We start from the raw sequence: 124,896 nt of genomic DNA on the forward strand, positions 1-124,896 counted from the left end.
CCCCCCCCCCCCACTCCCCCTCAACCCCCCAACACCCCATTCAGGGCCAGCAGTCAACACCCTAGTTACTGACCTCGCTGATAAAGGGTTTTTTTTGTGTAACCATCGCTTCAATTGCTCTCTCCCCCCACCCACCCATCCCCCTTTCCTTCCCCAACGCTGTCCCCCCCCACCCCCCCACCCACTCCAACCACTCTCCGGTCCAACCCTCCCCCAATACAAGCAAACTCAGTCAGAGGGAAATAGGCTACCATAGTACAAGGACAGGGTTTAGCGTCTTTACATCCGCCTATTATGTCTGCATGTGTGTGTGTGTGTGTGTGTGTGTGTCCTTGAAGGGAGTAACAATCGCATAAACAAGTTTCGAATACTGGTTGGGTGGTAGGACGGAACGAGTATTCAACTGAGCCATGATGGTTGATGGCTTTCCGGCCATGTTGACCTTGTTCCAAATGGCAATTAAAGTCCAGGGAATGAGTTCAGCATGTGTCTTGCACTTCAGCTACTTGTCTCTGGCTGTCTACACACACACGCACACACACATACGCCGGCGTGCACACGCGCGCAATTACTGACACGCACACACACACATACACGAACACACACACGAACTTACATGTTATCTACAATGTTCAAAGACAGCGATGAATTATATATATATATCCTGTTTCCGATGCAAACCTATCCATTAACATCTCTTGAACAATTAGCGTATTCACTTCGCGATTCTTCTAAATGTTTGATAACGGGCACAGTTGGTATCTTCCTTAGGGGACTGATCCGTTTGTTTTCATTGTGTAAAATAACATACATTATAAGGGCGCCATAATATAAGTCTGCTACATCTCTGTCTCAATATATCTCATCACACGCGCACACACACACGCAAGCGCGCCCACACAATATACATATGCCCGTGGATATGCACACATATAAACACACACACGCGCTCTATGACTGACACGCCCGCCAGCGCACACAATCGTGCGCATACACACTTCACACTAACATACTTACGGTCACGCGCTCACACGCTCCAATTTGTCTTTGCTAACCTACATCAGTTACAATAGCACACATATATTTAATGGAAAGGGTAGAAAGAGAGGGGGGAAAAGTCGTGCAGGACAAATATGATGAAGAACAGACAGAAAGACAGAGAACTCAAACGCTTTGTTCAAGTATTAAGATTTTAGGCATGGCCTATTCTTCCAGTATGTCCTTGCTTGGAGGAGAGACGCTTGACGCTTTAACACTTTGATGTCATTGGCCATGAGGTTCTTATGACATAGGTGAATGCATCAACATACTTTCAGTTTATAACAAACCATTATAATAAACGAAAGAAGAGAGAGAGAGAGAGAGAGAGAGTAACGTTTGTGGTGATTTTCAGTCATGACAAACAATAGGCATCACAGTTCAAGGAAGAATGGAAAGAGCGCATGAAGGGTTGGCGGTGGAGGCAATTGCGAGAGGGGTTTATCATGATTGTGGTGATTTTGAGTCATTACAAAGATTGGGCATAATAGGAAAGGAGGAACGGAAAGAATGCGTGAGAGAGGGGCAGAGGGAGGGGGATGGAGGCAGAAGAGATAGAGGTGATATTATTTATGGTGATTTGTGAAGACCCAGATTGGGTACAACAGGAACTTCAAACGATGCCTTTAATGTCACTTTAATACGAGATCACACAGTGACGAGGTGTGAGCGTGCGTGCGTGTGTGTGTGCGCGCGCGTCCGTTTGCATGTGTGTGTGTGTGTGTGTATCGTGTGGAGTGTGTGTGTGACATGGAGAGATAGAGAGAGAGAGGGGAGATGGGGAAAAAGGAGGGGGTGTGAAAGGAGCGAGAGTGAAAGTTTACCATCACCAGTGAGGAGAAAACGGACCACTTAAAACTTGTACTTGATGACCCATGAGTTCAAAGCAATAGCTTAAAACTTCTATCTGAAAACCCAGTAGTTCAAGGCTTTAAACTTGTTTGATAACCCACGAGTTCAAAACAGTGGCCTATCTGCTGAAGCAATCATGACACAGAGTGAGGTAACTTTGTTTAATATGACGTGGAGTGATGGCCTAGAGGTAATGCGTCCGCCTAGGAAGCAAGAGAATCTGAGCGTGCTGGTTCGAATCACGGCTCAGCTGCCAATATTTTCTCCCCCTCCACTAGACCTTGAGTGGTGGTCTGGACGCTAGTCATTCAGATGAGACGATAAACTGAGGTCCCATGTGGAGCATGCACTTTGCGCAGGTAAAAGAACCCATGGCACCAAAAGGGTTGTTCCTGGCAAAATTCTGTAGAAAACTCCACTTCAAAAAAGAAAAAAAAACTGCACACAGGAAAAGTTTTAAAAAAGGGTGGCGCTGTAGTGTAGCGACGCGCTCTCCCTGGGGAGAGCAGCTTGAATTTCACACAGAGAAATCTGTTGTGATAAAAAGAAATACAAATATGTTGAGGTGAAGATGACAGGAACCGGAAGGGGAGGGGAGGCAACGGGAACAGTATAAAAAGATACAAGGACTACATTTTATCGTACTGTATTTACATTTTGGTCACAACAGATTTCTGTGTGTGAAATTTGGGCTGCTCTTGCACATTGCCACAGTGCGGTGTTACCTGTATTTGTCTTTTTTTTGTGTCTTTTTTGTCTTTCTATTTCTTTTTTATATTCTGCCTTCAAGTGCTTTAATTCTGTTTTACTATCAAATGAACTTTTTTCCCCCTTTTTTAAAAACAACAACAGAATTTTGACAAAGACAACCCCTCTGTTGCCATGGGTTCTTTTACATGTGCTAAGTTTATGCTTCACTTATGATCTCGGTTAATCATCTCATCTGAAAGATTAGCACCCAGATCACCAGTCAAGTTGTAATAAAGTAGGGATTAAGAATTCGGGATTCAAACTCTTGGACATTCACTTCAAAGTCATTAGGACTCGGTCTGAACCACACTTCACAGATGTATCTTTGGGAGTGTTGCTCAAATTTCCTGGTCTGGTTGACAGTGGAATATATCATGAAAAGAACTGTAAATGACAGCCTTGTCATGTAGCAGTCCCAAACAAAAAATGGACCTCCATAGCTGCATCTTTATCATCATGAACATCCTTATTCATCAAACATTTGTGTGGCTTGTTCAGGATTATAAAGGCTATGCCAGTCTTGAATAAAAGCTAATCTGTGTTTGCACATTTCTTCCGTCTCGGCTGCTGTGTGCACATGTCAAATGATCAGTATAAGGACAGGCCCGGCGCTTCCTTTTTGAGGAAGTGTCTGGGTTTGTTCCAATGTAACTTTCATTTACCTGTGTGCTAGCTGAATCGGTAGCATAAGCAGCACTGACTTGAAGTTGTGTACCTTGTGAATGGAGAGAGTTACCACTCTTTACTATTTGTTAATTAACAAAACAAAAAAACAAAACAGTCTTAGATTTCGTGGCCTTTCTCGCCCTGCTCTCATGGTGACCTCACTTACAGTGCCCCTCCACTTGGGGTGAATTCCTATCCAGGTCTTCAGTGGTATATTCATGGTGGGGCTGTCATTTGAGGGATGTGGGGGTGGTCTTCACTCCAGAGGGGATGCTCACTCATTCACTATGTGGCAGATAAACCCAGGTGTGACTGTTAACATGTGTGCCACTGAAATGGTGTAATGATGGGTCAGTGAGGAAAAATAAAAAGAAACAAAACTGAAGTGATCCTGAAGTCCCTAAATTCTGAAAATTTAATCATTTATGTTATTATGTTGTTTTTTTGCTGACATCCAGAATGCTTTCTTCATATCTTTGTTCACTCACAGCGAGTAAATTATACTATACAGTGCATCTTCATTTCAGGATACTAATGGTAACATTTCCTTAAAATAGCTGTTCATGGGAGTATTCTTCAGAATGCTTGAAAGTGTTTGACACAATAGATACTTGCATTAGCTATGTTAAGAACCAAACTTTACCATGGCTCAGTCATGATTCATCTGTGGTAAACGCACAGGTCACACTAACAATGCTGCCAAACCCATACGTTAATATTGTTTGTGTGAAGTACCAAGGTTTATCAACAAGTTTAATTTTGTTATTTTTATGGCATTACATATTGTTAATTAGCTGAATGTGTGATTGAGAAATGATAGAAGTAATGGATTGTATTCTGGAAGAAAACAACATATCATCAACATATGTGCAGACCTGCTTGTGCCTGAATTCTCTTCGTGAGTATATGCATACAGAAAATCAAATGTGCACGTGAAAGATCCGGTGATTCATGTCAGTGCTTGGTGGGTTATGGAAACAAGAACATAATCAGCATGCACACCTCTGAAAACAGTGTACTGCTGCCCACATGGTGGGGTAAAAATGGTCATACATGTAAAACCTCACTCGTACATACAAGTGAACGTGCGAAATGCAGCACACGAATGCAGCAGAAGAATTACTTGAACAGACAACAGATTCTGCAGGAGATAACATAGTTATATTTTTCTATTAAGAAAAATTAATGACAACATGGTCATGTTGTCCTGAGGAAGAATGCTGGAAAGAGTGTAACACCTTGTCATTTTCTTTTCCATTCTGCTCGCTGACAACACTGGAAAGTTGACAGCTGAAGAGAATTGCATTTCCTGCTGGAAAGACTCCACAGGAGAATAATTTTAATTCAATTGCTGTATGGTTTGTTTTCCTTTTCTCCCTGGCAAATAAACCATCTTCTTTCACCCCAAAGTGTCTGCTTTCAGTTTTCTTGTGTCATATGGAGCTCTGTTCTGAGTGCAATGGAAGGTGGTAAAAGTAAACTGTGTGAATACTTGTGCAGACAGATTATCTATCCCTCCTGACACCCCCTATTCAGGTAATATATACACACACACACACACATAAATGTATCACTGTGCACACACATACACATGTGTACCCATATCCTTAATGCATGCTCACAAACATCAATGAAAAACAAATTTTCTACCATTCTTTTCACCTCTTTTTTTGGAATCATATCTTTAAACTGTTTCATACATCAGCCAAAACTGAATAAAAATTAGACAGATCCAATACATTTTCAAATTCAACTTCCAAATGCAAGATACATTCATTTGCAATTTAATCTTCTCAACACTGTTTCAATAAAAGTAACACTCACATGATAAACTGCACACAAACTGCAACAAAAGTCAAGCAACACTGAACAAAATCCATCTTCAGATATTCTCAAGCTGAGTTTGGTCCTTTGGCATTGAAGCTTCCAAAGACCACAAGCATATACTCATTCTTTCTGCAGACAGGCAATATAAAAACACAATGGGAAAACAAGCTGTCACATAACTGCAATCAGGGCAGTGAATTCACATCCACTGTATCTAGGGCTTGGCATATGAAGGCAAGGCCCAAACTTTTCCTTCTGGCATTGTACAGGTTCTGTTACTTTCACAGTGACACTGAAAACTGTACCTTCCATAATGACCCAGTATAAAAGCACTATCAGTCCAGGAACTGGCTTGATTTTACTTCTTTTTTTTTTTTTTTTAAAGAAAAGGAAATAAGTAAATACAGTAAAATAATAACACAAATAAAAACACATAAAAATCAAACTTTCCTTTAATAATAATTACAAATAAAATAATCAAATTAATAGATTCATAAATATGAACTAATTTTTTTCCTGTGAAGTTTACAAAGTTGGACAGCTTGAAACAGCTGACAGAAAACCCACAGATGATCAGAATGGATATATTTCTCAGTCTTTAGATTTTGCTTACCTTATGAATTCCCAAACAAAAGCAGCATATAAAGTGACAACTGCAAATACACACATGGACAGGACCATACCACTCACACATGAAGTCTGTATCATCAGACGCATATAGGTATTAAAAAAAAATCAAACGCCTGTACAAAAAAAGTTTGAAGTGAGGAAACAAAAACTTAAATCCAACTCCCAAATCCTCAGCAAACAACCTCCCTATGGGCACCATATACAAGATTAAATCACATGAACTGCCAACATACTGAAAAACAAAATGAACTGTTTTGCAACCATACACTCCACAGCACACACACTTTCATACAACGGACACCTGTAGATATATTAACAAAACATACAAAAAAAACCCACATCACGCCCCTAAAACCAAAAAGCTACCAACGCCTTTGTGCATCCACACACACACACACACACACACCAACACACTGTCCCCTTCAGGAGCTGGCTCTGATGAACTCAGTGATGGGGTAAAAAAAAAGACAAAAAAACCCAAACCATGCCCCTAACCCAAAACAGCTACCAATGACTTTATGCATTCATGCACACACACACACACACGCACACTAACACACTGCCCCCCTCAGGAGCTAGCTCTGATGAACTCAGTGACAGGGTCAGAGTTGCCGTGCCCAGCCTTGCTGGCCTCTGTGCGCAGGTATCCCGTGATGTCCTTGTTCTCGATGAGGGGCAGGAACAGTTGCACAAATTCTGGGTGGTAGGGCGGCGTGATCACGTCCAGCACCTGCAACAGGTTCAGTTTCAAAGAAGCGTCAAAGTGTGCGGGCTGATCTATATGTGCTACACAAATCTGTGAGAAAAAGAAAAGCAGATGCCTACATGCGCAAAAAAATATCTGTGAGAAAAAGAAAAGCAGATACCTACATCCCATAAAAACAATATCTGTGAGAAAAAAGAAAGGCAGATGCCTACATGCGCATAAAAACATATGTGAGGAAAAGAAAAAAGCAGATACCTACATGCCCATAAAAATAATATCTGTTAGAAAAAAGAAAGGCAGATGCCTACATGCGCATAAAAACATATGTGAGGAAAAGAAAAAAGCAGATTCCTACATGCCCATAAAAACAATATCTGTTAAAAAAAAGAAAGGCAGATGCCTACATGCGCATAAAAACATCTGTGAGGAAAAGAAAAACGCAGATTCCTACATGCGCATAACCCTGACACGCTGGTCAGGCCTTGAGAGCCTAACCAAGGTTTGTGTAAAACACTGAAATGAAATTAAATACAACAATCTAATCCAAAGAGGCGCAAAAACTGTCTGGTTAAACCGCTGGACTTTCAATCAGAGTCTCGGGTTTGAATCTCTGTAACGGTGCCTGGTGGGTAAAGGGTGGAGATTTTTCCGATCTCCCAGGTCAACATATGTGCAGAACTGCTAGTGCCTGAATCCCCTTTGTGTGTATATGCATGCAGAAGATCGAATACGCACGTTAAAGATCCTGTAATCCAAGTCTGTGTTCGGTGGGGAGGAAAAGTATGGGAGTATGGATGCCTGCATGGTGGGGTAAATAAACGGAATGGTCATACAAGTAAAATGTTACACGTCTGAGTGTGTATGTGTGTGCGTGACTTAAGCCTGACTGACACAGGAAACAAATGATGAGTGCCCTATGGCAGCTGTCAGTCGGTTCTACCCAGGTTAGGCAGCCTGTTGTGCAAATGCCTCCATGTTTGTTAAGTGCTTATGAGCTTGGTCTCTGACTGAGGATTGGTGCTATACAAGTGTCCACATCATTCATTTATTCAAATACAACAGTGTCACCAAAGCACAATGCAGAACAATGCAGATCATGCCCAACACAGCTTGTGTTCATGTCAATGATGCGGAGGAACAGAACTCTTATCATTTGATTCAGGAATGAGAGGACAAACTGTGAAAGATGTAAAAATGACAGGCAGAACACTGATCTTTAATAAGACTTGGATGGACATACATAGTTTTTTTGAGGAAAAGTACAAACTGAACAGTGTTCGCCTCTGAATTGCCTCGCACACACTGCAGGGTAAATAAACAAGAAACAAACAAACAAAAAACAAAACAGCACACACACACACAAACAAAAACCAGCAACAACTGATATGTGCTGATATAGTGCTGGGAACAGGGCACCAGTTGCTTTACACAAACTGGTAAATGGGAACACACACACACACACAAACTGTTGCACTGGTCAAAACTGTTGACTAGAGGTGACAGAGGTGCAGGCAGCCAAACCATTAAGTCAGTCCCTCTGTATATCTCTCCCCCATAACCCTCCATACGCCACCCCCCCTATGCAACCAACCCTCTCACGACACATCTACACTCGCACATGCACTCAGTTCAAAGCATGAAAGTCGATTGCAAACAATGAAGATGTAAGTGGCTCCGGACAGAGAAGAATGGAGTCACCAAATCCTGGGTGAAAAAAAAAAGGTAAATGGAAGTTGTGGGTTGCCCAAGCATTATGTCCTCCTCTGGGCCCAGCACACTCTCACATCCAACAGAAATACACAATAAGAACAATGGAATGGAACAGGGGTGATCTAAATAAATCCTTTGGTATGAAGTGAAAGAATATCAAAAAATATATGTGAAATAATAAAAAAAAAAAAAAAAAAAATGTATGAAATAAAAGAAAACGCAAAAAAAGAAAGAACAAGTACCTCTGAAACAAAATGTCTGATGAGAGAGATGTCTGTGTCTTGCTGCTCGTAGCACTTGCGGACATAGGTGACGACGGGGATGGCAGAGCCACGACTCAGCAAATGAACCATGCGATCCAGCAACATCTTTTTCAGCTCCAGCTGAAACACAACACAACATGGCCATCAATGAACAAACGACACTCTGGGTTTCCAATCTTGTGACTAATCAAACTTCTGCACTTTTCCCACAGTTTTTCCAGATCATAATGAAAATTTTCCCTTCGAACACAAAGAGCACAGTGAATTAAAAATTGGTCTGCTACCAGTATTTTTGTCAACAAACTCAATGCAAACCAGGGTAAAGATGAGTTATCTTGTCATTGTGGCAGTGAAGCGTACACACTTGTGCTGACGAGTTATCTTGTCATATAGGCAGCCTATGGGTTAAGATCTTTGTTAAATGGTACTGGAAAAGGGTTTTATCAAAATTCCAAGCCTTTTCCAGACCCTGAAGGACAAAACAAATTTTTCCAAGACTTTTCGAGCCCTGATAATAGTTCACTAATTTTCCTAAGGCTCTTCCAGATTTTCATGACTGTATATCAACTCTATATACACCACTGACATGTTCAACTGGTAGTCTCCACAATGACCAGGAAATTACAAATCAACCATGTATCAGAATACTAAACTTCATGAACAAGTTAAATCTGTTGTTCGCAAAACATAAGTAGTAAATTAGTTATATGTTTATAATGATGAAAAGTTCCATTACTCACCCGCACAAGCACGTCCAGCTCATCATAGGTAGACTCAAACAAACGCACCAACAGATCTAATGCTTTTGTGTGGAGCAGAGGGTGGTTGGTCCCAATCTAAAAACAGAATTAACAATATGTTTGATTACATCAGCAGGTAGCAGACAATTTGTACATGGGCAATTTATAAAGTTATCTGTTCCTGTCAGCAATATCAGTTCACATTAATTCCAAATAAAAAGTGCAAAAAGTTTTGTTTAAAACATTATTCTTTTCTTTTCTATCAAAATGTTTCCGAGTGTAAAGCATGACTATGTGAAATGTGCGTGTAAACTCTGTGTGTGTGTGTGTGTGTGAAGGATACACGTGATATGCATGCAGGCATGTGTTTATGCAGATACCAAGTGTATGAATGTGTAAAACATACACTATATACATATGTGAATAATGTGTCAACATGTGCGAGCAAGTATGTGCACAAGTACTTCTGTGCGCACAAGTGTGTGATGTATCAACTGTGAACAATGTGCATGTGAACTCCCAAATGCAAGCCTGAAGTACACATGAACGCACAGTTGTGAGCACATGCATGGCAGTGCATTAAAGTCTGTACATGTGTGTATGCAAAATAGCTTGTGTTTAATTCCCCTCTTGTATCCCATCTCTAAAACTATTGTAACCAGAAACCAAAATGTATTAACCATAAACATGAACTTTTTCTCATAAAAGACCTTAGCACAGCCATACTGCACTTAGCACCAACAAAACACAAAATGTGTAATCATAAAAATTCAAAAAAAGATCTCACTTTCAGATTAATGAGAGGCCATAAACATCATCTCTTTATCAAGCGGGGCCACTGACATTAGCATTAACTCTATGCATTCACTCTGAATGCTGCTGATGACGATGACTGTCAGTGAAGGGCTGTCACCTCACTGATATAAACAGAGCTAGATAGAAAGGAACTCGAAGGTCAGGATGTCAGTCACCTTTCTTTATAACAACTTCTTCCTCTTCGGATTACTTTTGTTCAGCAAAATCACTGATATCACTGATAACTACTCAAAAAATAACAACTGCAGCAAAATCAATGATATCATTGATAACTACTCAAAAAGTAACAACTGTACTACAAGCTCATACCACACTGATATCATTCCACAAAGGCTGAGTAGCCAAGGGACTTAATTCCCTATTTCACACCAGCCGCCTTGGCCAAGTGGTTAGCATCACAGACTGACGACTAGGAGGACTCAGGTTCGATCCCCATTGCATGTGGGTTTTCTTCAGCTCCTGGCCAGCTCCTACCCAAAGCTGAGTATGCCACAGGCTCAAATAGAAAGACTGGGACCACACAGTCAAGGGTCATCAACTTCATGGATGTGTCTTTGGGACTGTTGCTCAAATTCCCTGACCAACACTGCAGGTGTCTGTATACGCTCAGCCTGGCTGAAGCCGGGGAAAATTATGAGAGTACAGCTGTGTCAAGTCGTTCCAAAACCTATATGGACCCCCACAGCAGCATCTTCATCACCCCCCACCATCATTCATCATCATCGAAATATAGAATATAAAATGTCCCAGGGAACACACCCAGAACCTACCTCATCCACAAGAACCAGGTGCAGGGGTGTGTGGTCGGTGTTCAGCTTGAAGTAGCTGAGTTCAGACACTGTGTGATCCACCCACTTCAGTACCCCCATGGCACACACCGGGAATCTGCAGAAAACAACACATTATATCATAACAACAATATCAGTAATTTATTCAGCACTTTCAAACTTCTCATAGCGCTTCACAATAACAGGGGTGTGTGTGTGGGGGTGGAGGGGTCGGGGGTGGGGGGGTTGTTGTCGGACACAAAGCACACAAGAGAGCACACATGCACACACTTACATTATATGAATGAATCTGTACCTCTTTCTCACCTATTCCCATGATTACAAACACACACACACACACAAAATTATTCAAATGATTCAGTACCCCTTTCCCACCCATTCCCATGAGTGAAGGCAGACAGTGAATGACTCACTTCAAGCAGTCACAAATCATGTAAATGAATCTCTACCCCTTTCCCACCCATTCCCATGATTGAAGGCAAACAGACAGTGAATGACTCACTTCAAGCAGTCACAAATCATGTAAATCTCTAACCCTTTGCCATCCATTCCCATAAACAAAGACAAGCAGTGAATGACTCACTTCAAGCAGCCAAACAGTGTCCCAATGTCGGCGATGAGGTCAGAAGCACCACGATGATGCTGACACACACTCTGTGTTTTGTCCAATGCCTGCACCGTCTGCTTCAGCTCTTCTTTGTTCGCCATCTTGCGATTCCCCTGTACGGAAGGAAAGGAAAAAAACCCAAAAAACAAAAGACTTTATTCATACATGAAATGTAGTCATATCACTACACTCTGGACTCATGGCCAAGATCGGTCTCTTCTTTTTCCTAGAGACTTTTTTCCACACATCTTGCAAGACAGTAAAAAGAAAAGAATATGGGTGGCACTGCACTATAGTATAGCGCTCTCCCCGGGGACAGCAGCCTGATTTTCAGAGAATTCTGTTGTGGCAAAAGTAATACAACTGTCCCATTCCACTCCGACATCCTGACTCCACCAGACATTATTACATGACATCCTGATTTATTTGCAACAGTCCCAGAGCCAGCAGTCTATGAACTATCAATGTCAAGCTGTCTTGTGGCCACATTCCAGAGGTAATCCTCTCAGCAGAAGAATCCATTTGGCTGGTCATCCTGAGAGCAGGGCATAAAAAACCACAGAACACAGGGATGGAGAATACTAGAAGAGGCATCTTGGTTTCAGACCACACGGCATAGCTGTAGTCTTCGTTTCTTTTCATAATGTATCCCAGTGTCAGTCAGGCCCGAGAGATACAGACACCTGCACTGTTGGTTGGGAAACACACTCAAAGACACATCAATGGTGGGGATGGTACTTAACAGTATGATCAGAATCTTCTCATGAGTCTGATTAACTGCCAGAGGGAACTGAAAAATGCCATAAAATGAATAACAGCTTTTGACAGGATTTGAATCTATAACCATCCACTGTAAGTCCATAACGCTAACCTCTAAGCCATGGCAGCTGGTATCTAGGTTTCATAAAATAGGAAAAAAGACTTCCACTCCCTGGTTAACAGCTGGTGAGAATTATCAAAACAAACTCTGCAAAAATAATTAGCTGTATTCATTTCATTTTTCTTTATCATTCATGTCTGATCCCTAATCTGCAGAGTGAATAACACAACAAATCAAAATGTAATCAACACAACATGGAAGGAAAGCAGTAACCAGTGTACAAGGAACCGGGAAGACACAATGATCACGCACTCACTTTCTTGTGTGTTTCAAACACGGACACAGCGTAGGCCAGCAGGTAAATGTATTTGTGCTTATGTTCCGGGTTCACGTGACTGCCAGGTTTGAACAGCGTCTCTATCAGCAGATCTGCATCACACACAAACACTTACTCTTTGAGCGCTGCGTCTGACTTAAGTCTGACATGTCATGCAGTTTTCTGCTTCAGTGAGGCGTAGAGGGTGGGAGACTCAGACTAAAGACCTTTTACTTATGAATAGCTCCTCAGAAGGGTGGCACAAATACAGATAAAGCTGCATACTGATACGGAATGTTTATAATAAATGCTCACTATGCAATTTAAATGCTCAGTACAGGCATAAAGCAAACTTATTTACAATTATTTTTTCTACAGACAACAATATCAAAATAATCTTGAACAAAGCTGTTCCTAGTTGTTGTCTTTTTTTTTTTTTTTTTAAAATAAATAGCTCTCAAACATTTTTCAATCCTGGAGAAATCAACATGAAATGAACTTTATCTTCAGCAATGGACAGAGTATATCAAAAATTTTACTGCCTATAGTGATACTGAATGAAATACAAAAGATACTGTGTGTGAGCCATGTGTGTGTGTGTGTGTGTGTGTGTGTGTGTGTGTGTGTGTGTGTGTGTGTGTGTGTGTGTGTATGTTTGCATGCATGTGAGCATTGTGTGTGTGTGTGTGTGTGTGATTGTTCATGTCTACAAGTTGTAGTATTGTCTTGGTGTATGTAGATACACACACACACACACATACACACACACATATATGTGTGTGTGTGTGTGTGTGTGTGTGTGTGTTGTTTTTCATGTGCAGTGGTACCTTACTATGCACTAATGTGTATGTACTGTTTCATGTGAGGCACTTTGGGCCAAGCTCCATGATCCTGAACGACAGCAGCACTCCTTCTGACATACAAGCATTCACGTTCTCAAACACAGACACATTGTTTCAATAAACATACACACGATTCAATAACATTCAGCTCACCTAAAAAAGCAGGAACACGTATGAGCTCTACTAGAGGCGGGTCTGGTTCACTGTACATCTTGAACAACTGGTTGAACAAACAATATGAATAAAATAAAACAAAATTTCAACTATGATGATAATAACAACAATAATAACATTCTTTTAATTGCTTATGTATGATAATGCTTTCAAAGGAAGAAATGATGTTAATTCACTTTATATTAGAACAAAGATTCATCTTAAAACAAACAAACCAAAAAGTCCAAACGAAAACAAACGAGTCATTCTGTTTGTAACAAGAACAACAGAAAAGGTGATGAAGGGGAGTTCACTGACCTGCGTCATGTCCGCTGGGTTGAGGGCCTTCCGTGACAACATGGAAGACAATGCCTGGTAGGCCCGTGGATAAGCAGAGGCACCACTCAAGGCCAGAGTGATTGGAGTGACATCTAAGCCCCTGGAAATAAAGAAGCAAACCTTGATTAATGACCAGTAAATCTTATTCCCCATTTGCACCATTCACCTGATCTGATTGGACCCTCATTTGCACCTAACCTTGAAACAGTAATAATCCAGTTTTTGTTGTTGTTTTTTTACCTCCTGCATCAATTTATCCAGTTAAAAAAACAACTAACACTTCTAACATTCTGTCCATAAATAAAAAGTCAAATGAAAAATGAAGCTATGTATTTGATTCCTTCAGGTAATATACTGTGGGGAGGCAACTTGCCATTTCTACTTTCATTTTTCTCCTCTTTAGTGGGGCTGTAGTTTGCACAGGGCAGGGAATCAGACCTGCTGGTGTCTGCACCAGTGGGTCACAGTATAGTACTTGTAATCAAAATAAATGTTTATATCAACAAATGAATAAACAAATAAAGACTACTCACTTCTCCGTTGCCCGCTGCTCAAGCTCCTGACACAGCCGCCGTATATTGGAACAGCCGTGTGGAGGGTTGGCCAAAATTTGCATCAGAATCTGACTGTACAGATACGTGTGTTCCCCATGGCACACCATTTTCTGAAAACGAAAAAAAAAAAAAAAAAAAAAAAAAAAATCCAGTCAATTTCCCATTGTTGGCCATTGCACCAATGCTCATTTATAGCAAACCACGATATCCAGGCACAATTTTCCGATATTCAAACTGCAAAGAAAAGAAAAAAGCTGCGATCTGACAACATTTGACAACCGGACAGAGAGTTAGTGATCATGTTTGCAGGCTGCCTATCAGCATGGTGTTGTATCCTTGGGAATGGTACTATATTTCGATTTTCCTCACTCCACCATATAGTTATTTGAGTACCTAACTTTAGCTGGTGAAGGTTAAAATGGCTTCCTAAGCTGAGCCTCGCACAGAGTGAATATGAATTCATTGCCCCTATGGCCACAAAAGGCTTCACCACAATTACCTTAAAAGTGAGACAGTAAATGCAGGTATATAGGCAGCCATACTCTGTTTTCCTGGGGGTGCATGCCAGTATGTTCCCGTTTCCATAACCCACCACACGCTGACATGATTTACAGAATCTTTAATGTGCATATTTGATTTTCTGCATGGATATACACAAGGAGGGGGTTCATGCACTAGCAGGTCTGCACATCTCAACCCTTTATCCATCAGGTGTCATAACCCGGATTCAAACCCTGGACCCTCAAATTGAAAGTCCAATGCTTTAACCACTTGGCTGTTGTAGCCATCAAGTTTTCTTCCTTTCAGCTGTTATTCTATCATTATACAGCACGTACAGCAGTATCTTACACTTGAAACTGGAAGATTAAATAGACAATGCTGTACAGTGTAATCTTATCTTCAAAATGAAGACAAAAAATGTTCAATAATTCAGTCCAACACAACCTTGCTACTGATGAGTTGAAAAAGACAAAATTTCATTTCAACCTTTCCAGAATGTGTGCATTTATGTAAGCATGTTTGCATGAGAAAGAATATGTGCATGAGTACATGTGCATGTGAGTGTGTAAATGGTATTCTGAAGTGTTGTGTGTGCGTGTGTGTGTGCAGATGGAGTGGCAAGCAAAAACCTCTACAAAGAATAAAAAGAATCTTGTAACAGACTTTGGTTTTTTTCGCTTTTGACTGTATTGTTTTGCTTCTTTATTTCATTTTATTTTCTTAACCCTTTCACTCACTGTGAACTCTGGCAGTTGCTTTTCAAAGTTGTCATCTCCGCCCTCCAAAAAACCAGAGATGTATGTCCGCAGTACACGGGAGAACACCTCAATCTGGTGACAAGCTGTTGACACGGAGGTGATCTCCCCTTGATAACCAGCATCCGAGATATACTGGAAACACAAAAAAAAACATCAGTCAACACAGCTGCGATTGGTTAACAATGCATTAATTTTGCATCCCAGATATACTGGAAGCACAAAAAGAACATCAGTCAACAATTAGTTAAAGTGTTTGTTTCTAACAAAGGCATTACCTTTTAATATACAACACTTAGATACCTGTTGATCATAACTTTGTGTTATGTGTGTGTGTGCATGCATATGTGCATTTTAGCATGCCTGTGTTCAGAAAAGAACAGGAAATAATACTAATAAAGGAGAGAAGACCACACAAAAAAAAAAAGAAAAAAAAAGAAAAAAAGTACAGAACGGGGAGAGGAGAGGAGAGGGAAACAAAAGATGAAACTTAAACGGGAAAGAAAACAGAACAAATCATAGATACCACCAGCTATAATTTTACAGTTTCTTATCACAACAGATTTCTGTATGAAATTCAAGCTGCTCTCCCTGGTAAAACAGCACAGTGTTCAGTGAGCTTATTTTTTTCCAGATGCTGGTCACAGTTCAGCATTAATTATCCATTATTTTTCCTGAAAAGGAGTCCAATAAGGGAAGGAACCTCTACTGGCTTAGAATGTTGAAACACTGTCTCAAAGTGTTTATTCCCCTTCAAAATTAGGGTTGTTTGGGATCAGTTGTGAATATATTGCCATTATCATTATCATCACTATGGATGGATATTTTAGGCAGATTTTTTCACCACTAACACATGATAAGTATTACTTATGATCCTGGCAAAGTACACTTTGCATATAAAAAACATTTCTTCTTTTTAAGAGATCCAACAACTTTAAAAACATGCTTTGTTTTGTATATCTTAGTTTTGGAATTCATTACAAAGTTACATAAATAGCATACTGATATCTGGTGGTGGCCTTATGTCCATCAGGACATGAAGATCTTGAAAGTAAGCAAGTAAAAACAGCATTTACATATAATCATTACAGATCAGTTATGTCTTCTCCTTACTATCTTTAACAACACAATGACATCACTGGTGTATTCAAACCACTGCTGCACCATTAAAAAGAGGGACTAACCATAGAACTGCCATTTGCTTCTGAGTGCTGACGACTGAAATATAATGAAAACCATGATAATGGTCTGGCTAAGGGATTGTTTTTTCAGCTGCTAGGTTCCTGGCACCAAGCATGCACAGACCTTGATGGCAAGGTTCAGGAACAGGCAGTCCTCATAATCTTCTGCCAGCTTGTAAAACAGAGTTCTCCAGGTGGGGAACTCAATCATCTGCAGAAGCCACTGGGTCACCTGCACATCATTTAATAAATCCACTTCAGATCACATGGCTTGTAAAGAAAATGCAAGAGCAGGTCATCTGCACACCGTGAAAATTTTAATTGAATCTTTCCATACACTGGATGAGTGAATAAGTCATGCAAAACTGTGTTACATGCAAGTTTGGTGTGTGTATGAATGTGTGTGTGTGTGTGTAAGTATTTCTTTCTTCAACTGAGGATACAATTTCACCACTGTTATAAAATGCATTACAATGAATCATGCGCATTGTTTGTCATACTTGCAGCTCATTATGCCTAATGGCATGAAGGGCAGCAACAGTCTTTATCAAGCCATGCACAAAAGCATGTATGCTCTAGATTATGTAGAAGTTCCTACAGTAAATTATGTAAGTTTTAATTCACAGTCATTCTCTTTTCTGCAGAAGCAGTGACCAAAGACAGGTTCCTGGTAATGCTGGTCTACAAAAATACATCATCATAAATACAAAATGCAGCACAATGGGTAGTGAGGCAAACTGTACGCAATGAAACCATGTCGGCTGGACAATAAGCAACACTGACAAAGGAAACCGTGGAACAATGAGATCAAGATCACAGTGGAAGAAAACATATTTTCTCTCGACATCAACAACTCCAAGCGCAACAAAGACCTACATTGCTTCCTTCCTCGTAGAAGACAGAATCAGCTTTCTTCGGATCAAAGTGCTTCAGAATCATCTCCTTCAGGTGAGTCTCCACGGTGTCTTTCACTTCCCCCAGGTCCACTCCTGTAACATGACACAAATGAAGACCAAATTAAGGCTAGGAGCATTAAATGGCAATGTGGAGTGATGGCCTGGTGTTAACACATCTGCCGAGGAAGCAAAAGAATCTAACAGTATTTTCTCCCCCTCCACTCAATATTGAGTGGTGGCCTGGAGATTAGTCCTTCAGATGAGACGATAAACCCAGGATCTGTGTGCAGGAGGCACTTGGCACACACTAAAGAACCCATGGTAACAAAAGGGTTGTTTCTGGAAAAAATTCTGCAGGAAAAATCTACTATACTTGTGAATGTGTGTGTGTGTATCTGTATGTGTGATTGAAGCCTAACTCATTAATACTGTACAGGAAATTAATAAGCGCCTAAGGGCAGCTGTCAGTTGGCTCTACCCATGACAGCACAGCACTTAGAATTTAATCTCTGACTGAAGACAGATGGCATGATGCAGTATAAGCCTAAATAATTAATAATGATAAAATAATTCCTAAAAAAAATCATTCTTGCTTCAAGCCAATATTGCTTTGCACAAAGACCACCATTACAGATGTAGTGGAGTGGGGAAAACAAATCCTGTTTTCTTCTTCTTCTTCTGCGTTCGTGGGCTTCAACTCCCACGTTCACTTGTATATACGCGAGTGGGCTTTTTACGTGATTGACAGTTTTTACCCCGCCATGTAGGCAGCCATACTCTGCTTTCGGGGGTGTGCATGCTGGGTATGTTCTTGTTTCCATAACCCACCAAACGCTGACATGGATTACAGGATCTTTAACGTGCGTATTTGATCTTATGCTAGCGTATACACACGAAGGGGGTTCAGGCTCTGGCAGGTCTGCACATATGCTGACCTGGGAGATCGTAAAAATTTCCACCCTTTACCCACCAGGCGCCGTCACCGTGATTCGAACCTGGGACCCTCAGATTGAAAGTCCAACGCTTTAGCCATTCGGCTATGGCGCCCGTCATCCTGTTTTCTAAATGATTGGACTTAGGACCCTGGATCCGTCACTTTCTAGGCATACATGTACTCTACCCACTTGGCCATGCTGCACTGTCAGTGATTCCTTTCCCACAACACCTTCCCTTTCTTTCCACTTTCATTATACAAGACAAATGATTTTACTTGTTAACAGCATCATACCTTAAGAAATCACACACCACTGCATGTAGTAATCAGCGAATCAGTCAGTCAATTAAAAGTATGTACAAGCACAAAAATTGATCATAAAACATATGAGTGTACAAACCCACACAAGCAAGGATATAAAAATATATCTTTATGTGATGAGATAAACACACACACTAACACCACCATTTTAGCGACAAAAACAACAACAAAAGAAAGATTATGTATTGTACTGTACTGTATTGTATTGTGTTGTACTGCATAACTTTCTGTCACAACAGATTCCTCATGCGAAATGAAGGCTGCTGTTCCTGAGGAGACCACAGTTAAGTGCTACCTTATTTTTTCTGCGTGCAAATGTATTCGTTTCACTATCATGGGAAGCAGAAGAGCAGGAAACTCACAAGAAGGAAAATTCTAATCAATAATTAAAAATAACAAAATTGTCTCAAACTTCCCTGAAAACGGAGTATGGCTGCCTACATAGCGGGTTAAAAATGGTCATACATAAGTAAAAGCCCACTTGTGTACATGCGAGTGAACGTGGGAGTTGCAGCCCGCAAATTAAGAAGAAGAATCTCAAATTATCTTACTCTACATCCATGTTCACACAATCATGCAATGAGGAAATGAGTCTTAATTTCCTCCCCATCTGCAATTTCTTATCTATCATTCTATGGTGAAGCTGTGTAAAAGTCTTCAATGGTGGCCCAGATTCAATACGGCTATTGTTAACAAGATAGTCTCAACTCCTTTCGACGAAAACAAAGCAATAGAAAATCAACAATTTCTTTCAGCACCCACCATAACAAAGCAATAGAAAATCAACAATTTCTTTCAGTGCCCACCATAACAAAGAAATAGAAAATCAACAATTTCTTTCAGCACCCACCATAACAAAGCAATAGAAAATCAACAATTTCTTTCAGCACCCACCATAACAAAGCAATAGAAAATCAACAATTTCTTTCAGTGCCCACCATAACAAAGAAATAGAAAATCAACAATTTCTTTCAGTGCCCACTATAACAAAGCAACAGAAAATCAACAATTTCTTTCAGCACACACCATAACAAAGCAATAGAAAATCAACAATATCTTTCAGCACTTGTGAACTTTTGCTATACAATATCGTTTTGCAGCATAAAATCAATTTTTTTTATTTTTTTTTTTTTAAAGATATGGATGGATGAAAACAATTATTTCTGCACGTTAAAAATGGCCTACAAGACATCTGCTGTCAGTCTGTAAATATCACGCTTTCATTGTTCAACTCACCAGACTGAATAAGCCACTCTGCCAGGATGTTGATGGTCTGTGCCACACCATGGTAATTCAACGACAACAGTTCTATCACTTTCTCTGGGGCACCACCATTGCTCAAAAACCTGCCCACAATGACAGCAACAATACACATGCAACAATAAGGAACAGTGAAACGCTCTGATTAGGCGGCACAAACACCTGGTATAAATACTTGATACCACGATGTTGTGGACTGTTCTGGTCTGGTACAGCTAGAACAAAGACTAACAAATCAATGCCTCCACAGTAAAACTACAACCTTGCATATTAACCTAGCTAACACTGAAACACAAAATGACAAATGCCTAATTATGGATCCAATAAATTGTTGTAAACTGATACTGAAAGTACAACAACAACAAAAAAGAAAAAGAAAATAAGACCTTCACATGAATGTTACAAGAAAAGGTCAGATGATGAGAAATCTATAAACTCAGATTGCAAAGTGTCAGTGAAACACCGCAAATAATGAAAAAATTTTTTAATAATTATTTTTTCATATCTCTATTTTGGTTTCTTTTCAAATCCTCATCCGTAGTTTAAATGTGTCTTTCAATTGTGGCTGGCTGGATCCTTCTTTTTCAGCTGATCAACTTCAATTCACAATATCTTAAAAAAAACCCAACAGATCAGCTATACAGAAAAACAGCATAGCTTCATCTACTCTGTTCTTTTCTGATGCAATATTTTGCTTTTTCAGATTTGCCAGATCTTAAAGCTTTTTGGATATAGACCTCTCTTTCTCTCTCTTTTGACACATGTATACATCATTACATGTACAACAGACAAAAGCTTGACTTTCTCCTTGCATTGTTGCTATCTCTAAAGTCCATTTTTGTGTGTGCTCTTCGATGTTCCAACCACTTGAACTTTAGCCACCATCTGCTCACTTTCTCAAGGCATGACAAGCAATAGGTTCCATAATGAAGTCGGTGGACTTGAAGAGGCTGATGCATTCTTGCTGAACAGCCTCACTGTCTTCCTCATCTTCATCTCCTGAGCTTCTGTCGACATCAGTAGACTGCAACAAAAGTCACACAGCTCTTCTCTAAGTCTTTCGGTAACTAACAAACCAAAGCAGTTCTGCAAACTACATGGGGGGTGGGGAGCAGGTGGGAGGGGGGTGTGTTAAAGTTTTAAAAATCATAACTGCAAAATACAACAGTTTTTGTGTATATATTTAAATCACAACTGCAGAATACAACAGTATTTGTGTATATTTAGTAGTAGCCAAACTATAAATGACAATCACTGTATCAGGAAAATCAAAACCTTTGATTACCAGGTTTATTATTTTCTTTAGAATTATAATTCATATACTGCCGAAGTGAAAGAATTTTGGGTCGATGATGAAAGTGATAATTATTTTATATGTGTGTGTTGGAATATTTCCAAATCTGCCATGGGGGTAACTTAATGTCTCACATGCACACAGGAAGATGGAATCTACCAGATTTCAGCAAAAGTGATATCAATGTGTTTCTGGAAAGGGGTGGGGTGGGAGAAGATTTATCTTTTCTTACTTGTGTGACCTTTCACTCATGACAGATCTTTGAATGCATGCAACTCATTCAACCCTGTGCCTGAATCAGTGAATGCTGTTCAAGAACCCCAGATCATTTTCTGCCTGTGCCCAAACAGCATTCAAGCAAAGAATTTCATACCCATTCACTTAATCCAGTTCATCAGCTCACTAATATTAGTAATAATAGAAGAAGAGAAAGAAAAAAAAAAAAAAAAAAAAGGGGGGGGGGGGGGAAAGTAAGGCCTTCAACTAGTTCAATACTCACCTGTAATGTGAACTTTATCCAATAAACTAAGGAATGATAAAAAAAAAAAAAAATTAATTAATTAATTTAAAAAAAAATTTTAAATGAGGAAAAAAGTAATTAAAAATGTGTTCTGAATTAAATATTATGAAGATAGGAAAAAAAAGGCTTGGATCAGTATTGAACCACACAATTTTCCAAGTTATACTCACCTGAGCACTATTATCCAAAATTAATATCAAATTTATGTTTTTTAGTGTGATATATTCATTAATCAGTTTGAGGTAATAATATCATTCAACTTCAAATCATGTTATTTTGATAAATCAAGAACTTTTCTTTAAGTTTGCAGAAGGGAGACATTGTTATTGCCTCAGGCATACTGCAACATGTTGCCATTTTCTCTGGATCTGCCCACACTATGCTTGGCCTACTGAAACTGAGAAAGTTCTGCCTTAGGGGCACCATCAATTCATTTTATATTAATTCTACTTTCACTTAGTTCACTGTTCTGTGTTCAGTGTCCATTTTAAATTAAACATACGCAGTAAACATGTCAATGGTGTAGTTGGTGTCATTCTAAAAAAATCTAAGTGTTCTATCCTGAATTTCTATTTCTTTCCTTTCAATTGTGACAAGAAAAATGATGTCCTGCTGTCTTAAACTAGTTTAGTAGTTAAGATCAAACAAATGTTCAGACAACTAACTGGGAAGAGCCCAATATATTTTCTGATCTTAATCTTGAAGATTTAAAACTTATCACTGGTACAAGAGGAAAGGGTTTTTTCTCTAAAATAACAACTTTATTCCACATTTGATACTGACAACCTATTTCCAGAGAAAATAATTTGTGAACTTAATGAACAAAATTATACAGGTCCACACATAATGCTGGCATGGAACTTCAGGAAATCTTAAAATTATACTATATAGAGACATTTTGCAACTGTGAAGATTTGGATTTCCATAGAGAAATGTGCCTTCTTAAAACAATGAAATATTAGACCAACGCAAGTGACAGTGACACTCTAGATCTTAAAGTTGTACTGCTTTGCTTTTGTTCCTAATATTTCCTTCACATTAACTGGACCATAATGTAGACATTATTTATTATCCAGAAAAGTCAACTTAAGTCAGTGTTTCAGCATTACAGAATACAGTTTCATTATGAATGTTGTATATTTTCTGTGTTCATCATAGCACAGCAAACATTATATTAGCACAAAGTCTCTCTCTCTTTCAACACACACATGTAATTGATGTATACACGCACACACACATGCATACACGCACATACACACACATAAGTTAACCATTTCACATACAAACGAGTGTGATGGAAAAAGTACAAATTCAATAACAATTTTGGGGGCTGTGAATAAGGGGCTGCTTATCCTGACCAGTTAATTTTCAAAATGACCTGATTTTGTGGTGAATCGATCAAATGAACCATGTTCAGAACTCTGGATTAGAGTTGTTTTTTATCCAGTTTTATGCATCACTGCGGCAAAAAAAACAACATAGGCTTACTGAGTTACTCAGACTGCATGGTAAGTGCTCCGATGAAATTATGATAGACTCTAGCAGCAAATTCGAACAAGAAACTGATCAAATAAGCTGCAAAGTTCAAAATAATTTTAATGAAGAACTTTGTGAGATAACAGCCAGAATTATTACAAGTTTTGTTTTTAAATGAAATATTGGATTTATTTTCCTTGAAACTTCAGGCTTAGTAGTCAGTGTTTTTCATTGTTTTATTTGTGTGTGTTTGTGTCAATCATCATCTATCTTAAATTTGCTAACTATTGGTTGAGTTGTTGTTATAAAATTGTAAATGAGGTGAAGCATTCGTTGCGTTGATGCAGCCGGGCCCATGACAGACTGGAAAGGCATAGTCATGAGACTTTAAAAGGGATGAACTAGATCTACATCATTAAGTAAAATCATTTTAAAACTTCACAGTCAGTATGACCAGCAACACGACCATACTCGTCACACTTTGAGGGGGTTTTCCGTGCACCGTGTGTGTATACACGTGTAAAAAACTTACTTGCATTTGAGAGTTTGAGAAAAAGGTGACAACTGAACAGTGAATCTTACTCGACTTTTCAGTTTCACGATGTCAAAGCGTGCAAACTGATAACCCATCTACCGGGTGAAGCGAGACATTCACTCACGGACTCAGAATGACTTTCCCATGCACGCTCTCTTTTAAACACTGCTTTTCACTCGCATTCTACTTACACCAACAAATCCCTCATCAGACGGAAGTCCATCCGACATATCATCGTCCATATCTGCCATATTTCACTTTGTTTTCGACACCCCAAAATTTCTCTGACGATCCTGTTGCGGCGCCAGACAGACTACTTCCGGTCAAAACATGGATCTACACCACAAATATTCAAATGCCTAAAACCTTTAATCCCATGTGTCGGTTCGGTTCGGTTTGGTTACTCAAGGATGCGTCACAGCGTTCGGACAAATCCATACGCAACACCACATCTGCTAAGCAGATGCCTGACCAGCAGCGTAATGTTTTGAAATTTCCTACAATGACGCAGACGGAAATTTTGGTCCTTTGGCACATTTTTGTAAACCGGGATCAGAATCAGGATCAGGGCGTTGTTTTGTGCAACTTAGCCATTTTTGGCTTTTTATGCCCCTTCAGATTTACTCCTTTACATTGTTGGTCAGATCATTGACTAGCTCAGTCATTTTATCCATCAAAGTCATATTTTTGTCAATAACTCGTGTTTATCTATGAGGTTCTTAAAAGTATTTATACTAGGTGCACGTTTGATATTGTTTGTTAATTTGTTCCAATAATTTGTTACTCTGTTACTAAATGTAAACTTTCTGATATTTGTTTTGGAATACTGTTTAAATACTTTGTCTGTACTGTTTCTTTTAGTGTCTACCTTTGGAGTAAAAAAAAAAGCATGCTTTATTTACATCGTCAAACCCATTTAATATTTTGTACGTCTGTATCAAGTCCCCTCTTACTCTTCTTGCTTTAAGTGATGGTAGTTGTAAATACTTTAATCTTTCTTGATACGAATAATCTTTTATGCTATAGACCAGCTTTGTTGCTCTTCTTCGAGCCCTTTCTATGGCTTGCGAATGCTTTATTTGCATTGGGTACCATACAGTGTTTCCATATTCTAGGATAGGCCTAACTACTGTTTTATATAACCGTAAGAAAGTAACCTTATCTATAAATGTAAATTTTCTTGTTATTATTCCAATCATTCTGTTTGCTTTGTTTATACTATTTGTTATATGTTTGTCAAATGATGATATTTTGTCAAACGTGACACCTAAGTCTTTTTCCTCATCACATTTTGATACTTTTATTTCTTAGATTTCCCAGTATGAAGTACTTTACATTTTTTAACATTAAAATATAGATTCCATGAGTCTGACCATTTTACTAATGTTTCAATATCTTTTTGTAAATCCTGATATAATTTTGGGGAGTTGTATAATTTTGTGTCATCTGCAAAAATTTTACATGTACTCTTTAGTTCGCAAGGGAGATCATTTATGAATAAAGTAAATAGTACAGGTCCTAATATACTACCTTGTGGTATGCCGCTTATAACATCAGCTTTACCAGAGAAGGAAGTACCAATCCTAATCCTTTGAGTTCTTTTTGTTAGAAAATCCCTTATCCACCCAAGTATGTTTCCTGTTATTCTATAAGATTCCAGTTTCTTTAGTAGTCTTTCATGTGGTACAGAGTCAAATGCTTTTTGGAAGTCTACGTATAACACATCTATGTTTTCTCCCTTATCTACCTCTTTTGTAAAGTCCTCCATCACTTCCAGAAGTTGAGTCACACATGACCTATTTTTGCGGAATCCATGCTGGCACTCAGCATACAATTTATTATGAGCCATGTGCCTAACAATAGCCTCTCTTATGAATGATTCTAATAATTTACATATGATACATGTTAAGCTCACTGGCCTGTAATTCTCTAGGTCTGTTCTTGTTCCTTTTTTGAAAATTGGTATAACTGTTGCTGTTTTCCAGTCTATGGGCACAGTCTTCTCAATTGATTTGTTAAAGAGTATGTATAATGGGACTGCAGTCTCTTCACTCAGCTCTTTTAGTATTTTTAAAGGAATGGCATCAGGACCACAAGCTTTGTTTGGATTCAGAGTTTGAAGTTTCTTTTTTATAGCTTCAACCGAAACATCTACACTATCCAAAATCTTACCATTTGACTTTGAAGCTGCACTTAGAGAAGGCACAGTACTTATATCTTCTTTTGTAAAAAAAACACACACAAAAAACACTAGAAAAAAAGAAAGAAATCAAAATATCCACTTTTCCACTGTCTGTTTCTACTGTGTCTCCATCTTTAGTTATTAATGGACTCACTCCTGTTTTCATTTTAGTTTTTGATGGTACACATCTCCAGAAAGCTTTAGGGTTATCTCTACATTCATGTGACAGTTTCTTTTCGAATTCTTTTTTTTGCTTCCCTTATTTCAAAAAAAAAATTTATTACATACATTATGCGCCTTTATAATTTTTGATAGTCTCTCCTTTGTTTGGTAATTAGGAAATTTTGGTACAATTTGCGTTTCTTTTTTTATACAAATTTCAATGTGTTTGCATTCATCCACCTTGGTTTCTATTTATTATTATTTTTGGTGGTTTGCTGTGGGATATTTTTTTTCTATTGTAGAATGTAGAGTGGTTTTTATTTCTTTCCAACATTGTTCCACACTGACTTCATTTAGTTTTTGCCAGTCTATCATCTGTATTTCTTCTCTCATTTGTTTAAAGTTCCCTTTCTTAAAATTATATGATTGCTTGGGTTCTTCGCATTCCTGGTCATCGCCTAAGTACAGTGAGAACATAAGCACTTCATGGTCACTTTTACCTATAGGGGCTAGATGTTCTGTATCTGATATTTGTCTTCATCATAAACTATTACCAAATCCAGTATATTTGCTTTTTGTCCTTCTCTTTGTCTTGTTGTTTGCTTTACTACTTGAGTCAAGAATGCATCATGTAAACAGTTTATGAATTTCTGTCCTCTTTCACCAGAACATGTGCCTTTCCAATTGATATCTGGGAAGTTAAAATCACCTGTAATGCAGACAAAGTCAAACTGCTTCAATCTTTGCTCACTCAACATATCAAACCTTTTTTCTTCATTTTCAATTGTTGTACTTGGGCTTTTGTATATAGTTCCAATCAATATCTTCTGTCTATCTTTAGTTGTAAAGGTAATCCATAAGCTTTCTTCAAAGTTATTTTCCATTAGTGTGTGTTCTTTAGCATTTATGGTATCCTTCATTACTATGCCTCTTTTGGGTTTCTCATTAAAAAATAGTTCATAACTTGGAATTGAGTATTCTTGTAAGTTTACTTCTTTTTGGTTCTTTGCTATAGATTCTGTTACTATAATGATATGTGGTTTACTCTCTTCGATCAAAGCAAGTAGTTCATCTTTCTTTTTTAGAAGGCCATCTGCGTCTGTATACAAAAGTGAATAAGAAACTTCCTGTGCAGTTTTTCTAAAATTAACAAACTTCTTTTTACAACTATGTACATGGTCTTGTGCTTTGGGGTTAAGTCAGTTTTTTTCCCTGGTCTCCCTGGCCAGGCCTGGGTTTCCATTGGACATGCACTATCTTCCTACCTCGGATTCCAATATCCTTATCTCCCTTCTGTATTCTCTGTCGGAGTTCTTCCCTCAATTCTTTGTTCTCTTTTCTTTCTGATGGTGTATAGTCTGGATTGATGTACACCCTTTCTTTCTGGTCAGTCACTCCTTGGTTCAGTTTCGGAGCGTTCCTCAGAATCTCCCTATTTGCCTCGTTCGTACTGACTTTGACCTTAACAAGCCTAGGTTTGGATCCTAAGTTGAAGTTTCCAAGTTTCACTGGTTCCTTGACAGTATCTTCTTTCAGTTCAGGGCAGGTCTTCCCCACTACTTTCTTTATCTTTGACATGTCCTCTTTCACTCTATCCTCACTATTCTCACCACTGCTTTCTGGGATGTTTGTGAAAATCAAGTTTAGCTCTCTTTTTTCTTTCTCTACCTTCTCTTCCAAAAGTTCTGTCACCTTCTTCTCTACGAACTCCTCTGTCTTCTCTTCCAGAGCCTTTCCGCTACACCCCTCCTCTAGTCTTTCTAGCCTTTCATCTACTTTCTCAAACAGTCTGATCAATCTGTCGATCTTTGCTTCTACTTCACTTTTCTTTTCACCCTCCCCCGAGTAGTATTCCCGACAGATCCATTCTATCCCTTCTTCTGTGTCAGCTTCTCACTCAGATAGCTGAAGTCCCGGTCTGTGAGTGAAGTACATTCTTTGTGAGACCACTGTTTGCAGTGGATACTCATTTCGTCTTCTTCTACTCCCACCTCACATTTAAGGCAAATGAAGAATTTTGCCCTCTCCTCCAATGCACTTCGACCTTCCTTTTTTTTGTTTTCATCTTTTTGCGAGTTTCTCCTGTCTTTCACCCCCCACCCCCCACCCCCCGCCCAGTCGATCCTCTTCCTCTGGTACCGGTCTTCCCCTCTCCTCTAGAACCTTTTCCAGACATAATTTGTTATTAAGAAATTATGACTGTTTTCTGGTTAGGATTAGGATTTGATGAAAATTGAAATTAACATTTAAAGCTAATTATTTACGGTTTACTTGTACACACAAAAACTGGGAAAACATGCTGTTTCGTTTGTGTGAGAGTCAAATCAAAACAATGCCGCCATTTTTTTTCAAGGTAGTGGGTACCAACTTGGAAGAAGTCGATTTTCTCGGAATTTTTGACAGTGACAATAAATGTCACCGTAAAAAAAACACAATACAAGCACAACATTGCTATACTATACACTTTTTTGTTTACGTCCGTGGGCCAAAACTTCTGTACTACAACAATTTTAATCGGAGCACATAGCATGAACCACTGCTAAGCCGGCCTTGACCTGTGAAGGACCGGGACAGGAATTTCTATCCTGGAGCACTCAAGGGGTTAACGAAAGTACTTTACCCAAGCAGTGCTCGGATACAGTGTTCAATTTAAAAAAAAAATTAGCAGCCTCTATTCATTGATTAGAAAAAGTGCCTGTACAGGGTGGAACAAACTATCTTCGAGTCAACTGAGTTCCTCCTATCTGGATTAACATAAACTCTCCATTCCGAGTTTGCAATAAACATGTAACTTGAGTTTCAGTTTCAGTTTCTAAGTCGACTCGGCGGCATCACTGCGTTTGGACAAATCCATTTTCGCTACACCACATCTGCTAGGCAGATGCCTGACCAGCAGCATAACCCATGGCGCGCTTTGTCAGGCCTTGAGTGCATGCGGCATAAATATTCGTGCACATATCTGAGTGGGTTTTTTGCCAGAGGACAATATACTCTCGTTGCCATATATGGTTCCGTGCTTTTCAGTGCGCCAAGTACGTGCGGCACAAAGGACCTCTGTTTACTGTCTCATCCGAACGTCTAGATGCTCAGTTCCATTTTCCAGTCAAACTTGGGAGAAACAAATACAATGAATTAGATTCGATTATCATTTCAACCCAAATAACAGCTTCAGCAGGCCTCTCTGCCATACCGAGGGTGGAGAAACGCAAAAAATGATTTAAGTTGGCAGGTTTTCCCTCCAAATGTGTCTTGGACACAGCTGGAAATACTGCAGAAGTGAAATGATTTAAGTTGGCAGGTTTTCCCTCCAAACTGACACACGTGGACACATCTGGAAATACTGTAGAAGTTAATTCCCTTCGCTTGTGGTTAATATGCATTGAAGGAACGGGGGAAACAGTTTCAAGATAAGATATACAGATAAGAGATAACTTTATTGTCTGTCAATGCGTAGAAATGTGTCTTTTGGATTGCTCGAGTACAAGTGACATTAAACATATATAGCATAATCAGTTTTATAAGATGAAAATTCATGAAAACATGCGACACAATAATTAATGATTTTGACAAGGTGAGAAAAACCACGTCATTTACACTGAAAGTGAAATATTGAATAAGCTACAATTGTGTACAGCGAAATCTGGTAAAAAAAAAAAAAAAAAAGAAAAAGAAAAAGAGGAAAAAGGATAACGTCCTATTTCAGCATACTATAAATAAAATGAATTGATGGTGCCCCTAAGGCAGAGCTTTCTCAGTTTCAGTAGACCAAGCATACGCGAGTGTGGGCAGATCCAGAGAAAATGGCAACATGCTGCAGTATGCCTGAGGCAATAACAATGTCTCCCTTCTGCAAACTTAAAGAAAAGATCTTGATTTATCAAAATAACATGATTTGAAGTTGAATGGTGTTATCACCTCAAACAGAGTAATGAACATATCACAATAAAAAAAACAAAAAACCCCACAAATTTGATATCAGTTTTGGATAATAGTGGTCAGATGAGCATAACTTGGAAAGTTGTATGGTTCAATACCATTCCAAGTTCTTTTTTTTTCTAACTTCATAATATTTAATTCAGAACACATTTTAATTACTTTTTTTCTTTCATTTTTTCTCTCTCATTATCATTCCTTTATTGGATAAAGTGCACTATGGTAGAGAGTTCCAGAGCTTAGCTGTTGAGAAAGAAAAAGCTCGTTGGCCATCACGGACGTGTTGGCCGTACTGTTTGCCGCATGAAAGTAGGAAGCTGAAAGAGCCCACCATGGTGTCAGCAGAGGATCGAAGGGTCCTGTAAGTATATAAGGGGAAGTTCAGATAGGCATTGAAGAGCAAGGCCTTTGAAGCAGAGACAGGAGCTCTTGCATTTTATTCATTGTTCAATTGGAAGCCAGTGCAATGTACATGTGCAATGTTGATTGCTAGAGCATTTATAAATAAGCCTAGCATGAATGCGCTGAAGAGGTTCAATGGCACATGGAGGACAGTCAATGAAGACAGAGTTGCACAGAGAGAGAGCGGACGAGCGCGTGTGTCAGTGTTTGAGTGTGCGAATATGTGTGTGTGTGTGTGTGTGTGTGTGTGTGTGTGTGTGTGTGTGCGCGCGCGCGCGTGCGTGTGATTCAATTAACGTCTGTGCGAGAGTGGTCACTCGTGTGAGGGAAGTGCAGTGTTGGAAATATAAGCAACCCATTGTTCCTGCCACCCAATATAGCTTGTGTCTCACTTTAAAGCTAAAAGCGGGAATGTACTTTATGTGTTTGTTCCACATCAGAAATTTCCAGATGATTCCTTAGTGGCGGTAAGTATACCTACTTTAAACCCGTCAGTTTTCGTAAAATTGGTGACTCGAGAAGAACAATTTTTACCCACCAGCTAACAAATCAACCTTTAATCAATCTAAGGAGCCAGTTAAGTGTGACGCCAAACACACAGACAAAAACAGAATAAGAACAGTGATGCTAACTTGGGTACAATGGCATGCAAGTGTGTTTGTGCGTCTTTGGTTGTGTGTACAAGATATTACATGACAGGTGATATTAGCAAGTAGTCCCGCTGGTTTGTCCCTCTCAGGCATACAGAGACTATTTTTGAACACGACTAATTATCATTATCTTTTTTTTCTGCTCCATCATCTGCACCATTTCAGTGGCACTGCTCCCACGCCGCTCATTTAGATTCCCCCATACACAGCCACACCCGGGTTCGTCCGTCACAGTTCCAGCGTCGGGTCGGCAGTCCGCATGGAACCATTGATGTTAGGTTGCCAGAAGGCGGCCACACACCAGAGGAGACCCTGCACTGCTGCTGAGTCACTTCGGTGGTGTTCAGTGGTGCCTGTTCTGATTTAACATACTTAGGACACCACCTACTAAGCCCCCTACTAACAACAATAATGGCTTAGTCGCGGAGTCAGACTGAGTGAGCGTCCCTCCCAGAGTGGAGACCGCCACCACGTCCCCCAAACAACAGCCCCCCCCCTCCCCCCACCCCATGAATCTGCTGACACTGAAGACATTGACAGGACTCACCCCAAGCACAGAAGTGGAGGGGTATCGAAACTGAGGTCACTATGAGAGCAGGGCATGAAAGGCCACAGACTGAGACTGTTTTGTTTATATTGATGATGATAAAGGAGGAGGAGGATGACGATGATGATGTTGCAATGGAGGTCCATTTTGGTTTGGGCTGTACTCTACGCTTCCTGTCATAATGATATCCCGGCGTTAACTAGGCCCGAGATATAGAGACACGCAGTGTTGGTCAGGTAATTAGAGCAACACACCCAAAGACGCATCCTGAAGTGGATGACACTTGACTATGTGTTCCCAGTCTTCCCATTTATGCCAATAGCACACTCAACTGTGGGATTCGAACCCGCGTCCTCCCAGCCGTCAGTCCGCGACGCTAACCACTTCGCCACGGCGGCTGGTTCATTATCTTTTTATTTTATTTGATTCTTTGTCAGTTTGTCCAGGTAACCGCTTATATATTGGCACATACATGTCTGCACACATAAAAAATGTTACATGTTTTGTTTTGCCATTAATTTGTTTGTTTTGCAATGTCAGTAATTTGAGCACATTGTGGTGGTAGGTATATACCGACTGAGCACCCCTACTCACCGAATGCTCAAATTTGCTGCACGTGATGGTAAAGTGAGTTTTTTTTTTTATAATTGAAAATAATCCGTTTTATTTCTTGTTTTGCAAGTTACTGAATAATAAACCAGTCTTTGATACCTGAAGTTTAGTGTTCTTTACTTGCTAAAATCTCATTCATGCATTTCTGTGTCGCAGTTTCAGACTTAATCAAGTTCCAAGTTAAGGTGCTCAAATTCGTATCCATTTCCTCTCCATGAAGAAGCACGAAGAGAGGAGGAAGTCATGCTTTGTGGAGGACCCCAAAGATGTGTGTGTGTGTGTGTGTGTGTGTGTGTGTCCTATTTCATATTTCATTCAATCACTGATGACTTTGCACACACACACACACACACACACACAGAGTCACAGAAAGAGTGCCAGTGGAAAGCCGGTGGAAAGTAGGAACGTTGAGCTCTACAGAAATACAGCCATTAGAAAACGAAGAGAACGGCGATAGAGAAACACATATATGGACGTCCATATGACCGAGAGACAGACTGCACGCACGCGCGTTTGAACAAAATATAATACTGCACGTATTTAATCTTTGGTATATCGGCTATAGATATGCAGTCATGACGTATACTGATGCATTAATTTCAGCACGGAAAGCATTGACGTCAAATGCTTCTAGTTTTTATTGCGTGCAAGCATGCGTGCGTGTGTCTGTATTCGTGCATGTGTTGTTAGTGTGTCGGTTAAGAGCTTCCTCATTGCACAATTCTCCATTAGCTGTTCAATTTCTGTTGCACACACTTGCAGACTGTATCATCAACTCAGGCTCCCGCACACATTCATACTGGCTACAAAAATATGAAACAAGGGCATACTATTCATCATTGATACCCATCACGCATTTATTTCTCCATTTCTTGAAAGGAGGTACATAATTTTAGCCTAAATCCAAAGTTCTCTGGTATGTACAGTGTCTTGTACAAAACATGTGAAACAATTCTTCGCACAAAGTATTTGCAACTTTGTACACTGAATAAATTATTGTGACATATCAAAGACTGATGATGAAAAATAAAATGTTCACAACGAACCAAAGCTGAATACACGATAAACATAAATGACATTATCCTCTCCCTCCAATCCCCTTAAAAAACAGAGGTAAATGGGGGAGAGCAAGACCAAAGCACTGAACAACTTGACCTCATCGACACAAGCCAACAGGTCATTAAATTCGACTCTTATCGTGGAAGTGAAAGTGGGTGAGTGCATTTGAAAAACAAACAAAACAAAACAAACAAAAAAACAAAACAGTATGGATATGTGGAAAATGTATATGAATGAGGGACTAAATAGGCTTCCATCAATTTTTTTCCTTCTTTAGTCCTCTTACCAATAAACAAAAAAAAAAAAAGCTTCTCAGTGGTCTATTTCCCACAGTATTTGTCCAACATCCTTTAACAGCATTCTGTAGCACTCCAAGCACTGCTGTCTGTAGACAGCCATCAGTGTAAGGCTGCCACAAGAACACTTACCAGAGGAGACCCTGTGCACCTCCTGTGTCACACGAATGGACTTCAGTAGTGCCTGCTCTGATGTAATAATATTATGCAGTGCACAAAGATCCCTTCCTACAATAAACAATTGCTTGGGTGAGCTGCACATGTATGAACAGTTCAGCAATTAGATATGTAGCACCAGAATTTGTCCTCAACATTGATGGCGGAATTTCTACATAATCGAACTACAGCTTGTTTTGGAGCTGACATGACTGCTAATACATCTTGCAAGAATGGATGCAGATGCTGCAACAAGCATTGGCATTTCAATATTACTTGAAGCTGCCCACTTCTGTGCAATAAAATAGTCACGCTCACAAGACATACTTTGGATTTGTCCTCTTCACTGGTTACTGCGCCTCTTCAAGTACTTGTTGAACATGTGTAACAAAATCAGAGTATGACAAATTATTTTTCTGCAGAATTTACTGATTTCATGTTGTAATAATTATATACCGTTTCAGGTCTAAAATGAAAATGACTTCATTCATGCATGGATATTCTCTTCAACCATTTTCAATATGTTGGTTTCTACCCAAGGCTTTGCTACATGTGCAGTCTGCCTAAACATTGAAGCCAGTGACAAAGTGTCCCCAAGAAAAGCAAACAGTACACCCCCCTCCCCTCCCGGTCCCCTTTTAAATAGCATTTATAGATCTGCTGCCAATACAATAATTTCTGATGTAATTTCACAATAAACATGGATGGTATAACATGATAACACAACATGTTAAGCAATGATATTTAATAATCCATGAGGACAAGGATGAAGATGAAGGTGGTGCTGTAAGTAAACACTGTGATAGCGAAACACATCTGGGATTTTTTATTTTCACTTCAATGCCCTGGCTCCAACCAGGCCAGAAATATACAGACACTTGCGAGGTCGTTCAGGAAAACTGAACAACACGCAAAGTTGTGTCCTGTCATAGTTTTGATACTGGATTGTGTGTACTCCTGTGGCCACAGCAGTCACGTAAGGTAGGAGTTGGTTGTGGCTGAAATCTCTCTCTATCATAGGCTACTGATGAGGTTGAGCCTTGTTACTCAACAGTGAGTTACCAGTCTGTTGTGCAAACCACAGAGCCAGGCTGTCATGTATTTGCAGCTTCCTATCCCCATAGTAATAAAGGCAAAAAGACATGTAAATTATTGGTGTGCAATATAATAACTGTCTGCTGTCAGTTGAAATAAGTTAGGTGAAGTACAATTCTGAATGCAGTGCAACTTTAACCGACAACATCAGGTAGTTAGGTATATCACAATTCTGAATGCTATCTTGAAAACATCAGGCAGTTAGGTAAATCACAATTCAGAATGCAATCTAACTGATGGCAACAGGCACTAAGTTTCAGTCAAATACTGATAGCCTTCCTTCAGTTCAGGACAATAGCAGACAAACAGGATTTGGTTTAAACTTTTGTCAGTGTTGAACACAAGGTGAACCTTGTGGGCAGTATCAACTGTTGCTATGCAGAGTGTTGTACGCATTGTCTTCAGTCATGGTTTTTAAAAAAACAGAAAAAGACAAATGCCCACCCATACAATGCTCATCTCATCCTATGAAATGCACTGTCACTTTCTTCATGAAGGTAAACAAACCAAAGTGTTCACCTGGGAAAACACAATCGGCCAACCAATACCCACACAAAATTTAAGAATATTTGATGGGGGGGAAAAAAAAGCAAACACATCAATTGCAGATGAATATGATTGTAATGTAAAACACTTTTTTTGTATCAGACATTTGTACAGCATTATTTCTCGGTTCATTGGAGAGAGAGAGAGAGAGAGAGAGAGAGAGAGAGTTCTACTGAAAGTATGTCTTCTTGGCTGTATATTAAAGTGGATAGGAAAGGGTTGATCGCACTGGTTTCTGCTCCCACCAGCCACATGGATTCAAAACATGAGCAAGGAACACATACACACACACACACAATGAACAAACTTGAGCATTCATATTTGCCAACATACACACGCACTATATACAAATATCAGATTCATTTATTCTGTCCTCTTATATTGTACACACCTGCTCAGAAGTATGATGAAAGTGAAATAACAAAGACAAGCTGAAAAAAGTGATAATGATTGTGCATACTTGATATGTTAACCTGCCAGGAAAAGCAGAATGAAAATGACATAAGGAAAAAAAAAACACAACTAAAAGGAATGAAAAGTACTATTCTGTATCCACACATTTTATTTGCCCTACTCGCTTCAGATCATGATATCAAAAGGTAACTCTGTCTGCCAGTCTAAAACCTTTAACTGACCACAGAAGACATGTGAATTGACGCAATGTTTCAGTTTGCTGCATGGGGTTTACTATAGAGGCAACATCATAAGAACAAAACAGTACATCAGGAGTTGTTTATATCTTCCTCCCACACACATGCTGCACTGTATACTAAACAAAATGGACAAAGTAATTCAGTGTAGTGGTGCAGAATGAAAAAAAAGGAAACAAAAAAAGAGAGAAAAAAAAGAAGAAGAGCTGAACCTTTTTTTTCCCCCCCCCTTCCCCAGAAACTGAAATATTCTAAAGAAAAATGAGAACTCTATTCTTTGTTGAAACATCAGAAAATGCAACACCCTTTGATGGTAACAAACATGACCACAATATAATTCTTTATCTAATAGAAAAAAATCTGTTTTTGCTGGTCAACCTTGTGAATATAGTATAACGCTAAGCATCTTCCATAACCTGTCAAAACCACAGGTAAAAAAGATGAAAACATCAACAAAATGGAAGCCTCAAGAATACAACCTAGAATTGCAGTGGTCTTGCAGACATTTGGGGGAAAAGTGTTTGGTAACTGCTAACAGAAACAAGAACTAAAACTTTGTGCAGCAGTACCATAAACTGAAATCTTGTTCTTCACAATCCAGTGCAAATTCTCAGATCTTGACTGGCTGCCAACACAACTTAGGCCTTAGTAAACTGAACCACACAATGTCAAGCAGCTACTTGCTTCTATGCTGGATATCTGGATACAAATAGGTTTTTTTTTTGTAAACCCACATCATAATAAATTTACACTGAACACATCAGTAAAGATCCCTGTTCAAAACTGAAGAGTAGAGTGGTTTTCTTTTCTTCTGTTTTTGATCGCTATTTCATGTTTCGTCCTGGTCATTGACACATCTTTCAGTGTTTGACATTGTTTCCTTATGAAATATCAAATTAAAGGTTACTACAATACTAGTCGCGATTCAAAACCAACACTTCTGCCCAATGAGGCTCTCTGTATGCATTTCATATCCTGTTCACCAAACTCCCATTTTCACAGCCCGATTGTTTTGGAAAGGTTGAAATGTTATCATATGTTTTCTTCTCTAAAACTCATTTGTTCCCCTACTCAAATGAAGCATTTCCCCCAATGCTTCTAAGGTGTTCATCCATGCTCTTTTGAGTTCTCCAATTCTCAACTGTCTTCTAGGTTGATGTTATTTCCTTTCATCATCACAATTACTCTGAAAACCATGAGAGTGGTGATACAACTTGATTCTATTTTTCATTCAGAAATGTCGACTGCTAGTCTATCAGTCTTTATCTAACTGGTGTAATGACTTGAGTGGTTAATGCGTGTGATAACCTAAGTTGCTAATTCGTGTAATGGCCTGTGTTGTTAATGGGTGTGATAACCTGAGTTGTTAATGAATATGATGACCCTAGTTGTTAATGTGTGTGATGACTTTTACGCGGTGAATGGGTGCACTTGATGGTAAGAGTGGTCAGTGTTAGGACTTGATGGCTATGGTTTGCATCCCACAAGTAATTTCCTATGTCCCATGGATCAGCATTAGTGCAGACTGGCTAACAATGCCTTTACCCACTTTGTGTAGACACACACGCAGAAGCTTAAACATGCACATTAATGATCCTATGATCTATGTTAACGGGTTTGGTCAGTGATGGAAAGCAAACATGAACACACCCTGCATACATCAAGAAAATGAGAACATGGCAACCTATGTGGCAGTGTAAACTAAGATCTTACATGTAAAAGCCAACTTGAGGATATGAGTAATGGGAATTGTGGCCCATGGATATAGAACTACGAGTCAACCTTGTCTGGTGTTTTCCCCTAGAGTGCCAGGAAAAACAAAACAAAAACAAAACGGGAGAAAGTGGTGTTTTAAGTCATTAATCAATGTCAAGAACCCCCTTTGCTGTTTGTACAGTAAGTTTATAACCTCAAAACAAAACTGATACGCTTTAATGTGCATAACCTACTGGGACCCCAGGCCTAAGACTGTGAAGCCTTTGTAGCATTATTGTACAATGTTGATGCTGTGTCAAGCCTTCTTCCCTACTCCTTGGATGATAAAACAAGTTTGTGCCTGATAATCAGCTGAGCATGTGTTATGAATGCTAGTTTCATACACAGTATTACGAACAATATGATTTCTATGCTTGAGGAGCTAATGACTAACAATTCTGCTGAATAAGTGCAAACAAATCTGCTGAACAAGTGCCGAGTATTTTGTTCATGTACCAGTATGTCAGGAAATAATTTTTGATACACATGTTTTCTCTATGTAAATGAGGGTGGGGGAAAGAAAGGGGCACAAACTAACCTGACAAGGCCCCTTTGATATTCATTTAGTTTGAATTCAACTTTAGAGGGCAGCATACAAGCAAAAAGAAAAAAGAAGGAAAAAAGGGAAAAAACAAAGAACCATGACAGCCATCATTTTCTTAGTTCTAAACCAAGGTGTCCATGATGAAATCAGTAATGGTGCATAAACAGATCTTAGTAACTGAAGTCAAATACCTGAAAATTCTGATGAAAAAAAAAAAGCTTTAGTCATACAAAACTGATAAATGAAAATTATAATGAAAAACACACACTCACTCATTCAAAGGATTCATACGCATACACCACACATATGATAACTGACTTGACAGTACAGTTTAATTTGTACAGGTCCATTCTTTAGAGAAAAATGTACACCTTTTCCGATTCAAATGTACAGGATAGGCCTTTGCTCAGAATACCAATATGTTATAAATTTCATGTAACTTGCACATCATTTCTTCACACCAGGTTTCACATGATATACAGAAAAATCATAGCAATACAATGTCAGCTAATCCTCATGAACACACTTCCTAATCTTTTCTACTTCAAGGATTAAAAAATATACACAGTTTATCTGTTAACAAAGTAATATGTACATCTCAAGCACAAACAAGATCAACCTGGACAAGTGGGAACATTAACAATGCAACACTACGGGTTTCTGCATATAGTGATGGACAGGACAGGTATGTGAAACAATCTTGTACAAACTCACGACCAACTACTAGTAATGCACTCTGGTCGACGACACTCCATGTCAACTTCTCACATCACTGTCAACACTTTGAAACAAGTATGTACTCACTTCACAATTTGCATAACAGGTGAGTTTACCACTTAGGTGGGGGGGCGGGGGGGGAAGAAAAAAAAAATCCAGAACCACCCCCCTCCCCCCCAATGTTTTCTTCTACACACTTCTATCTTGCTTACTCTCTCTCTCAAACACACGATACAAGCCTGACACACACCTCACTGAACACACACAGCCAAAGCCAATGTGAAATATATATGGATATATTATGCTTACATTCCAGCATGGCAAGAGAGAATTTCGGTTTTCAGTTTTATTTGGTTTGTGCTGGGGTTTTTTTGTTTTTGTTTTTTGTGCTGAAAAGAATATGAAAACAAAAGACATATGATAAAATTATGAAAAAAGTATGACTAAAAAATGTGCAGGTTTTGAATTCCAAGTAGACTTGCTGAAGAGCTTAGTGGCTGGAACTATTCGACTTATACTCTACTGTTCTTTGTACTTGATTTGATTCTCAATTAATGTATTTTGCAGACTTAAGGTGGATATTGTTTTTTTTCCAATTCTCCTATATTGACTGAAGTGTGGGCCTGCAAGTATCCCCTTCATTAGCTAAACGTGCTCAAGATCGAACATACATATTTAAGATAATGAAATCTCTGCCAGTGTTCTGTGAGTAATGGAAACATGAACAAGCACTACATGCACCCCTGAGAACAGGCCACCTAACTAGTAAACTGCAGGTAACCCCCCACCCCCATCCTAAAAAAAAAACAACTTGTAAAAATTAAACACATTTAACTCTGCTTGATCTTCATAAGTGGGAGGTTCATCCCACAAAATGCAGAACCAGAGATACTGTGTTTGTTAATTGCAGGAATGCGTAACTCCCCAACCTCCCAGCAATTTCCCCCCTTCCCCTCCCCAAACCTCCCAGCTCAATGTATTAATATTATTATTCAAAACTGCTTGTATCCATGATAAGCTTATACTCAGAAAAAAGAAAGAAAGAAAGCAACATTAAAAGATCCCAAACTTGTGTCAATGTTTGCCGAGTTCTGGAAAAATGAAATACCAAGCATGCACTGCTTCCGAAACGTGTCTGAAAAGTAGATCTAGTGTAGGGACCAAACATACCCTCTCCCCTGAAAAAGAAAAGAGATGGAACCCTCACTATGCAAGAACATGTTGCAGCCCATTTAAAAAAATAAACCCCAAACCAAAAGAACTGGCCAATAATTGTTAACTACTTAAGGTGTAAATTCCACAAACCCTGAAAAATTTCAGCAAAGTTTGCTGGTGAAGAATTCATGCAAAATTGCAAAGAAAAAAACAGCCGCCCATCAACAGAAAAAAAAAAAAAAAAAAAAAAAAAAAAAAAAAAATCACCCACCAGTTTGGATTGAAACCATGGCACCAGTACAATAAAGAAAGCATTTGTGTTGAAAATGACAGAATTTTGAATGTAGTCCTGTTGCCATGGAAAAAGAGATAAGAACCAAAGTGGAAGTGTCAAATTTGGATAAACAACATTTTGAAGCTCAGCCAGCATCATGGTGCTTACAATAACCTGATCAAAGTACTTGGTTTTAGAGATCTCTTAAAGAAACATATGCAGCTAAAAACGGAGCAGTGTGTTCAAGTAATAGACCTGGTAGAGGGGAATCTCACTGCACACTGCACCAGCTGAGAAGGCATCTGCCCAAAGAATGGTAAACTTTGCATGCATTGTCAAAAAGTTCATTTCCTTGTGAAAAAGAAAAGTTTTGCAAGAAAGTTTATGTGAAGATCTGGTCCATGAATTCAAGCTTGGAAAAAAAAAGAAAAAAGGTTGATGCCAATTTTTTTCTTTCAGTGTGGAGTTCACATGTGAATTTCGGGTCTATGGAATTTCACCTTTATTCTTTACTACTGACTAAAATATACTGGCATGTGTGTGCACAGGCGTATGTTTGAATGTGAAGGAAAGTGTTTCTGTATGTGTATGTGTGTGTAGTGTTTTCTGTCAATAGTACATACAGTGATACACACACATAAATCCAATCCGCAATATAAAAATTTGTACTGAGAAAGTAGAAAACTGAACACACAACAATCAATATGACTGTTATTTTGTTTAAGTTTAGCAAGAAAAAAAACAAACAAAAAACCAAAAACAAACAAACAAAAAAAACAACAACCCAGTATCAATGCTTAACCTTCTGCACTCATGAAATATGTTGGATTTCCTTTAGCTTTCCCCTTGCCATCCAGCACTTTTGTGTAATCTTAATACATGAACTCAACATGATGCAATGCAAACACCATTTCAAATGGGCTGGAAGAGTGATGCATCTTTTGCTATGCATCACAGTTACCAGCACATCTTTCCTGTATACTGTCCCACAAAACACACACACACTAATACAAACACAAACTGGTATACTACCTACAAAGGTAAGTGCAAACCTGCAAACACAGGTACACCCTGAAGAATACAAGTCTCTTTTTTCAAACATGGCATGCCAATCATTTTCATACAAAATTTACAGGATATATAAATATTTCAACAGAATTATGAAATTAGCTGCCTGTCAAGAGAAGGCTGAACTTTTCACACTTTTAACCAAATATATGAAATACACAACGCAGCATTTCATTTCAATGACAATCCTCATCCCACCCAACCAAATACATGGGACATTACATCTCCCATTTTTCACTTAAGATCACAGGTATCTGGCAGTAAAAAGTATCACAAATTTCCTTCATGAACCTAACTGGTAGCTTTTAATCAAACCAATTCCTTGCTTGATGGGAAAGTTGCTGGAGAAACTGGACTTCAACATTAAGTCATTTTCAGGAAAGGTGTTGGATAATCTAACTTCGCTAATCAAATTAAATCATCAAATTAAATCATTTTCTTATCTATTAAAAAAACAACAAACAAAAACAAAACAAAAAAAACACAACATTTTACAGCATGCAGTATTCATACATCTCTTGTTTGGTTATTGTTCATATGTTCAACTCTGGTTTGAAGTTTTGTGGAGGAACTGGAGGGAAAAAGCTTCTGTAACTAAACCTAAAAATCAGTTTTCTGTTTTTATCTTGCTAGCAAAATCGCCTGTGACAAAAGGTGACTTCTTTTCCTTCTCTGCTTGTGATCTCAGTTAAGGTTACACATATTTTCCATATTTAGAAACTGTAGCAAACATCAGAGGCAAGCAGCAATGAGTACAATGACTGCTGCATATTCCTACATTTAGTCAACTTTAAAGAGGGTCATGAACAATTTTGTATTGTCCTTGTTCTGTTAATTTATTCCTAATTTTGTCAGTAAACTGAAAGGCAGACCCCCCCCCCCCCCCATATTTAAACAGGCAACCCAACGGATTATTTCAATATTATTCTGACAGAAAAAAAACCCCTATTCTTTCCCTAACACACAAGAAATCAAGTTCTCAAGTTGTACTCCAAGCAACTTCAAAAGGTTTTTAAATCACCAACCATCTGTACTGGACATACAAACATCTGTGTACATGAAGTTGAACCTAAATGAAATAAAATCTTTGCCATTATTTTCAGATCTGCATTAACAGAGGAAAGGGGAGAAGGGTGAGTGTGGGCAAGGATATACAGCAACAGTGATTACCAGTTACCCACTCTTTCTTTCCTGAATGAAATTGTGATACTTGTTGACTCCAAATACCTGTGGTTCAAATTTCCACACCAAAAATGTAGATATCCTATGATTGTATGAATCACACAGCATGGTTCCACATTCATACAACTGATTTGAAATTAAAAAAAAAGAAAGAAAGAAAAAAAAAAAAAAAAACGAACTAATGTACACATATGCAACCAATTTTAATTTTTACATTATAAAATACTTTTTTTTTTTTTTTTTTTACTTGTTTCAGTTACCAGACTGAAGTGGTGATGAATGAAACAACATAAAATCAAGTGAATGGTAACCTTACTCTGAAACTGCATATTCAAGACAAATTTCCGCCAATCAGAAGAAAACTTTAGAGGAGCAGGATATCTATGCAAACAAAGCCTGTTATCTTAGGTGTTCACACTGGACATACTTCTTATCTCAAATTCATTCTAATTCTGATTTAATTTCCCTATTGAAAGTTAGTTAAAAACATACAAGCAGCATACAAATGTATAAAAACTGGTGGAAGAGTATCTAAAAAAGGAGTGGGGTGGATATGTAGGTGATCAATGTGAAAAAGAGATTGAAAAATAGGGAGACAGAAAAAAAAACAAGTTTTCAAGAACCTGAACATGTCTTAAAAAACGTTTTCAGTTTTTCTTTTATCTGAATGTCTATATGACAGCAAGAGCCACCTGTGAAAGACATTCAAGACGGTGCAGAATTATTTCATATGAATGATGATGAAATGGATACTTATATAGCACCTATCCTTGGTTGGAGACCAAGCTGTAAGCGTTTTACATACATAGTCATTTGCACAACAGGCTGCCTACCTGGGTAGAGCCGGCTAATGGCTGCCACTGGGCACCCATCATTCATTTCCTGTGCCATTCAATCAGGTTCAGTCAAGCAGACATAAGCATACACACTCATGGAGACATGTAACATTTTATGTGTATGACCGTTTTCTTCATTCACTCTGTCAGGAAGCCATACTCCATTTTCGGGGGTGTGCATGCTGGGTGTGTTCTTGTTTCATTAACCCACCCAACATTGGATTACATGATCTTTAACGTGCCTATTTGATCTTCTGCGTGCGTATACACTCGAAAGGGGTTCAGGCACTAGCAGGTCTGCACAGATGTTGACCATGAAGATCGGCAAAATCTCCACCTTTTACCCACCAGGAGCTGTTACTGAGATTTGAACCTGGGACCCTCAGATTGACAGTCCAATGCTTAAACCACTCGGCTATTGCACCCGTTAAATCAAGCTGTGAAAGAATGACTGAACATTAATTCAATTGCCAATGTAAGACACCTATAAATGAAAATTACTCCAGTGATCAATAAAAAAAAGTTACTGATGATGATTTTCCCCCCAATGTCTGTATCAAGACTTCAAGTCTGAAAAGGTGTGGATTCTTATTTTTAGTAGTAGAACTAGAAGTATTTTACCATTTCACATTTAATCTAAATAACATGTCTATAAGTACTGGCAGTATTCTGACTATGAAGGCTATAGGCCCAGTATCATGAAACAGATTTCTTGCTTCTCCAGTTTGCTATTCAACTTAAGGAAAACAGCCTGTCTGTGCTCACCAAGGACTGTGCTGGTGTTTATGTCAAAGAATACTATCATCTGGTGGATCACCCAACACAAAAATGCATAATTAAGAAAAATCTAAAAAATCATTCATTCTTTTGACTATTTTTACTTGTGGGTGTAAACGATGCACTGTAAATTGTCATTTACAAACATGATCCCTCCACAACTTGCCTGCATCAAAACTCCAGTTAGTATTTGAAACACTGTTGTTTTCTAATAATTTTTTTTAATCTACTTGTGGCAGTTTCCATTACTGGCACAAAGTACTTCAAATTATTCTTCAGTACTCTGGTATTTTTCTACCAAATTAATGCCTTAGAGAAAAGATCTCTTCACATATAATTAATTTAAAAAAAAATGAGCGTTGAAGTGTTGATTTGAAAAATCATTGTTTTTCAAATACTGTAATCATTGCTGAAACTTCTGCTGTCTTTAAGCTTAAGCATCTTCATAAAAGCTATGTCCAGGAAAGTTTCCTCAACATTTTTTCAGTTTGGTTTCTCTTGCATCCTTTTTCCCCCATTGTTTACTCACTCAACATTCAATCTTGATTAGATTTCCACTTATTCAGTATATGAGGTTGACTTAAAAAGCTATTCTATTAAGTTAATTAACTTTGCTTGACTTCTTAAATTTCTATCCTTTTTTTTAAAAATCAAATTCACAGAAATGTACTGAAAAAATTTAAATCGATGGCAAATTTTAAACATCCGTCAATTACTTCATATGGTGTTTTTTTTTTCCAGTCAGCTCTGACCTCTCTTCTATCTTTTCCCAAGTACATACATATATGAATGTATGTATACATGTGTTTCTGATGCATGTTTCAATTTGACAGAGGAAAACAAATTCAACTGCAACAATTAAATTACAAGATTTGTTGTAAAATTAACACATACTCATAAATATTTCCCCTATTATCATTATTTTTTTTTCAACAATAAAAAGAAAAGTAACTGTCTGTTAACCCACAATAAAGAGTTGTCTCTGTGCACTGTTTCTCTCTCTCATATCTAAATGTAAGTTTTAGGGTTTATATCTTCTAATTAATGTAGCCAGGAGACAGAAATTAGTCACTAATGCCATTAACTTCACAACTAGACATATCTGTATCATCCACCAGCCAATGGGATTACTAGCACACTTTCTTGACAATTTCTTAATTCACACTTGTGCATTCATTTTGGAGAGAAAAACAGATAATGGCAGATGGTGTCTGGGCTAACAGAGGATAAAAAGAAAACAGGGTGAAGAGGAGAGGAAGTGCGTGCGGACACACGCGCAAGGGGGTAGGGGTGGGGGTAAATAATGTTTATTCAAACGAACAAACTACTGGATGAGTGAAGTGAAATAAAGAAAATTCTGAGTTAAGATATGAGCACTAAATACATACTCAGAACTTTATAACCCTGCTTCAAATGTGACCTAAGTACCAAAGCAAAGAAACAAATAAGACACCCCCCCCCTCCCAAAAAATGAACATCATAAATGACAATTTACCAAGTTACTATCTTTCAAGTTATTATCTTTATGTCAGAACAAATTATCCCCATCCCTGGATATCAAAACAGGAGTGATGAAATTTTGAATACTGGCACACATTAATACACAAACAAGACAAACAAAACAAAAAACAACAACAAAAAAACACCCCCAAACTTCGTATTGTTACTTATGATGCCACCTCTCAGATACTGAGATCAGCCTTGGAAATGTTCCCAATCAGATGTGACAAGAACAAACTGAAGCCGTTTTCACATTCCTTTTGTTCCCCCCATGCACCACCTGTAAAAACGTACACCCACACACGTGTACACATACACGACTGTATCCTTTTGAGGACACAGATTCAGCAGTAGTGAAGGTCATGTCATTATACTCGATGCACAGTGGACACCTGCCTGCTTGCCTTGATTAAGTACACACTGCAGATGAGAGATGCAGCACAGCTACCCCAAGTCGCACCACAGAAATATCTGCCTGCAAGACTCCTCACTTGGCCAGAATGGTGTTAGGAAAACTTGAGCACTAGTATGTTCTGTTCAGTGAGATTTTGGGATGAAGCGGAGTCTCTCTGCAGAATGCCTGAAGGTGAAGAGCAGTTCTGGTGACTGTGTTGGAGATCTGTATGTAGGGCTGACACCTGAAGCTGCAGGTCACACAACATTCCCCATTCCTGATCCACACCAGTTTCTCACAGCGCAAACTCTGTCCCCAAAACAACGCGCATGTCCAATCAGACTACACTTCTCCTCTTGTAAAAATTAAATCTGTATTTACTTTACTTAAAATCTTGTTGGTCTCACAGATTTCACAATAGTACTTTCAGGTTCTCACAATGCTGCTGTTGTTAAAACTGCACAAGTCATTCCATTCCAACTCTTCCTTTGGAGTGGACATCACAGCTGACTTGTGTAACAAGAAACAAAATTCACAACTTTTCTTCACTGTCCATTTGAAGTCTTTCCATCTTTCCTGATGCTCTTCACATCAATCAGCTGCAGTTAGTGCTTTTACAGCCACAGTCCAGCCAGACACAATTCTGGAGATGCGCAACTGATAAACCAGGGCCCTAAACCCAATGTCTCCTTCACCATGAGCAAGTGTCCTGTGTGGGCCAGCAAATAATGAAACGGCAGCTGCAATCACACTGGAGACTTCAGCTCCATGGTTTTGTTTCCACACAGTCACAACAGTTTACTGATACACTTTGACTAGGCACACGTTTTCATTTCAGGAATGTTCTGTATAGCAACTGAGATTTGCATAATGAGCGGTCTGACTCCATCACAAACTGTAAATCTTTCATGATCACACGCTTGATGCGAGGCCGCCCAATCACCTGTGAAGACAAAAACACATTTTGTAGGCTTAGTATTTTATTTTATCAAACAAATACTAGACAAATAATTTTGGTTAGAACAGGTGAATAGGAAATGAAAGGTCTTAATCTCAACCGAAATGGATGATGTGGTATGATGAATGTTTATATGCATTTTCTCACACATACAGACAGACAGAAAAGACAGACTGACAGACCACATCAACCTGCTCATACAGATCAGTGTATTGGTCCAAACACATACTCGTATAAAGTAGTCTAAACAATTTTAGTGTTTTACTTTTCTTGACATTGGAAGTGCATGGAAAGAAGTATTGTTAGGAGTACAAGTCAGAGTTGAATATCCTGTTGAGATTTCCATCAAATTTTTTATAGTATTTATAGCCAGAATTGATACGACATCAAAACATAATACACAAGATGCTCATTTCTCACAAATCCATACCACACCCTCATAATATTCTGTTGGAACACCGCATTTTGCAACAACAGTGGTGCGAAGCTGTCCTCAAAATGATCTTTTATTTCAATGGTACATCCAAAAACTCCATGAATTTCCAAATGAGAAAATAACTAATTCTGAAGATACAGGTTTTAAAGATTATCTATGTTTGTGCTTTTGAGCAAATTCTGAACCTATGTATTCATCAGCAAGGAAAACACCCTGAAATTACCTCAGCGAGAAAAAATGTTATGAACCCACCCAACAAAACACAGGTGGGTCTCCAAGGAAACAAAAACAAAAAAGTAAATGCAATAATAAATGAGTACTTACAGATTGCCTGTTGGTGGAGGAGGAAGGTCCGTTGCTTAGACTTCCTGTACTACTGCTGCCCTGTAATACAAAGACAGTCTTGTCAAATGTGTAGATCACAAGGGTTATTAACTTTTTTAAAAATCCGTGTGGACTTTCAATCATCACACTCCAATCCCTCTGCACATTGAACGCCTGTCTTCACAACAAATTAATTAATTAACAACGCTAGAGTAAAGCCTGTGATATGCTGCTGTGTCATTTAGCAGAGTTCAGTTGTGATGTTCTGATCCAATACACACAGGACGCAATCTTTTATTGTTCTAAATCCCCCTAAAATAAAGTTACTCCATAACACAATCAAGGTGGCAAAACATTTCATTATAAAATGCCACTGTAATTAAAAACAAACTATTTCAATCAGTTGATCTTTTCTGGCAAAAACAGACAGGCCAACAGAGAGAGAAAGAACAAGATGTGGAAAATGAAAACTGAAAGAGAGAGACAACCAGCACAGTGACTGTGAGATCAAAGAACTGCACACACGCACGCACGCACACACACATATAACAAAAGGAAAATTGCCGCCACAAAATCTCTAATAAGAACAACTAAAAATGAGAACCCTACAATTTAGTTGAAATGCATGTTTGGAAACACTTTGAGAGGTCCCATCCAAAATACGTGAATTTTACAATTATCAGTGAAAAACAATTCCACATAATCAGAAAAATAGCATCCTTCAAGTGTAGAGGGAAAACTAATACTTTAAAAACAATATATGCTACTACTAGGAATATCACATGCATTCATAAACAAAACATCAAACTGAACATGTCCTTACCAGCAATGCTATAAAGCAATACATCTGATTACCTTCAAAACACTCAGCTCAAAACATTTTTTATTCACCAACTTTAATCAATTATTTTTGTGAAAAGACATAACAACTACACACAATCAAACAATTTCACAAACACATCCACACAGATAAACAATGGACAAAACTCACATGTAAACTGGAGTCATCCATGTCTAATTTTCGTTTTTTCCGAGGCCCAATGGCTGCCAGAGCAGTGAGGTTGGCCTCTCGCTGCCGCACTTCCTCAGCTTCTGCCTGCTGCATTTCCTTCGCCCTCTGCTTTAGTCGCAGCTGCTCTGGATCCTCGTTCTTTGAACGACTCTGCACACATGAGGTTTTAGTCAGTCAGAGATTTAATTGCATCAATGTTAAAAAGCACAGGAAATTGTCATAGTTATGTTCATTCACTCATCCTTGTGTACCACAGCATATCATCCAAGACTGAAACACATTCAATAAATGCACCACACTTGCAAAGCAACAGAATAAAAAAACCAAAACAAGATAAATAAAAACAGAAAGGCAAGTGTACAGTTCAGTTGAACTTCTTTTAGATCTCTGATTAATCTCAGTAGCTAAAAAAAAAAGAAAAAAAAGAAGAAAAAAAAAAGAGGGAAACACTGAAGTGATATTTCTTGGAGTGGCATCTGACCTTGACAGATCATATGATTGATAATATTGACAGCTCTATAAACTAATTTGATATTTTTCAGGTGACATTTGATGTAGATAGATAAAAAGGTTGACAATGTTTATAGCTGAATAAATAATGACTTTTTTGAAACAGGTACTTTGAAAAACTTTGGAGCAAACTATACGGGGAAAGAAAAAGCTGAACAATCTCTATTATTCAAAACAACTTCACAAACATTCTGACTGGAAACCATCCTTATAACATATCATCAAGAAACTGTTGTTGCTTTTTATCAAAAGATGCCCTTTTGAATATCTATTAATTTAGAAAATATGAAATAAATCACACTGCAGACAGTACGACTGAGCACAGTATGATTATACAGAGCGAGATAAAATATATCAAACTCCGTACCTTGATGGCTCTCAAAAGCATCTCTCTCTCCTGTTCTTCATGACGCTTCTTCTCCACTTTGTCGAGCTCTTCTAAGAACTTCAGTTGATGGCGTACATCTGAGGTCGACTCAAAGCGTGGATCCATTTTGTAGATCTCAATCCTGTGTTCCGCAATAGTGGACAGCTTGCTAATCCAGTCCCGCAACACATGTTCTGTGGCGTGGGAGATTATCCGTGACACCTCAGGGGAAACACCCTCAAGGCCCTGCTTCTTGGCTGCAAATGAAAAGGGGAATCTTGTTGATAACAACTGTTTTTCCAATCTCACATACACTTTTTATCCTCTTTCTCAATGTGACCTATAAAAAGGCAAAAACAAAATAAAAAGAACCAAATACTTCGAGGCTCACATGCCGACAGAAAAATACACAAAAAAACAAACAAGAGGCAAAAGCCTTCAAGACTCACTTGTGCTTCGCGTTTTATCCAGTAAAGGAACCATGAGAAGAAATAAAAAAGGAAGAGATTTAAAAAAATTGTTGAAAAGTGCTCTGTTTTAAATATGATTTAAAAAATAAGCTTGGAAGAACCCCCCCTCCAAAAAAACAAAAAACAAACCCACACTAACACACACACAAACGCATGCGAGCAGGATCAAATCATGCATGTTCGTTCCGAAGCAAGCAGACTAGCCCCCACTGCTGCGATGCATCTGACGTCGTTCTTCTTTGTGCAATAAATAGATGCGACTGTAGTGGACGAATTAACACTGTTTCAATCATGTTTTTTGTGTGTTTTATCATATCTCGATTATTCGTTCATTTCGGCAGTAAATGAGATGTTGCCATCGCTTCAAGCCCACCGTAACACATGGTAGAACTCTAGATCTCCACTGACAAACCAGTCTACATATGGCTGGAAGAAACGATTGATTCAATTTTTCTTTTATGTTCATTCCAGTTAATTCAGTTTCCACTTCAGAATATTTATATGCAGTAAAGACATTGATGGTGTAGTTAGTATCATTGTATGTCTTCTGTCCTAAATTTGTATTTCTTTCCTTTTAATTGTAAACAAGAAAAACGAGGTTGTCGTCTTTTAACATGACCTACCTTCTAGAAGGCCTAACTCAGTGGGAAGCGGTTTTTAGAATTTTCGGATTTCAGAACTTATATCAATGAAATTAACTGTTAATGATTAAAAAATATGGCATAATTCCGGAGACTTACAACCTGTTATTGGTGTGACTGTGAATATATTTTTTGATACTATGTTTAAGCCAAATTTGGTACTGGCAGATATGGTATTTCCAGAGAAAATGGCAATGCTTAAGTTTACCACGAACACACAGTAACCGAACACTGGGTTAAAACATACACTTACTTTGTTTACACAAGTAAGTCAAAAACCAATAACCGAACAATAAAATTACCAAATCTGATCTTTGCGTTTACCTACATGAAATATCTTAACATGTCACAGTTTACTTGTCCGAAGTTCGGAGATCTGGTCTTATTGTTCACATTCTGGAAGAGACCGCTATAAATAAATGCTACTTATAAACAGATTTTTCTTCAATGGCTATTAACATGGGAAACTTTTGATTCAAGTACCCGTGATACTCAGTTGCATGTGGACTTACCTGCAGCAGCAATGCGACTGGTCAGAACATCCTGTGGAAGGAATGTTTTGTCCTGGCACGAGCGGATTTGCGAACCAATCAGTTCTGAGTTTGTTGCCAGAATATTCTTGGATTCCTCTGACAGGTTCACTCCACCCATGGTGGCCACATCGTTGATATCATCATTGTCATCTCTGCAATGGAAGAAAAAAAAAAAGCTATAAAAGTAAAATGGAGACCAAACTTATGGCAGGGTTTAAAACAGAAATCAAACAAGAAGAAATCTGCATTCCCTTTTTCGGTAAATTGGACTTTACTTTGCAAACACTTTGTCACCTGATATGAACTATATCCCCTCCACTTAGAAAGCAGACCCGATGTGTTCCCTCATGAGATTAGATTCAAATGTTTAATTCTTTTACGAAGAATATGTTCCACGTTCTACCAACTAACTGACATTAACCAGTATTTTTAAACTTCTAAGTACACCAAGACATCCCACTCTGATTAGAGATAAATGCTTTCCCTCCCTTTTTATATTTCTGTTCAGACATTTTTCAAACATATTAGTGTTATACTTAGTTTTGTTGCTGTTATACTTAGTTTAGTCACTATCTATTGTCACTATCTGAATATACTATCTATATTAAAGTAAGATCAATCAGCCATGACAAAAGGAAATTTTCTATCTAAAATTACGTTTAAGGTGGACCACGGCATAGGTTTTTCACCAAAAATCATTAAAAAACGTGTTTTGGGATTATACTTGTATTTGGTCAAATAATGTCTCTTCTTTGCATTTCTGTCAACCATTTTGCTCAATTTGACTGATTTCATTGCAAATAAAATCATTTTCTGACATGGGTGTGTGTGAAGTTTGAGCGAATGTGACAAAAAAATCAAAGTTTGCATCGATTTGGACGGCCTGGTGCTCGCGATCTGGTTTGGAAACCCCCACTTATTTGGTATCAGTGTGAAGGTCATTCACCGGTCTGTCCTCTCATTCCTATTTCCTGAGGAAAATTCCACTCACGGAAACACACGAAGAGCAAATCCGAAGGAACCCGAGAAGCATTTTTGAGGGATTGTGGCTGAGTCGAGGTTTCTGATTGGCTTGTCGGAGTAAAAAAATAGCCCATTGGCCGAATCGGTCATGTGACTTTTTCCAAGATGGCATCTGTTTTCTTCATGATTTCAATTGACACACCAGTTGCTTAAGATTTTGATCGAAATTTTCTATTACAAGTCACGGACAATGCCAAAACACGTTGGATAGAAGTTTAGGACTGTCTTTGCATTCGGCAAAAGGAAGAGAAAGCGTAAGATTACAACACAAGCTGAAAAAAAAGCCTGCCGAAACAGCGACCGACTTAGCGGTGCCTTCGACATCTACGGGCATCAGTGAAAGCACTCCGCTTCTCAGTTCGAAGAGAAAATTGGACGTTTTCACCAGAAAACATGTGTGAACGGGTGACAGTGACCCCAGTTCAGACAAAGAACCACCATAAAAAAATATTGCATCAGTTCCTGAAGTACAACTTCACTCGGGACAGCCACAATCCTCACAGAACATCATCGTTGACGTGTCAATGTTGGACTGCTTGGTGTCGTCAGTTCATTGTGAAAAATGCGAAGCAAAGGTTTGTGGAAATTGATATAATAGTCTACAGATATATAATATTTAATATATATAATTCTATTTTATTTCATTTTGTGAGTTTTTGTTACGTTTCATAAAAAAAAAAAAAAAAAAAAAAAAAAAAAAAAAAAAGCCATTCGAATACCTTCTTTTTTTGTGAGCCCATTAATTTACTTTTTTTTTTTTTTTCAAATTCTTTGATTTTTGTTTTCAGAGGCAGTTTTTATTTTTCTCAAGTATTGAAATACTTTTCCCAGTAATATTTCTGTGGATTTTTACTGAGTCTGACATACTGTTTGTGTGTGTGTGTAAAAAACTGTCAGTCTGAGTCTCTTTATTCTCTCTCAGTGTGTGTGTGTGTGTGTGTGTGTGTGTGTGTAAAAAACTGTCAGTGTGTGTGTGTGTGTGTGTGTGTGTGTGTGTGAAAAACTGTCTCTTTCGCTCTCTCTCTCATTCTCTCTCTTGAACCTTCTATTCTCACACATTTGATTTCTTTTCAGGTCTCTGTATTGGAAGATGAGACAAAGAGGATGGGGTCAGCTCTCTCTCATTCTCTTTCTTGAACCTTCTATTCTCACACATTTGATTTCTTTTCAGATCTCTGTATTTGAAGATGAGACAGAGGATGGGATCAGCTCTCTCTCATTCTCTCTCTTGTACCTTCTATTTCGCACATTTGATTTCTTTTCAGGTCTCTGAATTTGAAGATGAGACAAAGAGGATGGGATCAGCTCTCTCTCATTCTCTCTCTTGTACCTTCTATTCTCACACATTTGATTTCTTTTCAGGTCTCTGTATTTGAAGATGAGACAAAGAGGATGGGGTCAGCTGAACTGGAACTTGTGACTGGGAGCAAAGCAGAGATGTTTGCAGAGAAATCAGATATGCTCAGGGTCAAAACAGCAACCAGAAAATCCTCTGACAGAGCAAAACAAAAGAGGAAAAAAATTGAAACTTTGAGACGTTAGGAATGTGAATATCGACGGGCAGATGAGGGAGAAGTATACGCCCCAGGAGCATTTTGAACAATCAAATAACTGAAAAAACTCTCTCTCACCACTTAGTGATATTGGCCAAGTGCTGTTTTCATGTGTATTATTTTTTTTAGTGTGTAACTATGGGTTGTAGTTTGTGAGTTCTCAACACAATCTTTGAAGGCGTTTTTCTCAAAAGTTGAATTTCTGCTGCAGGTGCGTCAGTGGCCCCTGTGTAACAATTGATACAGTGAAAATATCATCATTCTTCTTCTTCTTCTGCGTTCACTCGTATGCACACGAGTGGTCTTTTACGTGTATGACCGTTTTTACCCCGCCATGTAGGCAGCCATACTCCGTTTTCGGGGGTCTGCATGCTGGGTATGTTCTTGTTTCCATAACCCACCGAACGCTGACATGGATTACAGGATCTTTAACGTGCGTATTTGATCTTCTGCTTGCATATACACACGAAGGGGGTTCAGGCACTAGCAGGTCTGCACATATGTTGACCTGGGAGATAGTAAAAATCTCCACCCTTTACCCACCAGGCGCCGTCACCGTGATTCGAACCCTGGACCCTCAGATTGACAGTCCAACGCTTTAACCACTCTGCTATTGCGCCCGTCGAAAATATTATCATAAAATTAGGCATACTGATGTAAAAATGTGTGCTGAGTGCAATGAACATAGTTAGAACTCTCTACCTCTGGTAGTTTTTTTTTCATAGCAAGTGACTAAAGCATAATAACGTGAATGCATAATTCTATGCATTTTTGACAAGACAGAGAACAATGCTTGTGGACAATGGGCATCTGCTTTTGTGATCATTGCACTAAATGATGTCAAAACAAACTGTGGAAATGATGAGAATCATTATGTAATGCATGTGTTCAGTGCTGCGAAGGGGCCAAATAATGGTATGTATTTTTATGATAAAATTATCAAATCTTCATATCTGTTTGACTTATAATCTTCAAACTTAGCACAGATATCTATATTAACATCCTGAGTATGTGTACCAAATTTCATGCAGGTACCTTTAGTAGTTCCTGAGAAACAAAAATTAGCTAAAAATGACGCAGTGGTCCACCTTAAATAACATACTAACCGTGACCCAACTAGTGCAGACTCCGGCAGGGGTCTGACATTCCTGTCCTGTGCAAACTACTATCCGCCTATGCAGAGAAAATTAAAGCAACTATGGCCGATAACCTCCCGGAAGTAGGTAACCTCCCCTTTGTCATGCTAGCTAGCGCCCTCTTTTCACATCCAGCTTTTGGGATTTTCGAGATGCTCCCCTCTGGTTGATGGTACAGAAGTATAAGGACGAAAACCAATCGCTTCGCCAATAGCTTTTTCTCCAAAACAGTCAATCCCCTGTCTCTCAAACAAATCCAGTGTGATAAGTAGAACTGTGCAACCAACAACCATCTACCTGAATATCTAGTCATCAGCCCCATCCACATGTAATATGCAGCTTCTGTTCAAATGTGTGTGTGTGTGTGTGTGTGTGTGTGTGTGTGTGTATGTGTGTGTGCAGTGCGTGCGTGTGCAATGCGTGCATGTGTGAGTATGCACAAGTTTTTATATTGACATGCACTTGTATGTATCTTATTTTTACTGTATCTGTGTTTGTGTATGATTTTCGATTTATGTTCGTGTCTTGTTACGTACTATCCCCCAAAAAATATTCCTTGTGACCCCGGTACACTTGGTAATAAAGACATATTCTATACTAATTTTAGCAGAATCATTTTGACCTGTTTTACAACCTCCAGATACTATTTGTACTATTGTGGTTACATGTAACCTTATGGCTATTTTGTTTAGTTGCAGTTGCAAGACTAGGTCCACTGATAAATCAGAATTAAATTCAAGCATATTTCATGGAAAAGTTTCAAACTGTTTAGTCCAACATATTCTATCCAGTTCAGGTATGTGTAATTAATTGCTGTTGACAACCTCACACAATTCAAGAATCACAGCACTCACAAACATGCAAACAAAACAACAACAAAAAAAAAAAAAAAAAAAAACCCGGAAAAAAGATCAACTCACTTCAAAGCCTCAAACTTCCTCTTTTCCTTGTGTGTTACAACTGGGCTGCTGGTATCGGTCTTCTGAGAAGGGGTCTGGATGACTGCTGCTGCTGCCACTGCTGATGCTGCCCCGGTTTTGATTCGTGAAGCACTGACAACTGGTGAGGGTGTCGGTTTGGTGGCCTGCATCAGAACTTTGCTAGATGCCGGCCCCAGCTGAGACAGAGGGGGACGTATGGCTTGGGGCACTGCAGGCTTAGTCTGTACCTGCGCTGTTGTCACCACTGCAGTTTTCTGTGGAACCAGGAAACAAATGTCAACTGTAGGGACTTGGATACTGTTACACGAATCTCTGACAGGCTGCTTTAATTCTGAAGAAATCTTACAGAGGTCCATCAGTGGAAGCACAAACTTCAGCTTGTAACTAAAAGTAGGCTCAGATGATATTAATCATTACTGAAAATACATTTATACACTGTATACAAAACAATTATTTATCAAACTGGAATGAACAATTGCAAAAACATCACTAATATGCAATCTAAGGTCAAACAACAGACATCCATTTTAGATCTATTGAAATGTTTACCCTTAAAATATACTGAAAACACTACACAAAAAATAGGGGCAGTGAAAGTCAACAGCTTCCTCTGGAACTTGAAAAAAAAAAAAAAAGGTCCTTTAGTATCCATCTGTGGACCAGATTACAGCAAGACACGGTGTTTACATACTAGACCGTAAATCATTTCCTATTAGAGTCTGCAGAATACCAAGCAGAGCATTTTCACATAATGAAACTCACCGTTTGTGGTCTGATCACTGGTGCAGGCTGCGATGGAACTTGTGGTCGCGGTGCTGATGGTGGAGGGGCATGTGATGCAGATGTGGCAATGACAATTTCATGGGGAGGAGCTCGAATACCTTCAATTGTCATTCTGTTCTGCTGCATGCACTGGCGTAGCATCGGCAGGCTTTTCTGTCAAATAGCTTCATTTGTCAAGTCTAATGGATAACACACATACTAGGTACAGATGTTAAAACACATACATCCGATGAAACATGCTCATTACTAGAAAAGAGAACTAAAACACCATTGCTGGCTACTAATAACAATAATAATAATGTGAATTTATATAGCGCCTATTCTCTAAACAGGACTCTAAGAACATTACAAAAATAGGCAAACATACACATGAACATGCACATACACACACACACAAGAATGTACACCCACACATATATATACACAAACATACAGACAAGAACAATGGGGTGGGGTGGTGGCTTTCCACATTAGTTTAAGTAAGTGGGTTTTCAAGGAAGACTTGAATGAAGTGGAAGAAGAGTTCCTGATCTGCGCAAGGAGTTGGTTCCAGACAGCTGGGCCATGAAAAGAGAAAGGACATTGAATGACTTCGTACTGACAGATGGGACATGAAGTATTGGACAAAAAGAGCTGTAAGGTATCTCTGGGCAGACCCAGAAATAGATGAGAAACTGACAAAGATATAAGTTTGCCGCTGATTCTGTATTGGACAGGAAGCCACTGTAAGAGAGGTGCGATATGCTCCCATCTAAGTGATTTGCAGATCAACCTGGCAGCACTGTTCTGGACCTTTTGGAGCTTTTCGAGAAGGTATTTTGGTGAACCAGCCAGAAGACTGTTACAATAATCAAGCCTAGGCAAGAGCATTGAACGGAGCAAAGTTCTTGTAGCGGAAAGGAAATGTCAAACGGAACAGATTTTTCTGATTTTCAAGTAGGCAGTTTTATAGATATTTAACACATGCTGCTTGAAGGAAAGATGATCAAAATGTAACACCAAGATTGTGGACTGAAGAAGAAAAGAACATCATTGGTCAATTAAATGCAATACAGATAGATACAGGAAGAGAAGAGTTATTCTGATATTCAAAGAGAGCAAGGAGCATGATTTCTGCTCTTCATAATCAGACTGTAGTTTGTTCAGAGTTGTCCGTAGTTTTAAGTCTGCAATGCACTTTGGGTGCTTGCGATCATGTTTCTGAGTTCAGAAATGGAACCTGATGTTTGTAGCTGGGTGTCGCCAGTGAAGCTTTAGATGTGACAGCGAGTGTTTGCCTATCAAGCCAGATACAGGTCTGATGTACAAACAGATCTGAGGACTGAACCTTGTGGATCCACATAGGTCAGGGGTGATGCAGATGAATAAAAGCCACATACAGAGGTTGTCTGGAACCAGGTGCAAAGATATGATTTCAGCCAGTTTAAAAGTCTGTTAGTCATGCCAAAGAGTTCTTCAGTCTAGAAAGAAGGATGTCGTATTTGATAGTATCTAAAGCTGCAGAAAGATTCAAAAGATATAGTGGAGATGTTCTGTCATAAGCAGGGGCAAGGAAAACACTGTTTACAACATACAGCCCTATTTATTTCATCTCTCTAGTATCTTACTGATGACACAGAGGTTTGAAAATTCACTCAGTTGTAGGGGAATACTTTCTTCTATTTTAATGTTAGATGCAGCATTTCTGTAGCCCTTCCCCCTCAACGATTTCATTTCAAAGCTTCATACAGATGCACTACCCACGAAATTCAAACATCAGCCTAAGAAATGAAGGAAAGAAAAAGCAAGAAGAAAAAAGTGAAAGCAGAAAAACTAACTTTTAGGAAGGGGACCAGGTAAGGCTGTGGAGATGATTTCAGCTCAAGCTGTAACTGCTGTGTGAAAATTTCTGGCTCCACTTTCGAATCCTGCAGGACAAAAAAATTGTTGGGTTAATCATCCAAAATAATACACACTGACAATCTGTAAAACAATCATAGATCTGGTAAAGTGAACACAAGGGAAAACATTTACAGAGCAATATGTGCCAGAGATCTCTAAACTGTGCAAGACTGATCATGTCTTCATGCTTTTTCTTTGTGCCAAGCGAGGATCTTGTCCTTTGACCTCTCAAACTGCCTTGCCATACATACAGGGGATGAATGGAAAGGTTTCATTCATCACAACTGTTTCATCAAGTCTGATTCCTTTCAGATCTACTTGTGGAGAAAGAGAGAGAGAGAGAGAGAGAGAGAGAGAGAGAGAGACAGAGAGAGAGAGAGCTGTTTTCTAAATTTACTAACACACACAACGGATATCCTCCCCCTCCAGAGAGAGAGAGAGAAAGAGAGAGAGAAAGACAGAGAGAGAACTGTTGTCTAACTTTACTAACACACACAACAGATAGATATCCTCCCCCTCCCACCCCAGAAATTCCACTCTCCTCTTCTGACACACACATGAACAGAGAGAAAACTGGGGTTCAGTGACAAATGGCAAGGACTGACAGTCCTGAAAAGTGTCCTATTACATTTAGTTTATAAACAAAGTATAAAAAGAAATGAGCATTTTCTACACATAGTTCCCTTCAAATCACTTACAATGAGTCCCTGAATGAGTTCTCGAACATTCTTCACAGTGGATGTCGGCTGGTTTGCAGCCAGCTTCATAAGGGTGGACAAAAAGTTCTTGCATTTTTTTACATTCTCCACCATTGCCTTATCTGGAAGAAAAATGAAAAACAATGATTTTGAAACAAGTAAAATAATTCATTCTAAAAGTGGTGCTTCATCATATCATCGAAACAAGCAATCTGTTTATGTTAATGTTCACAAAAAACATTTCAAGCAGTTTGCATACTTTGACAATTAAGCATAATTATATATATGTATATATATATATCTAGAACTAGTTTTGAACCTGAAAAAAACAAAACAAAAACAAAAACAAAACAAAAAAAAAAAACCAACTGATCAGTAAGTATATCCTCTGAGTCTGACAAAATGATTTGTCAAACATGCAATTCTTGTTTGAAGTCCTTTTTGTTTGTATACATATCATACATAGGAATGAAAGAGAACACACAATACCAATACTTTTAAATCAAAAGTATGTTTGCATTCCAAGTTGATTTCCTCTCAAAAAATATTCCAAAATAATATGCAGACATATTGTTGCATTATCAGTTCTTGTTCTTAATTTGTTCTGACAAGCCATACCTAAAACACAAAGAAGCAGAAAATTTTGGCACCAATAGGTACGTAAACAGACCTAGCCTGAGGTACTGACTATGTTCTTGGGTAGGGGCCACATGGGCCACATTAGATGCTGCCACGACAGCTGGCTGAGGCTGGGCAATGGACGGAGCAGGCAAGCTGGGAGTTGGCTGAGAGATGATACGGGGAGCCGGGGCCTGGGCCTGAGGTTGGGTCAAGGTTATTGGTTGACTCCGTGCCTGGGTTCCAGGCTGGATGACAATTGTGCCACCTGCTGGCCTTTGCAGTGCAGCTGACGTCACCGGCTGAAATGCACACACACTGTGCTATATTCTTGCTCATGTTACTTGATAACTTAAGCAATTTAACTATGGTACTGCAGGAACAAATGATGCACTTGATTGTTTTGGTATACCTTTGAAATGTGCATTGCTATGTAGATGATTGTGAAAAAACAAAACAAAAAACAAATAGCAACTTAATCATAGTAGAAATAATAGCCTGAATCCATCAATGATGATATGATCAAGACGCACATGTATAATATCCAGCATGATGTCCTTTATCCTTTCAACAGACCAAAATGAGGGCTAATGTAATGCAGTAGAACGCATACTGTGAACTACTGTGTAAATGCAAAGAATGATCTAGTAAATGCCTCCCCACATGCCCCTTTTTTTGGTTAAAAACTATACATAGGGTAAAATGCCTTGTAACTGCCCACCTCCCACTTTGGGTTAAAAGAAATCAATATCATGAACAAGTAATAAATTCTATAAATTGTTGGTTATTTAATATTTCACTTTGTTATTGTGTTAGACTGTTATCTTCTGCGATGTAAACAAAGCAATGCAAGATACTGAGATAAAAATGGTAAGTCTGCTGTATAATGAAATTAGGTGAGGGAATGGGCTTCCGAAAAACAGTAAAGCACCCAGTGAATGCCCACCCCTAATTTTCAGGTGAAATTTGTGTAGAGTGTGGGTGCGTGCTTACAAGGTAGTTTATGGCAACTGGCATATATAGCATACTAAAAAACAAAAAACACAAAGACAAACTGGCAGAACAAACAGTTCAACAAAAATTGTACTGTATATAGAATACAGTGACACACACGCATCCATACACACACTGGGAACAAAATCACTGACCCTTTGCTGGATCTTAAAAGGCGTGGAGGAGGTGATGGGTACGGATGTGCTGGCATTGCTGGGGTGGATGGTAGCACCCGGCTGACCTGGATGCAGTAGTACCAGCTGTCCCTGTTCATTTCGCATGAGGATTGTGCCATGCGGTATGGTGACTTGATTCTGCAATACCGATGTTAGAAAAGCATGGACAATTGGGTATTGATTATGCACCACCTGATCTCTCTCTACTCTACAATCAATCATCAAGACAAATTTCATTTTGTAGAACTTTTTAGATGCATCATCTATGAAAACCTGTTACAAACTAATGTCTGCAGGGCATTTGTGAAGGGAAATAGATACACCCTATTTCTGACTTCAGGCAAGTCCCAATCAGTAAATGAATAATACTATTAGTATTACCAGCTAAAAATAAGTAAAATAATAAAGTAACACGACTAATAAAGAAACAGCATAACACTGATCTGTCAATCTGGCAATAAGTAATTAATTATTCTCTGAACATTATAGTTAAAAAAAAGAGGCAAACCTCATGAGACAAGAGTCCCTTTTCAAGCTTGTTGTATCATTTAATCATTTTAAAACTTCAATTATTACAGTACAAATAAGAGAAAGGCACCAATAACAAAAGAAAGCGAATAATAACAGGGAATTTTTATTTTTTTAATTTTTAATACACGCTGTTGAAAATTTATAGACTGGTCTCACTCTCAGTATAAAGAATAATAACATGAACATGTGCACTATCAATTCATTGTCAGTAATATCAATATCCACCACCATTATTATTAACATCTGGTAAGAGCAAGAAAAAACATAAAACAAAAAATGCACATTTCATTACAGACCACATGCTAATAAACACACAATAAAAGAATGGTTAACACCACCAATTTGACCATCTCATTTAGTCAAAGATTTAAACTGTTCCTCTTTTGGAAAAAAAACAAAACAAAACAAAAAAACCAAACAAACAAGAGAGGCAAGGCCTTCAAGACTCACTTGTGATAAATTAAGTCCCCTAGCATTAATTACAGAGTAATTTCCCTTTTCTTTTTTTTTTTACTATCTGCACCAAAACGTTTGCAAAATAAATAAAAACTCCATGTTTAGCAAAAGAAGTTCCTGTTTGAACAAAAAATGATAATAATGACTGCTCTTGTTGTTGTGTCAGAATATGAGGTCAAAGTGCCAAGTTTAGAGAATACAAAAAATATAAATATAACAGTAAATGCAGTTTGCATATAATTAGGCTTCTTTTTATATTTTTTTGTGCCCATCCCAGAGGTGCAATATTGTTTTAAACAAGATGACTAGAAAGAACTGAATTTTTCCTATTTTTATGCCAAATTTGGTGTCAACTGACAAAGCATTTGCAGAGAAAATGTCAATCTTAAAGTTTACCATGGACACACAGACACACGGACGGACACACACACACACAGACAACCGAACACTGGGTTAAAACAAAGACTCACTTTGTTTACACAAGTGAGTCAAAAAATCATATTATAAAATGGTGATTTTTTCCTTCTTCCTGTGTTTTCCTCCCATTAATTATTTAAACATATACTTTAAACAATCGGGTACAGTTGAAACAACTATTTAGTATTATGAATTTGGTAAAATCAGAGTTATTATAGAAATGCCACATTTAGATTTTATTTCAACAGCTGATGTGAACCATAATTCTGCTTGCTTCAGTTAAGTTAAGTTGTCCATCTTATGGATCAAAAGTAACTGTTCTTGTTACAACCAATTCACTAGTAGCGTTACTTATTTCAATTATTCATTGAACATTTTACTTATTTTCATAACTTTTAAAACTAAGAGTCACTTTCATCCCCACATCAAAACTGTGAATTGTGAATGATGTTTTATTAACTTATGTGAAAACTAGGAAATGTTGCTTACATTAGTAATCTTTAAGCTGTTTAACTTAAAAAAAAAAAAAAAAAAAAAATCCAGCCATGGATTAAAATTTACAAAAATGTTTAATGGATATATTTTTTTAACTGACAAAACAAAACAAAATGAAAAAAAAGAAAAGAAAAGAAAAGAAAAGAAAAGAAAAGAAAAAAGGTGCAAGCAGACGAAAATAGCATACTCTGCTCATCTGACATTAATGACAACAACAACAACAACAACAACAAAAAAAAAAAAAAAAAAAAAAAAAAAAAAAAAAAAATGGATGCACCAAATTACTTAAAAACATTACATCATAATAATGAAGTATTTTCATGCTCAAAGTTAAACTCCCTAAGCACACGTGATTATTGCACAGCATTGTCAACAGGTATCGCGATCACAAGTAATAACATAGTTAAACTGCAGAGAAAATTCTAGTGTGAACTGACAAGAAAACAAAATCAAACAGCAGTCAGTAGGTCCACTGTGCAGGAGACTGACCAGAAACTGAACCACAGACTGTGCTGCTTAAATGACCATGATAGTAGAGCAGGGTTCTGGATTAACATGCGAGTGACTGCACATGTATGCAACTGAAATGATTTGTCCAACTCCTTTGGCCATCCATGAAAATGGATTCATAAGAATTATTGGAATTTCCTTTATCTTTACTATGGGTTTTCCTTTATTGTCTGCCATTGGTCAAACAGTTGTTCTTTCACGAAGCTGAGCCCTTGCCTTTCTATCTACCCTTCATCCTATCATCTGTCCTCTTTTCACCCTTGTGTCACCATTTCTTCCATCTTTCCATGCTCTTCTTTCATCTTTTCACCCTCTGGACTCTCAAGGGTCTCTATCCCTCCCTCCACTCCTTCCTCTCCATTCCACCATCCACCCTCTTTCTCTATCCCTCCCTCCTCCTCCCCTCTCACCCTTCTACATCCCTCCTCCCTCACTGCATCCCATCCCCTCTCCTATCTTCTTTCTCCATTCCTTCATCTTCCTTTCTGCATCTCTCTCTATCCAGTATCCTTCAACCTCTCCTGACCCTCAGTTTACTCATAAAATGATAAATGCATAATGATGCACAATGATACTAGAAAAAAAGAAAGAAAAAGAAGAAGAAAAAAAAATATATACACACACACAACCTGGTGCTTTCTAATCTTCTGAAGCATTCATAATAACATAACATTAGCAAAGATTTGACAAGATATACATAAACTCAAACTTCATATATATCATATCATACCTCAGCCACATACCTAATCTAAACATGTGAAAAGCACACTAGTTAACATTTTAATGCACAAAAAGAGTATAATGCACAAAAAGAGTATTAGCTACTTCTGGCTTGGTACTGACAAAAAACACTGAAAACATACAGAGATTCAGGACAGACAATACATGTCTAAATCAAATATATAATATATATGTATTAGAAGATTTTTAAAAGACGGAAGGAATCATATGTATTCCTCACAACCTATCAAATTTAATGTACTCTGTTGCTCAGCTGACCATGCCAGAGCTAATTCCTCAAGAGGATAATTAATTGTAAAACAAAAAAAGTCATAGTTGTTCCAGTTACCATGCTGTGGACACATTCATTGTCTAAATGGTAAAGTATACTGGGTAAAGACTAAAGGTCACGCAAAAAGTGTCTAAATCAAATCAAATCAAACAGTCATCCATATTATTCTGTTCTAAATAATGAGTCCACATCTGTTCAAATATGCCAAATGAAGTGTTTGTAGGAACAATCAGGAAATTTGGTAGGAACATTTTGAATTTGGTAGGAGTGCCTGGACTCCCAGCCACACCGGCAAGCCTACATTCTATCTACAAGGCACACAAACTTGGGCCGACCTGCAACACAGTGTAACTGCTACGATTTAACTGACTGGTCCACTCAATGCTGTTTCAATGTAAACATGCAGGCAATTAGCTGAGCATCATCATGTGAAACCAAGGTTAGTAAGACCAAGGGTTTTTTTGTGTTTTTTTGCTGCCCCATCATCTGCACCATTTCAGTCGCATTACTCCCACTCCGCTCATTCTGAGTCCCCCATACATGGCCACACCCCGGTTGGTTCATATGTCACAGTCCCAGTACTGGCAGTCCACAGGGAACCATCAATGTTCAGTCGCCAGGCCACACATCACAGGAGACCCTACACTACTGTTGAGTCACTCTGGTGGTGTTCGGTAGTGCCTGTTTTGATTTGACGTATCTAGGACATCACCTACTAAGCCCCCTACTAATGAAAATAATGGCTTAGTCACAGAGCCAGACTGAGTGAGTGTCTCTCCCAGAGTGGAGACTGCCCTCCAACGGCAGTCCCCCATCAATCTGCCGACACTGAAGACCTTGACAAGACTTACCCCGAGCACAATAGTGGAGGAATGTCGGAACTGAGGTCACCATGAGAGCAGGGCATAAAAGGCCATGTACTTTAAATATAATTTGGGGCTTTTTTTTTTTATACTGGTGATGAAGAAAGAGGATGATGATGACGATGATGATGTTGACGATGCTGCTACAGATGACCATTTAGGTTTGAGACTATGTGACACTGCTGTACTCTGCTTCCTGTCATAATGGTATCCTGGGGTCAACCAGGCCCAAGAGATACAGACACTTGCAGTGTTGGTCAGGAAAGTAGAGCAACACATCTAAAGAATCATCCGTAAAGTGGTCCCAGTTTTCCTATTTAAGACCATACTGGCCATAGCATACTTAACTCTGGGTAGGAGCCGGCTGCAGGCCGAAAAACCCACCTCTGCTGGGATTCAAACTTGCGTCCTCCCAGCCGTCAGACCACGATGCTAACCACTTCGCCATGGCGACTGGTTAGTAAGACCAAGATTAGTAGTAAGTGCACTGACCTCATGATCGATAGATCTAGAGCGTTTGGGTTATGTTATGACAGGAAAGCATGTGACCATGCTATGTAGTCGAATATGAACTTATTGGAACAATTTAGACATTGGTGTAACTCAGAACAAGCTGCCATTAAGCGTAGCAAAATATGGCGAAATTGAAACAGCTGGAATCTCTGTCTATTGGATCTTAAGATTAAGAGCAGACTGCAAAAGATTAAGAGCTCCATCTTTGCAACAATTTAACAAGAAAAACAAGGCCATCAAAGACTCACATAAAACATATGCATATGACTACAAGAGAGAGAGAGAGAGAGAGAGAGAGAGAGAGAGAGAGAGAGACAGACAGACAGACAGACAGAGATAGGAGAAAGACACACAGAGAGAGGAGAGATTAAACAAACTTTATCACAAAAGGATATAAAGACGTTCGACAGAGAGAAAAGAGAGACAGAGAGAGAGAGAGAGACAGACAGACAGATAAGACAGAGACTGAGAGAAGCGATGGAAGAAACAGAAAAATAAATGACATTGTTAACTGAAGCAAACATTTTGTAACAGGACATTATCATTTGCAAACTGCTTTTACCTTGACACCCTAAGTGTCTGTTTTACCCAAAATGAATTACTGCACCAACCTGATTGATGAACACACACACACGCTACCATATAATTATAAATCATACTTCTATACTTTTCTATTACATTGTGACCTCACACTCTTCCCCTGACCTCAATTTAGGTTGTTTAGTAATAGCCCAGACGACCCCTGACCTAACTCTTTGTATGGTTTAGTTCTCGCTGATTATAACCACTCTTGGAGCCAAATTTGATGAAAATAATACACAAAATCCTTTCTCTACAGACCTTTCCATCCTTTGTCATTTTTTAGTTTATATGCCATGTCCAGATGACACTGACTTTAAATATATGCACTTTGATCATACTGTTACCATATCCAGATATAGCAAGAGGTAAAGCCTTCAAGACTCACTTGTGCTTCACGCTTAAACCAGTATTAAAGAATTATGAGGAGAAAAAAAAGATATTGAAAAACCATTGAAAAGTGCTCTGTATTAAATATGATACATGAAATAAACTTGTGAGAAAAAATTGAATAAAAAGAAAAGGCATGCGAGCGAGATTGAACCATGCATGTTCAGTTCCAAAGCAAGCAAACTAATCCCCACATTCATTCATTTTGCCCATCGCTCCTGGTGGAGCATAGGCCATCGACGACCCCTCGCCATCGCACTCTGTTCTGGCCATTCCAGTCCAGTTGGTCCCTTGCTGCTTCAGCTCTGCCTCGGTATCTCGCCTCCAGCTGTTTCGAGGCCGGCCTCTCTTCCTCTTTCCCTGTGGGTTCCAGGTCAGGGCTTGGCGTGTGATGCTGGACGCTGGCTTCCTGAGGGTGTGTCCGATCCAGCCCCACTTCCTCCGCAATATCTGCTTGGCCACTGGTTCTTGTCCCGCTCGCTCCCACAGATCTTCGTTTCGGATCTTCTCCTGCCATTGGATCTTGTAGATGCGCCTCAGACAGGTGTTGAAGAATGTCTGAATTTTCTGCTGCATCGTCTGTGTTGTCCGCCATGTCTCGCATCCGTAGAGCAGGACTGACTTCACATTGGAGTTGAAGATGCGGAGTTTGGTTTTACATCTGATGTCACTTGACTAAATTTAGTATTTAAAGCAATGTTGATGTTTCTTCTTTGTGTGATAAATAGATGTGATTGTAGTGGTCGTAATAATGCCAAAGAAACAAGAAAAACGAGGTCATATCGTCTTCAAATACAACCTACCTTCCAACAGGCCTAACTCAGTGGGAAGCGTTTTATAGAATTTTCGGATTTTGGAACGAACCGCAACGAAATAAACTGTTAATGATCCGGAAAAAAGGCGCAATTCAGGAGACTTACATTTACAACCTGTTATTGGTATGACTGTGAAGATTTTGTACACACTATGTTTAAGTCAAATTTGGTACTGGCAGGTATTTCCAGAGAAAATGTCAATTTTAAAGTTTACCACCTGAACACTGGGTTAAAACACAGATTCACTTCGTTTACACAAGTGAGTCATTAAATGAACATTCCAAGTTAACTATATTCATGAAAGTGTGAATCAAATAAACACAATATATACTCACATTGGAACCTGGAGGTCCTGGTTGCCTTGGAGCTATGTTGGGCTGTTGAGTTATCCTTACTGGAGTTGATACTCGCATTCCTGTTTTCACCACAGTGGGTGCCACACTGGCTAACCGTGGTGTACCTTGCGTTCCAGACACATTGACGACATGCACTGGCTGTGTCATGTTTGCCTGTGTAGTTACAACAGTAGGCTGCTGCACAACTGTCACTTGCTGCGCTTGGGGCTGTGCACGAACAATTATGTTGGGGTTTGAAACACCTGCCACACCTTTCAAAGTTGTGTTCACCAATGCCCCTGAATGGGCCACACTCACAATCGATGGGTCTGATTTTATATGTACAGCTGTAGGCGCACCCCCTTCCTGCTTCACTATGAAGTGCTGATTGGTATGTGTTCCATCTTGCTTCAAGGCCAGTGTTGTACCACCTTCTTGTTTCACCACAAAACCCTGCTGTGGCATCATTGCACGGTCTTTTGTGACTTGAATATGATGTGCACTACCATTATGAACAACCGTCACCGGTTTCTGTTCTGCTGCAATGGAGTTGGCAAGATTGTATATGGTGCTACTAGCTGCAGTAGCGTTTGTCCTTGTTGTGCCCATGCTGGGACCATGTGGCACAGCATGAATATTGTTTGTTGCTCCTGTCGGAACAGTTGCTTGGGAAATGACATTCCCTCCACTTGTTATGAATGTTGCGTTTGTAGTGGGTACTAGGGTGGAATTAGACTGTGAAACAATTCTGATAGTTGGTGTAGAGATCTTCTGTCCATCTGCCCTACCATTACTGTTAATGCTTGTGTTTACATTCAAATGGGACACCCCAGCACCACTTACAGGCGTACTGGACGAGTTGATGATCGATGAAATTCCCAAAATCTCCGAATTAGTCAATTTAGGAGTAGATACTGATGTACTAGCGTTCAAAGTACCATTATTTGACAAACCTTTTTGATTTGGTGTCACTGTTTGGTTTGCAAGAAACAGAGTACGAGTTGATGCTGCTGCAATCCCACCAACGTGATTATTATTAAAAGATGTTTCTGATAGAGTTTTTGGTACTTGCGTGCTAGCTGGGGTTGCTAACTGCGTTTCCAGGGATCCAACCAAAGCGCTAACTGCTTTTTCATCGATTTCTGAAGACAAAAAGTCGTCGATAGACTCCTGCTCCGCCATTTCTGTAGCTCTACAAATCTTGGAATAAGATGCGCATGTGTATAAAATGGCATTGTGGGAAATTTACTTCCGTCGCGCCACCTAACGGGAGAAACGGAACCAATGATCACAATGTGAGCAACACTGGTCGGAGATAGTGACGGGACATCCGGGATCATCTTAAGACACAAACTTGACAATTGATATTTCGACAATGAATCAAGGAATACCATATCTTGGCAGTAAAATCAGCCTTATATCTAAGGCTGAAATTCGTTATGAAGGGATTCTGTACACCATTGATCCGAATGAGTCTACTGTTGCTCTTGCCAAAGGTAAGGGGAGATAAATAAGCATACTTGCTGTATCAGTGTGAATACATTCATTTCCATGCCCATGTTCCAAACTGAGATTCGAAATATTTTTATTTTGAGAGAAATTTTCTAAAAATATTTCCTGGCTTTTGCACACTCAGCTGTGAGAATTATAACTGCCTATCATCTCCATCTTCGGCGTCGAGGCAGGAGTCAGGAGTCAGAGAGATAACTAAACCAAGCCATAGGCATGTCATTGCTTTCTTCTGGCGATGCAAGTGTGAAGAGATAAATGATATTTTTGTTTTGGAGAAAATCATTTCCTGAATAGTTAGTGCATATTAAAGTGTTATTTGTTTGATTCAGTTGAACCCTTTTAGTTTACATTACACGTTGCTTCTCAGTTTAAAAAAAAAACAAAAACGTTTGTATAATTGTAGTCTTTGACTCTATTGCATAATTGTTGCTCAACCTGGCCGACTCGGTTTAAAATTTTTAGAGATGACAAGAAATCAACTAATGTTGGTTGTATAAAGGAAGAAGATTGAGTTTGCACCGTCCCATATTTATTAAATTATCTGGACTTGCACAGTTATGATGAATAAACTTCTCTTTTCCTCAGCTGAAGCTTGTTTGGGTAACTTTACTCATGGTTTATTTCTGTTACCACACTGTGTCACTTGTCAGTGTGTAGTGTATCACTATCACAGTGTATCAGGTTTTGTTGTTACTAATAATGATTAGTGCAATAAATTATAACAGAAATTTCTACCAAACTTTTTTTCTTGACAAAGCTTTTTTAAAGACTTCTGAGATTACCTCAGAGAAAAGAATGCTTTTGCTATTGTCCACAACTTGCTCAAGTTAATTTCAATAGTGCACACCTGCCCAGTACTATGATTCATCTGTAGTTTCACATTTCAAGCTCCCAGACTATGGCGCTACAGCTGAATAAAGAAAATCTACGAGTTTGTTGACCTTGAATTCGAAACCACACACTCACACACACACACTTAGCAAATGCAAAGAAGCACTGCACACATTTGTCACTGAAGAATTTGCCACTGAAGATTAACTTTTGTAGCATTGGATGTCAGTGGTTTGGTTTTTTAATTTTTTTTCCCTCCCATTTAGCTGTGATTGTCAGTTGATGCAGCTACCCTTCAAGATTGCAGTCAGTATTCGTTATTTAGATCAGGGATCTATAGCTGACGTTCCAGAGATTCGTCTGTTTTATCTACTTGCAGTATTATGTATTGTTCTAACATGTGTGTGGCCTCTGTCATTCGGACGTCAGTACATTTTGCTATCACCTTTGTTTTTGATCACACACAAACTCACAAAAACGCATGCACGCAAACAGTGACAGACATCACACATACACAGATGACACACAAACGCAGAGATGTACACACACATTTTACCATCGCTCACATTTATAGACAGACGTGTGCGCAAACACATACGTGGACACGCGCATGCACACATCGTCACACACGTATACATGCATACACACGCACCACATATGTGCGAACACACACACACAAAGAGACTTGCATTGAAAAGAATACAGGCAGATACACGCACATACACAAAGAGTCACTTTTTGCAACAATTTTTTTTGTAGATCTCCATCCCTGTTTAGTCACTTTTCACAATAATTACTTTGTAGTATGGAAGTGCAACAAAAACTTTGTACATAAAAACTTTTTTGCAAATAGCATTGATTAAGCTAGACTTAATCAGCCAATGATGCCGGGATACACAGACATGGCTGCAGTTATGTTAAGATCTATCTGGATCAAAAGATTCATTTCCCATTACATGCATGAAATTCTGTTTTCTTCAAACATGTGTGCGGCCTCTAATTTGGATGGCAGTACATATGACTGTTGTCATTGTCTTCTCTCACACACTTACACATAACAGTAACACACACACACTCACACAGAGTTGCATTGAAAAGAATATACATGTATGCACACACTTATACACACTCTCTCATGCACACACACACACTCAAAAGATCTCTCTCAAACACACACACACACACACACACACACACACACACACACACACACACACACACACACACACACACAGATGCATTGAAAACAAAATGTGTGCACATAATCTCTCTCTGTCTCTCTCTCTCGGCATACACACACACATTCTCTCTCTCTCTCTTGCATACACACATTGTCAAATTGAAAACTCACAGTGCACATACACACACTCTCATTCTCTCTCTCTCTCTCTCTCTCTCTCCCTCCCTCCCTCCCTCTGTCTCTCTCTCTCTCTCTCTCTCTCTCTCTCACCATATTTTATTGACAGTAAGACATATGCATGCACACTACACACACTTTCTTCCCATCTCCGCCTTTTTTTCACCACACACACATGGTTGAATTGAACACACACACACACACACACACACACACACACAGAGGTTTGCATGGGAAACAATACACATGCATACAGTGATGCACACATAAACATTCCCATCCCTCTTTCCCCCTTCCCTCTCTCTGTTTATGGATAAAACACATAACCAATTCACTCAGTGTAAAGGGGCTTTGCCCTCACCTTTCCATGGACATCTCCTGATGCAGTCCCAAAGATCCCCTAAATTTCACAATTTTGAATCTTACCGTTGCATACAGATAGGCTAGGGGTAAGAGAAAGCGAAAGCTATGTCATGAATGAAATAAATGATGGTTACTAAGCCATTTTGTGTTGGTTAGTTTGTCGAGTGTAGGTGTTCCTCTTTTTGTTTTTGGGTTTTTGGAGATCGGCATCTCTGCTGTGATTACTGAAAGTTTCACTAGTGTATGACGGCCCGAAATCTTGTCTTGTTTCTTGATTAGTACAAGGGAGAAGACGATCTGAAGAGTGTATTTGTAGAAATGTCACCTCGTTCATACTACTGAAAACCACTATAAAACTATTGAAAGCTGGGCTTCTACTTCTGAGATATATTTGGGGACCTAGGCAGGTCTGATAGTGATAGCGTATGAATGTACAGTTTGTAAGTTAGTTGATAGTGTAAGAAGATCTGTTTTCTGACATGAGTAAAAGAAATATCTGCCGACTGCTGTGCCAGAGAATTAAACAATTTGGGATTTGGTTGCAAGCCACTGCTACTGATGGTTAACTCATTCAGGAATTTAAGTTGTACCTGAATATTCAGTGAGTAGATGAAAATGTATGATTTAAAAGCCCATAGCATGACAAGATAGTCTTAATTCGTCTATATACATTTGTACCACAACTCATGTTTATTTTATTTTATTTTTTTTAAATTGATAATTTTTTTCAACTTAAAGGTGTGCTCACGCAAGCAAGTATTGTAACAGTGTGTTCCATGAAAGTTAGGTGCATGGAAATTTTTTTTTGATTTTTGAAAATGCAAGTGTTCACTATTTTTCTAGTATCAGTGTTAGTGTTACAGTATCATGTGTGGCTTGGGTTTATCCACCCCACTTAGTGAAATCATAACAACATCTCATAATTGGCCACTTCTTTTGGTTGCTGTGCTTCAATCAGTGGCTTCACAGGTACAATGTATGGACAATTCCAGGATTTGTGACTTGTCATGACTAGAATTACCTCTCATGTAAAGATGAATTATGAATTTATTGTTTCAGTACGCTCATTTGGAACAGAAGACCGTCCAACTGACCGACCTGTACCCCCACGAGATGATGTTTTTGAGTACATTATCTTTCGAGGCAGTGACATCAAGGATCTGCATGTCTGTGAAGCCCCCAAAACTCATTCTCACTCTGGAGTTCCTCAGGACCCTGCAATTGTGAAGGTATGCTTTTGAAGTTGTATTGGTTATTCAGCCTTCTGGTTAATAACTTTATCTTTAGTTTAGAATGCATGCTTTTTTTAACTTTTCAGTTTTAAAATCATAATGCTGCTTGTTTGCTGAGTTTATTTTTCCTTTATTTGTTTCTCTTTATGCATTAGATTTATGTTGTTCGCAACATGTCTGGCAAAGCATGAATTTATTTGAATTTAATTATACCATACTTTTCAGGTTATATATATATATATATATATATATATATTAGTACAATGATAAATTCAGATTTGTACTTAGTTCAATATGCCTATTGTGTTGAAAGTGAAATTTTTAGTTTTGTCCACTGTTGATTTTTAGCAAAAGAGAATATTTTTAAAGGATTCTTTCACAGTTACACTTACAGATACTTTGGCCATGCATTGTTGATTAACAGCATGTGCACATATGATCTACATATTGTTGCTGCAGAGGGGTAATGCAAGGCAAGATGAAAATCTTGGCTCAGTGGCAGTCTTCCTTTGACTTTGGATAAGCTTGGGTTCATTTGACACTGCATAGGCTCTCATTTCGGGCTGTGCTTGTGGAAAAAGTTACTGTACTGTCATGTTTTGGCAGAAAAATTGACAATTATTGAATTAATTGTCACTGTTACTGTTAGTCAATTTTAGATTGTCAGGTGTTCAACAAGTTAACTGCTTAAAAATAACCTGAAAATTATGGTATAGTAATATTTTTTCCCTGAATCAGTTAATGTTGGGGAATGATTTTGTTTTTGCATGTTTCCCTATTGATTGAACTTGACAGTAGTTGCAAAAACCAGTGAACTTGTTCATGTGCAGCAGCAGTCACTGTGAGATCATGTGATTAAAATGGATTATAACCTTGTACTGGTTGTTGCAGCAGTCTTAACTTCATCCCATAGTATAATCTCTGATACAGAGATAAACGCTTATAATTATACTGTAGTGAAGAGTTAACACACGAACTGGTATTCTCTATGAAATCACATACACTGACAAATAGATACATAATACATATCAAGTGCTTATTAATTACAAAAATGTGAAAAGTAACACACATTTTCTTGGAATGCACTGAGGCGTATTTCTTTCACCCCATTTAGGCATGGTTCTTGTGAGACATGCTAGAAGGTGTGTTTCTTTACCACAGCAAGAGTGGTGATGTTCTTACAAGTCAACTTAAGGTACCATCCAGAGCATCTTTGTGGTGAGATATTAAAATAAGGTACTATTCAGAGCATCTTTGTGGTGAACTATTAAAATAAGGTACTATTCATGTCTGTACTTTAATGGGATTGTTGCCATCTCACTTTTATGTTTTATGTTATTGGTTTCTTTAAAGCATCTCATTTCAGATGTTTGCAGTTTTAATTAGTAATCAAACCAGGAAGCGATGATTTTATGACAGGAATTGGATTTGAACTCTAACAAATAAGATATGACTGTGAAGTACGTTAATGTTAAGATATGATAATGATGAAATGCTGATTGATGTGAATTGTTCACTGGTTTTATTGACTCGAAACTCTCACATTTATATTTCATATGCAGTTACGTATCCAAATAAGGGTGGTTGTTGGGTTTTTTCCTTCATTTTCTGAATGCCAGCCCCTCAGTTTTGCTTCAGTTTCTCAATCTTTTAAAGTGGGGGTGGGGGGAAGGGAGCCATCTGTTGTGTTGAGGAATGAAGATATTAAACTTTTAAAGTAAAAGGCAAATGAACTACCCAGTGACCAACTCACTCCTGTTTTGCCAGTGTGTGTGCACCTGCACTCAAAAAGTAATTTAACCAGCTTGCTGGAGCACTTACACTGGCTGAATTCAATGATATTTAACTAAGTGCTGGACAGGAGTCTTGAAATTCAAAGGGAACTAACCTCAACAGTAATTTGCCACTGTAGATTCACCTCCCTTCTACTCAGCTGGTTTTGAGTGCAGTGACAAATTATTTACTGTCTTATCTGTTGATGAAATCCATGTTCTGGTCTTAAAGTTGCACAGAAATGCCAGCTTCATTCATTGTAGGATTTTTACAGCTATAGTTGAAAAATTATTTGCTGCGAACAGCTTAAAACTTTCTTCACATTGAATGGGTTCTTTTTCTGCTTACTGGTGGCAGCAGGTAATGGTAAGCAGTTTGGTGTTCCTTGTTCAAGTTGTTACATTGTGTTAAAAGCAAGGCTTAAGCTTTTTGAAAATGATTCAAAATGTATATGATTATTTGTGAGTGTTTTTTTCCCCTTTTTTTTTATTCTTATTTTTAAAAAAAAATTAAATTGTACAAAATAGCTACAAATGAAAGAAGCAAATTGAGTACACTTTGAATGCCCTTTACCAGTTTCCTTAAAGCAAAATCAGTCTTTGGGGCTGGCATTACAGTAGTACTAGCAGTTCAGAATGTTGTAGAGTTCCGTCTTTGCAAGCAATACTAAGTACTGCATGTCATTTTATAATGTGCATGCTTTTTGAGTTGATGGCATGGGTTAGTAGTTTTAACCACTTTAGTTTTTTATGTTTTGCTTCAGTTTGGTTGTGGAATCAGTATCTTTACTTTGTCATTTTGTTTACTTTTACCTTTTCTTTTATAACCATATTATCAGGCTGGAACTTTATCGTGCAAGGCACTTCGTTTTAAGGACAAAGGCATTGTAAGATGCTCTGATTTGTGAATGACATTTCACTTTTCAGATATGTCCATCAGCTCAGATGAAAAGTAGTTGCTATGAATTTTGAAAACAAAAATTCACATGCTGTATTTGAACACACACAAAAAAAAGGGGGGGGGGGGGGGGGAGAAAAAAGAAAGCACAGTGTTCATTGTAAACTACATCTTCAAAATATACAGTGAATTTATTCCATTACAATTCACAGCCAGAAAATAAGTAATTTCTGTTATCACACAGAAATTCCATTGATCTTCATGCTCAAATTTTATAATGTTTGAACTGGAGAGTGATTTTGCATGTAAGCTTTACCACCTCAGACCGTTGAACTAAAGGTTCATTTGCTTTTACAAACATGAAATTCATTAATTGGATAAATGACTGGCTCTAAAGACTTCCGTTGACTGCTGGATTCCTTTGCTTATTAATGCCATTGTCTTGAATTAAAATCTCACGTCATACATGAATACTTTTGGACTTGGCATTATGATTCGCAGATTCACATTTGTCAGAAACTTGTGTTTTGTTAGTAGATTTTAAAAGTGACATTTAATCAGTAAGTTGCAGATATCGGATGTTTCTTCTTCTTCCACTTCGTTCGTGGGCTGCAACTCCCACATTCACTTGTATGTACTCAAGTAGGCTTTTACGTGTATGACCGTATTTACCCCGTCAATCCGATCTCGGGATGTATTGGGTATATTTGATATTGACAATACAAGTAATCAAATCTGGATCAACTCAACTTTTTCAAGCTTTGAATCTAAGTTGATATATACTATAGTATTTTTGTAATATACCTGCTGTGGTCTGTGCATGCAGGATGATTGTTTTCAGACATAAGTTACAGGTGGATGCTACAGCTGATTTTGTCACACAAAAGTGCTTTGAATATCAACTTGGAAAAAAAAATCTGTTCAGACTATTAAAAAAAATGGGGGGTGGGGGTGGGTGGGTATTGCCTTTCACTCATTTCAGCCTGAAAATTATGGTAATCCTGTTGTTTGTATGGAATTTGGTGTTCACTCTCTCTGTCCCCTGTGGGAGATGAAAAAGATTTTGAAATTTTAAGATAAGGATAAACAGATTGATTGGTGTATCACAAATGATAGTGAGTGAGATCATTCTGTTTGACATTGTTACAGGACTACAGAGACAATCAGACAGAGTACTTTGCCTCAATGGTAACAGTACCTTTTTTTTTTTTTTTTAATCTCAGACATGCCTCCCATTACTGACTGCCAGTATTTTTGCTAGAAAAATCAGTAAGATTGACTTGGTGGGGGGGGGCAAAGAAATTCAGTGTTTCCTTTAACACAAGAAACCGCTTCCTGGCTGTACGCACAAAAACCTGAAAAGGATCCCCAGATTTCAGTACTGTATGTCCAAAAGATGCACATGATTTTCCTGACAATAAGCTTTAATGTTTTTAGTCAATCTTCTAGGCTGTTGACTAGGCAGTAATGCTATAACTGCAGAACAGACAATATCATATGTTTGGAGTTGTGTCCTTGGTTTCTTGCGCATCTGTCGGATAATTTACTAACTTTATGTGCATTTTAAGTGGGGAAACCTGCATAGAAATATCTTACAGGCCCCCTAACATGAACATCTACAGCAGCAAATGTTCTTGAAGAACCAAGAAACATAGATAGGGAGCATTCTCAGGCAGCAGTTGAAGCAAGCATCAATCAAAACCAGACACTGCAGGTGCAGCTGCATTAGTCATGAAGAGGTTGACTGACTCGCAAGGCTTTAGCACCACCAAAAAGAAGTCAAAGAAAACAAAACTATAGTATATGATTGGTGCAAGTGTATGGTCATTGAATTGATCATTTTTAATTTAGATTTTAACATGGGTACACTTAAAAATTTGGAATGGACCCACCAAAATTTACACAGAGGGTCCCTGAGACATTTTACATTTTATCTCTGTAGGAAACACTGAAATTTGATTTGCCCAACACTATTTATTCTAATACTTATCCCATTGAATAAAGTGGTTTACCAGTAAAGTTCAGTAATAATAGTGCTTTAATACATTTCTCTTCTTATATTCCAGCAATTTTAGTTATTCCAGATTTTAATGATTTCAGTTGGTTGCCGAAAACAGAAAATTGGGGTAGGCATGTCTGACATGGTGTTGTGATGGTGTTGTGATGTTGTGGCATGATGATGATACATTTTCAGTATTGCAAACATCCATTTTAGCTGTAACTTAGTGTAAGTAGTCCTGTACACATTTTACAACTAATGTACTAACTTGACCATGAAAACCGTGAATATGTGATTAAGCTGATATTGATATTTCTAATAATTGTAATTCTCCTTTTTATTTCTTTTTTTTTTTTTGGTTTGTTTAAACAAATTTCCCTTTAAAAAAAAAAGAAGTCAAAATAATTTTTTGGTTGTATTTATTAAACAAAACAACTAATTGTAATTGACATTTTTAAACTAGCATAATTTCTGCTGTGAAGACAAATAACTAAAGTAAGGCTGATAGGAAACAATGGTTGTTTGGAAGCAGTCGTCAACCCAGGGCAGCCCCCACACAGTGTCAGGGTTGGGATCAGGACAGGAGGCTTACCAGTATGGCAGCATGGGATACGGGACAGGAAGCAGTGTTGGTGCCCAGAGTTCACAGCCTTATGGCGCCTCAGGGGTTTCGCAGCAAGGTGAGCCAGGTTTTTTGCAGTTCTAACAATGATTCAGACTTTTTGTTGTTGTTGTTCACCCAGTGGTCCATCTGTTATTTAAAAAAAAAAAAAAGAAGAAAAAAAAATTGGTTGGCATGGTTGCCTGTCTGTCTCACTTCTCTACCTTGCACCTCTCTCTTACAAATACTACCTATCTCTGCCTCTCATTGGTATATTGTGAATTTCATAGGTATGCCAAGTCATCTAAACTTAAAATTAGCTTCAGAACAAATACTTCACTCAGTTCACTGTGACTCACTGGTGCAGACTCTGGTAGGGGTCTGGATTCCTGTCCTGTCCAAACCACTAGTCTGCTATGTGGTAAAATGAAAAGTAGCTGTGGCTAATAGCCTCCCTTGGTAAGTTACCTCCCTTGAATTAATGGACATGGCTTTCTCTTCCAGCAGCCATCTTGGTCTTCCTGACCTGCCCTCTCCTCATGGAAAGCCCGGGGCTCATAACAGTCCATGGTCCTCCATGTTCCCCTGTTCATGCACAAAAACACTCCACTTGATCAGGGTTGAGGCCGCTGGAATAATCCGGGCCACATTCATAAACTAATACCTGAGGAGCATCTCAAGCCTGCGGAACGCTGGCCCAAGGGCCGCTGACCTAGCAGTCATTTTCTTGAAGACCATTACCTGTCATGCGATTCTGTACCAGTGGGTCATGGTAAAGTTTGACAAAAGGACATTTTATTCTTGCCCAAGATGATGAGGATAGGCATCTCTGCCCTGTTCGGTGTCTCAAATATTATTGGGATAGGTCTCGCCATAGGCGTTCTTCTCAGAGGCGTCTGCTCATCTCCCTCAATGAGAATTACAAGAAAGACATCGCTGCAGGCACCATTTCCCGCTGGGTTTCCCAAGTCATTCGTAGAGCCTACTCTTTTGCACACAGGGATATCAGCTGTCTTCATCCCAGAGCACACGAAGTGCGGGCCATCGCTACTTCGGCTGCTTTCCAGCACTCAGTGCCACCGCAGCATGTCTTGGAGGCAGCCTTCTGGCAGTCTGAGAATCCCTTCATCAACTTCTACCTCAGGAATTTCCGTATGACCAGGGCTGACGGTTCCAAGGGGATTTCCTTTGTCGCGGCTAACACTGCCGTCTCAGTTACAAGGGCTCCCCATACGAACCAGTAGGCGTTGCCCTCCTCCATTTGCTTTAAATTCTGCATCAGTTTGACGTGGTACAGTATATGACACCAAAAGGAGGAGTTTGTATTATACTCCATGTTTGGTGTTACATATACTTACCATGTCAAACTCGAATGCCCGCCCGTCCGTCCCCGCGTCTCCGCCGTGGTTCTCATGGGGCATTTTCTTCGATGGCCACGGAATGATTCAGCGCTTATAGCTTTTAGAGGCGTTTTTAGAGGCGTTTTCACTGTTAGCTGCGCGAAATTTGGCCAAGCAGAGCAAACCAATAGGCCTAGTTTGCATCAGTTTGACATGGTAAGTATATGTAACACCAAACATGGGGTATAATACAAACTCCTCCTTTTTCCCCCAAAATTACATTTAATCTGACTTTCTGACTCTGTATACTCTCCTAACTTCCCAACTTCTTCTCATTGTCCAATGCTACAATGCCATCTTTTTACACTGTCACCAAAGAGGATGCTGTTTCTGTTGACACAATGGAGGTGGTAAGCTGTAGCTACTTTTTGATTTCTCCGCATAGCAGATAAGTAGTTTGGACAGGACATGAATCCAGACCCATGTCGCACGCTGCTCCAGTAGGTCACAGTGTGTTAGATTAAACATAATTCTAGGGGGAAATAATTCCTTTATTTGAAATTCATGCTGCATTCTTTACAGCATTCTTTAATTGTAATTAGGATGTTATTGGTATGATCCTAATGTGCTTGGCTCACTGTAGATCTTGATATAATGTTATGGTCTTTGCAGACATTCTCACCAAAATGACCAAACTGGGACTGGGAGTATAATGCGAACTCGCTATCTTGATGCTTGACAGCACAGGCTACAACTTTACAACAGATACACAAGTCATACAGTTTACAATTAAATAATTGGAATTTTCATATTTAACAGACCAAACCACATACTGAGTACTTTCAATGAAATTGAAAATATATATTCTGGCCGGCATGACATTCATTGATGTTCATTTTTTACTTTTTGATTTTAGTTGTTTGTTTATTCCTCATATCTTACATTATGCATATCTTTTGTTCATATTATTGTTAGATTCTTATATCTTTCATAATACATATTTTTTTCCACATAAGTGACATAAATATGGTGTGAGATCTATTGACAAAGGGATTTAAACATTATGCCCTTATAAGGTCCTCATGGACATCCTCCTGGCTACCATGCTCAACAACGCAGAGAGTCTCCTCTGAATTCTGGAAGTGGTGAGTTTGTTTTCTCAAATTTTTTAAAATTTACTTCTATATATATATATATATTTTTTTTTTTTCTTCTTTTTCGACTCACCTGTGTAAACAAAGTGAGTCTTTGTTATAACCCGGTGTTTGGTTGTCTGTGTGTGTGTGTCTGTGGTAAACCTTAACATTGCGATTTTCTCAGGAAATACTTTGTTTGCCAATACCAAATTTGGTTTAAATATAGTAGGAAAAAAAATCCTCACAGTCATTCCAATAATAGGTTGTATGTCTCCCGATTTTAGCAGTATTTCCAAATCATTAACGGTTTATTTCGTTGATGCTGGTTCTTGATTCCGAAAACGCTGTTAACCCTTTGCAGCTGTCTGAACGTCTTGTAATCAGACACCATGACCGCATATTTCTTGTTCGCAATGAAAAGCAAAGAAATACAAATTCTGGACAGAACACATATAGTGACACTAAGTACATGATTGAGGTGTTTACTGCATATGAATATTCTAAAGTGGATGCTGAATTAACTAGAATGAACAGAAAAGAAAATCTGAATCGACCGTTTCACTGCCTCGTCTACATGGCACTGGTCATTGCAGATCTTCCGCTGAATTAAGAGAATTTCTTAAATAATCATCGACGTGTTTACTGCATATGAATGTTTTAAAGTGGATACTGAATTAACTAGAATGAATAAAAAAGAGAAATTGGGTGGACAGTGTCATACTTTCGATGTCGAACACGGATTTCTGCAAATCTATAAATATTGGACACACATTGCAGTGTGTTTCAGGCAATGGGAACGTCTCCTTTACCTCGGACTTGAAAGAAATTCTTAAATGCCCAAGATATACCAAAAGAACATGATTTAAATAACATTTACACTTTGAATACTGTTCTTGATTTATTCTGCTGACTGTATATGCTTGAATGATAATTTCTGAACATCATCATTGAATGCCATGTTAGCACAGTGCACAAAACCACTCATTCTTGATCCAAACATCCTGAGTTTGAATCTGCATTGAAGCTCTTTTTCTTCTTTTATTTTTTTTCTCTTGAAACTGTATATGATTATGATTACAAAACACGCTTAAACAAACAAATTTTTGAGTTTTATGAGTTTTTTGTTTTTTCCCAAAGTTGTATATGATTATAATAACAAATACAGAACACACTTCAGCAAACTAATTTTTTATTTTTATAAGTTTTTTTTGTGTTTTTTTTTCTTTAAGTGTGTATCACAAGTGAGTCTTGAAGGCCTGGCCTTTCTTGTTTTTTCTTTTTTTCTGATATACGCATTCAGACCATGCATACATCTTCATCTTTATCAAATGAATGTTACATACATGATGCATTATTCTTGAATATCTTGCTAAATTTTCCATTGACTGAGTTCATGTCATATATGTATGTGACCATCTCCCGCGAAGTGATAGATAACAGATGCTGCATTCAGTTGCGCTACCAGGCAAAAACAGTACTGAGGGTCCATCTGGGGTAAATAAAAGTTTTTTACACCAGTGCATAGTTCAACCTCTAAATTACAACATATCGCGGGTTTTGCTGAATTCAAACTATAAATTAGAAATTTTAGTTCATTTCTACACCTACGTTCCGATATTGCAGAGCAATTATCCCCCAAAACAGCATATTTTACAAAAATATCTATTCAGTATACATTAAACATAAAAGAAAAAGAAATACTAAAAATAAACATATTGGTAAATACACGAAAACATAATAAAATGGAAATGGAAGATGCTTAGAGGGCAAATCACTGAAATAAAGAATGAACAAAAATGGGCCACTCAGCGAACCCCTGCACACCTACTCACACTGGCACACAATGGCATATTTAAAGTACAAAAAATAAAAGATAAATTAAAAGAATTCACAAATTTATTTCAATTTTTAACAAAATCGTCATTTATCTGTGCATCATTAATTTTGATGAAAAAGAAATGAAAACAAAAGAAGCTTTGTTTCTTGATAGAGCAAGAGGAAAAAAACCTCTTACACCCAAAAAGAACCATTCAAAATTAAATTAATATTATCATCAATTGTTAATATTGCCCAAAGCATTCACAGATCCTAGTTTGATAACCTGCCTAACTTTCACAGGCATGCAGCTAAAACAAACCCGTTACTACGGGAAAATATCAAGAGTCAGTTGCAAAACTTTAAAGCTGTAATGGCTGCCGCACTACTTTGAACTACTGTTTCAATAATTTCTACATTTTTTAACCAAGGAACTTACTTTATACACCATTGGGAAGGTCTTTTCATCTTTTTTCCAATGGTGTATATTTCTTTATATCCTAAACAATCGACTTATCTATCATTTTGTAGAAGCAGGTCACATATGTCTTTATTCCATTGTGTCGGACAAGTTGAAAATATTTTCCTTCTTCTTTATCTGTTTGTATATCAAATTGCACATTGTTTATTTCTGGTAGTATGAGTGTGATTTGCCCAAATATGAACACACCATACCTTTTGGCTCTGAAATCCTTGCATTAGCTCCCTGTTTAAATTAATCCAGGATTTGTTCAAACTCTTCAGTCAGTTTCTCAATTGTCCCTGGTGTTGGCTTTAAATAGCCCTTATATTTTTCGTCACAAGCCCTCTCCGAGTATGTTTTTCTCATAATCCTGTTTTCTGTGTGTCTGAACAAAACCCTTTGGTCAGCATACTCTTTCCTTTCCAACTATCAGCAGTACCCTTCCATTTAACATAGACACTCCACTTCTATGTCATCTAAATCTGTAAAAACCCACCTTTTTTGATAATACTGATTTTGTTGTCTTTCATAGTACCGATCTTTTTCATTCATGCTATGATTGTGTGTTTGTGTGGGAGAAAGAAAGTATTTGCAAATGAGCAGGTTGAGTGGCATAGTTATGTCTGTTAGCACTGAGTGTAGAAATTTTATTTTATCATTTGCACATATTTTTGCCTGTACGTTCTCTTCAGCACAGTTTGAGAATCAAAAAGAAAGTGTTGTGATGGTTGACAGACTCGCATGAAGCTGCAGTGCCTCTACCACGTCAAGAGAGCTCCTCACTGGAGCAGGGTACACAGATGAGCCCTGAGAAAGTGCAGGGTGGCAGGATGCAACAGGGAGCCTGGAGTCAGCACCGGGGCCAGCAGTCTGGGGACCAGCGTAGTGTGCACACTCAGCACCAAGGCTATGCCAACAGCCAACGCTCCAGTCAGTACCAGCAGCAGCAGCAGCAGCAGCAGCGGCCTTATTCAGGCAACCAGTTTCAGATGCATCGCGGAGGCAGGGGTGGAGCACGTGGTGAGTCTCCATTGAGTTTTCTTTTGAGTTGACGTTTTATTGTATTTCTTTGTCACATTTTTGATATTAGCGTTTTGTTGTGTTACTCTTTGTCACAACTGATTCACTGTGTGGAATTTGGCTGCTCGTCTGAGTGAGAGTGCATCGCCACAATGCAGCACCCCCTCTTCTCTTTTTCTGTTTTTTTTTTTTTCTTTCTTTTTCTGCCTGCAAGTGTATTTGTTTTCAAATCAAGGTGGATTTTTCCTGTTTTGCCAGTGGCAACCATTTTATTGTGGTGGGTTCTTTTACGTGAGCTAAGTGCATGCTACAGATTGGGCGTTGGTTTATCATCCTTGAATGACTTACTTGTAGTATTTGTTTGATAGTGTTCAGAATGTTTTTTTCTGTTCATGGTTTTTTGTGTATGTGTGGGTTTTTTTGGGGGGTGGGGGTGGGGGGGTTTGTGGGGGGGGGGTTTGTTTTGTTTTTTTCATCTGGACATCCTTTTGTGAGATGGAGAAGGGTTCCTTAATGAAGAAATTTGCCTGAAACTATTAAGTATTATCTTATCAATCAGAATGCTTGCTTAGATAAATCCACTAGTTCATATAGATTTTGCATTGTCTGCAGTCATCACTTAGCTCCCACTGATTCAGTGTCTTTCTACAGGCATGTTCACCACACAGTTGAATTACTTTCACTGCTTCAGTGTGTTTTCTAGCATCTCTTGTGAGAGAACTCTCATTTGTAACTCATTTGCCTTGTTGATTTCATGGTCTCGTTACTCCACCAGATCAGTGGGGCATTTGAAATGATTGGTATGCCACTGACATTTTGCACCAGATGTAGGGGTAAAAAGAAAGGAAAAGGGAAGATTTCTTCAGACTGTTGGGTACTTGAAAAGAAAGGAGTGGTCTTCTACAGAATCTGTTTTAAAAAATGTTCACAGACTGGCATCTCTAGCCATCTTAGATATCAGGAAGAAAGTGTGAAGTTTGTGTGAAAACCTGCTGCTTGTTGGTTTTTCTCCTGACAGTTCAATGACCATATAATATGTGTTTTCTTCCTGTTTTTTTCTTTGCAGTTTGTTAGACATGGTGCTTGTAAAGAACATGATTTGGACTTAAGAATTTGATTTTGTCGTTGCCTTTTGTAGCTGTTGTTACTAAACCACTGAACTTTTTAACAGTCCCTCAATAATAGGCTATGTTTATTTTCTGTGTATGGAGGTTTCATACTTAACATTTAAGCATTTTATGCCTTTTTGTGCATACATAATGAAAGACTGATTCTTTGGGATTGTTATTTGGTTTATGCCACAATTTGATTTATCTTATAGGAAATGATAAAGAATATCCCTGAACGCAAATGAAATTATCTATTTGATTTGTTTATTTAATAATATGTTTTCTCAGTCTTTTATTAACATTTTTTTTTTCTTCTTTTGTGTTCTTATAGTTATGTCAGGAAGACATCCACCAAGGCAAGGATGGTTCACTAATCGTCATTATTTAGATGATTACATGGACTTTCTAGGAGGTGGACATCCGATGCGTGGCATGCAAAGAGGGGGTCCACGGGGCGGGTATCCGCCTCGTCAGAACTCCAGGGGAAGAGGTTCGTGGCGCCAGAGTTCAGAGCCGCTCAAGTTCGATGGTGAATTTGACTTTGAGACTGCCAACGCCCAGTTTGACAAAGAGGAGATCGAGAAGGAGCTGAAACTGAAACTGACCATTGGTGGTGGGTTGAAACTGAATATGAAAACTATTTCACTGGTAGCATAGTTACAGCTGAGGTGTAGAGAATCAAATTGAAAAAGTCACCATTGTAAGTGGACAGGGAATGGAGGGAGAGAATATTTGTGTGTTCAACAAGGCATAGTCAAAATTGTGGGGGGGATGACAGGGTTTCAAAGGATGGTGAATAGAGGAAATACACATAAACCACACCGAGACAAGAGGACAAGTAAATCAGATGCAATACAAATTTTAGTCTGAGCATCAGTGAAAAATTGATATACTGTTATTTCACTGATATACAGCAGTGGAATAATGCTTGCTTACAATCTCAGCTCGGAATGCTTGTTTTACGTATGTTTTGTGACATAAGACGAGTATCAGAGAAAATGGTATGCATGACCCATTAGAATGAGAAGCTGCTTTTATAGTTCAGTTAAGGTAATTGCGGTTTTCATTCCTGTGAGCAGGTATTTAAATGGATTTTTGAGGTTATTTTAAAAGGTACAAATCCGAAGGAGGCTACATCAGATAAGGAGAGTGAGGGTAAGGAGAGAGCATCTTCTGCCTCAGAAGAACCCCAAGAATTGCAGGAAGGTATGGGCCTCAGATAACCTTGGAGCATATAGTGATTGGCTTTGCAGGTGAGGTGGGTAACAGCAAAGCTTCAAGAATTGATTTTAAAGTGTTAATCAGGTGGTAGTTTTCAGGCATGAGATTTTTCCGACTGTAGTCGGATTTCTGACAGAAAATTGGCTCCAGGGGCCATTTTTGAGATTTGCGTAAATCCATTGAGAAAACCAGAGGGGTGGAGGGGGGGTGAGTTTTTTTTCCCGACCCACGAAGGTTGCACGAACGTTGTCCGACCGATCACCGAGACAGACCCACAGCGTTTGCTAAAATACCCCATGTTTGGATAAGCAAACCAATTGAGAATAAGTGTTCCGTTGCTCCTCTGTCATCATTCAGCTTATCCATATTCGGTTGGGATTACAAAACTCGCTCGCGGGCTTCACGACTTGCAAATATACTTGATTTCGTCGATCATCTTCAGTCATTGACAAAATGAGAAAACTCACAAAGGATTTTTGCAGCAGAGATCGATAAAGGAGTGAATAATAAGTGGAACTGGGTCTGGCAAGATGAGATCATGAAAACAGAAGTGAAGAATAAAAAAAATAACTTTACGGGTAGGCGACGCCATTCACAAAATTGACACCGCGGGCAAAGCCAAGTGCGATTGCGTCAGATTGTTTGGGTGCAACTCTTCAGTCTAGGCACGGAAATCTGTTTTCACATTTGCATTAGAAACGGAACGTCCGTTTTCTAGAAGAAAAAAGAAAGAAAGAAAAAGCCAATAGGCCGTTCTATGTCGTTTACCGATGATATGTCATCAAGAATGAAAACGGAATGTTCTTTCGAAAGCATCATTTGTTGACCCCTTCAGAGGCGAGCCAGTGACTTGTCAGAGCACCAAAATTGAAGTCCAAAAGTTTCCTAACGCACTGTGAAAAGCACGCATGCGCGCACATGCACACACATGCAGTCAATCACACACACACACACACTGATGCACATGGACATGTGAGCGTGCGCACAATAACACACACACACAAACTTGAGCGCATGCACAGATACATCAGTGCGCGCGATCTCCATCCCTGTCAAGCCACAAGGGCTGTGGGTACATATGCTTGACCCTCTGTTCATTCAGCAAAAGCTGCCAACGTTTGCCACTGTATGCACAAGTAACATTCAGTGTTGTGATTGAAACAGAAACTTTGTAGCAGCTTATTGACGTCAGTGCCTTTTCTGATGCAGCCATGCTTCTGTATAGACAGTTCATGGCAAGTCAGTGTATTTAGATTTGAGACATAGCCGGCCAGATTACCAAAGTTACACATGCACACACAGACACAGCTGAATTGAATACGCGTGCACTGTGAAAAGCACGCATGCACGCACATGCACACACATGCGGTCAATCACACACGCACACACTGACGCACATGGACATGTGAGCGTACGCACAATAACAAACACACACACACACACACACACACACTCTCTCTCTCTCTCTCTCTCTCTCTCTTTGAAAAAAACCACATGAATGCATTCACATATACACATACTCTGTTTTTTATTTTATCTCTCTCCTTCATACTTGCACATGTGCACACATAATATTATGAGCGCTCACACAATCACACAGAGCTTAATAATATGCACATGCGCGCACACACTCACACTCACACACACACACACACTCTCTCTTTCAAGCACACACACACACACACTCTTTCAAGCACACACACAAACGGAGATTGAACACACACACACACACACACACACACACACAGAATTGTATTTAAAGCAATGCACATGTATGCACACATACAAACTTGCACTTTTTCCTCCCCCCTTCCCCCCCCCCCCTGTTTCTTTGTCCCTCCCACTTTCTGTCTGTCTGTCTGTCTCTCTCTTTCTTGCATATACACACATAGTTGTATTGAAAACACACACACACACACACACACACACACACACACACACACACACACACGGAGAGAGAGAGATCTATTGAATTTGAAAGCAGTGCATACACATGCACAAATACAACTTGCATTCTTTCCTCCTACCATCTCCCCTCTCTTTCTGTCTGCCTCCCTCTCTGTCTCTCTCTTGTTTACACACAGTTGAATTGAAACCACACATACACATGCGTGTGCGCACTCATGCTCACTTGCTGTCTCTCTTTCTCCCCTGAACACACACACACACACACACACACACACACACACACACACACACACACACACACACACAGTCCATGCTGGGGAACTCTCAGCGAATCCGCTATTTTCAGAGAAGAGCATTTGATTTCAGAGCGAAAAAAGTCAGTCCCCAAACCCCTGCCCCCCTCTTGCAGACTTCACTCTCATGATCTGCTGAGGTACCTCTCCCCTCTCTCTTGAGTCTCCTACCAGTACTGAGGGAAGGGAGGAGAGGTTGGGGGGGGGTGGGGGTGGGGGGTATGAAACCACTGTCAGTGACTGTGGCGATTTTGGCACTGAGCCAAGACACTGACCACTAGCTCTAGCTGAGAGAATCCTTGACTGCTGAAAGTGATATAACCAGTCACAGACCAACCCCTCCTTCCTGCAGTCATTCCACTTCCCCCTTTCCTCAACCAACACACATGCCTGTCAGTGGAACAGAGACTACAGATGAAGAGACCAGATGGTCAGTTATATTGGTACAGTGCAAACTTGTGTGCTAATAACATTTTCCTTGAAACACACACACACACACACACACACACACACACACACACACACACACACACACACTAAAAGAGTTTAACACAGAGAGATTTGTATATAAAACAGTGCACATACATGAACTTTAACTCTTTCCTCCCATGTCCAGCCTGACCCCTATTCTCAGTCTCTTTGTCTGTCTCTCTTTCTCACATACACACACACACACACACATGGGACATGATTTTGAAAATCATGCCCCCAATGCTGACTTTACAGGTTTTGAAGAAAAAACACTTATGTTTAGGAAGAATTGGACTGATTTTTTGTCTTCTGTGGGTTGGAATACCTCAGCAGCATTGGTGGCCTGCAAGTGCAGATTTCATGGTTTGAAATTGAGAAAAACCTTTAGCGTTGCCCCATGGGCCTTCTGCGGCCCCCAGGCCCCCACCTTTAAGACTCAATCACAATTTCCCAATCTCATGCCTGGTTTTACAGGTGCGCCATTATTCACAGAGGGGGGTGGGGGGAGAGGGGGGGGGGTAGATCGAAAAGAGCGAGTGAACATGAGACCGGAGTTCTGGAGCTGGATGGGAGACAGATTATGTGGTTCTTAACTTATTCCGGAAGTAGTGTAAGATTGTGGTTCAAGTTTTAGATATGGTTGCAATCATAGATGCACTTGCTGCGGATCAATTAAAAACTCCGACATACTGTCACAAACATCAAACATTAAAACACAAAGATTATTCCACAATTAAGCTCCCACTCAGATAATGTAATTTGGAAAATTGAATTATGCTTCCTTGGTTACTATTTAAAGAATGAAAGAAAAAGTATATATATATATGTATTGGGAGTAGTTTACAGTTGTTTTGGTTTTTATTATTACAGTTATATGGAAATTTTTTTTTAAAGTGCCTTCAATGAAAAAAAAAAAGAAGAAAGAATGACCTATTTAGTTTCCTTTAAAATATCTTTGCAATTAAAATCAGGCAGGTGGAATTGGATTTTCATCAGTTTGGTACTGTTTGTTGTTGAAGGGGAGAAGCAGGTGGTGAATGGAGATAAAAGTGGGACAGAAGATGAAGGACCAGAAGAGCCTGAACCAGAGGAGGAAGAGGAAGCACCAGTGTACTATGACAAAACCAAGTCTTTCTTTGACAACATCAGTTGTGAAGCCACTACCAAAAGCCAAGGAGGGTAAGCATTATGAGGCTGTTATGTGTTCAGTATCTGCCTGTGTGTTAAGAGGTGTCACTGTTGGACAGTCACTTTCATTTCAGCAACACGTTTTGTTGTATCGTTGTTGTTGTTTTTTCTTTTCTTTTTTTTTTCTTCTTCTGAGTTTGGGGATTAAGTATGTTTCCATTGGTCACCACCTCAGTGAAGAGGCTGTTAAAGGTTAGGTTACTGTGAGAATGTAAGGTTGTGAGCTTTTTCTATTAGATATTTAAAAGTGCGGGAGTGCTAATTTTCAGGATTTTTGGTTTGAAGTGGGAATAGAATTTGCTTCTCAGGATTTAGGAAAAAAGACTGTTGGGTATATTTTTATGTGAAGGAAGTAACACGATTTCATTGTTCATTGAAAAGGGTGGTGCAAGAGTAATTTCCCTTGAAACCTCAGTTGGTCCTTTGTTAGGCATGTTCTCCTTGTCTCTTTGATACAAGTTATTTGCTCTCTCTGTCACTGTCACTTTCGGCTTTTGTCTTGTGTTCATTTTGCTCTCACCCTTCCAAGTTGTAAAAGAACACGGTCATATTTTACTTGTATTGAAGGAGGACATGTGATTTCAGGACCAACCGGATGACATGGAAGGAGGAACGCAAGTTGAACATGGACACATTTGGAGTGTCTGAATCCCGGCGAGGGTGGAGAGGAAGGGGGCGAGGGCGAGGAGGTTATAACTACAACTGGGGACGGGGAGGCTACCAGAATTACGGATATGGAGGTAGGCAATGTCTGGATGGATTATAGCTTTTTTCTTTTTCATTTTTGAAACGAAATGAAAAAAATTTGGTTCCTGCACTTGCTTTGCATTGGTATTTGGCTTGTGTGCTTAAAGTGAGTCTGTATAATAACCTTGGTTTGGTTGTGTGCACATATGTTTTTTAATTTACAAAGTAAGTTTCTCTGGAAATATGTTTCCATGTGTAATGACAGTGTACTGTGGGGACGGACACAGGAAGCAGTAAACATTTCAACTGTTGTTTTAAAGTCACATTTTTCTTTCTCTGTCACTCCGTGTAGGCTTTTATCTAACAAACTGTTACATTGATTTTTAGTGGTTATTTTTTTTGGTTAAAAGTGCAAGTTATTCTGTGAAGAACGTACATATCTGACAGGAGCAGCAGAATCCAGACATGTAATGGGACATGGATCTGAATATACAGTGGAAAATGTTTTTTTCTGCAGATTTCTCTTTTCCAAAACATTAATTAGAAAACATATAAAAAAAAAAAAACCCACAAAGACTTGATGCATAAAAAGGCTGTTGTGTTTTACACTGTTTGAAGGCTTTGACATATATTTACATAACCCAGAAGTCATATGTCAGCAAAAGTAGCATCTGTGGTGACAGTCTGTTCGTTGATGCATTCTTTTTGTACATATAGGAAGTACCTCCTTCCCAATGAAATTGTTTTAATGACAAAGTGACCGAACAAATACTACATACTTACAGCTTTTTCTTCTTTGTCATCCATAATAAACAAAGAATTCAAAACAGTTTGTTCTGAATACTCCAGCCAGTAAGTGCCAGTGGATGATCAATACTGGTGCAGTGCAAATACTCTGACAGGAAATAAGGATGTAGACCATGTTTGATAATTCATGGGAAAATATTGAGAGGAGGCCTGTGGAATTTTATTTGCACAATCCTTTGAACAAAGGCCTCATCACTATCTGCATAATGTTAGTAAATCACTAAATGTCCGTCAAAATTTTGTTCATGAAAACGTGAAGAGATTTTATTGTTGTTCCCTCCTGTCAATTAGTTGATGATTAGCAACAAATCATGCATCACAAACTGGTAAAAATTTGTATCTTTACTCTTCCATGTTTTTAAAAAAATTTCTGTAATTCATTTCAGGTGGTCGTGGGGGCCGAGGTGGTCGTGGAGGGCGAGGTGGCTATGGTGATGATAGACGTTACGATGATAGGCGTTACAACGATGACAGGCGTTACGGCGGTGACCGAAGGGGTTACGGTGGTGGTGGTGACAGACGAGGAGGTTCAGTCAATACGGTAAGTCATTCCAGAACGTTACTGGTACTCTGATAATTGATAGATTGCTGCTTACAAACCTTAAAGCTTGGAGCATTCAAATCTGTAGGTGTTATGTCTTTTTACATCTTACTTTTTTTCTTTTTTCTTAATTGACATGAGCAGGGAGAAGAAAGAAAAAAGAGAGAATGAAGTTGTCAAAATAACAAGGAAAATAAAATAATTTTTATCTAGAACTTGGATTTAAAAAAAAAAGAAGAAGTATTTTTGACTCATGTGCAAAGTGCATACCATGTATGAAAACAACATAAAACATAAACATGCCATATATCGGTGCTTGCAAGTGCGGGGCATTGTGATTGGAACAAGTCATTCCCAAGATCTGTGAGTCTGGAGAGAGAGAGAGTAGAAAGAAAACAAAATTGAACAGTGGTGGATGATAATGGTTGGGCATTGGTTGTATAATTCACACAATTTAGCGTTGACATGAATTTTAATGCAATGTTCATTGTCATTTCTGATGTGAGGATTCATAGCATCTGAAAAGACAGAATGCTTATCATGTGGTGTCATGCTTTGTCTTCAGATGCTGGGAATCCCCATGCTAGAAATCACACAATGAACATATTTTGCTGACATGTGCTCTTCACTTCCTTGGCTGTGAAAACGGTAACCCAGTTCACATCTTGTTGGTTTGCAGAATCAAAGGATGAATGCAGGTGAAATTTCATAGACAGGGAGAAAAAGAGGTGGGAGTGTAGAGACCAGTGTGAGACAAATCTGTGATGACCCACAAACTGACCAAGCACCAGCACTGGAAGGTGAAAGGTGGGAAACCACCACCAGTGCTCTCTTTCCACCTTCCCTGTCGTCGTCCTTGGCCTACTCGTCCTGGACACAATGAAAAGAAAGGCAGCTTTTTTCACCCACAAGTACTACCCACACAGTGTTGTTTCCTGTTGACATTGGACCTGCAAGGTGTGCTTGTGGCCTACTTTTGTTTGTTGTGAACTTTCCTTGAACTAACAGGGTGATGGAGTGCGAGTGTTGGTCAGCTTGTTAAAACGTGGACATTTCTTCTCAGTGTAGTCAGTGCTCAGGTCTTGCATACACACCTTTCAAGCGCTGGAAGTGTTTCGATGGCATTGAGCTTTGTTCTTGGCAAGTTTGGGATGGGCATGACATTGCCAAGTGCAGGACAACTCGGGGATTTTTTTTCTCTTAGTTATGTGGGGTTTTGTTCACTGCAGGATTAATTAGCCAATATAGTCATATCCCAGTGCCAAGAAGTGTATTCTCTTCCAATTAACTTTGTGCAGTTTGTCACCTGAATCATGCTTAGTAAGAGTGACAAATCTGTCCTTGTTTGGTCTGTTTTCATGTCATGATGAAATTCTGCCATTGATGAAGTAAATTGCCATTCTTCTTTCTTTCCTTTTTTCCTTTATTTATTTTTTTTTAGTTTAATGAATCACTGTTGCTTTGTAAGGGGCAGAATATTGTGAAGAGTGAAGTTTGCACACATTTGTGCATGTGAGCCAGTATTTGACCTGGAGATTTGTTCAGTATCAAACGCTTGTGGTAAAGTGTCGAGTTTGTCCAGTGTCTGCTTTGTCAAATGCCTGGAGACCTGGTCAGCATAAACTCTGTATAATGCAGTGCAATGTTGGTCGGAGGGTCTTTCTCCTTGGACAGGTTTGTAGAGAACTCGTGAACTATCAGTTATTTTGGAAAGTGAAATCAGTTTGCTTTAAAAACTTTTTTTTTTTTTTTTTCAATTTCAAAGGCAAAAGGTTGATTGCCATAAGTTGATTTCTGGTGATGGATGAAACCTTGTATTTATTTTGTGTTGTTTTATTTGTGTGTGTGTGTGAGAACCTTTTCACTTTGATGATGTTGTCTTGGATTCCAGTTTGAAACGAATCTTTAAGGGGTGGAAGGTGTGGTGACATTTAAAGGCAGATGACTCTTGGACTTTGACAGGTTGTGATGTTTGCGGTTTTGGAGGAGAAGAGATGAAATAGGACTGTTAGGTTTATCTCTTTGTGCTGTCTCTCTGGGATATATGATTCTAGATTGCACCTGTCTTTGGTGATAAAAGAAATACAGAATTGTAGATTTATAAGGCAATGCTATGATTTTTTTTTTTTTTTTTTTTTTTTTTTTTTTTTACAATCATGATGGATGAGTGGAGAGATGTTGCAAGAAGTAGGAAGATACACTGGGTTTTTGAGGATGTGATTTGTCATGTCATTTAATATTCACATAAAATTGACTATCCACAATCACCCTTTTTTCCCATTCTTTTTTTATGACAGATTTTTCAAAATGAAATTGCACCATTTGCAGGTAGTTTCTGGATGGCTATCAGACAAATTTGGTGTAAGTTTGTTCATCATTTGAAATGTATGTGGCCCGTTTTTTGAGCACATTGATCACAGGGACATGAACAGGGAAGTGCTTTGTCTAAGCTTAATACTCCAGAGCTAGCTTGTTTTAAAATCGAAATCACTTTCATCTGGTATTGTGTTGGGGCCACGGGTCATAGCATTAGTAAGATTATACTTGGCATAGAAAATAGCCAATAATCATCCAGTGGGCAGTGCATGGGAGACAGGATGTTAGCAACACAGGTGGTTATGTAAAACTGGCTATACAGCTTGCTATACCCGGTCACAAAGTTCAGAAATGAGGGAGTTATTACTTGATTCTGTTTCATGACCCAGAGAGTAGACTGTAGAGTGCTTGTGGTGTGACGAGAGAGGAATGAGAGAATGGATTTTGTGATCTGGTTTGATCATCCTTCAGTGCAATGAAATGGTTCTTATTTTCCAAAGATAAATTGTGCTCTGGTTTCTTTTCTGTACTTGTAAAGTGTAGTGTTTGATTTTGAATTATGTGCCGTTTCTTTAGTGTGTGGTCTTTTGTCCCCTCTCCAATTGAATGGGAGTCGTAGGTGGTATCTCTCACCAGAACTTGATTTTGAAGAAATGATGTTGATTTATTTTGATACCCATATGTTAAAAGTGAATGCATTATATCTGAAAAACATTGGTGCCGTATGTTAAGTACACAACAAAAGAAAATGAAAAGAAAACCTGAGAAAAGGTTGGCAAAATAAAGATCACTCATTTCAGTATTGTTTGTTTCTGCTGCATGATTGCTTTTTTCTGTTTCTGTGACCTTGCCCAGCTCAGATGGTTTCATGGCATTCCCATATCTGGACTGCACAGAATGTGTGCGCAGAGGAAACTGCTCACCCTGACTCGAGCAGTAATAATAATGGATAATTCTGAAATAGCTCAGTTCCCTGAAAAATATCCAGGCTTGGCAAGCTTTACAACATACAAGCAAGTAGTCTTGCATCCCCCAGAACACCACACACACACTGCTCATTCTACCAACCTCACAAATGAACATAAAATTACATACACAGCCTTACACCATTTGCTTACTTTCTTGCCACCCTCCTTCAAACCATGCACATGGAAAAAAACCAAAAAAAAAACAAACCACGGTCAGTTTGTTGTTCAGTGGGAGAAGTCGTTTGGAAAAAAAATGTCTTTGTGTTTTAAAAGTCAGTCGTGATGGTTTTCTCACTCAAAACATTCATTGACACAATTCAATAATGTACACAAACACATTGCATGACAAACAAAAATCAACATTAATTCACCACAGCACAATTAGACAATGAGCAGAATTCCAGAGTAGGTTTTGTGTTTTATTTTTCATAAACACAAAGTATCACAATACAATATTTTTTTCTGTACACTGCAAATTCTACTGATGACTTGAACATGACAAAAAAGACCAGTTTGTTGTACTTCATCTACAAAAAGAGTTGTTTAAAAAAGAAAATTTTTGTGGGTTTGAACATGATTTTGTTTGTAATTTCATGTACCTCAACTTTAGAATATCTTTTTTAATGTATAATTTTTCCAAAACCTGAAATAGCATGTCTGCTTAACTCACTCAGTACGGCCAGTCCTCTCTTCTCCTCTACACAGACCCCTCGGATGTCCAGTGGGTGTCTGAATGACCCAACCTTTAGCTTCCGTCGTCAGAATTGTGGTATTCTTTGTCAACTTTTACCTCTTCAGTATAAGAGCCTTCCGCTTGCAATATTTTGATGGTGGTAATTGGGGTGAAACGCTGTTAGCGTCGTCTCTTTCGCTGTTCGTATGGAGAGAGTTAACTGTTGAATATTGGCAAGCACACACTGATACTAGAGATCACTGGCACTTAAACTGCAGTTGTGCAAACTTGATTTTCTTTGGAATTTTTCCATCACATTGGTTTGCTTACCTCTCCGCACCTTTCCTCACTACAAACCAAAAGAAATAAGCCCAAATATTAAACATTAGTATTTAACAGTTGGACTTTTTACTTTGTAGTGAAGACATTAAGGAAAAATGATTGATCTTTTCCTTACAGTATGAAATAATGTGGTGTCTGGTCTAAGAAACTTGTTTTGGGGGGTACTTTTCTCTCCAAGATTTGAAAAAAACACAGTAGATTGGTCTAGATAAAGTATAAGTCAGGTGAAAAACCAAATCTATGTTGGGCAAAACCAGTTGAAATGTTCGCTACATCTGGTGATCAAGAAACAAAATAAACCGGCACACGAGTTACCTAGCTTTGGTAAATGGCATGGCAGGTTCAAACCCAAGAGGTGCAATACCTGGGGATTCTTCATGCAAATTATCTCCCTTCCAGGAGCCCTCGTTTCAATATGGTCATTACCATGTCCACAACACCCATCATACATTTTCCAAATTAATTTTTTTTAAGTACAGCAATCAAGTCACTGAGGAGAGCCCCTGCCTACATAATAATACTGCACAATCTTTTCCATCACTCATTTTGACAAACTCCGTCCCATGCACTCTGGCACATTCAACCCACACATACGCACATGCATACTGGTACCCTTCATCTACTGAAAGATCACAAACTGTGACATAATCGTCAGTGTGTACACTTCTCTCCTTGAAAACAAAACATTTTGGCAGTCTGTCCTGTCATGCTAACAACTTCATGCTCTGTTTCCAGACATGCATCATGTTGAAAGTTAAAATGATTTATGAACACATCCAGAGCTTGAAATACACTCTTTTCATAGAACTAGAGACAGTTTCTGTTCTGTCTGCCCAATCATACACAATGACATGGGCATAAGTATCTGTCCCTGACATGGAGTAAAATCACCTATCGCTGCAATAGTTTCAATGAACAGGTGAGGTCACGTTTTGGGTGAGGGTGATTTGTTCATGGTCATGTATGTAGCATATATCTCACATGCATTGAAACTGCACAGAGGTGGATGCTATCCCCATCGTGCATACCTCATGCATCAAATACAGCAAGATTTCATTATACACAACGGACCCGGTAGTTCTGTCACGCATATGTATGTAAAGGCGCTTACAGATCAGTGTGTGTGTAAGCAAAGCAAGCATGTGGACAAGAATTTGGAAAAAGAGAGAAAACGAGTGTGACATCACCAGACATCAAGGTTCGCATTTAACGGGACAGATCCGTGGTCCTCTCTTCACTTCTCTGTGACTGTAGCTACACTGCGACAGTTCCACCTCCATGGCCACGTGATTCTTGGTATCAAGTGAGAGGACAGATCCTTTTGTTGTCAAACCTGCCTGTTCTGTGGACATGACCATCAAGACAGAGATGTTCTGGCCAAGTCACGGGAATGGAAGATGGTCGGTTTTTTTCTGAAGCTGCTCCTCTGTTCTGACTTTACCTTCAGAAAACACCAACACGGGGGCCAGACTGAGCACTACAAGGATCCTCTCGAGAACTGTTTGCGACCTGTAACATCCCTATAACTATTGCTGGATGGGGATGTAAAGACTTGCTGGGGACTGCAGACTGTCCACAGGATGGCGAAACATTGAGGGAGACACGCCTGACATATCTTGTATCAGAAACCTAAGGCCAGGCAGGACAATTCTGATGCTGCCGTGGACATCAGATTTCAGCCTGCGGTTTCTACTGACACCATCTTCACTATGAGACAGGTAACTATAATGGTGATGATAATGGATGTGTATAATGTGTATGTGTGAAATCAGCATTTGAATGCAATGAAAACTCGAACAGAGATCATACATTGTGCACTGTAACTATTTTTTCACACTGAAATGTACATTAACACACACACGCACACGCACACACATGTACGCGCGCGCGCGCACACACGAACTTCCTGAATAACTTCCAGACAGTCATGCACTAAATCTGCCTCACAGTACACCCTCACCAGTGTTGCACTTCACTTTGTCAACCTCAAAATGAAATACCCCGCTTTGCAGGGATTCACAATGTATGTTTCATGCTGTAGGTTTATGCTGTCAATGCCACTGTGGATTTGCTCAGTTCAACAGCCCTCATGGACATGAACACGAGAGCCCAGTCTTTCTCTGGTTTTCGCTACAGGTCACCGCACAGACTTGCAGTTTTTGGCAAAGACATACTCAGTAAACTGTTGTCCCTCCACACCTCCCCCTGACGAAGCGATTATCCTGAAGTTGTTGTTGAGCAGCCTCTGGATGACCTGCACCGAGTTCAGCTTGCAGAAGCCATTCAGAGGGAAGCGGATGACATAGGGGCTGTCCATGTGCCACCCAGAGTTCCTCGTGTCCATCAGAGCCGATGTCAGTTCTGGGAACATCTGCACACACAAACCGTTTCGTTCTAAACTTTATGCCTGAAACCAGCTGTGAGATTGTTGCTAATACCGTTCAGCCGACATGTCAGTCTCTAAAGGTGCGTTCACGTTAAGTCCAGCCAGTTGCTGACGGCAGCCGGCTGCAGCTTTGTAAGCTATGTAAGCTGGTGACGGGCGTTCACGCTGGCCGCCAGCCCTTGTCAGCGCCTGCCAGCCCCTGCCAGCCAGCTTTTTGCCTTTGTCGCGCGCACACAAAAGAAAAGGCTGGCGGTTCTCAAGGGAGGGAATTTCCGGCCAGCAGAGTGAAAGCACAGCACTGATGCCCAAAATGGACGAGGAGAAACTGATCGTCACAGTGCAAAAAAGATCAGTGATTTATGACAAAGAAGACCGCAATTACCACAACAGGGACATCATAAATGCCACACTGATGGGAAGCCATTGCAAGAGAAGTCGGTTCCGATGGTAAGTATAATCTTGTTTCATTGTTTCTCAACTTGTTGTAAAACTAGAGCTTCGAATTAGATCTATGTTAGAAATATCACACTTGTCACCAAACCAGATTAAAAAAAAAAAAAATTAAATCCAACAGACAATGAACCCTCCCACCTCTTTGTGATCAAATAAGTTTCAATGAATGTGGCTTAAACTATTTTTCCAATCTTTCTCAAAATTAGTAAGAATGTTCAGCAGGTGTTGAACAAAATGACATGCCAGTTTCTTTTCTCCACTGTAGCACCACTGAAAACACATACAAGCGTCTACCTTTGTAGGCTACATTCCTGCAAATTTATCAAATAGCTGCTCGTTTTGTCACTTGTGTGTTTTGTCAATGAATGTGTGCGTGCATGCGCGCGTATGTATGTGCGTCCGTGCGTGTGTGTGTGTGTGAGAGAGAGAGAGAGAGAGTGTGTGTGTGTGTGTGTGTGTGTTTGTGAGTGCACGCTTGCGTGTCTGCGCGCGTGCATATTTGTGTGATCACATCAAATGTTTATGAGTGGTTGATCGTGGACTATGAAATCATTACACAATTAGTTTCTTATGTTGTGTAACCATGTTTTTCTTATGTATTCAGCAAATAAAATGTTCGCCAGTTCTGCTAGCTCACCTTCAGATCATGTCATTCTGCCAAGACAGACTCCCCGATGGTGTCGTGAAATATGTCATTAATGTGTCTCTCACTGCCATTGCGTTACAGCTTGCTCTTGTATTGTTCGCGGGGAGCTCTGGCAATTGGAAGCTGTTCTGCAGTACATCTGGAAGCAGTGCTCGTTCAGGTTCTTCGTTTTGCACAAAATTGTGCAGTACACAGACAGCTTTGACAATGTCAATTGCAAAGTTTACTTGCACCTCCACTGGCTTCCGCAAAATGCGCCACATGCTTGAAGCCACCCCAAAAGTACATTCCACTTGTCTCCGAGCTCGTGAAAGTCTGTAGTTGAAAATCCGCTTTTCATAAGTCAAACTGCGCTTTGGAAATGGTCTCATAATGTTTTGCTGCAAAGGGAAAGCCTCATCGCCCACAAATACAAAAGGCAGTTCAATGTCCGTGTTTGGGATCTTCGCAGGTTCTGGCAGCTGAAGTTTGTTTTCTGACAACCTTTTCCCAAAAGATGATTCCTGCAGGATACCGCCGTCGCTGCGGCTTCCGTAGGCACCGACATCCACCACAAGAAATTTCCCTTTCGCATCCACAATGGCCATCAAAACAATGGAGTGATACCCTTCGTACTTGTAATATTTCGAACCCGCATTAAATGGTGCTTTCAGGTGAATGTGCTTTCCATCAATAGCACCGACACACTGGGGAAAATTCCATCGAGTGAAAAACTCTCTCGACACACGTTCCCATATGTTCACATCTGGAACAGGCAGTTGTTCTGGTTGCAGTCTTGCCCAAATCACGTTGACAGTTTCTTTGATGATTCCTTGAACTGTTGAAATACCCATCCGAAAATGGAATGAAAGTGACCTGAAGGACTCCCCTGTTGCCAAGAACCTGAAAACAAGTGTAATTTTCAATTAGATAATGTAAAAGTTTCATACAATTTATATTATTTACTAAGGCTTGTGGTTTTTGTTTATGTTTTCAGTGACTACCAGTGCCTGCAAAAACAGATGGGGGACATTGAGAGACTACTTTTTCAAGAAATACAGAGAGTCAAAGACGACACAATCAGGCCAGGCCGCCAGCAAGAAAAAGAAATGGTACTTCTTCGACGCCATGTCTTTCCTGGCCCCCTATTACTGCAGCCGTGAAACAAGCGGAAACTTGGTTTATGAAGACCAACCGGAGGACGACGATGTGGACATCGAGGAGACGGGATCACAGCCAAGTCCTGCCACACAATCTTTAGATGACAGCTCCCCAGTCCCACAGGAAATCTTCAAGAAGCCTCAGCAGCAAAAAAAAAAAAAAAAAACAAGGAAGAGAGACTGCACCACAACTTCGGAGTTCAACATGGAAGTCCTCAAAGCACTAAAGGAACCAGAAGTCTTGGATGAAAACGAACTGTTCTTGAAAAGTTTGCTTCCTTCCATGAAGAAATTGAACGACATTCAGGCAATGGAATTTCGCCTAAAAGTTCAAAGCTTGCTCCTCAAACACCTGAAAGAAGCAAACAAACCGCAAAATGCAGCAGAGCCGACTACCTCTGGTTACATGGGTTCTCGGCCCTTAGATCCAGAGCCTCGAAATCCAGCATACACACCCATTTCCCCAGTCAGTCATGACGAATACTACTACAACATGACACCCTTCAACAGTCAGCAACAAATGAATCAGTGAAATCAATAGCAGTTCTTGTCATTTTTTATGATATACTGATGTGAGCATTTTAACACTTTAATAGAAGTCATAGTTTTCATGTCGCACAGGCATAGAAAGACTTTTTCATTTGTTTAATCAACTTGTTTAATCAACAATAAACAAGTCTGGTCTGGTCTGAGTCAATAATCGTGTGAGTGTGTGTGTGTGTGTGTGTGTGTGTGTGTGTGTGTTTCTCTCTCTCTCTTCTCTCTTCTCTTTGTCTCCCTCTCTCTCTCTCTCTCTACATTCATGTGTGACTAGTACAAACAGCCAAATACTTTGTACTTACCTTAGTGTGACAATCAAGCGCTCCGCTGCCGAAATCGGCTTGTGAAAATTCGTTGACTGCTTCTTCAAATCTTCAGTGCATTGGTCAAGCAGATCTTGAAAAGTCTCTGGTCGCATTCGTATGTACTCTACACATTTCTGTGCATCATCCATCACTTGAGGCATCAAATGATGATATTCTCCATGTGTACTTCGATTCCGATGAATTGGGTGAACACCATATTTTCGAGAATTCCGTTTCAATGATCTGTTCTGTAAAATCCACCACAGCAATATTCTTTTCTTCCTCCTGGAAAGCGCCATGTTTATCCCGACAATGGGGCAGCAGTTTGTTGGACAGCAACTTGCCGGGCCCAACGTAAACACTGGCTGACAGCAACTGGCTGACGGCAACTGGCTGGCATCAACTGGCTGGACTTAACGTGAACGTACACTTATTCTGTTGTACATTATGCGTCAGCAGGCTAATCTTCCAACTCTTATTTTTAAATGTCCTGGAAACGTATGTGTCACCAGGCTTCTTATTTTCCAACTCTCATTTTTAAATGTCCTGGAAACGTAAACGTCACTAGGCTTCTCATCTTCCAACTCCCTCTTTTGAATGTCCTGGAACCATCGACACAAACCATTTCGCTTGGTCAAATATTTGTGCTTGCAGCCAAACCTTACGCCTGGAACCGAGTCGACAGTTGACACTGTTGCCTGTAATCCAACCAGCTTTTGTCAGTGATATTCTGTCGCACATTCTGCGCTACTCTTCTTTCAACTGCTGTTCTTAAATGTCACGACTCCCCTGTCTTAGAGCTGGGAAGTATGATTATGCCATTGGTAAACATATATGCAAGAAAGTTTTCTCCTCCCTTTTGACTGTACAGGTAAAAATGAGAATGTTGTCAGAGTTTTTGAAAATTGTGGTTGTTCCTTCTTATCTTCTCTCATTGTGTGTGTGTGTGTGTGTGTGTGTGTGTGTGTGTGTGTGTGTGTGTGTGTGTGTGTGTGTGTGTGTGACATGGTGAAAACGTTCGCTGGCATTCGGCTTAGCATTTTATGGCATGTGTGACAGCCTATCGTGTAACTTGTATGGTTTGATTATTCTATGGCGAATTGAATGCTACAATAATATTACTGTGTATATCCATCACTCAGAACATGTATACAGAATCGCAGTAATATCCTCTTTTTCTTCCTCCCCTCTATCTGTACGTCTCTGTCTTCTCATGTGTGTTTGTGTGTGTGTGTGTGTGTGTGTGTGTGTGTGTGTGTGAATCTCTTACCTCTTCAATGAGCGGTTTTTCTGCACTGAGGGAGATTCTCTCCCCGAGGTCGGGGCTGATGCTGACAGCAATGCAGTCAATGAATCCCCCGTTCTCTGTGGAGGGCACTGCAGGGGACACCCCTTTCTCTGTCTTGATTTCACGGGCCACCTGAAGATGTACAAAAAATGATACACGCATTGGGTACGAGTCGACCGTACTTCCCATTTTCTCTTATCTTCCATGGTTCGTGTATAACCGCAAACGTAAATGACGTTTCGTGAGCAAAATTCAGAACGACCTACTTGAAAAAAACAACAACAAAAAAACACACAAAAAACAAAACAAAACAACAACAAAAACAACCTCTCTCTTTTTCTCTATTGTGGATGTGCCCGTGGATTAAACAAACGGAAGCATGCACACACGTGCAAGCACACGCAGATGGTTTCTCAATTCTATTTGTTTTATATTTCAGCAGCAATACGCGCGGCAATATCCATATTGAACTGATCTGCTCTTTACTTCAAACACTATGCGCCTGAGCATAGAAGAACTTCGGAAACCATGCATGAATGTCCAAACACACATACACACGCACGCACACTCACTCAAACACACACGCACACACACACACACTCGAACATATACACACATTCAATGAAAACACACACACACACACACATTCGAAAGCAAAAATGCACATTCTGAACCAACACACACACACTTTGTCATCCACTGTACTCGTCATGACCAAACACACCTTGGCAATCTCATTCATTTCTTTGGTCTTTTTGACTGCTTCCAGTTCTCTCAGAAGACCTGCCAGTTCGTAATATCTGAATGTAGAGGGAAAACAGAATTATTCAGAGAACACACAACAATAAAGTACATCATTTATGTAGTTTCCGGCGGTAAAACTTCAATAACACGAACAAGAAAATGATTGGGCTGCCTTTTTGACTCACTTGTTTCCTTTATTACAAGCGTAATGCCCTGTCTCTGCCCTTCGCCAATCAGTGACCCCGTCCCGCCCCACGTCTCACTCTCGCGTGAAAACGTACGCACACATACACATGTACACGAAAATGCAATCCATCCTTCTCTCCCTGAAGTATACTCATATATGAGTATATGCGTACACTCATATATCATGTGTTCATCTCAAGGCATGCGTACTTCCCTTTTTTTACCCTACTGACCCCTAAGAGAGTGCGGCACACACTGGGTCACACATTCCCCCCCCCCCCCACCCCACACACACACGCCGAACACACACACACACACCGTGACACACACACATGCACGTTCGCTCACACACACACCGTGACACACACACACACACCCTCGCACACGCACACACATACACATCAAACACGAGTATACGCAGACACACACCAAACACACACACACAAACCACGCACGCACAAACCCCCACACACAAAACAATTACACACACACACACACACTCACACACACACAGACACACATGTAACCCCCCCCCCCCCCCCCCGCCATTTCAACCCCCCACCCACCCACCCACACAAGTACCTTGCTTCCTCGTACAGTTGCTCATACTCGTCAAATTTCTCCGGAACGATGAGGCGCTGGTTGCGTAGGTAGTTGAGGATGAAGCGGAACATGTGGCCGTCCCGGTCAATGAAGTAGTGCTGCTTCAGTGTGTCCAGCACTATGGGGATGTTGCCGTTGAACATCTTGGCCAGCTTGGAGTCCGGGAACCTGTGCCCAGTGAACCAGAGGCAAAACAACCGAAGCGTGATTAGACTGTAAGTTTCGTAAAGAAACCCACTAACTTGCGTACTGAATTCATTTCTCACTGTACTGACGCCGTGGTTAAGATTTAGCGAGGAACCCACTAACACAACGATTTATTTCTACAACGCTGTGATTATTATATTCATACAGGCCATCCGAATCCGAAAGCCGTGATTAGATTTAGTGAGGAACCCAGTAACACGCCGATTTAGCCTACTTCTACGCCGTGATTAGATTTAGTGAGGAACCCAGTAACACGCCGATTTAGTCTACTTCTACGCCGTGATTAGATTTAGTGAGGAACCCACTAACACACCGATTTACTTTTGAAATTTACAATTTGAAACAATCGCTAAAAAACATGACTGATATATATCTTTCTCTCTTTCTCTCTCCCCAATGATAATAAGTACTATTTCTGTCCATGTAACATGTTCACCACGGTTATTTTTATCAGTCCGATTCTTCGTGGTATCCCCGTCTCAATCTTTCGTCGACTACTTGATACAAACGGAAAAGTAAAGAAATACAAGAATGACGCACTGCTGCTTCCTGTCACCGGTGGCTCAAATCAATAACTCATTCCCATTTTTTAAATGGGTGAAATGGTGAGTAGAATCAAGCTGGTGGTGGCGGTTCTTCTTCCAGGGGTTTAGGATTTTGATATGCAATTATTTGAAAAAATAAATCTCTGTTCACGTGCCTGGCATTCCCTGTCCCCTCACTCTCTCCCTCTTTCGTGCCTTTTCCTGCTCTTTCCATCTGCAAATATACCCAGTGTTGTCGTTTTTGTGATGTAATCGAAGGGTGTGGGTAGATAGCAACCCCCCACCCCCAAAACTTGTGTGTGTGTGTGTGTGTGTGTGTGTGTGTGTGTCCTGTGATGGTTATGCCCATCGGCCACATCAACTCAGAGTGTGACGACAAGCAGACCCCAGACAATCAGTCTACCCCTGGGCCTTGATGCTCGTCTTTGGTTTTGTTCTGTCTCGCTATACGGGTGTGGCCCATATAGTAGAGATGTATGATGTGGCCGCGTTTCGGTTTGCTTGTTTTGTCGTCAGTTACTTCCCCTTGCGTCAGCTGCTGCATTGCGCCAGGGATCAGCTGAACCACTGGTAAGTCATAAACACCTCTCTCTTTGTCTGTCTCTCTTGTTCAGGTGGCACTTTTCAACCTCAGTTCAATGTTGAATTTATTTCAAGTAAACGTAACCGAATGACAGTCCATGGAACACATTTACAATACAATACAATACTCATCCATTTGGAAATCAAATTGTCATGTATCATTTTTCTTTTAATCTATTTTGGTCCGTTCGCGAGTAAACAAACCATCGACACATCATTCACTGTCTCTCATCCCCGGCCTCAAACTCCTCCTCCCCACCCACCTACCCCAACGCCGATAAACCATATCCCCTTCCCCCATAGACCTCAAGGCTTCCTCCATCCCCCAACCGCCTCCCCCCCCCTCCACCCACAAGGGGCCCCTCTCCCGTCACGGATCCACCACCCCCCTCTCCCCTGATCCCCCATTGTCAGACGACTGACTGACTCGGCAGGTGAACATGGCCTCAGGGGGGTCGGGGACGGGGATCATGATGGAGCCCCCTCTCACTTTAATAACAAAATACCACGGGTGCCATTTTCTGTCGGGACAACACAACAGCGAGACGTGGGGGTATAGTGGTAGATTTTCAGCCATTTCGGACGGACCGTCAGCGTTGAGGCCACTGAGGCAAGCCAGTCCTACGCTGTGTGCGCCATTCATTACGAAATGGTGGAGCTTCTGTGGCGGAGTTCTTCGCCCCGTGTGCCAGCAGCCCCGAGGGCATCTGGCGTCCCCTGTCCTTTGGGAACTGCTGATCCGTGGCAAGGGGGTTCGCCGGCTAAACGGGGTGTGTGTGTAGGGTGGGGGTGGGGGGGGGAGGTGGAGGGGGGAGGGGTTAGGACTGAGGAGGGGTTGCCGGCGGTGGGAGGTGGGGGTGTGCCGGGGTGGGTGGGGGAGACTGGCATTAGCCAAATGGGAGGAGGCCCAGCGGGAGTTTTCCAGGGCTGAGAGCTGGGGCCAGACAGAGAGGCCAGGGCAGGTCTGTCTGGGCTTAGCTCCCGAGTCGCTTCGGGCGACAGGATTTACAATGAAAGACCGGGGACTTGGAAGTACAAGCTGGGCTGATTGTACTCGATACTTATCTCCCCCACTCCACCTTTTTTTTTTGGTTGTTTTTTTTTTAGCCACGTTGTCCCTCTACTTCCCTCCCTCACTCCCCCCCCCCCCATTCAGTCCCAGCCCCACGCCCGCCAGCTTTGTGCCGGGGTTCTCCCAGGGTCTGGCAGCCCAAGCCACGCCCTCTGTTCTCCTGACGCGGTGTGCCCTGGGGCCACGCTCTGTCCTCTCTGTCATGGCCAAATAACAGTGAGAGGAGGGTGGGGGGCGGGTGGTGGTGGTTGTGGGGAGGGGGAAGGGAAAGATCGTACATAAGCACAGGACCTATTACGGACCGGTGCTTAACCGGGGCCTCGGCCCGCACTACACCACCAGCGCCGTCTGACTTCGCCCGAGGGGAACAACTCTGGAAGAAAACTGCCGCCTGGGCCCCCACCCCCTTGACTACAGCGCCGAGATAGATGAGCGCAACACGACCTCCGCGATTTTCTCCCTGCCTGCCGGTCTGTCTGTCTGTTTGTCTGTCTGTCTCTCTGAGCGGCCGTGATGCCATGGGTGGGGCAGGTGCTGGGATGTCTGGCTGCTGAAATGGGTTTATGTCAGTCCGCGGACGGATACAGCCGGTGTCTTCGGTTTCCCGGCAGCGCAACAACGCTGACTTACAACCTCTGTGATTGTACCATCTCATGCCGTCAAAGTATCATACCAAACAAATCAATCAGTGCATGTGTCAGTTCTGACTTACAGAGACCTCTGTGACTGTACCATCTCAAGCCGTCAAAGAATCATACCAAAAAAGATAAATCAGCCCATGTATCGTTCTGACTTACCGCAACCTCTGTGATTGCACCATCTCGTGCTGTCAAAGTGTCAGACCAAAAATCAATCAGTCCATGTGTCTGATATCCCCCGCGGACGACCACAGGAGCCATTTCTGGGCCCGCGGGTTGCACTTGTAAGGGTCCTAAGCAGCGCTAAGTTTTGCTTTGCGTTACGAATTTTCCTAAAAGTCTAAGAAGTTAGCGAAGACGTAAGAAAACTGTTTAACAGAAAGCAAATTTAGCAATGCAAAGATAAAGATCGTTGATTGGGGTGCAGCCCAACCCAGATCTTCAGTCCAACGTATACTTTGAAAGTTTGGGGGGATAAACGTACCCCCTCGTGAACTCTGTTTCCAGTTCAGTGACATGGACTAACAACTTACGACTGAGACTGAAGATGCCGCAGCCTCGCACCCTGATCAACTGTTGTAAATTACCAGGCTCTCCAAGAGACTACTGGTCATCACTCACTTCAGTTACCATTATCAATTACAATGACGTTAAAACTGCCTTTTAAATGAGTCAGAAACATTTGTATTATTTAATTATTTGCGATCAACGACAGACTGTTTACTTCATACAATGTGGCCCACGAGTATTATGAGGTTTTCTTGAGGAAAACAATACGAAGAAGAAGAAGAAGAAGAAAGAGAAAACAAACAAAAGTATGTCATTATCACTCTTTCTGGCTTCTTATATAATTAAGTTATTTTTTCTTCTCCACTGACGTGTTTCGAGCGTGAAACCTTTCACTCACCATATATACCTGTTGTTTGTCACTGGCTCTTGATTCGACCATTTTACGGGTTCTGAACGTGGCTCAGTGGTATTCTCGAATCAATTCAAAACAGAAGAAAAAGGTTTTGTTCCTGGATCTTTCATGCAAAACTGTTTTAAATACTTGGAACTTGAAAGCTTATATTTTCCTTGGAAGATCTGGTAAATGTTTGTTCGGAAAATGAATTGTGGAGTATAATAACCTTTTTAAAAAAACAACAACAAAACACTTGATCACGAAGAACATAAAAACAAGCAGCCTTTGCCCTGAGGTGGTATTAGTGGTCGGCTGAGCTATAAAACAACACGTACCAAACAGACGCCCCACCCCCTCCCACCACTGCGCCACAACTTCCCACCTCTACCACTCCCCCAACTTCCCACCTGCCCCTCCCCCCACCCCACCCCGCCCAGTCTCTCTCCCTCCCTCTGTGTCCGTGTCCGTGACTTGCCCGAGGCAATGCCGTGAACTTTCGACACGGGTTCAGGTACTGCGTGTGAGAACAAGGACCAACGCACACACATACAGTACGTAGCCCGAAAAAAAGGCCCTCTGGCCAGGCTCCGAACAAATATTGCGGGTTTTCACGACCGTAGACGCTATAGGCTGTGTCAGTTAATACAGTTTTTCGTATCTGTATCAAGGCTTGTGTTAAGTACGACTGCACACGCTAAACCTGCCAAATGCAGTTTTCATTTGTTATATGTATACAGGGTTGTGGTAAGGACATGCACGCAGGTTGCTTCAGTATTAATATATTGAAACTTGCACTAATTCCCCGGAACAGGCTGTAGTGTGAAAAAAACAACAAAAACAACAACAACAACAACGAAGAATTGAACAAAAAGCAACGAACAGAAGCATAGAAACAAATAGGAATAGATTCTTATCGACCGGATTCGTGTCGAAGATTCCACGTGTTTTTTTCTTCTTCTTTTTCGTTTTGTTTTGCAAAGCACACTTTTCCACAGTTTGAAACCAAGCTTTCTGTTCTGAAGGTTAAAACTAAACTGCTTTTATTCTAAATCCTATTTGGTGGTGACGGCAGTCAACCTCGTGTAGTCAAAACCAGATAATAGCTTAAAAATCAAACAAATAAAATACACATATCAATTCTTATCTATACATTTGGAGAAACAAGCACGGTCTTTCGATTATTTGCAATATTAAGCAGCAACAATCACTTTTCATGGTAAAGGCAACAGACGAACGGAACAGGTTTTTATTCTAAGTTTGCCAACTTTTTACAGCCATACAATGCCTCTCATAAACATGTGCAGCCCAATCCTTTCTGATCCTTTGCCGTGAAAATAAACTGGGGTCTTAAGACTGATCCCAGATCACACAATCGTTTCATATTTCAAGAGAAAAAAAACACATCGATATAAAAAATACACACACATTGCATCGGTCATTGGATATCTTTCAACAGAAACTCGTCGAAATTTGCAGTTCTGGCGGGGGGTGGGGGTGGGGGATAGGGGAGGGGGGTGAGGAAGGGGGAGGGGGGGGGAGCGATCTCTACTTTAAAAAAAAAAATTTTTTTTACCCTCTCCTAGTCTGGAGGCCCGCAGGACCGAAAGTCCAACATGCCATACCGTTCTGTGGGGAATCCAAACTGCACGAAAGACTAGGAATGACATAAGGGAAAGAGAAAGAGCCATTGTGCAGGGACCACGCGTAGGGGCCGGTGCCTGTTTTGTCCCTGAGGTATGCACAAGATCGTACAATAAGATTTCTATTGATTAAGACCAAGGGCAGCGCTGTAAACTCGCAGATGTTCTTTCGCTGACCAACCAGTTTGATCATTCCCAAGAATGTCGTGGGGGCGGGAGAGGGGGCGTGGGGGCGGCGATAAAACACCGGAGGAAAATGAAATACATGTTCTCAACAATTCACCCCCACATGTACAAGCGGGATACACACACACATAATTATATATGTGTACACACACACACACACACATATATATATATATATATATATATATATGCAAGACATACTAAACCTTGCAGTAATTTTGAAAAGTTGATTCACAGCCTTCTGGGACAAAATGTGTAATTGATGTGAGGGAGGGAGTACACTAGCAGCTGACTGGCACAAATTCATAATTATGAGTTTTCGAAGTAATCAGAATAAGCACGACTTGTATCAATTTGCATTGTTTTCATTTCCCCGGCCTCTCCCCTCCCAACCCCCCCCCCCCCCCTCACCCCTCAGCCCCCCTCCCTCTCCCACACACCATCCCCTCTCTGTTTATCTCACTCCAGACTCTACACTCAATCCATCCCATGTTCTTTCTGTTTTCGTTTTGAGTTCTGTATCGTCGATAGGCATCACAGATTCACGAACTCCCTCAGGTTTACCGCGGCCTTCCTCACAGGGACAACTCACACTCATTTATCTCCCCAGCATCCACCTGTTTTTCTCCCTTTCTGTCCTCTAACGCTTCCCCTCCTCCTCCTATTCCTCCTCTTCATCCTCCTCGTCCGTCTACTGACGGCCAGTGTAACTCCATCTCCTCTGAAGGTTTTCTCCATTCTCAAGACTTATGGCCCTTCCTCCCGACAAGGGAAGACGGCTCTTTCTTCTCTCAGCCACGCTGGCTCCCGATGATGTTTTGTGACGTTTCCAGCTGCTGTCTTCTGTTCCAAAACGTCCACTTCTTTAGGTTCACGCAGACGTGTCCGTATTCACCTCTTTCCTTCGAACTAGGCAAATGTTGCATGGACTTGATCTCATGTTTGTCAAGTAATACGAAAACCGCATGTCCATTTTTTTTTTTTTTAATCCTGTTTTTGTTTTGCGCGAAAAGACAAAACCTCTTTCGTGATTGGCTGCTGGTTTGGGGATCACAAATGTGTTTTTGTGACCCGAAAAATACGTTTTGAACATCTGGACTTGCCAGTTAAATCACTGCTTAAGTCACTTTTTACGGAAGACTAGTACGACTTTCTTTCTCAACAGTTGATTCTAAAATTTCCACACTGGTGTCATCTTAGTTTGTTTTTTTTCTGTTCAGTTTGACTTTATACTGAGTGACTAAAGGAGGAAAACAAGTGAGGAAGAGACTCCACCATGTACTGATAAGGTCTAAAATTAGCTGTTCATCTCAAAACAGCACGCGAAAAAAAAATAGTAGCCTCAAAACAAGCATCATGCAACGTGGCCCTCGACTACCCAGGCCAAGACCCATTAAAAAAAAAAAAAAAAAAATTTTAGAAGAAAATCGTGAATTTCTCTCAACTACGTCTCTGGCCAGAGCTTCCCATCTCACCCCCTCCCTCTTCTACCCCCACCCCCTCTCACCATGTTTATGCATCAAAACGTGGTACGCCCCTGCAGGCTTCCAAACCCACCCGCCCTCCCTCTACCCTTTCGAGTTCTCCTCCACCCATCCTACCCCTCTCCCACACACACACACACACCACCACCATCACCGCCCCCCTCCACCCCAGCCCCTGTCAATCCTTCCTTTCCCCCCGAACTACCCCGAAAGGCTGCATCTGCGTGTTTCCGCTCAGCTTGACAAGTTGATCTGAAAGCAGATGACTGTGCCCTGGGCATGTACCAAGACTCTCTCCATTTGCTTGTCCTGCCCCCCAGGCATTCGCGAGCTTCCACGACCAGCGTTTTTTTTCTTCTGCTTCTGCTCTGCTCTGCTCTCTCTTTCCCCCCGTCTCTCTCTCCGATGTGTGTGTGTGTGTGTGTGTGTGTGTGTGTATGTTGGTGTGTGTGTGTGTGTGTGTGTGTGTGTGTGTGTGTGTGTGTGTGGAGGAGGACTAGAAGGATGAGGTGGAGGAGGTGCCGCAGGGGAGGGTAAAAGAAGGGGAAGAAGGGAAAATGGAGGAATTGAAAGCCTCTCCTTTCCGCCATCATGCCTCGGACCGGCACAGTCGTACCTCGCCCTGCCCCCCCCCCCTCCCCCAACACACACACACCCCCCGTCCCCTTCCCCACATCCCCCCTCCAAGCCCCCCTTTGCCCGTTGGCCCTGAGGCAAGGCAAGCGAGGAGGTAAAGGGGCTTTGAATCTACAATACGTCGCATGGAGAGAGAGTCTCCTCCAACTTTTTTTTTTTTTCACCCCCCACCCCCACCTCTCTCTCTCTCCCGTCGTCCATGCTATGCAGGGCAGTTGGGCTCAACCACTTTTATTTAATTATCCCCATTCAGGGGCCCGGGTAGGTTGCCCGGGGCCGAGGATCAAAGACGTTCGCGTGTAGATGATGGCATGACAAATGAACAATGCCATAAAAGTCTGCTCGACCTCACCAGCACTTTTTAAAAACAATTTTTGTTTGTTGTTTGGCTGGTTGCATCCGCAAGCCCTAGATTACTGCGGCTAGTGTTTTTTCCCCCTCCGTCCTTTTGCGCGCGAGCGCGTTTTGTTTATTTATGATCTTTATTTATAGATATTTATGTGTTTGTTTATTTCCCCCTCCCCAAACTTCTTTCGCCAAATCCCCTAATCCCAGTGTAATTACGATGCCTGATTCAGTTCTTCTCGTGGTCCGTCGGCCGCGACAATTGCTGGAACAGCCCCAAGGCTCTTCCAACTTCTGTGTCGACCTCCCATCCCCCACCACCCCCCTATCCCATACCTCCTAGCCCATTATAATTCCATAACGACTGGCCGGAACAGAGTTTCGATTACATCACATCCGCTACAGTCTTCTGGCTATGCACGAGAAAATTATGGTACAGGCCAAACCACATATATTAATCCCCCCCTCCCCCCCACCCCCATTCCCTTAAAAAACACCCTTAAAAATCCAAAGAGAGAAACGTTGTGAAAGAGGGGAGAGGGCCGGAAGGCCGGGGAGGGGGTGGGGTGCGTGGGGGGCCTGGGGGGGGGGGGGTAGACGAACTGGGGGTGGTGGTGGTGGTGGTGACGCCGGGAAGAGGACAGTTTGGGGGGAAACCGGACAGAGGGAACAACCCAAGGCTTCTTGTGCGTCGTTGCAAACAAATATGGACGCTCGCTGCATTAGAGAAAGACCGGGGGGGGCTTGGGGGGTGGGGATGGGGTGAGGAGGGGGTAGGGAGGCAAGAAGGGTGGCAGTGGAATGCAATAAAAGAAGCGATGAAGCGTCATGACATAAATTTCTCCTCCCCCCTCCCCTTCACTTCACTCACCATCCCCCAGTCTCTCTTCCTCTTCCTCCTTCCCATCTCTCTCTCTTCTCTCTCTCTCCCCCCCCTCCCCGCCCCCCTCTATTTCTCTCTCCAGCTTACGATTCTGTCCACCACCAACCCCCAACACCCCCACTCCAGTTGTATCTGAAGCATGCCCCGGAAAATGATACCAATGAGGAAGACTGGGTTGTTTTGTATTGGTTTGGCCCTCCCCCATCCCCTAAAAAAAAACCCTCCCCCTCTCCTCCTCCCAGTCTCTCTCACCTCTATTTAAACTTTTTTTTTTTTTTTATAGATCACTGCATATCTCTCTCGCATTAAATAATGTCGGTGGTCGTGATTTTCGTGTCGGTTCAGCTGTTTGGACCTGTCCAGGCCCCCCTCTCCCACCAACCTCTCCCTCTCGACAGGCTACTCAGGCGACGGAAGGACCAAGCAGAGGGAAGTGGTGGAGGGGGGTGGGGGTGGGGTAGAGGGGGGGGGGAGAGGGGAAGGGTCCCCAAAACACAGCACGACAGCCTCAGGGCGAACTCCTGTCTCTTCCCCCCCCCCCCCCCCCCCCCCCCACCCCACCTCTTCTACAGGGCTTTTGGGTGTGTGTGAGAGAGAGAGAGAGAGAGAAAGTGTGTGTGTGTGTTCGGCCCAACAGGCCCCACCAAGCGTAAGCAAAGCGGATAGAAAGCTGAGGGTGAAAGAAGATTGTAATTATTGTCTGAAACCGCCCCTAGGCTAGCCCTGCGACGTTGGTAGAGGGAGAAAGAGAGAAGGAAAAAACCAGAAAAAAACAACAAAAAACAAGGGGGGGGGGGGGACATCGAAAAGAAAGTGGAAAAACCTGGTTGAAGAGAACTGGAAGGCGAGCTTAAAAAATGCGAGGGGGTAGGGGGGTAGAGGGGGGAGGAGGCGATGGGAATGAAAACGGGCATACGAATGCTTTGAGGAAAAGGCTTTGGGCAGTGAGGGGGGGGGGGGGGGGGGGGGGAGAGAGTGTAGAGTGAGAGGGCGAGGGATAATCTGGGTTGAAAGTGTGCGAAAGAGGAACTGAGAAAAAGAAAAAAAAAAAAGAAGGGTAGGGGTGGGGGGAGCATATTAAAAAAAAAAAATCACAAACTCAATAATACATAAAAGATAAAAACTGCCCGCGATGCGAGCATGCGCGAAATAACAAATACGCGCGGAGCACGTGCGCACGAACACCGTCGCGCATACACGTACAGACAATGCACACACATCATACTCGTACTTAAAAGGCAGCAGCCATGACAGGTTCGTCCCTTTATAAAAACAACAACAACAACAAAAAACAAACTTTTAATCTTCAATGTCGCTCTGCCGACAGAAAAAGACAACACCACTCCCCACACCTTTTCCCACCGGAACCCACATCATTTCCCGAACTTGTTTGTTTATGTTTTCACTGACGGGCACACAAACTGGGAAGGGTAGAGGGGAGGACATGACAGAGAGAGAGAGAGAGAGAGAGAGAGACGGGGAGGAGGGGGGGGGGGGGTAAAAAAAAAAATCGAGCACAATAGACTGGAAGAAAAAGAACGAATCCTGTGGAGATGTTCAGGTGTCCAGCCTTCAGTGGTCTTTCAATAGCGCTATTCCCCCAAGTCATACTCTCTGACTCCTCTCCTCAGACCAACACCTATGCTCCTGTCACAAACGAATCGTGATACAAACACCAAGTGTTGGGTTAGCCAGGATATTTGAGCAACACTCTCCAGGGACATAACTGAAGCAGATGACACTTGACTGTGTGGGTGCTGGTCTTCACAACTTATCTCAAAGCAATATTTCCATCCATCTGGACGAGAACCAGTTGCGGAATAAAAAAAAAAAAAAAAAAAAAAAAAAATCGCACTGGCAGTTTGAACGACAACCAACTGGTCGTCACTCGTGACGTTTACCACTATGCAACAGCAACTGGCAAATTGTTTTCTGCATCGCCCAGTGACGCCTTGGCCTGTCAGTGATCAACCTATTTGATTTATTACAGTTCTTAGATCTTAAATCACTCGATCTGCAGCCCATTCCTGGGGAACCCAGGTGGTACACACATGTAAAGTGACAGGTGTGTCCACAGACAGGGATTCCCCTTCCTCACTAATTATCAGTATTTTCTTTTCGACAGAGCAAGAATCAAATCAATACATCATGCTATTTAACTCAAACAAATCACTGAGACAAATATGTTGTGTTCAGCCTAAACCGCGACCGTGCCACTCTGCCTAACATTATCCCAATGTTGTTGGGGGGTTTTTTTCCCCCTCTCGTATGTCGTTTCTTGTTCTCTGCCATTATTGTGTGTGGCATGTTGTTTTCTGTGTCATTTTGTACTGTGCCAATTTTATGTTGATCCACTGTTTACGTTCGCTCCCTGTGATCCCAGCTCTCGTGCTTCGATCTCCACCTCCACCCCACCCGCCCCCACCCAACTCCCTTCCCCGGACCCAACTCCATCCCAAGCACACACACACACGCACGCACTTTTTGTTCCTGCGGTAAAGACAAGCCCCTAAGGGCGTCAGTACTCTTTTCCCTTTGCATATTTGTACAACCTCAGTGTCCCAGGAACGGAAGAGTGGCCTGAAGCCACGCAATGCATGAGTGCAACCAGCAGCCTCGGAGCTCCACACCACAGCTCCACGCCTGTCCCAAACAGCGACGGCTTCACGCAAGATCTTTGCCAAGAGCTTTTTAACACATCTCCAGGCAAAAAGTTTTGGCGTTCTCTGTGATGGCAAACATTCTTGAAGAACCTTTGCTGCAACAAAGGGCTACCATTGTCCTGTCCATCTCTTGCACATTTAAAAAATCTCGTTTCAAATGGTGGATCGGATCGACTTGATACGTGACCATTCAATTGGTGATAGATGGGCGCAACAGCCGAGTGGTTAAAGCGCTGGACTTTCAATCTGAGGGTTCCGGGTTTGAATCTCGGTAACGGCGCCTGGTGGGTAAAGGGTTGGGATTTTTCCGATCTCCCAGGTCAACTTGACATAATTATGTGCAGACCTGCTTGTGCCTGAACCCCCTTCGTGTGTATACGCAAGCAGAAGATCCAATACGCACGTTAACGATCCTGTAATCCATGTTAGCGTTCGGTGGGTTATGAAAACAAGAACATACCCAGCATTCATACACGTAAAAGTCCACTCGCATACATACGAGTGAACGTGGGAGTTGCAGCCCACAAACCAAGAAGTGTTGATGGGAGATGACCTGGCGAAAAACTCTCTCCCCCTCCCCCTCCGGCCCCCCTCCCCCGCCCCCCATTTTCCGGTGGTTCGAACCAAACTCAGGCCTTCCCTGACCGACCCAGTGTTGGCCATAAAAGGTGAACATAGAGGTATCGTACTGTCCAATGATCGTACTGTCCAATGAAGGAGGCGTATGCGAGCGAGAGTTCCAAGGAATGGTTTAACACGAAGTCTTTAGCCAAGATATTTCTACCCAATGAGAGGGCGCTTCGTCAGAATCACAGATTAGTGCGCGAAGAAGCGTGCTCGTTAGGCCAATGTGATGACGTGTTTCGTACAGGCCAATCGCACTCGCGTCTCTCTGTTGACGCGAGTTATTGTGTTGTGATCATTACGTCTCTATCAACCAGCGCTCGCGTGTCCACATTAACAGTTTTTCAACTGTTCCTTAGTGACTTGTGTATGTTGCATGTCTGTGTTTTCGATATTTCCCTCTGTCACGGTTAGACTCCTGTTGGACACTATCTTCTCCAAACCCACTGAAAACAACTTCTGATGCTCAGCTGTGATGGTTCGAAAGTCGACTCATTCCAACCCAAAACTGGATTGCTTCACATGAGTACATTCACCGATTCTCAATTATGTAACTTTTGCAACTAAGAAACACAAACGATCCAACATCTGTTTTGTAACTGTCAGTCAGCATTGTGTGTTAAGTGGAAAAATAATGTCAACAGTCTAGGATAACTGAATCAGATAAACACGTCTTGGCAGCCATAGACTCCCTTGCTTACTTGAAAATCTCAAACAAATGAATGATGAAGCGGATTATGTGATTGTCACAGTTTGTGGAAGCTAGAATACTGAGCAGTTAAAATAACTGTACCAGTATGTTTACACAGTGATTCGTCGTGTTGTGTGAACAGTGTGCGTCGCTCAGCGTTATTCCTGTATTTCCCATGTGTGCCACGTTACTGTCGTTCGTTTTAGTGCAGTATCTTATTGCCAATGACTATGTTTTTTCAATGAAAATTGACCATAGAAACATAAAAGACATGACCCTGAACGTCCACGTCATCAACATATCGCGCGCGCACGCGCACACACGCGCGCACACTCGCAAACACACACATACATACACAAATCTGACGTCACTGACTGGAGAAGAAAAAAAAAATCACGCACAGAAGAGAAACCACCATCATTTGTCCCCACCCCTTCTTTTTCCGTTTTTAATCTTATTTTAGTTCTTACGAAACACCCAAATAGGGGTGGAGGGGTTGGGAAGAGGAGTGACGATTACTTCTTGTGTAGAGAAGGGAGAAGGCAGGAGGAGGTAAAGGAGAATGTACCAGAGGGGGTGGGGGTGGGTAAAAAGTGCCCCCCCCCCCCCCATTTCATATCACCTGCGCCACCGCGGACTCCCAGAACCCTGTGTGTCGACTCCATTAAGATCTGTCGCCCAAGGGCATTGATAGCATGCGGCAAGGCTACAAACTTTTTTTTTTCCTCTTTCTTTTTGGAAGTGGGGGGTAGGGGTTGGGGTTGGGGAAGAGAGAGAGAGGAGGAGGTCGAGGATGTGAGGGAGGTGAAGACGAGGAGGGTGGACAGCAGAGCGGAGAAAAGGGGGAGGGAACCGAGGAGAGGAGAAAGGATGACCGCAGGGCCCAGGCCTGAATAGCTGGGGTGCTGCAAGAGAAAGAAGAGAAAGAGAGAGAGAGAGAGACTCGTTGAGAGGAGGTCGGGGGAGGAGAGGGGAAGGGAAGGGAGGGAAGAGGATGGAGGAGTAGAGGAGTACAAGGTAGTTGACTACAAAATGACAGGCCTCACACACACGCAACTCCCTCGGGCCATGCCTTTGTAGATGTTCAGGGAAAGCCTCTCTCCGTCCTCGCCCCCCTCTCTCTCTCTCTCAACCCCCCTCGCCCCCCCCCTCTCTCTCTCTCAACCCCCCTCGCCCACCAACCCCCCCCCTTTCTCTCTCTCTCTCTCTCGCCCATCCCCGGAGGCTCTATCACCTGATTTTCCCCAATCGAGACTGGGGATCCAGCCCCTCACCCATCTCTCTCCCTCCTCCATTTCACCCCCAGACCTCTCTCTCTCTCTCTCCTCTCTTTCTTTCCCCCTCTCCCAACCCCCTCTCTTTCTCCCTGGCCCTAAGGGCGCTGCCTTCATCCTTCATACACTCTCGCTCAGTTTCAACGAAATGACGTCGCCTCCGGGCCTGTGACGTCGGAAAACGAAGTAGACGAGAGTAAGTTGCCTTGGAAACGAAGCCCGCAGGCAACCTACCCAGTGTAGAAAGAGAAAGAGAGAGAGAGAAAGAGAGAGAGAGAGAGAGTGAGAATGTCTATTGCGCAGTAGTAGTGGTAAGTTGGTCCAAGTCGGAAACGTTCACGCACACAATAAACCACACACACACAAAAGCCCCACCAACCACACTGGTGCGTACATACATAACGTACATGAGCAGAAAGATTCACACACAGGAAGTGAAACAGAAGCAGACACACTTAACATTATTTTCTCTCCATCACTCTCAAATACATATATCCATATACATTTTTTTTTGATTGGTTGTGTTTGTTCTGTTTAGTCGTGATGCTTTTATTTCCTTTGTTCCGTTTGGTCAACCATGCCTTCAAAATGGGGCTGTGATTTTCTCGTGAATAAATTATCTAAGTCGAATCCAACTCTGTGTGTGTGTGTGTGAGAGAGAGAGAGAGAGAGAGAGAGAGCAGTTCTACACAATCAGAACGAAGAAACTGTCACACATACACAGAAAATACCCTTCAGTTATCAAATACGAAGCAAGGAGATCAACATGAATTTTGTCCTTGCTTTCTCCTAGCAAACATGGATTTCCTATGATGAAATGTAGATCAAATTCATGTAAATACATAAATTTCAATCTACCAAGATTTAATCAACCCACCGCCCAACATTCCCAGTCAGCCAACCAAACCAACCAGTCCATCCACCCACTATCCGACATACCCCAGTCAACCAAACCAACGCACCCAGACACTCTTCCTACCTGGTAAGGGTCTCCAGCGATGACGTGTAGATGACTCCACCCACGTCTATGTGTACAGGGGCAGTGTAGCGGGTAGGGGTGGCCGGGCACGGTACCCCGATCTTGCTGAACGTGTGCCCGTTCGGGGTGGTGGAGGAGGAGGGCCTCGCCACGGGTGACGACATCTTGCTTTGACGTAAGTCGCCTATGATGACGGTTGTTGTGAGGTGACGTCAGACTAGGGGTTTTTTTGTTTTGTTTTTTTGTTTTTTTTGGGGGGATTCTCTTTCGGTCGGTCGTCTTCGATCGCGACAACCCACTGCGCGCACGTAGCGTTGCGAAGCTGTGAACACACACACAAAGAGAAAGAGGATGGTTTGTTATTGGTTTGTTCAATTATTCAGTAAGGTGAGGCGTGAAATCGAAATGGACTCTTCTAAACCGATTTCATTTCGTCACTTTATTTATCCATTCACTTTACAAGATTGTGTTTCTGTATATTTTTTTTTCTTTGAAGAAAGAGTTGGAGGAGAAAGAAGAGAGAGCGAGCGAGAAAGAGAGAGAGAGAGAAAGAGAGAGAGAGAGGGTTGAAGCGAAAGAGTGGTAAAAGAGCGAGAAGAAAGACAGAGTGGGGAGCGAGAGAGAGGGAGGCTGTCAGCTTAGTATTTCTGTAAAAAAAAAAAGAAAGAAAAAAAAAGCCGACAGGACAAGGGAGAGAAGAGCCTTTTCTTTCGGTCTGAGAGAGGGGGGGTTGGGGGCTGAGGGACGGGGCTGCAGGAAACTGACGAAGGGAACAAGTCAAAGAGATAAAGGGAATATATATGGACTCTGTCATACAGGAATATAGAAGCAGAGAAAGAATGCATGCTCGTAAAGACGTCTCTTTTACAGTTTCGTTTTTCACCTCTTTCCATCGGTATTGTTTCTCGTCCCATCATTACTGTAAGCCTCCTACCCAGGAATGAGTACACAGCGGCTTGAACTTCTTCTGTACTGTTTAACGTTCGGGTACATCCGAGGCAGCTGATTTAGTTATTCCAGTTTCTTCACCAGAAATTATTTACCAACCTAGGTATGATACTGTCTGTAAAGACGGAGGAACAATGAAGACAAAGGAAACACACACACACACACACATACGCGCGCGCGCGCGCCAATGAGAGCATGCATTGAGCACAACCCTCGGCCTGTATGGAACCCCACAGCCCTCTCCAACGAAAGGAAGTTGAGGAGATTCAACACGAATGTTAAGTCTGTCCTCCTGAATGGATCAGGGACTTGAAAAGGCGAGTGAATTCCAAGACTGATAAAAGCAGACCTAAGCAATAGGTTTGGAGACGTACTTTGGGTATCACGGGTACGCGTACTGGCCATAAACAACAACAAATGCAGTTTCAGTTTCAAGGAGGAGTCAAAGCGTGCGGACTACTCCATATACGCTACACCACATCTGCTAAAAAAAAAAAAAAAAAAAGAAAAGAAAAAGAAAAAGAAAAAAAGCAGATGCCAACAATACAGTAAAGAAGCAAGTAGATTTCTGTCTGCATGAAAACCAAGTTAGAGAAAGGGGGTGGGCTGGCCACACACCCTGTGCAGCGATGACATGGAGAAGACGCATTCATGACGAGTTAAGGCAACCGGGTGGATACGGAACCTGCCGAAGAGGACACCCCAGAAGCGAGTTCGTTGGAGGAGTGCTGCTGTGGCCCGAAGTTCCTCAAGGAGTTCTGAGCAATAGGCCACGAATATCAAGCCATTGTGCAAATACTGTGCAGCCAGCCAAATCATGTTCCCGCAAACCACTGCACACGGGAAGATTCGTATTCGTATTTCTCTCTTTATCACAACAGATTTCTCTGTGTGAAATTCAGACTGCTCTCCCCAGGGAGAGCGCGTCGCTATACTACAGCCCCCCCCCCCCCCTTTTTTTTTCCCTGCGTGCAGTTTTATTTGTTTTTCTTATCGCAGTGGATTTTTCTACAGAATTTTGCAAACAACAACCCTTTTGTTGCCGTGGGTTCTTTTACGTGTGCTAAGTGCATGCTGCACACGGGACCTCGGTTTATCGTCTCATCCGAATGACTAGCGTCCAGACCACCACTCAAGGTCTAGTGGAGGGGGAGAAAATACCGGTGGCTGAGCCGTGATTCGAACCAGTGCGCTCAGATTCTCTTGCTTCCTAGGCGGACGCGTTACCTATAGACCATCACTCCAGGATGGAAAGATATATAGCCGAAAAGAAAATAACATAGGAACTGGAATCGCGTGTAACAACACGGAAGAAAGTGAGAAGCGAGAGAAGATAGATAACATTTTCCCAATCAATACAACCATCACATGAACTGGATATGAGCAGTTGCAAGTCACTTTGTCAGTGTTTACCTGTCCCCAGATTGCTTATTCAGTTCGGAAATCAGCTTTTCACTGTATCAGTCATCCAGAGGTCAGTTGTCTGTGACCCCCCCACCCCCCTCCCCATGTTGTTGTCTCCTAACTGCTGCCCTATTTTTGGCCATCGATAAACACTTGATCTGTCATCACCATTTTCTGGACAGTACGCTGCTAACCAGCACCCGTTTTCAGATCTATAATGAATGCTCTTGCGCTGTCACTCATAATAACCAGTACCAACAACAGCATCAATCAAGCATCCATATAGATAAAAAGGCGCCTTAAAAACTTCGGTACAAGACCATATTAAAAGATCATATGTGCACCATCGACACCGACTTGGAGCAACATTTGTTTTTCAAACTATGGTATCATTCTGATACTTTGCTAATGACAAAACACATCGGATCATCGACCTCGAAACTCTCTGCACTCAAGAAATCTTTAAAAGAGTTACTCACTGAGTGAGAACACCCGTGAACCACTCGAGCTCGAATGTCTCTCCCGATAAAATTTCGTTTCGAGTTCACCTGTAAATGTTTTCATGTTCAAGTAAAATCACCTCCTTCCTTTAAAAAAAAAATCGATATAGGTTAATTGTTTTGTTGTTTTTTTTACCCCCGAAAACAGAGTGTGGCTGCCTACATTGGGGGCGTTAAAAACGGTCATACACGTAAAAGCCCACTCGTGTCCATTCGAGTGAACGTGGGAGTTGCAGCCCACGAACGAAGAAGAAAAGATAATAGTTATTTTCCATAAAGGTTTGGAAGACAAAGAAAAACGAGTCATGTTACCTTTGGGACATATGTTTCTGCCTCTTATGTGAACTCTCCCTTACTTTCACCCAAAGTTCTCTCCCCCTCCTCCTGCCTCCCCCCCCCCCACCACCACACACTACTTTTCATTACAACCTGCCCGGGGAGTTCCTTATGGCTAACATAGTCAAAAGTTCTCTCCCTCGCCCCCCCCCCCCCCCCGTGCCCCCTCCACACACTACTTTTCATTACAGCTTGCCCACGGAGTACCTCATGGCTACCCAAGTCAAGACCCCCCCAATCCCCACACCCCTCCACACACTACTTTTCATTTCAGCCTGCCCAGGGAGTACCTCATGGCTACCCAAGTCAAGCCCCCCACCACCACCCCTCCCCCGCTCCCCATCCAAGCCACCCCGCCCCCTCCAGCCCCTCCCGTCAAGCAAATGAAGAGACCTGGGGGGTAACGCACCAAGGAAAGACAACAGCGTCCCGCCTGAGGGGCAGTGGACCCCATCAGCATGCCAAAAGCCCGCCGGCGGTCTGTGTCAAGTTCAATCAGTCTTCAGGGCATAATTATTATCAGTCGCACGTTGTCAGCGCCCCCCCCCTCCCCCACCCCCCGCCCCCCCCTTCCCGTAGGCACCACCAGCCATGAGCCAAGAGCCTGGCGTCACATTTCTCTCTCTCTCTCTCTCTCTCTCGCTCCATCGC

At 40.6% G+C, this 124,896-nt stretch overlaps 4 protein-coding genes across 9 annotated transcripts; 1 reads left to right on the plus strand and 3 right to left on the minus strand.

Annotated features, from left to right (window-relative positions):
- Positions 1 to 4,675: 4,675 nt before the first annotated feature.
- LOC143285826 (negative elongation factor D-like) lies at positions 4,676 to 24,410 on the minus strand. The gene is made up of 15 exons (XM_076593258.1): positions 24,282 to 24,410; positions 21,159 to 21,289; positions 20,242 to 20,351; positions 17,731 to 17,843; positions 16,979 to 17,086; positions 15,656 to 15,808; positions 14,397 to 14,527; positions 13,843 to 13,963; positions 13,525 to 13,591; positions 12,530 to 12,642; positions 11,370 to 11,506; positions 10,769 to 10,883; positions 9,183 to 9,278; positions 8,422 to 8,562; positions 4,676 to 6,493 (listed from the first exon to the last, which is right to left on the minus strand). The coding sequence occupies exons 1-15, from the start codon at positions 24,339 to 24,341 to the stop codon at positions 6,332 to 6,334; spliced, it is 1,758 nt and encodes a 585-aa protein (XP_076449373.1). The 5' UTR covers positions 24,342 to 24,410; the 3' UTR covers positions 4,676 to 6,331.
- A 9,022-nt stretch (positions 24,411 to 33,432) lies between these two features.
- LOC143285385 (transcription initiation factor TFIID subunit 4-like) lies at positions 33,433 to 69,733 on the minus strand. Of its 2 annotated transcripts, XR_013055685.1 has the most exons (13): positions 68,552 to 69,733; positions 61,615 to 61,773; positions 60,537 to 60,768; positions 59,849 to 59,970; positions 59,087 to 59,176; positions 57,249 to 57,422; positions 56,466 to 56,740; positions 51,813 to 51,985; positions 50,190 to 50,446; positions 49,292 to 49,462; positions 48,301 to 48,360; positions 41,827 to 47,525; positions 33,433 to 41,794 (listed from the first exon to the last, which is right to left on the minus strand). XR_013055685.1 is itself a non-coding variant. In XM_076592623.1 (12 exons), exons 1-12 carry the CDS (start codon positions 69,731 to 69,733, stop codon positions 47,412 to 47,414), a joined length of 3,009 nt encoding a protein of 1,002 aa, XP_076448738.1. In that variant the 3' UTR covers positions 33,433 to 47,411. The 2 variants fall into 2 exon arrangements, 1 of the variants encoding a protein (XP_076448738.1); XM_076592623.1 differs by having other exon boundaries at positions 33,433 to 47,525.
- Positions 69,734 to 69,832: 99 nt separating this feature from the next.
- LOC143285386 (protein LSM14 homolog B-like) lies at positions 69,833 to 96,231 on the plus strand. 5 transcript variants are annotated; one of them, XM_076592624.1, is made up of 12 exons: positions 69,833 to 70,047; positions 73,674 to 73,843; positions 77,666 to 77,704; positions 79,048 to 79,195; positions 81,533 to 81,601; positions 84,606 to 84,890; positions 86,331 to 86,612; positions 87,113 to 87,205; positions 90,912 to 91,071; positions 91,666 to 91,820; positions 92,961 to 93,115; positions 93,795 to 96,231. In XM_076592624.1, exons 1-12 carry the CDS (start codon positions 69,927 to 69,929, stop codon positions 93,825 to 93,827), a joined length of 1,710 nt encoding a protein of 569 aa, XP_076448739.1. In that variant the 5' UTR covers positions 69,833 to 69,926; the 3' UTR covers positions 93,828 to 96,231. The 5 variants fall into 5 exon arrangements, with proteins under 5 accessions (XP_076448739.1, XP_076448741.1, XP_076448743.1 ...); XM_076592626.1 differs by having other exon boundaries at positions 86,388 to 86,612; XM_076592628.1 differs by having other exon boundaries at positions 86,409 to 86,612.
- A 1,887-nt stretch (positions 96,232 to 98,118) lies between these two features.
- LOC143285828 (BTB/POZ domain-containing protein kctd15-like) lies at positions 98,119 to 121,226 on the minus strand. The gene is made up of 5 exons (XM_076593259.1): positions 121,058 to 121,226; positions 105,684 to 105,872; positions 104,896 to 104,971; positions 104,154 to 104,303; positions 98,119 to 99,785 (listed from the first exon to the last, which is right to left on the minus strand). The coding sequence occupies exons 1-5, from the start codon at positions 121,219 to 121,221 to the stop codon at positions 99,552 to 99,554; spliced, it is 813 nt and encodes a 270-aa protein (XP_076449374.1). The 5' UTR covers positions 121,222 to 121,226; the 3' UTR covers positions 98,119 to 99,551.
- Positions 121,227 to 124,896: the final 3,670 nt, after the last annotated feature.

Source organism: Babylonia areolata, chromosome 9 (genome assembly GCF_041734735.1).
Source record: "Babylonia areolata isolate BAREFJ2019XMU chromosome 9, ASM4173473v1, whole genome shotgun sequence".
NCBI classification, from domain to species: domain Eukaryota; kingdom Metazoa; phylum Mollusca; class Gastropoda; order Neogastropoda; family Buccinidae; genus Babylonia; species Babylonia areolata.

Bases quoted from the DNA above. Each gene is read 5' to 3' on its own strand.
- LOC143285828 (XM_076593259.1), bottom strand. From the start codon at position 121,221: ATGTCGTCACCCGTGGCGAGGCCCTCCTCCTCCACCACCCCGAACGGG. The intron at 105,873-121,057 runs GTAGGAAGAGTG...CACTGGGCACAG, and splicing joins TCGCTGGAGACCCTTACCAG to GTTCCCGGACTCCAAGCTGG. The intron at 99,786-104,153 runs GTAAGAGATTCA...TTGTGTGTGCAG, and splicing joins AAAAACCGCTCATTGAAGAG to ATGTTCCCAGAACTGACATC.
- LOC143285386 (XM_076592624.1), top strand. From the start codon at position 69,927: ATGAATCAAGGAATACCATATCTTGGCAGTAAAATCAGCCTTATATCT. The intron at 84,891-86,330 runs GTGAGTCTCCAT...GTGTTCTTATAG, and splicing joins AGGCAGGGGTGGAGCACGTG to TTATGTCAGGAAGACATCCA. The intron at 91,821-92,960 runs GTAGGCAATGTC...AATTCATTTCAG, and splicing joins CCAGAATTACGGATATGGAG to GTGGTCGTGGGGGCCGAGGT.
- LOC143285385 (XM_076592623.1), bottom strand. From the start codon at position 69,733: ATGGCGGAGCAGGAGTCTATCGACGACTTTTTGTCTTCAGAAATCGAT. The intron at 61,774-68,551 runs GTGAGTATATAT...TCGGTATTGCAG, and splicing joins CAGGACCTCCAGGTTCCAAT to AATCAAGTCACCATACCGCA. The intron at 60,769-61,614 runs GTCAGTGATTTT...TGTGCATTTCAG, and splicing joins CTTTTAAGATCCAGCAAAGG to CCGGTGACGTCAGCTGCACT.
- LOC143285826 (XM_076593258.1), bottom strand. From the start codon at position 24,341: ATGGCAGATATGGACGATGATATGTCGGATGGACTTCCGTCTGATGAG. The intron at 14,528-15,655 runs GTGAGTGAAAGG...TTTCGTTTTCAG, and splicing joins AGCAACTGCCAGAGTTCACA to AAAATGGTGTGCCATGGGGA. The intron at 11,507-12,529 runs GTGAGTGCGTGA...CCTTCCGTACAG, and splicing joins TGTTTGAAACACACAAGAAA to GGGAATCGCAAGATGGCGAA.